The 144,179-nt window shown below is 40.9% G+C and overlaps 2 protein-coding genes, 1 non-coding gene and 2 pseudogenes across 31 annotated transcripts; 4 read left to right on the plus strand and 1 right to left on the minus strand.

The window, feature by feature from the left end:
• The first annotated feature begins 4,803 nt into the window (after window positions 1–4,803).
• Window positions 4,804–5,751, plus strand: LOC129472915 (small ribosomal subunit protein uS2-like; annotated as a pseudogene).
• Window positions 5,752–19,784: 14,033 nt separating this feature from the next.
• Window positions 19,785–81,115, minus strand: LOC129472916 (septin-7-like). Of its 29 annotated transcripts, none has more exons than XM_063632197.1 (11): window positions 80,785–81,094; window positions 77,170–77,276; window positions 75,427–75,561; window positions 69,233–69,350; window positions 67,832–67,850; window positions 67,319–67,401; window positions 64,965–65,061; window positions 62,753–62,804; window positions 55,895–56,000; window positions 54,632–54,820; window positions 42,622–43,687 (listed from the first exon to the last, which is right to left on the minus strand). In XM_063632197.1, the coding sequence occupies exons 3-9, from the start codon at window positions 75,480–75,482 to the stop codon at window positions 55,946–55,948; spliced, it is 480 nt and encodes a 159-aa protein (XP_063488267.1). In that variant the 5' UTR covers window positions 75,483–75,561; window positions 77,170–77,276; window positions 80,785–81,094; the 3' UTR covers window positions 42,622–43,687; window positions 54,632–54,820; window positions 55,895–55,945. The 29 variants fall into 29 exon arrangements, 24 of the variants coding, with proteins under 24 accessions (XP_063488262.1, XP_063488267.1, XP_055118867.1 ...); XM_063632193.1 differs by lacking the exon at window positions 42,622–43,687 and adding an exon at window positions 52,257–53,158; XM_063632203.1 differs by lacking the exon at window positions 42,622–43,687 and adding an exon at window positions 52,257–53,158 and having other exon boundaries at window positions 55,895–56,274.
• Window positions 20,777–20,849, plus strand: TRNAK-UUU (transfer RNA lysine (anticodon UUU)). Its single transcript has one exon. It is a non-coding gene; the product is annotated as a tRNA-Lys (tRNA).
• On the plus strand, window positions 50,336–51,527 carry LOC129472914 (pantothenate kinase 3-like; annotated as a pseudogene).
• A 95-nt stretch (window positions 81,116–81,210) lies between the features above and the next one.
• On the plus strand, window positions 81,211–100,777 carry LOC129472917 (general transcription factor II-I-like). Its single transcript, XM_063632816.1, has 6 exons — window positions 81,211–81,521; window positions 85,782–85,897; window positions 87,233–87,299; window positions 87,616–87,674; window positions 98,399–98,582; window positions 100,648–100,777. The coding sequence occupies exons 1-6, from the start codon at window positions 81,478–81,480 to the stop codon at window positions 100,775–100,777; spliced, it is 600 nt and encodes a 199-aa protein (XP_063488886.1). The 5' UTR covers window positions 81,211–81,477.
• The last annotated feature ends 43,402 nt before the right edge of the window (window positions 100,778–144,179 follow it).

A 144,179-nucleotide genomic window follows, 5' to 3' on the forward strand; every position in this document is an offset into this window, starting at 1 on the left:
TTATGGCGTACAAATGGAGTAGCACTAAAGGGAGTCCTTTGGATCATGTATACAATTAAAGTGTGTGACAAAAGATGGGGTGGTTGTTGGTGAGTAGCTAAAGAGCAGCAACGTTTTCAGGAAATGAAACCGAGACAGCACACATTTTAAGTATGCATTCTACCACTAAGCAACACTCTCGTGATAGCCAAGCTCTCTTGGAGATACATCTTGATATATCTCCAAAGGCATAAAATGCAGTAATTTGAACCTCATCAAAAATTTTAAAATCCTTGTTCATCTTTCAGGCATATAGCTCAGTGGTAGAGCACATGCTTTGCATGTATGGGGTCCAGAGGTCAATGCCCAGCACTTCCATGGTTTTGTTTATTCGATTTCCCCAAGTACTTTTATACCATACATACCTTCAGTAATGCAGTGCGGAATCCTCTCTCCTACTTTATGCCTTCAGTTCCTTTTTTTTTTAAACTACTCACACGGAAATTAAGCATGATTTCTGTGATAGCAGAAAGAAGAAATAAAAGAAAAAAATGCTTATTCAACATCATGAATGCAATAACACTAACCAGCTTTTCACCTATTCTTTCTTTCTACAGTGTTACTTAGGAGAACGAAGAGAAACAAAGAAGAAGAAAAAAAAGAAACTTGTGGACTTTTTTTTTTTTGCCATAATAGTTAATCCTAAAGACACTAGCAGCGGGAATTATCCTAAAGACACTAGCAGTGGGGAAAATGAGGATGGTTTTCCAGCCATCCCAGGAAAAACACTTTGGATAACAAATCGAATGCCTTGGACACAGACTATTTATAAACCTTTATCACATACCTGGAATAGAACACATAAATTCGAATAAGGGCTCTTGCATCTCATGAAGGAGCTTGAAAAAAGAAAAAAAGTAAAGAAAGTCCCACCACCAACGTGCTTTAATTTTGAAGACAAAATAATGTTCATTACCTGTGATGGAGAATATTTGTCTTTTGGATAAATTCAAGTGATGGAGAGAATTTTTTCCTCTCTTCCTTCTTCCTTCTATCCAGTTTTCTAATCCAGAGCTGCTGCATCCACTAATAGGTGTCCCAGGTTCCTAGAACTGTGCATGTCTATGATACACACCCTCTTTCTTTTTTCAGACTCATTATGGAAGTGATGAAAGCATCCCAGGGACAGAACAGCTATGAACTATGCTCTTCCCCTGCTGGCCAATCCAATTCTATTAGCTCTGCACTATCCAGGACTTTCTAGCATTTTTTCATGTATTGATGGCACTGTGAACATTGATGGCACTCTGAAAGCTGGAGGGCTCTCCAGCTTTATTCTTTGAAACATCTATATGCACAGCAAGCTTTCCTGTTGGGATAGCTTTGCTCAGTCACCCATCCTGGCTTTGCTGTTCTGTGTTTGCTGTTGCCCTGTTTATTCCTCTAGTCTGGGAAAATGTCAATTGATTAAAGTTAATAAAATTTTGAAGCTTTTTTAAAAAAAATCCTCTGTGAACATAGTCCTTAAGGGAGGATTGGAGATGAAAGTGTGGAACCAAAATTGAGGACAATCTCAGAGCTCGTGATGCATTAACGAGGATTGAGAGTCAGCTGGAAAATGGATGTTGTTACAGCGTCTGACAAATACAGTGTGAATTCAACTTGCCGAAGTCTGCCTCTGTACTGAGAGGCACTTTATCTGAGTCAGTATTGCGGGAGAAAGCAGAAGTGTGGCAAACATAGCTCAATCGGAAGAACTCTGGATTAAAGATCTAGACTAAAATCAGGGATCCTTCTCCATGACTGAACAGTCCTCAATGTTGGAAGTTTCTGCTTTTTGCTGGTGGAGGAAAGTAGCTTTCATGCAGTTTGCTTATGAATGGAGCTTGGAGCAGGCTAACAGGAATGGGAAAGTCTGAGGATAAGAAACTGTGTCATTTGGACTGTAATCTTAGTGTCTTGGTATACTGTTATAAGTATATCAGGATACTGTAGGCTGCCAAACAGTATCCAATCCAGTGATTTCATGAAAGTAGAGGAATGTAATCCGGCGATCTTTATCCAACCAACAGAAAATGAAACCAACAAACTGAAAACAAAGTGATATTTTATATATAAGCCAACAGGACTCGATTGCGGACGGTGGGGTAGCTCAGTGGTAGAGAGAGTGTTTCTCATGTATGAGACCCCGGGTTCGGCCCCCAGCTCTTCCAGCCATTCATTTTCTTCGTTCTCCATTCTCATTCTTTGCATGTGTTTGTCACGTTTCCCCTGCTCCTATAAAAAGAGGAGAGTGTCAAATGTGTTGCTTTTAATACTATGCTATTTATTCAGGCAGTAGTCTGTGGCTTTTTATAAAACTTAGCGTGAGAAGAATATATTGCTAACGTGACTGAAACAAGCAGACATTGAAACGGGGGCACAGATTACTCCACAAGGAGTTCTTCTTTATATTTTTTCCAGACACAAATATCTCTTAAATTATGTTGATTAATGTTAAAACTTTCCAGGCTTACATCAAAGCTGTGTGTGGGTCGTGTTATTATCATTTCTAACTGTATGTAGATATTGACTTGTAGCCCTGCATAAGCAAAATCATAAATAGATACATTTTCCATCAGGATCTCCTTGGCAGGAAGCATGAACCCTGCAGTCACATTACAGACCCATGCACTTTGAGTTCCGTTTGGCGGTATCACTAAAGAGTCAGACTGAAAAAGAACGGAAATAAGAACAAATAGGCAGCTCAGAGAAAATTTTCCTTGCATCTATGTTTTATGAGCATTAGGTCATCTAAGGCTGAGGAGCAGAAAATCTTGCCACTGGTTGCCTTAACGCCTGTCTCCTCAGGGCTCCTCCAACCGCCTCCTCTGCCTCTGAGAATTGAATTGTGAGCAACAGAGGGGCTGGGCACCAGGTTCCAAGTTTTTCTGGGTGAGTTAGTAGGTAAAGGTTGTCTAAATGTAAGGTGGCACTCAGTGCTTTGCCTCTCGAACGCTTAAAACATAATTTGGATGACTGAAGACAGCCAGCTCTCGTTCTCTGGAATAGCTTACAGCCTACAGCAAGCTATCTACCAATAGGTTTTAAAAGTTAGGTCTTGGCTGGGCACGGTGTCTCACGCCTGCAATCCCAACACTTTGGGAGGCCTTGGCGGGTGGATCACCTCAGGTCAGGAGTTTGAGACCAGCCTGGCCAAAATGATGTAAACCTCTTCTCTACTAAAGATTTAAAAATTAGCCGGGTGTGGTGGCCAGCGCCTGTAATCCCAGCTACTCGGGAGGCTAGGCGGAAGAATCGCTTGAACCCTGGAGGTGGAGGTTGCAGTGAGCTGAGATCGCACCCCTCCAGCCTGGGCGACAAAGAGAGACTCCGTCTCAAAAAAAAAAAGAAAAAACTTAGGTCTTGGGTTTGGGAAGCAGTTATTTTTATTGCACGTCAAATCGACTTTCACAGGAAATGTACACAAAATATGTAATAGAAGACACCAGATAACTCCCCACTGTTCCCCAAACCAAAACATCTAGCTGAAGTAAAAATCTCAGAAGCATTGCCAAATAGCGTATTTAAATTCTTTGCCTTCTACATTTCCTCGATGAACTTCAGGGTTTTTTGTTCTTGAATCTTTAAATGAATTAATAATACTTCACACATCACTGTACCAAAGGTCCCAAAGGCAGGTGTGGCCAAAGGTGTGTGGATGAGGAATGGGACTAGATAAAGTTGCTTGAATTTCTAGAAAGAAACACTTGTTAAAGCGTCAGTAAAAATCATGGTATATCATTGTTCTGCACTTTCTTTTCTGTACAAATCGTGTGTTGGTGAATGCATCAAAATCAATACCGGTTTTCTTTGTCAAAGCCTTTGCATGCTACCTTTTGTGTTAGAAAATGATGTTTTAAATGTGAAGTTGAAATTCCAAATATAGCATCAAATTTCCTTCGTTTGAAAACACTAACAGCATGCTCCTCCTACTTCCTTAAGGAGCAGGAGAGGGAGCAGGGATGAATCACAAGTTCAGTTTTCTCTGAGACCCAAACCCAGGACAGAGATTTTAACCAGCTAAGTCACAGAGTCCCCTGGCAGGGCTATCCCCATCAGGTATGTTACGGTCATGCTGCTGTCTGAATTATTTCTGGACAAAGACAAACTGATAGACCTTCTTTCTCTTTGACCCTCATTTCCTTGACTCCTGATTGGCCCACAGAGTCGCCAAATCAGTGAAAAACAGCTAGGACCACCTTCCATTTGGCCAAGCATGGATTCTCAGGGCATCTTTTACCTCTTGCTGTTTATAACCCCACAGTATTTGGTGTGAAGCCCTCAACACATCTCTCAGGCAGCTATCAAAAACCATGAAAGACAAAATGTCCCTATGAAGCAGTGGAACTCTGGCCATTGTAATCCATGAGGAAATCCATATTTTGGACACCCCTTTCCAAGAAAAGGGAATAGCTAAGCCCTATGACCTCAAAGCTTCACCCACAAACAAACCTGGCCAACGTTAACTCACTTGGCTTCAGGTTGGAGCTCCAGTGTGTTTCTCTTTCTCCAGGTAGTCTCCACCCTATCACAGATTTCCTACACCATTGCACCAGGGCCCCTGAATTTTCACTGCTTCTGGCTGTCCACACAATTAGAAATGCTAGGAGGAGAGTACAAAAGAGCAGAACTCAGAAAGTTGTCTGGGGAAATCTAGATCCAGGTGGAAGAAGAAAGCAAGTCCCAAATGCAAACCTATGTGTGCATTTCCACGCTACCCACAGAGGGGTCCATACGGCTTTGTTCTGGATTCCCGTTGTAACTTGAAGGGAAACTTTCACAATGTCTGGAGCCCTTGATATCCTGCAAATGAAGGAGGAGGATGTCCTTAAGTTCCTTGCAGCAAGAACCCTCTTAGGAGGCACCATTCTTTACTTCCAAATGGAACAGTACATCTGTAAAAGGAAAACTGATGGCATGTACGTCAGAAATCTGAAGAGGACCTGAGAGAAGCTTCTGCTGGCAGCTCATGCCATTGTTGCCATTGAAAACCCTGCTGATGTCAGTGTTATATCCTCCAGGAATACTGGCCAGAGGGCCATGCTGAAGTTTGCTGCTGCCACTGGAGCCACTCCAGTTGCTTCACTCCTGGAAACTTCACTAACCAGATCCAAGCAGCCTTCCAGGAACCACAGCTTCTTGTGGTTACTGACCCCAGGGTTGATCACCAGCCTTTCACAGAGGCATCTTATGTTAACCTACCTACCATCGCTCTGTGTAACACAGATTCTCCTCTGCACTATGTGGACATTGCTATTCCATGCAACAACAAAGGAGCTCACTCAGTGGGTTTGATGTGGTGGATACTGGCCCCAGAAGATTGGCGCATACGTGGCACCATTTCCCATGAACACCCATGGGAGGTTATGCCTGATCCCTGCTTCTACAGAGATCCTGAAGAGATTGAAAAAGAAGAGAAGGCTGCTGCTGATAAGGCTGTGACCAAAGAGGAATTTCAGGGTGAATGGACTGCTCCAGCTCCTGAGTTCACTGCTACTCAGCCTGAGGTTGCAGACAGGTCTGAAGGCATGCAGTTGTCCTCTGTGCCTGCCCAGCAGTAATACTGAAGACTGGAGCACTCAACCTGCCACAGAAGACTGGTCTGCAGCTCACACTGCTCAGGCCACTGAATGGGTAGAAGCAACCACTGAATGATCTTAAGCTGTTCTTGCACAGGCTCTTAGACAACATGGAAATAAGGTTGATGGAAAATAAACATCAGTTTCTAAAAGGAAAGGAAGAAAAAAGAAAGAGAAAGAAAGAAAGAAAAAGAAAGAAGAACGAAAAGAAAAAGAAAGAGAAAGGAAGGAAGGAAGGAAGGAAGGAAGGAAGGAAGGAAGGAAGGAAGGAACGAAGGAGGGAAAAAGCAAAGAAAGAAAAGAAAAGAAAGGAAAAGAAAAGAAAAAAGAAAAGAAAAAGAGTAAAGAAAACCTAAGTGTATGCTGTCACAGTTAGTGCTCTAGCAAACTCTTCAGTGGATCATCATGATCAGGAAGCTCAGCATTGACTTTGTCTCAGGGAAGCTGCAGTTCCGTTCCTGAGACCTACAAAGAAACACATAGGAGGCATTTAAGTTTAAGTGACTTAAACTTATGTTACAGCCTCCTTACTCTTACCCCATGCTCCTGGAGAGATTCCGAAACCTCAACAATCACAATGCCACAAATAATAGACACTTTCCTCCTGTTGTTAAATTTTGGGGTGTCCAAATATGTCCACATAGATTTTAGGATATAATCCTAAACCTTTGCGTCTTCTCTTTTACTTTTAACTTTCGCTCTAATATTTTTCTTATTTGTGCAAAATCTGTATCTTCCTGAATATGTGAATAAATTATGTATCAACTTCTTGGTTCCTTCCCAACTTTTGTCTCCTGTCCCAACCCCCACTAGAATTAACTGAGTGAGGCTCAGTTGGGGCTGGAAAGTCACTGAGATGGGCGTTTAGAGGCAAGGCGACATTTATAACATAGCCAACCAGAAACAACCTCCAATAAGGAGTCAAAACGTTTTAGACTGGAATGCAGTGTTTCCTGAGCCTGAGGAGCTGCCCTGAGAACTTGACTGGTGCAGCCGTTTGTAACTTACAGCTCTATAGTGGACTGATAATCACCGGATAGGGGAAAGATGGGGATCTTTACAATTGAAAGGTCTCCCTCAGATGATTATCACCCAGGCTGGAGAACGCCAACCTAGAAAGTGAAGCTGCAGGAACTGTAGTGAGCTGAGTTCCGGGGGGAAATTTAGCTAGGAGGAAGCAGTGGAACCGAATCAACGGGAATGGGAGAAAGTGGAGGTGACGGTGACGAGAGATGGTGAAGAAAACGAGTGGGGAGATAGGAGGAGGCAGGTGGTTGCAGAAGAGGAAGGGACGAAGGAGAGAGCTTGAAGCCAGATCTTTACGGAGGCCTAAGATTTAGATGGCCCTGAAAGTGCCCACATCGCCAATGTCTCCTCGGCTCCTCTATAATGTTTTGTTTTGTTTTGAGACGGAGTGTCGCTCTGTCTCTCAGGCTGCAGTGCAGTGGCGGAATCTCGACTCACTGCAACCTCCGCCTCCCGAGTAGCTGGGATTACAGGCGAGCACCACCGCACCCAGCTAATTTTCCTATTTGTAATAGAGACAGGTCTTCACCGCGGTTTCAAGCTCCTGACCTCAGGTGATCTGCCCACCTCAGCCTCCCAATGCGCTAGGATTACAGGGGTGAGCCGCCGCGCCCGGCCCCTCGGCTCCTCTTTGGCTGTAGGAAACCAGAAGGTCTTTTCCTCCCAAGGGCGGTGAACTACAAGCTTCTGTTCCACAGGAAAACATAACCCTTTTTGTCCAAGACTGACACTGCTTTGAGAGTGACGAAGTGGCTTTTTCCATCTCTGAAAATAATTTTCTCAACTGTGGATTTTGAAAGCCTCAGAGTTTCACCAGAAGCATCTTTCTTTCGAACAAAATTCTAAACATTCCTTCTTTAGAGAAAGCTGGGATCACAGCGCTCCCATGACTAGTAATAGGACCCACTTTTTGCCGCCCAACCAAGATTCTGTGAGTGGTGGAAATGTAGGGGAGAATGAGAAAAGGAAAATGAGAAAGAAAATTTTCTCCAGAGTCTGTAGTCTGTCAGATATGGGTGGAGTGAGGGTGACAGGGAGGAGAGAAATCTAACGGATGTTTTCCAAGGGCGATTTTTTTTTCTTCTCTTTCTTTTTTTCTCCCCCTGACTTCTGACTTTTTTTTTTTTTTTGAGACGGAATCTTACTCTGTCGCCCAGGCTGGAGTGCAGTGGCGCGGTCTTGGCTCCCTGCAAGCTCCACCTCCCGGGTTCACACCATTCTCCTGCCTCAGCCTCCTGAGTAGCTGGGACTACAGGCGCCCGCCACCACGCCCGGCTAATTTTTTGTATTTTCAGTAGAGGCGGGGTTTCACCGTGTTAGCCAGGATGGTCTCCATCTCCTGACCTCGTGATCCACCCGCCTGGGCATCCCAAAGTGCTGGGATTACAGGCGTGAGCCACCTGACTTCTTTATAGTCATGAGAAAGGGCAGCAAAGGAGAACGAGTCTTCTATGGCCGGCATGACTGTTGCTTCACTGTCAGGGGATCTTGAATAAACAGCTTCTCTATTTCAGTAAATGACTATAAAGCTGTGCTGAAGCAGTCAGGTTGGGAGGCAGAAGGACTGTTAGGACCCATAGTACAAATGAATGAGTACCAAATGGCTTACCTTAGCTGTGAGTAGGAAAAACACAAGCTAGGGTATGCACAAAGAAAGAAGAAAAGACTGAAACAAAGTATTCAAGACTGAAACGAAATGTTCAAAGATATATAAGAAAACGTTTGTGGAGGGGCTGGGGATCGAACCCAGTGCCTCATGCATGCTGAGCATGCACTCTACCATGGAGCTACACCCCCACTTGGCGTTGACCTCTTTTACTGATTTATTATATACTGTTGTCTAAAGGTGAGGGCTTAGGACATGATAGGTTAAAGTCCGCTATGTTTAACTTCTGCTTCTGAAACTTCTGAATGGAAGCTTGTCTTGATGCTGTGTCAAGAGGAGAAAGGCATTCTGGACCGAAAGACCCTTGAATCCTCCCACAGCCATCATCTATTTCAAGGACTGCTTTTAGCCAACTGTCTGTGTCAGTTTCCGTCCACCTGGAGCAAAGTCCCAAGATTGAATCTTCTAGTATGTCTTCAGATTCTCTCCTTTTAAAAAAAAAAAAAAAACCTTCTCTGTCTATGAAGCTGCCAACACACACACACACACACACACACGCACACACCCACCCACACACACACGGTAGTGCCGGAGAGTACAAAGACTAGTTCTGTGAGTGCTGCAGAGGAAATGTAGATCCAGGTGAGGAGGTAAGACGTTAATGCACAAAAGTCAACTAAAAACGAATTTAAAACTTAAACTTAAGCCCCTAAACTGTAAAATTCCTTGAAGAAAACAGGGGGAAATCTTCTTGACATTGGTGTAGGCAATGATTTCTTGAGTACAACACCAAAAGCACAGGCAACAAAACCAAAAATGGACAAGTGAGACTACAGCCAACTAAAAATCTTCTTCACAGCAAAGAAAACAATCAACAGAGGAGAAACACAATCTATGGAATGGGTGAAAATATTTGCAAATCATTTATCTGATAAGGGGTTAATCTACAAAATAAGTTTTTTAAACTGCTACAAGTCAATAGCCAAACACACACACACAGACACACACACACAAACTTAAAATCCCAAATAACCTGATTTTAAAATGAGCACTTGAATAGACATATCTCCAAAGAAGACATACAGATAGCCACTAGATATGTGAAGAGATAATCTTAATATCACCAATCATCAGGGAAATGCAAATCAAAACCACAATAGATACCACTTAACACCTATTAGGATGTCTATTATTTAAAAAAAAAAAAAAACTCGAAAGCTAAGTGTTAGCAAAGATGTGGAGAAATTGGAACCCTTCTACACTGTTGGTATGTAAAATGATGCCACCGCTATGGACAATAGTATGGAGTTTCCTCAAAAGATAAAAATAGAATTACCATATGATCCAGCAATCCCATTTCTGGGTATATGTCCCAAAAAAATCGAAACTAGAATCTCAGAGAAACATATGCACTCCCATGTTCACTGCAGCATTATTCACAATAACCAAGGAAACAACACAAATGTCCATTGACAGAGTGAACAAAGAAAATATGGTATATACATACAATGGAATATTATTCAGCCTTTTATAAAAAAGAAATTCTGCCATTTGCACCAACACGAATGATTAACCTGGAGAACATTATGGTAAGTTAAATAAGCCAGTCACAGAAGGACAAATATTTCATGATTCCACTTGTATGAAGTATCTAAAATAGTCAAACTCATAAAAGCAGAGAACAGAATAGTGATTGTCAGGGACCAGTGGCAGAGAGAAATGGGAAGTTGTTGCTCGGTGAGTTAAAATGTTAGTTATGAAACATGAATAAGTTCTAGAGATCTATTGCACACCATAGTGCCTTCAGTTGACAATACTATAATGTATACTTAAAAATTTGTTAAAAAGATAACTCTCACGTTTAAGTCTTCTTCCCACCCATGCACATGAAAGAACACAAAGAAACTTGTGGAGTTAATAAATGTGTTTATTACCCTGATTGTGGAAATAGCATTATAAATGTATGCATGTGTCCTCACTCATAAATTGCTTCCATTCAACATGTGTAGGGGTTTTGCATATATCAAGTGTACTTCAATAAAGTTGTTAACAACTCCTGAAAAACAATCAAACAAGCAAAGAGAAGAGGTTAATTTGCAACACTTGACAAAAACAAAGAGTGGCAAACGTGACAGTTTTGCACACGCTTGCGTCCAACATCTGGGCTTAGAAATGTGGCAGCGGCTTCATCGGCGACTCTATAGCTCTGGTTTTTTCGTTTTTTATTTTTTATAGAGACCAGATGGGGGGAAGGGGAGGGTCGGTCTTCTCACTATGTTGTCCAGGCTGGTCTTGAACTCCTGGGCTTAAGAGATCCTCCCGCCTCGGCCTCCCAAAGTGCTCAGATTACAGGTGTTTCCTGCCAAGCCTGGCTAGCTCTGGTTTTAAAGACAACACAAAAGAAGCCGAAGGCAGAGGACCCTTTCAGAGTAAATTTTTTTGAGCAAGGAGGAAAGCACAAAGAAAGCTGGGTTCAACCTACGAAAAAATGTCGGCCTTTGTGAAACCCTCCTTACACCCGCACAAGTGAGAAAATTTGATCAGTCCCTGAAGTGCAGAAAGTAGACTCTTCCCATCTTTAGCTAAAATGTGGTGCGACTGTTTAATCCAGATACGAATTTTGGAGAACACTGTAAACCCGGCAGGGGCATAAGGGAGAGTACGGGGAAGTTTATCCCTAATCTACAGGTTATGTTCTTACTATACGAGAAAGGCAAGTGGCTGGGAACTGAAATGAGCTGAGGAGTGGACGGAAGCTGAGGAGTGGCTTTGAGAAGGAAGGAAGGGCTCTTGGCACCGGAAGGGATGAAACTGGGTGGAGGGGAGAAGCAGCAACGGAGAAGAAGGCAGAAGAAAAATCGGGGATGCGTCTTTAAAGACGGATGGTATTGGGGAAAGTGTGGAGGAAGAAAGCAGCCAAGCGCCGCGTCTCTTCCAAGCTTTCTCTAGGCCCTGGGGAAGAGAGAAGTCTCTAGGTGAGTGGTTTCAAAGTGTAGATCCCACAAAAGGATACGACTCATTGTTGCTCAACATTCTGTGACTCTGAGAGTGCCTCACTGCGCTCTCCGTTGCAGGAAACAGGCTGAGCATTTTCGAGGGCGTGTGGTTGAGTATTCGTGGAGCAGTAGCCCCTGGTATTGGAGGTTTGGGGAAGGTGACGTTGTATCAGTTCTCAGGTGGGAGCAGCCTGCAGCTTTGATACAGGCAGCAACAGTTTTGTTTGTGCTTCTTTTTGTTTGTTTATTTTGGCGTGTTTGGGTTTAAAATACAAGAGAAAGAATGAGGAAGAAAGGTCAAGCAGTGACTGAACGTTTTGGGCTAGAGTGGATACCCACTAAAACCGTCGTACTTCTGGCTAGTTCAGCTGGAAATGCATCAGGCCATTCATCCGGAAATTTAGGAATCACTATCCTGTTCTGATGTAGATACTTTCCATTTTCTCATGCTTCTTTTTTATTCATACTCAACAGGCTACTGAACCCAGCTTTCTCCTGGAGCAACCCGGAGAGTATTTGCGGTGCATTTTGCTACTTATATTCTCTCTTGTCTTAGCAGGTTTCTGAAAAGCAAGATTTGAAAGGGCAAAGTCGGATTTGCAGAGAGCTATTCATTCAAGACTCTTCCCTGCCGTACTGTCAAATGGACGAACAAAACACTGATTTAAGGTATGAGGAGGATTGCACAGTGTTGAGAGTGCAAAAAGTGTCAAGTCAAAACATAGACATATTTTGCTCATAATGCAGATAAATTATTTTGGTAGACATAAATTTTATTTTTTTTGTGTTATTTTATTTAAGTATTTATTTTGAGACGGACTCTCGCTCTGTCACCCAGGCTGGAGTACAGTGGCACGATCTCGGCTCACTGCAACCTCCGCCTCCCTGCATCAAGCGATTCTACTGCCTCAACCTCCCAAGTAGCTGGGATTACAGGCCTCCGCCACTAAGCCTGGCTAATTTTTGTATTTTTAGTAGAGACAGAGTTTCACCATGTAAGTCGAGCTGGTCTCAAACTCCTGAACCCAGGTGATCCACCCGCCTCGGTTTCCCAAAGTGCTGGGATTACAGGTGTGAGCCACCGTGCCTGGCCATAAATTTATTAATATAAAAAATTATTGGTCAGGAGAAGTGGCTCACACCTCAAATCCCAGCACTTTGGGAGGCCAAAGCAGGAGGATCAATTGAGTTCAGGAGTTGGGAGACCAGCCTGGCTAACAGGGTGAGAGCCTGTCTCTACCACCACTTGTGGTCCCAGGTACACCAGAGGCTGAGGCAGGAGGATTGCTTGGGCCTAGGAGTTTGAGGCTGCAGTACCCATGCTTGCAGTACCACTTCACTCCAGCCTGGGTGACAGGGTGAGAGGTCAATTCAAAAAATAAATAAAATAGACTTTAAAAAAATTATTGAAGGGAGAGCCAGAGTGACTCACGCCTGTAATCCTAGCATTTTGGGAGACCAAGACAGGAGAACTGAGTCCAGGAGTTTGTGCTCAAGTAATAACAATACTATCAGCACTCAATCTTGGTATCTTAAAACTTGACATTTAAATGAAATTTTAATTTGAGTCAATTAAGAATAGAATATTCCATTTTTGCGTAATTAACCATGAATTCACAGCAACAAATTGGAATTTATTTTATTTTTATTATTATTTTTTGAGACAGTGTCTCACTCTGTCACCCAGGCTGGGGTGCAGTGGCCTGATCTCAGCTCACTGCAACCTCCACCTCCTGGGTTCAAGTGATTCTCCTGTCTCAGCTTCCTGAGCAGCTGGGATTACAGGCGCATGCCACCACACCCAGCTAATTCTTGTGTTTTTAGTAGAGAAGGGGTTTTACCATGTTGGCCGGGCTGCTCTTGACCTCCTGACCCCTGGTGATCCACCCATCTCGGCCTCCCAAAATGCTGGGATTACAGGTGTGAGCCACCATGCCTGGGCCAAATTGGAATTTAGCACCCACATTTATCTTAACTCAGTAGTTCCTAAGTGAAAGAGATTTGTAAGGCCGGGCACGGTGGCTCATGCCTGTAATCCCAGCACTTTGGGAGGCCGAGGTGGGAGGATCACGAAGTCAGGAGATCGAGAACATCCTGGCCAACATGGTGAAACCCCGTCTCTATTAAAATTACAAAAAAATTAGCTGGGTGTGGTGGCATGCACCTGTAGTCCCAGCTACTCAGGAGGCTAAGTAGGAGAATCGCTTGAATCCAGGAGGCGGAGGTTGCAGTGAGCTGAGATCACAGTTCACACCATTGCACTCCAGCCTGGGCGACAGAGCAAGACATTTCAAAAAAAAAAAAAAAATAGAGCTTTGTTTGTATGTCAACCTAGGAACAATTCACACCCGTCGCTACTTTGTACCACCCAAAAGGCTGATTTATGTGAATTTAATTTCACTTCAGAATTAAACTCCTATGCATATCCTGTCTTTTTGTTTTGTTTCTTGTTTTGTTTGTTTGCCAAGAGACTGCATTTCTGTTTGTAGTTCACCCCTGCTCAAGCAAGACATACATTCAGTTTTGTTTTTTCAGATGTGAGTAAATGCCACTTTTCCTCAGCAATATATGGGTCCTGTGAGATTTCTTAGAGGGCCCTGGCTCATTTTGCTGATAGGGTTGCCACACTCTTACTATGATAATAGTGCATTCTTTGAGTACTTGGTTTTTAAATTCTGGACATCCTTCAAAACCATGAGCTTGAGTGAGTGTCCCAACCACATGAGTTCCAGGTTGTTGTAACTGAGCCTTTATCACTACATTTTGGTGAAAGTTTTTCCTACTAGGATTTGGATTTGTGACCTTCAGATTTTTGTGGAAATTTATTAACAAGGTTTGACTCTGGAGTTTTGAGAGCCCAAAGAAAGTTTTGGATAGAAACTTCCTTTTCTTGGTAATATACTCTCCTTGATTGTGACTTCTTCCTCTTTTTCTTCTTCTCTTTCTCCTTCACCTTCTCCTCCTCGTTCTCCTCCTTGTTTCTGCTTTTATTAACCAAGGTCTGGAACTATTTTATTTTTCTGTTCACGGTTTTATTTAAGATTGTATGAGAGTAATAAAGAAATCATAGAAATCAGAGAAAATGGCATAGGCCCTGTAAGTTATCATCATCTTTAACGTGGATATTAACCAGTACAAGAACCCTGTTAGAGTTGCATTTGCTTTCTAGGGCAAAATCTTTGCTCTAAGTTTTTTTTAAATACATGACTGTGTATCTTTTTAAAAAATCATTTTTATTTTATAAATAGAGTATAATTGTCAAACAGTCTTAGACTTACAGAAAAATCTAGAAGATTTTAGAGTTCCCATATACCCTGCACCTAATACTCCTACTATTACGAGAGTCCTTACTATTAAGATGGTACTTTTCTGCCAGGTGCGGTGGCTCACGCCTGTAATCCCAGCACTTTGGGACGTCAAGGCGGGCAGACCACTTGAGGTCAGGAGTTCGAGACCAGCCTGGCCAACATGGTGAAACCCCTTCTCTATTAAAAATACAAAAATTAGTTGGGCGTGGTGGCCTGTGCCTGTAATTCTAGCTACTCGGGAGGCTGAGGTAGGAGAATCGCTTGAACCCGGGAGGCGGAGATTGCAGTGAGCAGAGATTGTGCCACTGCACTCCAGCCTGGGAGACAGAGTGACACTCAGAAAAAAAAAAAAAAAATGCCAGGTGCGGTGGTTCAGGCCTGTAATCCCAGCACTTTGGGAGGCTGAGGTGGGCGGATCACCTGAGGTCAGAAGTTTGAGACCAATCTGGCCAATATGATGAAACCCCGTCTCTACTAAAAAAATTACAAAAATTAGCCAGTTGTTACGGCGGGCGCCTGTAATCCCAGCTACTTGGGAGGCTGAGGCAGGAGAATTGCTTGACCCCAAGAGGCCGAGTTTTCAGTGAGCCAAAATCGTGCCACTGCACTCCTGCCTGGGTGACAGAGCAAGACTCTGTCTAAAAGAAAAAAAAAAAAAAAAGGTACTTTTGTGTGTGTTTGTTAAATTCATGAAACAGGTAGGACAAGACCATAAATTGGAAAAACCAAGCCCATTCCAAATTATGAATGCCTCCAGTAGTACCTATGCCAGGGACAAAGTGCACTTTAATAGTCAGTACACAGGTTGCTCACTGGGTTGGGTTCTTGCCTTTTGTCAACATTCTCTTCATTTCAAGTTTCCAAAGGTTTTTTTTTTTTAACCAGCTTGTAGAAAGCTCAAGGAAACATGCAGAAAATGAAGATGTTTCCTGACAATAGAGCAAGGACACGACCACGAGGGGACTTGAACCCTTAATCTTCTGATCTGGAATCAGACGCTTTATCCATTGGGCCACACACAAATGCTGGTTTTCAATCATGAATACGGAAGTGCAGTGAGGAAACGATGAGCTTCTGTTTTCAAACCTTTAACTTCGTAATTGGAGATTTAACAACTTGAAGAGGGGCGGGGAGAGGCCGGGGAGGACGCATCCAGGAGGAATAAAACTCCATCTAAAATTCCTAATAGCAATTCTTTAGAATTATAAACTACGAGATGATCAAAAGTGACACCTTTGCCTTCTTTGAAGGCTCTCTTCTCTAAGTTACCATAAATTGATGGTACCATAAATTGATTACCATAATAATGATGATGCAAGTTCGGGTACAGAAATATGAGCCAAGAACCCAAGTCTGCAATGAAGGAGTGGACATGACAGCATAAGAGGGAGCATCGTTGTTTGATACATTTTGACCTTTTCCATCTTAAAGATACGATGGTGCTTCCCCCAGGGAGAAAAGCCTGTAAGCTCAAACAAGAGCTCCCCCGGAACAAAAAACACTGGAGACAGTAAGAGGTGGGAGATAGGGAGGGGGACAAGGATTGAAAAACTGCCTGTTGGGTATTATGCTCACCACTTGGGTGACAGGTTCATTCGTACCCCAGACATCAGCAACACGCAATACACCCTTGTCCCAAACCTGCACTGTACTACCTGAATCTAAAATAAAAGTTGAAATAATAAAAAAAAGCTCCCCCTTGTCAGAAAAGCCCCAAGTATTTTGCCTAAAGGTTGCTTGCTCTAAGTTCACCTTTGGATTGATCCACAAACCATCCAGGGTGATTTTTTGTGACCCTTTCCCCAGCTATGTCCCGTGTATTGATAGGGTAGCAAAGATAAAAAAAAAAAAAAAAAAAGAAGTTTTAAAGTAAACCAACTGAAGATTCCCCCAGTTTTTGCATCATTCTGGCTTCGTGGAAATGAAGAGTTATAGGGAAGAAACTATTTCACTTTTCCAGTGCCCAGTCCTATCTCCTTTTCACAGAGGGATGCATCTCTCAGCCCTAAACTTCTCCTGGATCCTTTGTACACCATTTTCTCCAGCTTTCTCCAGTCAAAACTCAAGAATTGTTTTAGGCCATATTTTGGATGATATATCCCATGTACACTAATTTATCAAGTAACGACCCATGTTTGAGACCACCGAACGCTAGTTCTGGGGCTGGACTAGATGGGTCTGGGTAGATCAAGGAAATGTCTTCTACTGTTCCCTATGAAACTGATTTAGGTAGGTCAGTTTCTTTCTCGGAGAGTGTCCTATGAGGAGCATTAGATTGAATAATGGTTTCTGGTGTGATCCAGTTTGGGAAGGCTAATTGCTCTAATCAATGCTGAAGAATCCAACTCCACTTTGGGCAAGATGCCCCATCAGGACTTTTGTTCCAACAGACTCAAACTTATTCAGGTGTTTTGAGATTGTTCTCAGTTTTGGTTCCTCACCTTCTCACTTGTGGATTTTGTGCCCAAAGAATAGCAATACAAAATCTCAAAATCTAAAAAATTTAAATAAACGGGCATTTTTTGTTCAGTCTGGAGGAGCAAAAGTTAACTGGCAGACATAGGCAGCAGTTAGTAAAGTTGGCACAGTTAGTAAGGTTGGCAGACTGAGCAAAACCATTGAAATTTATTTATTTATTGTTATATTTATTTATTTATTTTTACCCACTCTTTGCGGAGCAGGGCTACCCTATACAAAGTATGTCCAAAGTAGCCTGAAATTTCTTTCTTCAGGAGGATGCTAAAAAGGATTGGCACTGAGATTTGAAAGAATAATACTAAGAAGCTATTAAATTGTATAAAATGTTTGTTTATACCAGTGATACCATTTCCTCTCCAAATTTCAATATTTTCTCTGGTGACTTTTGATTTTTATCTGAAGTGTTCCAGCAAGATTCCTTTAAACATTTTAAATATTTCTAACAAATGTATTTTGTGAGGAATCCAAGAGAGATTTGAAAGCATGACATTCTTAATCTCTCTATATCAGTCTATCTAGATAATTTCACTGAGGAAATGGATGGAGGAGGGTGTCTGTAGATAAAGACTTCTATAATTGAGCTTTGAAAAAAATAGCATTTATTTATTTATTTAGATAAAACCAGACAACCTGCCAAGCCCTGAATCAAATTGGGGGATGTATTAGACTTTTAGACAAAGAATCTCCCAATGTAACTACTTTAGCCATTTTACAAAAACCCGTAATGCATGACCCTAATAATCTTCTTAACTTTAGAATTTGGAAAACTCAGCATTTCCTGTGAGGTGTGATCCAGTGTACAACAAACGTTCACTCTCACACACAGAAAGAACTAAGGTTTGCAGCCCCTTATGGTTTGGTTATTAACCTGATGTGTGTGTGTGTGTGTGTGTGTTGGGGGTGGGGGCTACTGTGAAAGGAAAGGATAAAGAAAACTCAGCAAATAAAGGTTTTCTACTCATATATCTATTTGCAATTCTTTTGTCTATGTGTCTTTTAAAAGAAGACATACAAATGGCAAATAGATGTATGAAAAGGTGCTCAACACCATTGATCATCAAATAAATGCAAATCAAAACTAAAATGAAATACTATTTCACCCTAGTTAAAATGACTTTCATTCAAAAGACAGGCAAGGATGTGGAGGAAGGGGAACCCTAGTACACTCTTGGTGGGAACGTAAGTTAGTACAACTGCTGTGGAGAACAGTATGGAGGTTCCTCAGAAAAATAAAAATATTACCATATATTCCAGCAATGCCCTTGCTAGGCATGTACCCAAAAGAAAGGAAATTTGTATATCAAAAAATATCTACACCCTCATCTTTATTGCAGCACTATTCACAATAGCCAAGATTGGGAAGTATCCTAAGTGCCCATCAACAGATAAATGAATAAAGTAAATGTGGTATGTATACACAACGGGGTACTACTCAGCCATGAAAAGAATGAGATCTGGTCATTTGCAAAGTGGATGGAACTATGTTCTGTGCGGGAAGCGAAAGGGGGGAGAAGAAAAGACACACACACAATACCTTTAAGGATAAATAACTTTTATCCCACGTAAATGGCAATGCAGATATAATAAACAAATGATATAATAAGCAAATTGCAATGGGAATGGGAGAAGGGAAATATACATACATATATATATATATATATACACACACACACTCACCAGACTATGAAAGATTCATCACCAGACCGGGAAGCAACAGCCCGGGTTCCAGAGTCGGCCACTCGTCTGTCCACAGAGGAAGAGAGGTCTCATGAAGCTTTGGTGCAGTCTGGGACCCTAGCTCCTTTTGTAACAAGTTGTTTGGCATGAGGCCCAGTTACGAGGGCCCTTCGAGACTGGGCTCAAGGAACATGAAAAGGTCAGCTTTTTTTGCGATTGTCTGTTGTTTTTCAATAACTAACATATAGGAATAGATTGAAATAGAGATTTCTCCGCAACAGTACTGGATGAACACCTCAAGGGGCTCATACAACATGTTCCAGTATTTGGTGACCATTGTTTGTGTCCATGTTCAACTGAGTTCAAATTTAATATGTAACTTTTCCTTCACAAACTAGAGGACATTATGTTATGTAAAAGTCTATGCATGTTAAGGACATGCACAGAAAGTAAAACTTCACATATTCTCTCTCATTTGTGGAAGCCAAAAATAAAAAAATTGAACTCATGGAGACAGAGAGTAGAATGATGGTTACCAGAGCTGGAAAGGGCCTTGGAGGGGGCAGTGAGATGGTTAATGGATACAAAAATAGAGTTAGCATGAACAAGATCTATCATTGATAGCACAACAGGGTGATTACAGTCAACAAAAATTTATTGTACCTTTAAAAATAACTTAAAGATTATAACTGGAATGTTTGTAACACAAAGAAATGATAAGGTGTTGGCGGGGCTCGGTGGCTCACAGCTGTAATCCCAGCTCTTCGGGAGGCTGAGGCAGGCAGATCACGAGGTCAGGAGATCGAGACCATCCTGGCTAACATGGTGAAACCCCGTCTCTACTAAAATACAAACAAATTAGCCGGGCATGGTGGTGGACACCTGTAGTCCCAGCTACTCGGGAGGCTGGGGCAGGAGAATGGCATGAACCTGGGAGGCGGAGCTTGCAGTGAGCCGAGATCGTGCCACTGCTCTCCAGCCTGGGTGACAGAGCGATACTCTGTGTCAAAAAAAAAGGAGAAGCAGAAGAAGAGGAAGGAAGAAGAAGAAGAAGAGAAGAAGAAGAAGAAGAAGGAGGAGGAGGAGGAGGAGGAGGAGGAGAAGAAGAAGAAGAAGAAGAAGAAGAAGAAGAAGAAGAAGAAGAAGAAGAAGAAGAAGAAGAAGAAGAAGAAGAAGAAGAAGAAAGAAAGAAAGAAAATGATAAGGTGTTGAGGTGATGGATGCTTCGTTTTTCCTAATATGATTATTACACATTGTATGCCTGCATTAAAATATCCCATGTATCATATATATATACACACACACATATATATATTATACACCCATAAAAATTAAAAATTTTAAAAAGATCCATAGATGAATAAAAAATATATTTAAAAATAAAACAAGGAAAAAAGAAAGAAAAGATCCATTATTAATTACTGCCTTTGTCTATCGGTGTTTGGAGAATGAATATCTGGCAGAAAAAGGCTTGCTGTGTTTAACATCACTATTTCTAAAACCTTCAGACTGTGACCAGCAAAAGTGGCACTGAATGCTAAACCAAAAGACACTGTTACACGCGGTTTTCCCTCTCTGGCCAGCCAGACCGCGGGTCTGAGGTCCACTTGCCAACGTGATGCCTGGCTGACAGTTTCATCTACCAACAGAATGGGGTCCATTGTGGAATGTTCTCTTGCATCTTCAAATTCTTCCTCCTTCGTCTCTCTTCCCCTCTGCCTGCAAAGCCTGCAAGAAAGACATACAAGATAATACTGAGGGATACGAACAAAAGTAGCTCCACTATTGCCTCCAGAAGTTTAGGTTGCAGCTAATTGGCGAGAATGAAACCCTCTGTATCTAGCAACTCCGCAGTGCTTTACGTAGAAGACGCCCCATCTCAGGTTACGAAAATCTACAGAAAGGAGATGTTTAAAAAGAGAAAAGGAAAATGTTCCTAGCGATTATAATGTCTCTCTTAAACAGGGTCTTCGAAATGAGGAGAATTCAAGTAACGTGATTTGCAAATTGCAACATGAAACATAAAATGAATGGAACAAATGAAGAAATCTAGTTTAGATACTCCGTGGAAAAAGATGAGCAAGTACCTGGATAGCTCAGCTGGTACAGCATCAGACTTTTACTCTGAGGGTCCAGGATTCAAGTCCCTGTTCAGGCGAACTCTTTATCTATTTTACTCTAGATCAGGAGTCCCCAACCTCCAGTACACAGACCAGGTACCAGGCAGCGTGGCAGGAGAGCCAGCGAAGCTTCATCTGTACTTATACACCAACTCCCCATAGCTCTTAGACCACCTGAGCTCCCCTGCCTCCCAGGTAAGCGGAGGCATCAGATTCTCATAGAAGCCCAAATCCTATTGTGAACTGCGCATGAAAGGGATCTAGATTGTGAGCTTCTTATGAGAATCTAATGCTTGATGATCTGTCACTGTTTTCTATCACTGCCAGATGGGACCGTCTAGTTGCAGGAAAACAAACTCAAGGCTTCCAGTGATTCTACATTACGGTTAGTTGGATACTTATTTCATTATATATTACAATGTAATAACAATATAAATAAAGTGCACAATAAATCTAATGTGCTTGAATCATCCCCTATCATCCCCCCAGCCCCCGCTCCCTCATCCATGTAAAAAATTGTCTTTCATGAAACGGTCTCTGGTGCCAAAAAGTTGGGGCACTGCCGCCCTAGAGAGTTTATACCAATTAAGCACAGGAAGAGGTTCAGATACTTGTTTGTGCAGTGACTAAAACTTTGCTACTTTATGCTTTACAAATGTGGAATGATTTACATCATGAAATTACCAGCCCTAAGGGATTGCCTTAGTGAACTTGTTTTCCAAACACCAGAATACAGAAATCTAAACTATTTTAGAGATTGTTGACCTGGAGATTTGCATTTTTATGTACTTTTTAGAGAAGAATCTCCTTCAACGGTTGACTGAAAACAAAATCAATCAAAATTTCTAAACTCTAAAAACAGATAAAGAGATATTGAAAGCAGCAAAAGAGACAAAACACCTTACCTATAAAGAAAACCAATTTGCCTAACAATGGGTATCTTATCAGAAATTACAGAGGTCAGAAAGAGTGGCACAACAGTTTTCAAGGATGGAAAGAAAAGACTTGTTAATTCTGAATTCTATATCCAGAGAAAATATCCTTTAGAACTGAAGAAGAAATCAAGACATTTTCAGAGCAAAGAAAACTAAGATAATTAGCTGCTAGCAGAATTATCCTTTAAAAAATAGTTAAATTTCTCCAGACAGAAAAGAAATGATAAAAGAATAAATCATTGACATCAGGAAAGAAGAAAGAACATGGTAAGCAAGAAAAAAATGGATAAAAACAATAAATTTTCCTTTTTCTCTTGAGCCTTCTAAATTATATTTAACAGTTGAAGCAAAAAGTGTAACATGACCAGGTGTGGTGGCTCATGCCTATAATCTTACCACTTTGGGAGGCCAAGACAGGCAGATCACAAGGTGAGGAGATCAAGACCAGCCTGGCTAACATGGTGAAACCCCGTCTATACTAAAAATACAAAAAGTTAGCCAGGTGTGGTGGCACATGCCTGTAGTCCCAGCTACTGGGGAGGCTGAGGCAGGAGAATCACTTAAACCTGGGAGACGGAGGTTGCAATGAGCCAAGATCGTGCCACTACACTCAGGCCTGGGCGACGGAGTGAGACACTGTCTCAAAAAAAAAAAAAAAAGTATAATATGGTCCAGTGTGGTTCTAAATGTATGTAGAAGAAATAATTTAAGACAATTATATTACAAGTGGGAGAGGAAAAGTGACAAAAAGGGAGGTAAAAATGACACACGTCGCTTTAACTGATAAAATAATGACACCAGTACACAGTGATAAATTAAATAAATATCATGTAATACTTAGAAAAATCACTAAAAGAGTTATATAAAGAGATCATTTAAAAACACTACAGATAGGCTGGGCACGGCAGCTCATGCCTGTAATGCCAACACTTTGGGAGGCCAAGGGGGATCACCTGAGGTCAAGAATTCGAGACCAGCCTGGCCAACATGGTGAAGCCCTGTCTCTACTAAAACTACAAAAATTAGCTAGGCATGGTGGCACATGACTGTAATCCCAGCTACTTGGGAGGCTGAGGCAGGAGAAAAAAAAACCCACACACACAAAAAACACTACAGATAAATGACAATGAAATTCTAAGAAGTATACAAGTAGTCCATAAAGAAGGCTTTAATACATACATACATACATACATATCCCCACAAAATGGTAGTAACAGGGTACAAATAGAAAACAAACTGCTAGATTTAAGCCCTAACATATCAATAATTATATTCAATGTAAATGGTCTAAAGGTACCAATTAAAAGACAGAGATTAACAGAGTAGATTAGAAAATATAATCCAACTAAATGCTGTCTACAAGAAACTTATTTCAAATATAATTATATAGACAGTTTGAAATTAAGAGTATAAAAATGTATAACATTCAAATGCTAATTAAAAGAAAGCAAAAGTGAGTATATTAATATAATATGAACTTTATTTATCTATTTATTTATTTTTTTAGATAGAGTTTCACTCTTGTCACTCAGGCTAGAGTACAATGGCATGATCTCTGCTCACTGCAAACTCTGCCTCCAGGGTTCCAGTGATTCTCTTGCCTCAGCCTCCCATGTAGCTGGAATTACAGGCATGTGCCACCAGGACTGGCTAATTTTTGTATTTTTAGTAGAGACACGGTTTCGCCATGTTGGCCAGGCTGGTCTCAACTCCTGACCTCAGGTGATCTACCTGCCTCAGCATCCCACAGTGCTGGGATTACAGGCGTGAACTACCACGTCTGGCCTAAAATAAACTTTAGAACAAAGAAAAAAATTTAAAAATCCACCAAGAAGACATAACAATCCTAAATATGTATAAACCAGAGTTGCAAAATATATAAAGAAAAAAATTAAAAAATAGACAAATCCACAATTACATTAGAGACTTCAACACTTCTCTCACAATAATTGGTAGAAGAACTAACAGAAAATCAGCAAAGATATTGAAGAACTCAAAATCATCTTCAGCTAACAGAATTCAGTCAACATTTAAAGAAGAGTCCACACAAGAAAAGCAGAACACACAGAACACAGGTCAAGATAGAACATATCCTGGGCCATAAAACAAACCTCAAATTTAAAAGAATTAATTCATATGGTGTGATCCCTGACCACAATGAAATCAAACTAAAAGTCAATCACAAAAAGACAAGAGAAAAATATCCAAAACTTGTAAAATGAACAACACACTACTAAATAGTACACAGGACAAAGAGAAAGCCTTAGTACATATCAAAAAATAAATTAACCTGAATAAAAACGAAAGCACAATATATCAAAATTTTCAAGATAACCTAAAAAAAAAACAGAGAGAGAAATGTATACCACTAACTGCATACATTAGAAAAAAAGAGTCTCAAGCTCTTACTTGAAGAGCCCAGGTGGGAAAAAAGCAAAATAAACCCAAAGCAAATGGACAAAAGATAACAATAAAAATAAGAGCAAACTTCAATGAAACTGAACACACACAAAAAAAGAAAAACAAACAAAAAGCTAGTTCCTTTAGAAGATAAATAAAAGAAGACCTCTAGTAAAACTGAGAAATTTTAGGAAGAGAGATGACACAAGTTACCAATATCAGGAATAAAAAGGGGATATCACTATAGATACTGCTGACGTCAAAAGGATATGACTTTGGATGATTTCCTTTGAAAAACTTGGCTGGGTGTGGTGGCTCACGCCTATAATACCAGCATTTAAAAAACAATTACCTGGGCATGGTGGCGGGTGCCTGTAATTCCAGCTGCTCAGGAGGCTGAGGTAGGAGAATCGCTTGAACCAGGAGGTGGAGGTTGCAATGGGCAGAGATAGCACCATTTCACTCCAGCCTGGGCAACAAGAGCGAAACTCTGTCGCAGACCTTTTTCTCCCCCTTGTAAGGTCGGAGGCTTCCCAGGCAGGAAACAACATTTCTCTACTCTAGGTTTATCTGGCCTCACATCTCTCCCCAGTTGGGCCCAGACTCAGCCTATGCTGCAGAAATGTTTAAAGTCGAGCATGTGGAGAAGGAAAAAAAAAATGGAAAGTGATGTGGAAATTAAAACAGCAGCTACATCTGAATCTCAACATAGTGCTTAAAATGTACATAAACGATACTAGGAGTGCCCTGCACTTTTGTGAAAAGTTCATTTAGAAATAAACGGGAGAGAAGGTGGAGAGGAGCCAAGCACCAGCTGTCAGGGAAAGGGAAGAGGCAAGCTAGGGTTAAAAAATGAGGAAAGAAAAGCATCCTCAAGATTATTAGGAATATATATATATAATATATATTATATCCTAATAATACATAAGGATATATTATATCCTAATAATATAAATAAATAATTCATAATATAAATTGTTAATAAGTAAATATTTATAATTATATTATTTATTATATAATATTAACATAATATATTATTAATGTAATATTTTATATATCATATGTAGTATGATATATTATGCCCTAATATATAAAAATAATATTAGAATAAGGGAATACTATTGTTATGGTAAACTGAGGAACAGAGAGGCTGATATGGGAGAACAGTAGGATCTTTATTTTAAGGTACGAACCCCCTCAGTGGATTCACATCCAAAAAGCTGAGCACTGGCTGGGCCTGGTGGCTCACGCCTGTAATCCTAGCACTTTGGGAGGCCAAGGAGGGCAGATTACCTGAGGTCACGAGTTCGAGACCAGCCTGGCCAATATGGTGAAACCGCATCACTACTAAAAATACAAAAGTTAGCTGGGCATGGTGGCACACACCTGTTATCCCAGCTACTCGGGAGGCTGAGGTAGAATTGCTTAAGCCCAGGAGGGCTGGCAGTGAGCTGAGATCATGCCACTGCACTCCAGCCTGGCCGACAGAGGGAGACTCTGTCTCAAAACAAAACAAACAAAAAAAGCTGAACATTGAACAAAGACAGAGAGGGAGTTTTTATAAGCAAAACAAAGGCAGTTAATCATACAGTGTGTAACTTGTGGCCTTGCAGCTGCATCAAAAGAAAAACAAGAACTGGCTAAATACTGACATTTGTAAAACATAGTTATGCTTAAGAAGCCAGAGAAAGGAGTAACAGTAAAGAAATTTGTCTTTCTCTCTTTTTTTTCCCTTCGACCTTGCTCTTGCAGGGCAGGACAGGGGTTGCGTGTGTCTGGAACTCATTCCTTTGGCCTTGGCTTTTCGGACAGTGTTATAACTGTCCTTGAAATGAGCTGCTAAGCAGAGGAAAACTTGTTTCTTTTCTTTTTAACCTTTGCTTGCCTGTTACTTTTCTTGGAGTGAATGAATGCATATTTATTTTTAAATTTCTGCCTCACTATGAATAACTCTTTACACACAAATTTGAAAATTTAGATGAGATACATTAATTCCTTGAAAAACACAAATTAACAAAACTAACTCAATACGCAATACATTTTTTATAACCCCATAACTATTAAGGGAATTAATTTGTAACATAAATTTAAAAAAAATCAGGAATCTGGCTGGGCACAGTGGCTCATGCCTGTAATCCCAGCACTTTGGGAGGCCGAGGCAGGCGGATCACAAGGTCAGGAGATTGAGACCATCTTGGCTAACATGGTGAAATGCCGTCTCTACTAAAAATACAAAAAATTAGCTGGGCATAGTGGCAGGTGCTTCTGGTCCCAGCTACTCAGGAGACTGGGGCAGGAGAATGGCGTGAACCCAGGAGGCAGAGTTTGCAGTGAGCCGAGATTGTACCACTGCACTGCAGCCTGGGCAACAGAGCGAGACTCCATCTCAACAAAAAAAAGAAGTGCCTAAAGAATCAAAACAAGATCTACACAATCTATTCTGAAAAAAACAGAAGAGAACAGAAAACTTTCCATTTATTTATGAAGGTAATAGCATCCTGATGCCAAAACCAGGTAAATACAGTATAAAACAATGAGTATTGCATAAATACTTACCAAAATATTATCAAATGGAATTCAGCAATATATAAGAAGCATTATACACCATGACCAAGTGGGGTTTATTCCAGAGATGTAAGACTAGGTAAATTTAGAAACAATCACTGCAATCCACTATCAGGGGAACCAGCCCCCAATATTTCAACGTAGGTTATTTTCTATTTTCCCTAAGTGTCAGCCTCTCTGAGAAATAAAGAGTACAAAGAGAGAAATTTTACTGCTGGGTCTCCAGGGGTGACATCACATATCGGGAGTTTCCATGAGGTCCACCTGAGCCACAAAACAAGCAAGTTTTTATTAGGGATTTCAAAAGGGGAGGGGTGTAAAAATAGGGAGTGGATCACAGGGATCACATGCTTCAAAGGGCAATAAAAGATCACAAGGCAAAAGGGCAGAGCAGGATCACAAGGCAAGGGCGAAATTAGAATTACTGATGAGGATCCATGTCCCACTGGGCATGCATTGTCTTGATAAACATCTTAATAGGAAACAGGTTTTGAGAGCAGACAACAAGTCTGACTAGAATTTACCAGGCTAGAATTTCCCAATCCTAGTAAGCCTGAGGGCACTGAAGGAGACCAGAGCGTATTTCATCCCTTCTCTCAACCACATAAGACAGACACTCCCAGAGCGGTCATCTATAGGCCTATCCCTGGGAATGCATTCCTTCCCCAGTGTTATCAATTATTAATATTACTTGCTGGGAAAAGAATTCAGTGATATTTCTTGTACTCACACGTCTGTCTATAGGCTCCCTGCAAGAAGAAAAATGTGGCTGCATTCTGCCCACCCCTGCAGGCAGTCAGACCTTATGGTTATCTTTCCTTTTTCCCAGAAAATTGCTGTTATTCTGTTCTTTTTCAGGGTGCCCTGATTTCATATTGTTCAAACACTTATGTTTTACAATCAGATTTCATATTGTTCAAACACACATGTTTTACAAACAATTTGTACAGTTAACACAATCATCACAGGATCCGGAGGAGACATACATCCTTAGTTTATGAAGATGATGAGATTAAGAGATTAAAGTAAAGACAGGCATAGGAAATTATAAGAGTATTGATTGAGGAAGTGATAAATGTCGATGAAATCTTCATAATTTATGTTCAGAGACTGCAGTAAAGTCAGGCATAAGAAATTACAAAAGTATTAATTTTGGGAACTAATAAATGTCCCTGAAATCTTCACAATTTATGTTCCTCTGCTGCAGCTTCAGCTGGTGCCTCTGTTTGGGGTCCCTGACTTCCCGCAACAATCCATCACATTAACAGGCTAAAAAATAAAATCACACGATCATATCAAAGTAGAAAAAGCATTTGTCAAACTTCAATAGCTACTCATGAGAAAAAGTCTCAGAAAAATAGGAATAGAGAACAGCTAACACTGTACATCATGAAAAAGACAGAATGTGTATTAGTCCGTTTTCACACTGCTATGACAACACTATCCGAGACTGGGTAATTTTGTTTTTTTTAGATGGAGTCTTGCCGTGTCACCCAGGCTGGAGTGCAGTGGCGCACTTTCAACCTCTGCCTCCTGGGTTCAAGCGACTCTTCTGCCTCAGTCTCCTGAGTAGATGGGACTACAGGTGCAGGCCACCACGCCCGGCTAATTTTTGTATTTTTAGTAGAGACAGGGTTTCACCATATTGGTCAGGCTTGTCTGGAACTCCTGAACTCATGATCCGCCCGCCTCAGCCTCCCAAAGTGCTGGGATTACTGGTGTGAGCCACTGTGTTGGGCGAGACTGGGTAATTTATAAAGGAAATAGGTTTAATTGAGTGACAGTTTCACACAGCTGAGGAGGCTGCAGGAAACTTACAATCATGGCAGAAGGGAAATGGGAAGCAAGGACCTTCTTTACATGACAGAGGAAGAAAGAACTATGAGCAAAAGAGGAACTTGCCAAACACTTATAAAACCGTCAGATCTCATGAGAACTCACTTACTATTACCAGAACAGTATGGGGGAAGCCACCTCCATGATCCAATTACCTCCCACCAGGTTTCTCCCACAAAGTCAAAGGAATTAGAATAATTATTTAAAATCTAGGAGGAACAAGTAGTCTACCTGATTTCAAGACTATTGTAGTACATGGTTGTATTCTTGTACTATTGTATTATTACTACAGTAATTAAGACTGTATAGTATTGGCAAGGAGATGGGCATGTGGATTAATAGAGAGAATGGAAAAATAAACCCACACAAATATTCTCAACTGGTTTTTGACAAAGTTGCTTAAGTAGTAATTCCATGAAAGAAAAATAAGTCTCATGCCTTCACAAAAGAGAACTTAAAATGGATCACAGATATAAATGTAAAATGTAGAACTATAAAACTTTAAGGAAAAAACATGGAAGATAATCTTTCCGAACTAGGGCTAGACAAAGAGTTTTACAGTTGACAGTGAAACATGATCCAGAGATCTTGTAAAAGCTGATTCATGTTTCCTCCTTTCGTCTCGTGCTGTGTCAGTTGCTTTGGCTGGTACAGAAGCTGACCAAATAGAAATAGAAATAAGACAGCACTAAAGGCAATGAATTGGGTCATGTTTTTACTTTTTATGTGACAAAGAAATGACAGAATAGGTGGCCAGGTGCAATGGCCCATGCCTGTAATGCCAGCACTTTGGGAGGCCAAGGGGGGCAGATCACCTGAGGTCAGGAATTCGAGACCAGCCTGGTCAACATGGTGAAACCCCACCTCTACTAAAAATTAGCTGGGCATGGTGATGCGCACCTATAATCCCAGCTACTCAGGAGGCTGAGTCAAGAGAATCACTTGAACCCAGGAGGCAGAGGTTGCAGTTAGCCGAGATCACGTCACTGCACTCCAGCTTGGTGATAGAGTGAGACATTGCCTCAAAAAAAAAAAGAAAGAAAAGAAAGAAAAGAAAAAAAAGAAATGAGAGAAAAGGAAAGAAAGGGAGAGAGAGAAAGAGACAAACAGAGAAAGGAAAATAAAAAAGAAATGAGGAAAAAGAAAGAAAGGGAGAGAGAGAGAAAGAAAGAGAAAAAGAAGAAGAAAAGAAAGAAAGAAAAGAAAGAAAGAAAGAAAGAAAGAAAGAAAGAAAGAAAGAAAGAAAGAAAGAAAGAGAAAAACAGAAAGAAGAGAGAAAGAAAGAGAAGGGAGGGTAGAATGATAAGAAAGGAAAGAAATAAAGAAAATTGTCTTGAAAGAGTCTCTTGGCTCACAAGAACTCTGGTGAGTTCTTCTACAGGAAAATCAGTGTCTCTTGTGCGTGACCACCAAAATCACCTAACATATTGACAGTGTCAAAGAGATAATAAATCCACCCCCATCCCTGATGTAAGGCAAACACAAACCTCATTGGCTTTCCTAGGTGGTTTGAGTTTTTGGTTGAGAATAGGCAGGGAACCCCGGGAACAACTCTTCCTTCTCAGCAGGTGCCTGGTCCTGGACCCCCTTCTTAAACCTCTAGAACAGTGCTTCTCAAACTTTAGCATCAGAGTCACTTGAGGGCTTATTCAAGCACAGGCGGCTAGGCCCCACCCTCAGCAATTCTGTTTCAATAGATCTGAGGTTGGGCCTGGAATTTGGCCTTCTGCTTGTAGAACCCTAATCCCTCACCCCTTACTCTCCTATGCAGTGTCCACTGTGACTAACATGCCGCTATTTGCTTAAAGTGCCTGGCGAGAACCCGTGGATAGTAGGGGAAAAAAAAGTATGAAATGAAAAGAAAATGTCTGCATTACCTTCCTTAAAAAAAAAAAATGTATCTTATAACAAACATAAGATTGGCCCCTGGGGCACACAGCCAGTCTTAAGCTAAACAGGTTTCACTAAACAATATCCCTCCTGTATGCATGTTATGGATATTTCCACTGAACAAAAGAATCAAGAAGTAAGGACAGCCTAGCCTGATAGAGTGTTAGACTGGTGGACTGATGACAAACATCGTACTCTGTTGCCTCTCAAAGACACTTTTGATTCAACAGCAAACATATACACAGAGGACAGCAATTTTGAAACATACAGCATTGGAAACACCTAAAAATTATCATCAGTGGATAGGATTTCCTGGGAGTTTCCTCGTCATGCAATGTAGTTGTGATGGAATTGACAGAGAAAGAACAAAAATGTTTGTTTTGTTTTTACCTGAGGAAGTGCTCAACACACCTGCGATCCACTCACCTTTTACTTTGCGTCTGTTTTCCATTGTGACAGAAAAACTTTTCCTACTTTTTCCCATGAGTCCTCTGTTGGCTGTTTTTTGGTTTGTTTTGTTTTTTGTTGCTGTTGTTGAGACAGAGTCTTGCTCTGTCGCCCAGGTGGGAGTGCAGTGGCGCGATCTCGGCTCACTGCAAGCTCCGCCTCCTGGTTCACGCCATTCTCCTGCCTCAGCCGCCCAAGTAGCTGGAACTACAGGAGCCCGCCAACATGCCTGGCTAATTTTTTGCATTTTTAGTAAAGACAGAGTTTCACCGTGTTAGCCAGGATGGTCTCGATCTCCTGAGCTCATGATCCGCCCGTCTCGGCCTCCCAAAGTGCTGGGATTACAGGCGTGAGCCACCGCGCCTGGCCCATTGGCTGTTAAGAGAGGTTTCCAGGCAATGTTTTATTTTAACAAGGAAAATGGAATGGCTGAGGAAATACAGGAAAATGAATCAATTTTATGGAATATCAGTAAGGAATGTTGATCCGTATTGGTTTCTGCTCCTCGCATGTTGAAGGCCTCTAATTCCCCAACAGTCTTTGTTCGGTCATCCAGCATCCTTTCACTTCCATCTCAAAAGGCTAGAGAGCCACAGCAGTCCTTGTCTCAGTATTGGATCACACTTGTGGCTGTGCTCTCTGAGCACGCTGACAGGGAGAGACTGGAGGATAAATCAGCGGACAGATATTTTCGCTCTGTTCTTTGGCCCAGAAAACAAAACTAATGTAAAAAAAAAAAAAAAAAAAAAAAAGGAAAACAAAGATGATGCCAGGAGCGGTGGCTCACGCCTGTAATCCCAGCATTTTGGGAAACTGTGGCAGGTGGATCACCTGAGCTCTGGAGTTCGAGACCAGCGTGGCCAACATGGTGAAACCCCGTCTCTGCTAAAAATACAAAAATTACTCAGGCCTGATGGCACGCGCCTGTAATCCCAGCTGCTGAGGCAGGAGAATCGCTTGAACCCGGGAGGCAGAGGTTGCAGTGAGCCGAGATCGCGCCACTGCACTCCAGCCTGGGCTACAGAGCGAAACTCCGTCTCCAAAAATAAATAAATAAATAAATAAATAAATAAATAAATAAATCGAATGCCTGCGGGCACTTTTCCCCCTTCTTCTTTGTCTTTCCTTCTCTTTAATCATAGTACAAAATGAGAGTGAATGTGAACTGCTTGTGAATGTGCACACTTTTGTTTGGGTTCAAGAGACCCTGTTGGGATCCCATTCTTCATTCTTCCTCATTTCTTTTTCACCTTCCTTTTGCCGTCGCTATCACCTTCGATGATGTTGAAGCTCACAGCATAGAGATGGGTTATAAATGGAGGAAACCCCTTGGGTTACGTCTTTATTGTCTATATGTGCAGAAATAGGATAGAAAAAGGTGTGGAGGCAGAAGTCTATGTTGCTTGAAAATTAGGTTTGAGCACTGCCAGAGCAAAACCACCCTTTGGAGGTGCTGGGGATCGAACCTGGGGCCTCATACATGCAAAACATGCAAGCTACCACCGAGCTACACCCCCTTCCTGAAAAGCCCTTTTTGTAATAATTTTCAGGAGGTAACTTTCTTTTTCTGGGTATTATGGAGCATCTGCAACTGCTGTGAGTAGAAGATACTTGGTTCTAATGGGGGATACAAATTATTTAGAATACTGTATACGACTTGAAATGGAAGGCACCTGTAATCCCAGCTACTGGGGAGGCTGAGGCAGGAGAATCTTTGAACCCGGGAGGCAGAGGTTGCCGTGAGCCGAGATCGCGCCACTGCACTCCAGCCGGGGAGTCGGAGTGAAACTCAATTTCAATCTCAATAAAATAAAATAAAATAACTTCCTAGGTTTAAGACTTTAAATAATTTATTTAATGTCAGCACTTCATGGAAGACTTCAGTGGAATATGCAACCAAAGGACAGAGTGATGCATATATATATGTGTGTGTGTGTGTGTGTGTGAGTGTGTGTGTATTACCTTTATCGGATTTTCAACAGCAAAAAATTGGAGTTCTGTACACCCTTCTGGGATTGGCATGCAAGTGTTTTATAAGGGTTGTATTAGCTGGGCGCTGTGGCTTATGTCTGTAATCCCAGCACTTTGGAAGGCCGAGGGAGGCGGATCACCTGAGGTCGGGAGTTCGAGACTAGTCTGACCAACATGGAGAAACTTCATCTCTACTAAAAATACAAAATTAGCCAGGCATGGTGGCACATGCCTGTAATCCCAGCTACTCGGGAGACTGAGGCAGGTGAATCACTTGAACTCAGGAGGTGGATATTGGGGTGAGCTGAGTTCGCTCCATTGCACTCCAGCCTGGGCAACAAGAGTGAAACTCCATAAAAATAAATAAATAAATAAAAATAAGGATTCTATTAGACAAAACTGAAAAAAAGACCTACTGAAACCAGGGACCTTTAGATCTTCAGTCTAACGCTCTCCCAATTCAGCTATTTTGGCTGCTCTGAACCTATTCTTTTAGCTATTTCTTCAAAATATAAAAACTGTCATTTGTAGGGTCAGTATATCTTCCAATTCTGTTGTCTTCAATATCACCTGTAATTCACTCACCCCTTCACCCCCAAAATACAGATTCTTCTCCAATTTATGTCTCAAAATAGGACCCAATTTTAAGGACAATGAATGGGTTAGCAAAAGTCGGGGAAAGAAAAGGCAAAGGTGAAGAATATATCAAAGAAAGAACATGCTTCCCTACATAGTCACTGCTCAGAAAACCAAGGGAATTCAAAAGAAAATTTTCTAGGATTCTCCTTTTCTCTGGGCTCTTGTTTTTCCATCTTGCTCTTCAACAGCATGGCAAAAGGAACAGAGGATTATTGGGCACATTAATATGGTGGTGGGTTTATAGCTTCCAACTAAAGACATCCTGAGCGAGACAATTCATTTTCCCTATTCCCTTCCTTTCACTGGTCTCATGCTGACACATCCACCTTGGGTGATACAGAGACCTAGGGAGTGGAAATGGAAAGTATGTTTATTTTAGTGTGACCACGCAAAACATGTTTTTAAAAGGAGAAAAGTATAGAATGGTGAGAATTGTGAAAAACAGATGAACGTGTATGCTTTTGAACCCTATACAAGCCAAGGACACACTACTACTGAGCCACACCTCTCGCTACAGAAACGTGTGATCTTTTTTGACGCATTAGTCATATTTCTGAGAGGTCTTCAAAGACATGATAAGTTGGCCGCATAGAAAATCCACTGTCTCATATCTCACTATTTCTTACCTCTAAACTATATCCCTTGAAGCTGCTAGGAGAAATGTAAGAGAATCACAGACCAAATCACACTGTTTCTGCTTCTAGAACATTTCATCCCATCAGTTTTATTCTGAGGTTTCCTCTCCAGCAAACTGCCTGGGGGCATTTTCTCCCACAGCCAACAGGTAAGATGTCCAGATGGAACTTTCTCTGGAGTCTTCAGCCTGTCTGTCTCCATTTCTTCTCTTTCATCTGCTTACAAAGTTTTTCAAGCCCCATCCTCTTTAAGAACAGATGATGATGAGCCACAGTCTAGGAGAAGATATTTCAATACTTATATTTTACTAAGGATCTTTATCTGGAATATGTTAAGAACTTCTACAAAGCACTAAGAAAAAGACTAAAACTTCAATAAGAAAGAGCAAATTAATATGCACTTCACAAAAAATTGCTATTGAGTAATATAAAACATGCTTGACATCTTTTGCTATAAAGGAAATGCAAATTAAAAACTCAACAAGGCTGGGCACGTTGGCTCACACCTATACTCCCAGCACTTTGGAAGGTCAAGTCAGGTGGATCACCTGAGGCCAGGAGTTCAAGACCAGCCTGGCCAACCTGGTCTCTACTACAAATACAAAAATTTAGACAGCCGCATGCCCCTGTAGTCCCAAATACTCAGGAGGCTGAGTATCTCATGAGATTATCATGAGAATATCATATCATGAAAACCTCTTTATCCTGGGAGGCAAAGGCTACAGTGAGCTGAGATTGTGCCACTGCACTCCAGCCTGGGCAGCAGAGCAAGACACCATCAAAAAATAAACAAACAAACAAAAACAAAAAACCACACACAAAATAATACTGCTCTTCATTGGAATCATTTAACCTAAAAAGTAGATAATATCAAGTGTTGCTGAGTATGTGAAGCAACACAATTGCTGAGTATGTGAAGCAATTGGAACATGCATACATGCTGATGAGACTGTAAACTTCTATATCTACACTGGGAAACTATCTGAAACTATCAACTAAAACTGAATATATATATATAAAACCTATGACCCCAAAACTAGACAGTTACATTTATACCCAAGAGAAGTGCATGAGCACTTCCCTTGAAGGACATGTATCAGAACATTTACAGCAGGATTAGACATTTCAACCAAAAACTAGGGGTGCTGCAAATGTACTTGGACAGTAAAACGAATTAATAAATCATGATGTACAGTATTTGGATAATGGAATACTCCAGAGCAATAGAAAATAACTACTGCTACTAGCAGCAATATATAGAAAATGAATCTAATTTTTTTTTTTACAAAAATTGAGTGAAAGAATCCATACTCAAATGAATACAGATTTGCTATGGTTTGAAAGTGTCCCCTCCAAAGCTTGGGTGTTGCCATGTGATAATTATCAAGAGATAGGGCCTTTAAGAAGATTAAGCCATGAGGGTTCCTTCCTCATGAATAATATTAGGTACCCTTATAGTTAGACTTGACAAAGGAAGTTCATCTCTCTATTGCCCTCAGTTTTCTGCCCTGTGAGGACACAACAAAAAGGCCATCACCAGACACCAGAGCCAGTGCCTTGATTTTGGACTTCTCAGCCTCCAGAACTGTGAGAAAATAAGTTTCTGGGCCAGGCGCCCTGGCCCTCTCCTGTAATCACAGCATTTTGGGAGGCCATGGTGGATGGATCACCTGAGGTCAGGAGTTCAAGACCAGCCTGGCAAACATGGTGAAACCCCATCTCCACCAAAAATACAGAAAAATTAGCCAGGTGTGGTGGTACTCGCTTGTAATCCCAGCTACCCAGGAGGCTGAGACAGGAGAATTGCTTGAACCCAGGAGGCAGAGGTTGCAGTGAGCCAAGATCACGCCACTGTACTCCAGCCTGGGCAACAAGAGTGAAACTCTGTCAAGAAGAAGGAAAGGAAGAAAGAAAGAGAGAAAGAGAGAGAGAGAAAAAGAGAGAGAGGGGGTGGAGCCAAGATGGCCGAATAGGAACAACTCCGGTCTCCAGCTCCCAGCCCCAGCGACACAGAAGACGGGTGATTTCTGCATTTCTGCTTGAGGTACCAGTTTCATCTCACTAGGGAGTGCCTAAAAGTGGGTGCAGGACAGTCGGTGAAGCGCACTGTGCATGAGCCAAAGCAGGGCGAGGCATTGCCTCACTCGGGAAGTGCAAAGGGTCAGGGAGTTCCCTTTCCTAGTCAAAGAAAGGAGAAACAGACGGCACCTGGAATATCAGGTCAGTCCCATCCTAATACTGCACCTTTCCAACAGGCCTGGAAAACGGCACACTGGGAGATTGTGTCCCGCACCTGGCTCAGAGGGTCCTATGCCCATGGAGTCTCGCTGATTGCTAGCACAGCAGTCTGAGATCAAGCTGCAAGGCAGCAGCGAGGCTGGGGGAGGGGCGCCCGTCATTGCACAGGCTTGCTTAGGTAAACAAAGCAGCCAGGAAGCTCGAATTGGGTGGAGCCCACCACAGCTCAAGGAGGCCCGCCTGCCTCTGTAGGCTCCACCTCTGGGGGCAGGGCACAGACAAACAAAAAGTCAGCAGGAACCTCCACAGACTTAAATGTCCCTGTCTGACTGACAGCTTTGAAGAGAGTAGTGGTTCTCCCAGCACGCAGCTGGAGATCTGAGAACGGACAGACTGCCTCCTAAAGTGGGTTCCTCACCCCTGAGCAGCCTAACTGGGAGGCACCCCCCCAGTAGGGACAGATTGACACCTCATTCAGCCGGGTACTCCTCTGAGACAAAACTTCCAGAGGAACTATCAGACAGCTGAATTTGTGGTCTCACGAAAATCCACTGTTCTGCAGCCACCGCTGCTGACACCCAGCCAAACAGGGTCTGGAGTGGACCTCTAGTAAACTCCAACAGACCTGCAGCTGAGGGTCCTGTCTGGTAGAAGGAAAACTAACAAACAGAAAGGACATCCACAGCAAAAACCCATCTGTACATCACCATCATCAAAGACAAAAAGTAGATAAAACCACAAAGATGGGGAAAAAACAGAGCAGAAAAACTGGAAACTCTAAAAAGCAGAGCACCTCTCCTCCTCCAAAGGAACGCAGTTCCTCACCAGCAACGGAACAAAGCTGGATGGAGGATGACTTTGAAGAGTTGAGAGAAGAAGGCTTCAGATGATCAAACTACTCTGAGCTACGAGAGGAAATTCAAAACAATGGCAAAGAAGTTAAAAACTTTGAAAAAAATTAGAAGATTGGATAACTACAATAACCAATGGAGAGAAGGGCTTAAAGGAGCTGATGGAGCTGAAAGCCAAGTTTCGAGAACTACGCGAAGATTGCAGAAGCCTCAGTAGCAGATGCGACCAACTGGAAGAAAGGGTATCGCTGATGGAAGATGAAATGAATGAAATGAAGCGAGAAGGGAAGTTTAGAGAAAAAAGAATAAAAAGAAATGAACAAAGCCTCCAAGAAATTTGGGACTATGTGAAAAGACCAAACCTACGTCTGATTGGTGTACCTGAAAATGATGGGGAGAATGGAACCAAGTTGGAAAACACTCTGCAAGATACTATCCAGGAGAACTTCCCCCATCTAGAAAGGCAGGCCAACATTCAGATTCAGGAAATACAGAGAACGCCACAAAGATACTCCTCGAGAAGAGCAACTCCAAGACACATAATTGTCAGATTCACCAAAGTTGAAATGAAGGAAAAAATGTTAAGGGCAGCCAGAGAGAAAGGTCGGGTTACCCACAAAGGGAAGCCCATCAGACTAACAGCTGATCTCTCGGCAGAAACTCTACAAGCCAGAAGAGAGTGGGGGCCGATTTTCAACATTCTTAAAGAAAAGAATTTTCAACCCAGAATTTCCTATCCAGCCAAACTAAGCTTCATAAGTGAAGGAGAAATAAAATACTTTACAGACAAGCAAACGTTGAGTGATTTTGTCACCACCAGGCCTGCCCTAAAAGAGCTCCTGAAGGAAGCACTAAACATGGAAAGGAACAACCGGTACCAGCCACTGCAAAAACACGCCAAATTGTAAAGACCATTGAGGCTAGTAAGAAACTGCAGCAACTAACGAGCAAAATAACCAACTAACATCATAATGACAGGATCAGATTCACACATAACAATATTAACGTTAAATGTAAATGGGCTAAATGCTCCAATTAAAAGACACAGACTGGCAAACTGGATAAGGAGTCAGGACCCATCAGTGCGCTGTATTCAGGAAACCCATCTCACGTGCAGAGACACACATAGACTCAAAATAAAGGGATGGAGGAAGATCTATCAAGCAAATGGAAAACAAAAAAAGGCAGGGGTTGCAATCCTAGTCTCTGACAAAATAGACTTTAAACCAACAAGGATCAAAAGAGACAAAGAAGGCCATTACATAATGGTAAAGGGATCAATTCAACAAGAAGACCTAACTATCCTAAATATATATGCACCCAACACAGGAGCACCCAGATTCATAAAGCAAGTCCTGAGTGACCTACAAAGGGACTTAAACTCCCACACAATAATGATGGGAGATTTTAACACCCCACTGTCAACATTAGACAGATCAACGAGACAGAAAGTTAACAAGGATATCCAGGAATTGAACTCAGGTCTACATAAAGTGGACCTAATAGACATCTACAGAACTCTCCACCCCAAATCAACAGAATATACATTTTTTTCAACACCACACCACACCTATTCCAAAATTGACCACATAGTTGGAAGTAAAGCTCTCCTCAGCAAATGTAAAAGAACAGAAATTATAACAAACTGTCTCTCAGACCACAGTGCAATCAAACTAGAACTGAGGATTAAGAAACTCACTCAAAACCGCTCAACTACATGGAAACTGAACAACCTGCTCCTGAATGACTGTTGGGTACATAATGAAATGAAGGCAGAAATAAAGATGTTCTTTGAAACCAACGAGAACAAAGACACAACATACCAGAATCTCTGGGACACATTCAAAGCAGTGTGTAGAGGGAAATTTATAGCACTAAATGCCCACAAGAGAAAGCAGGAAAGATCCAAAATTGACACCCTAACATCACAATTAAAGGAACTAGAAAAGCAAGAGCAAACACATTCAAAAGCTAGCAGAAGGCTAGAAATAACTAAAATCAGAGCAGAACTGAAGGAAATAGAGACACAAAAAACCCTTCAAAAAATTAATGAATCCAGGAGCTGGTTTTTTGAAAAGATCAACAAAATTGATAGACCACAAGCAAGACTAATAAAGAAGAAAAGCGAGAAGAATCAAATAGATGCAATAAAAAACGAAAAAGGGGATATCACCACCGATCCCACAGAAATACCATCTACCTTCAGAGAATACTACAAACACCTCTATGCAAATAAACTAGAAAATCTAGAAGAAATGGATAAATTCCTCGACAAATACACCCTCCCAAGACTAAACCAGGAAGAAGTTGAATCTCTGAATAGACCAATAACAGGTTCTGAAATTGTGGCAATAATCAATAGCTTACCAACCAAAAAGAGTCCAGGACCTGATGGATTCACAGCTGAATTCTACCAGAGGTACAAGGAGGAACTGGTACCATTCCTTCTGAAACTATTCCAATCGATAGAAAAAGAGGGAATCCTCCCTAACACATTTTATGAAGCCAGCATCGTCCTGATACCAAAGCCTGGCAGAGACATAACCAAAAAAGAGAATTTCAGACCAATATCCTTGATGAACATTGATGCAAAAATCCTCAATACAATACTGGCAAACTGAATCCAGCAGCACATCAAAAAGCTTATCCACCATAATCAAGTGGGCTTCATCCCTGGGATGCAAGGCTGGTTCAACATACACAAATCAATAAATGTAATCCAGCATATAAACAGATCCAAAGACAAAAACCACATGATTATCTCAATAGATGCAGAAAAGGCCTTTGACGAAATTCAACAACGCTTCATGCTAAAAACTCTCAATAAATTAGGTATTGATGGGATGTATCTCAAAATAATAAGAGCTATCTACGACAAACCCACAGCCAATATCATACTGAATGGGCAAAAACTGGAAGCATTCCCTCTGAAAACTGGCACAAGACAGGGATGCCCTCTCTCACCACTGCTATTCAACATAGTGCTGGAAGTTCTGGCCAGAGCAATCAGGCAGGAGAAGGAAATAAAGGGTATTCAATTAGGAAAAGAGGAAGTCAAATTGTCCCTGTTTGCAGATGACATGATTGTATATCTAGAAAACCCCACTGTCTCAGCCCAAAGTCTCCTTAAGCTGATTAGCAACTTCAGCAAAGTCTCAGGATACAAAATCAATGTACAAAAATCACAAGCATTCTTGTACACCAATCACAGACAAACAGAGAGCCAAATCATCAGTCAACTCCCATTCACAATTGCTTCAAAGAGAATAAAATACCTAGGAATCCAACTTACAAGGGATGTGAAGGACCTCTTCAAGGAGAACTACAAACCACTTCTCAATGAAATAAAAGAGGTTACAAACAAATGGAAGAACATTCCATGCTCATGGGTTGGAAGAATCAATATCGTGAAAATGGCCATACTGCCCAAGGTAATTTATAGATTCAATGCCATCCCCATCAAGCTACCAATGACTTTCTTCACAGAATTGGAAAAAACTACTTTAAAGTTCATATGGAACCAAAAAAGAGCCCGCATTGCCAAGTCAATCCTAAGCCAAAAGAACAAAGCTGGAGGCATCACGCTACCTGACTTCAAACTATACTACAAGGCTACAGTAACCAAAACAGCATGGTACTGGTACCACAACAGAGACATAGATCAATGGAACAGAACAGAGCCCTCAGAAATGATGCCGCATATCTACAACTATCTGATCTTTGACAAACCTGACAAAAACAAGAAATGGGGAAAGGATTCCCTATTTAATAAATGGTGCTGGGAAAACTGGCTAGCCATATGTAGAAAGCTGAAACTGGATCCCTTCCTTACACCTTATACAAAAATTAATTCAAGATGGATTAAAGACTTAAATGTTAGACCTAAAAGCATTAAAATCCTACAAGAAAACCTAGGCAATACCATTCAGGACATAGGCGTGGGCAAGGACTTCATGTCTAAAACACCAAAAGCAATGGCAACAAAAGCCAAAATTGACAAATGGTATCTAATTAAACTAAAGAGCTTCTGCACAGCAAAAGAAACTACCATCAGAGTGAACAGGCAACCTACAGAATGGGAGAAAATTTTTGCAACCTACTCATCGGACAAAGGGCTAATATCCAGAATCTACAATAAACCCAAACAAATTTACAAGAAAAAAACAAACAACCCCATCAAAAAGTGGGCAAAGGACATGAACAGACACTTCTCAAAAGAAGACATTTATGCAGCCAAAAAACACATGAAGAAATGCTCATCATCACTGGCCATCAGAGAAATGCAAATCAAATCCACAGTGAGATACCATCTCACACCAGTTAGAATGGCCATCATTAAAAAATCAGGAAACAACAGGTGCTGGAGAGGATGTGGAGAAATAGGAACACTTTTACACTGTTGGTGGGACTGTAAACTAGTTCAACCATTGTGGAAGTCAGTGTGGCGATTCCTCAGGTATCTCGAACTAGAAATACCATTTGACCCAGCCATCCCATTACTGGGTATATACCCAAAGGACTATAAATCATGCTGCTATAAAGACACATGCACACGTATGTTTATTGTGGCACTATTTACAATAGCAAAGAGTTGGAACCAAGCCAAATGTCCAACAACGATAGACTGGATTAAGAAAATGTGGCACATATACACCATGGAATACTATGCAGCCATAAAAAAGGATGAGTTCGTGTCCTTTGTAGGGACATGGATGAAACTGGAAAACATCATTCTCAGTAAACTATCGCAAGGACAAAAAACCAAACACCGCATGTTCTCATTCATAGGTGGGAATTGAACAATGAGAACTCATGGACACAGGAAGGGGAACATCACACTCCGGGGACTGTTGTGGGGTTGGGGGAGGGGGGAGGGACAGCATTAGGATATACACCTAATGCTAAATGACGAGTTAATGGGTGCAGGAAATCAACATGGCACAAGGATACATATGTAACAAACCTGCACATTGTGCACATGTACCCTAAAACCTAAAGTATAATAAAAAAAAATAAAGAAAAAGAGAGAGAGAAGAAGGAAGGAAGGAAGGAAGGAAGGAAGGAAGGAAGGAAGGAAGGAAGGAAGGAAAGAAGGAAGGAAAGAAGGAAGGAACGAAAGAAGGAAGGAAGGAAGGAAGGAAGGGAGGAAGGAAGGAAGGAAGGAAGGAAGGAAACAAGTTTTTGTTCGTTACAATTTACCAGTCTTGAGTGATTTTGTAGCAGCCCCAGATAGACTACCATCATTTGATATGATCCATTTAAAACATAGGAAAAATAATCTATGGAGGTGGAGGTCAGAGTTAGGATTAATTGAGATGAGGCAAAAGGCAGCTGTTGGTTGCTGAAAAATTCAGTATCTTGGTCTGAGTTTTGGTTTTATATATATATAAGCCATAAGCTGAATAGGTTTCATGCGTTTTATTTTATATAAATGAAGGCTTAAATTTAAATACAAGGAAAAAAAAAGAAGGTTCTCCTAGATACTTCCTATCCTCCAGTACATTCTCTCTCTTCCTTAGGGTTGTTTTGTTTTGTTTTTGAGACGGAGTCTCGCTCTGTTGCATCCTGAAGATTATCAGGACTTCGATGGACTGGATGGTAGAGTGAGTCTAAGCGCCACATCCCTCCGTTGCTTCCTCTGGGTACGAGGGAAGAGAGGTACGTTTCTTGTCCCTAGGGAGGTAGGCTCGAAATGAACCAGGAGGGGACCTGGTTCATTTCAGCCAGGCTGTCATGGCTTCCAGAGCACCTCGCCGCTATTTCCGTCGCTCAACAGACAGGCTGAGCTCTTTGGAGGAGTACACGATGTTGGGTTTTGGTTTGCGCTTCAGGAACTGCTGATACTGTAGCTTCTGAGGGAGCTGCAGGGATTTCCCGATTTCCTGCGTGCCTGTGTTAAAAGTTAGAAGCGGGATCTGCTGGCATCTTTGAGACTGAGCCTGACGGTGGAAACATCTAATTTTATTAGTTTTTGCTTGAAATGCAAAAGATGAGAAAAAAAGTTCCCGTTTGCTCCACATATTTCTCTTAGAATGAAGCCGACTGAAAGTTAACTTAACCCTGAAGAAATTCCCCCTGGCGTTTGCAAAGAGCTCCTTTACCCTCACGTCCAGCTTGGCTCAAAAGGACTCTAAAGAGCCCGAGAGCTGCTGCAGAAAGGCGGAGGCACAGTACAATCGGTGTTAACTACGTGTGCAGCCACTGTCTCCTTAGTCATATTACAGGTGCAGAGGCAGTATAGGTGGATCCCTCACAAGTCGAGTGGGTTGACCTCAGATTGACTTTAGAGATGGTTTGTGACCACCTGATAGATGGTAGCCGTTACAGCATTAGAAAGTGAGTAAAAGAAAGGATGCATACGGAGGCCCACACGCTTGCTTGGCTTCTGCAGATGGAGAGAGAGAGGTCGCTTTTCTGCCTTCTGGGTGTTGAGTAACATTTTTTTTTCCTTTGTTGGCATGAAATAGAGCTGAAAATAAAAGCAGACTTTCTTTTAACAAGATAGTATTAACATGCTTGCAGAGCATTTCCCTGTGGATTTCTGCTTAGCACGGTGATACCACAAAGAGCTCTAATCTGGAGGTATGGGTTGTTCCCTAGCTTAGAAGGAGGTCAATCCTGGAGAGTAAGTACAGTGAGGTACAAAAGGATCCTTTGGGATTGGAAGAATAAGCGTTCATTACTTTTATTTATGTAAAACAACAAAATGAACTTTCTCCTATACTGACTGACCTTGGCCCCTGGAGTTCAGAGTGTTTGCATCTCACACCAGAAGCTTCCTCAGAGGACCCAAAGAAGTACTTTTTACTTCCGCCAAATTTCAGCTGAGGTGATTGCTATCTTTTCATCATTTGCTGTGTGTTTGTAGTTAAATCGTTTAAGTTTCAGAGTTTGCGGATCTCCATTGGAAAAAGTGACCATCAGCACATCAAATAGTCAACCCCTGGCAGTGTAATCTTTTAGTGAAAGCTTGTAGGGCTTCTGCAACCAGGTTAGGGGGAGTTAGAAAAGGAAACAGAAAAGGACTTGAGCCTTTTAGCTTCCGATCTGAAATCAGACTTGGGCCACACAGTTCTATGGTTTCTGATGATTTCATTTACAGCTAGAAATAGGCTGAATGGCAAGGAATACTATTTGCTTCCCCCATACGTGGTCCATGTTAGTGATTGATGGGACTGCTTAGAAAGAATAGGTGGATAATCCTAAGCAGCAAATAACCTCAAGTGAATAAACTTGAGTCACCTCTGTGTATGAGAGAGAAATGCGGAGGCCAATACAATTCACCTTGACGGAAAATTCCAAAGTTGGGGAATATCATGGACCGCTTCTTCTTGGCATCCTGGGGAAGAAAACAAAACCTGGAGGTACTGGGGATTGAGCCCAGGGCCTCAAGCATGCTCTACCACTGAGTTCTACCCCCTCGGCAACCTAGATCCTTCAGAAAACCCTTTGGTGACTGCCAATATCTGAGCCTGCCCTCTGTGTCAGGATAATCATGATGTTTCCAATTCTGCTGTTAATTCCCTACATGAAGTGCTTCCTCTTTTAGGCACGGCTATACCAAAAGAAAGGTAGCTTAGCCCGGCACGGTGGTTTATGCCTGTAATCAGAACTTTGGGAGGCTGAGGCGGGTGGATCACAAGGTCAGGAGTTCAAGACGAGCCTGGACAAGATGGTGAAACCCTGTCTCTACAGAAAATATGAAAATTAGCCAGGCGTGGTGGCAGGCGCCTGTAATCCCAGCTACTCGGGAGGCTGAAGTACAGAGTTGCTTAAACCCAGGAGGCGGAGGTTGCAGTGAGCTGAGATCATGCCGCTGCACTCCAGCCTGGGTGACAGAGTGAGACTCCGTCTCAAAAAACAACAAGAACAACAACAAAATGTAGCTTAGTGGTAAAAATAAAGGCACTGTTCCTGATTTGTGGTCAGCCCAAGATCAACTCACCCCAAGGTGGGCTCTCCATCATGTTAGACTTCCTGGAGCATACTTCCATTCTATTATTTGAGTGTGTCCTGGTATACGACATTCTCTTGCAAATTTTCTGATCATAATTTTCTGTAATCTTTTGACTCTTGGAAGCATGTTGGTGTTTCATATAGTCAAAAAATAAACCTGACTCAAGTGTGTGTGAAAATACCCTAAAATTGAATATAAATAGAGGCAAACTAAAATTGCATTGTGAAACAATAACATAATCCAACTGAAAAGGAAAGAACTGATCAATGAAAATGGTTTATACAGTTTGTTGTTCTAATCGTAAGATTAAAAAGAATTGCAAACAAATCTTGAACTCTGTATCAGGGTTATTTTTGTAGAGCTAGGGCTGTAAGAATTCTGAGATTTTGTGTGAATTTCAGGATTGGGAAAATGAGTGTGTGTGAGCAGGTGTGTTGTTGGAACCAGGCTGTCACTGTAAGAGAAAGAAGGTAAAGAATAGTCCTGTTGGTGTTGATGGGAATTGGAGTCATCAGTATGAAATTATACATATGTAATTTTATAGGCTGGGCACGGTGGCTCACGCTTGTAATCCCAACACTTTGGGAGGCCAAGATGGGCAGCTCCCTTGAGGTCAGGAGTTTGAGAACAGCCTGGCCAACATGGTGAAACCCCGTCTCTACTAAAAATAAAAAAATTAGCCAGATGTGGTGGTGTGTGCCTGTAGTCCCAGCTACTTGGAAGCCTGAGGCAGGAGAATCACTTGAACTTGGGAGGCGGACATTGCAGTGAGCCAAGATCCCACCACTGAACTCTGGCCTGGGCAACTTAGCCTTTTCTCAAAAAACAAAAAAAAAGTAAAATTTCCCTGCAGATCTGTCTGCTAACTAGGTCTAGAAGAAATACCTCAGAAACAATGAACAAAGATAATAATATTTTGATTTTCAAATACCATTCCCTACTAAAAGTCACCAGAGACACTAATAGAAAGTAGCTACTAGCGTCAACTACACTGACTCCAGGAATGGGCCAGGGAAACTACAAGGTGAACCTAAGATATCTTGCTGTGCCAGAATGATGGGGATGATTGAAAAGAACACAGAAGTGGGCTTGAAGGGAATCTCTTTGACCAAATCTGACACATTTTGAGCATTAATGATGACAATAAATGATTATCAATCTTGGGAACTTAAATAAATAAATATGGAAGATGGGAAGATTTTCCTTACAGTGGTATGCCAGCTAATAAATGTGGAAGGAAGGATAAAATTTGAAAATCTCCATTAGAAAATTAGAAAATCTGGACACCATCAGAATGCTGATAAGTGCAGGCATAATTTATAAGTCAATACTAAAAGTATAGGTAAAATTTTGATGAGGATCAGGATATTTATATAGTCTCAGAGTATTCCCCTAGAGCTTACTTATTGATTACAATGGGGAAGATGACACTTTTCTAGGGAAGAAATAGCAGCTACAAACTTAACCAAATGATCAAAGCTAACTTCACTAATAATGGGGAAAACTGACATCACATGCTTCTTGGTGTGATAGAGGATAACATGATTTTTGTGACATTTCTCCCAGTTTCCATAACCTTAATCTTATCATAAGTAGCACAAATTAAGAAACATTCCATAAAACCACTGGCATAGAAGATAACATGATTTTTGTGACATTTCTCCCAGTTTCCATAACCTTAATCTTATCATAAGTAGCACAAATTAAGAAACATTCCATAAAACCACTGGCATATACTCTTCAAAAACATCAATGTTGTGAAAGACACAATTGAGCAACTGTTCTAAATTAAAGGAGACTAAAGAGTCAAGACAATTAGATTCATATGTGTCTGTGAAATGGATCCTAGCTTGGGAGAGAAATTTCTATAAAAGATTGTATTGATACAATTAGTTAAATTTTTAAAGATCGTATATTAGATAATACTATTTTATCAATGTTATGTTTACTGAATTTGATATTGTGCTGTGTTAAGGAATTGATCTTGTTTTAAGAAATCAATGATGAATTTAGGGATTAAAAAGATATAACGTCTGAAATCATTATCAAATAGTTTATAGAAATAATCTTTGAGATATATATATCTCAAAATATGTATATATATATACTTATCTATGTGTATGTGTGTGTGGGTGTGGGTGTGTGTATATATATATGTGTGTGGGTGTGTGTGTATTCCTGTTGGGAGCAAGCACCCCAAAATCTGGCCATAAACTGGCCCCAAAACTGGCCATAAACCAAACCTCTGCACCACCGTAACATGTTCATAATGGCCCTAATGCCCAAGCTGGAGGGTTGTAGGTTTACGGGAATGAAGGCAAGGAACACCTGGCCCACCCAGGGCGGAAAATCGCTTAAAGGCATTATTAAGCCACAAACAATAGCATAAGCGATCTGTGCCTTAAGGACATGCTCCTGCTGCAGTGAACTAGCCCAACCTATTCCTTTAATTCGGCCCATCTCTTCATTGCCCATAAGGTATACTTTTAGTTAATTTAATATCTATAGAAAAAATGCTAATGACTGGTTTGCTGTTAATAGATATGTGGGTAAATCTCTGTTCAGGGCTCTCAGCTCTGAAGGCTGTGAGACCCCTGATTTCCCACTTCACACCTCTATATTTCTGTGTGTGTCTTTAATTCCTGTAGTGCTGCTGGGTTAGGGTCTCCCTGACTGAGCTGGTCTCGGCATATTCCACTGTTGCTGATTGTTTGGTTGAAGAGGCAAGATGTTTGGAAATGATCCCAAGACGTGGACAATATGTGCTTCTCGGGTGGTTCCCATTCCATTTTAAATGTTTCCAGGCAGGGACACAGATACAAATTTCTCAGTATGTATTCAAATCTAACAGGTGTTTTATTCTATTTTCCTGCTTACACTCCCTGTTTGTGAGTCAATCAACTAAGGACATCTGAAGGAGACAGAATTTAATTCTCAGAGTCAGGAAGTGATGAGAGACTGCTTTGGTAGGGAAAGTAATAGTAAATTTGTTCTTTCTTGCATAAATAAAGAAGAAAAAGAAAGAAGAGACAGAGAGAGGGAAAGAAATAGAAGGCATAACAATCCTAAATATGTATCCACCAAACAGCAGAGCTGCAACATATGTAAAGAGAAAAAAAACAGTTAACTTTAAAAGAAATAGACAAATCCACAATTACTTTGGAGACTTCAAAACTTCTCTCATAATGATTGATAGAACAACTAAACAGAAAATCAGCAAGAATGTTGAAGAACAAGGCCGGGTGTGGTGGCTCACGCCTGTAATCCCAGCACTTTGGGAGTCTGGGGCAGGGAAATCATGAGGTCAGGAGATCAGGATCAACCTGGCTAACATGGTGAAACCCAGTCTCTACTAAAAAATACAAAAAAATTAGCCAGGCGTGGTGGCGGGTGCCTATAGTCCCAGCTACTCAGGAGGCTGAGGCAGGAGAATGGTGTGAAACCAGGAGGCAGAGCTTGCAGTGAGCCGAGATCGCAGCACTGCATTCCAGCCTGGGTGACAGAGTAGGACTCCATCTCAAAAAAAAAACAAAAAAAAAAAACAAAGAATGTTGAAAACTCAAACTCAAAATCATCTTCGGCCACCAGAATTCAATTAACATTTATAAAACAGTCCACACAAGAAGAGCAGAACACACATATCAAATCCACACAGATTATAGGTCAAGATAAAACATATCCTGGGCCATAAAACAAACCTCAACAAATTTAAAAGAATTAACCAATATGGTATGATCCCTGACCACAATGAAATTAAAGTAAAAATCGGTCACAAAAAGACGACAGAAAAATATCCAAATGCTTGGAAAATGAACAACACACTACTAAACAGTTCATAAGACAAAGAGAAAGCCTTAGTAGACATCAAAAAATAAGTTAACCTGAATAAAACTGTAAATACAATATATTAAAAATTCCAAGACATCCTAAAGGAGTGCTGAAAGAGAAATATACAGCACTAAGTGCACACATTAGAAAAGAAAAAAGTCCCAAATCAGTCCTCTAAACTTTTACTTGAAGAAACCAGGTGGGAAAAAGAGCAAAATAACCCAAAGCAAATAGAAGAAAGGAAATAATAAAAATTAAAAGCAGAAATCAATGAAATGGAACACACGCACACACAAAAAAAATAGAAAAACAAACAAAAAGCTAGTTCCTTTAAAGGATCAACTAAAGGAGAACTCTAGCAAGATAGAAATTTTCAGCAGAGAGATGACACAGTTTACCAACATCAGGAATAAAAAGAGGATATCATTGTAGACTCAGACGACATCAAAAGCATAAGGGAGGCTGGGTGCGGTGGCCCACGCCTGTAATCCCAGCACTTTGGGAGGCTGAGGTGGGCGGATCATTTGAGGCCAGGAGTTCCAGACCAGCCATGGCCAACATGGCAAAACCCCGTCTCTATTAAAAAGTCAAAAATTAACCAACCATGGTGGCGCATGCCTGTAATCTCAGCTACTTGGAAGGGTGAAGCATGAGAATCACTTAAACCCGGGAGACAGAGGTTGCAGTGAGCAGAGATGGCACCACTGCACTCCAGCCTCGGCAAAGAATGAGACCCTGTCTCACCATAAACAAACAAAAAAACAAACAAAAACCTCTATGGGGGGAGGGGAGGAGACCTCTTAGAACTAAAAATGTAATACAGCAAGGTCACAGGATAAAAATCTACAGAAATAAATTATATCTCCAAATAACGGCAATGAACATGTGGATAGTGAAATTTAAAATGTAATACCCTGTATTTCCTAATAGCTAGAAGAGAAAATTTGGAATATTCCCAATGCAAAGAAATGAGAACTATCTGAGGCGATGGATTTGCTAATTCCCCATATTTAATTATTACACATTGTACGCATCAAAACACCTCTCTGTGCCTCACCAATATGTGCAATCATTATGTGTCAAGTAAACATAATTTAAAAAATACACTTTTTAGGGCGGCGGTGGCGGCACCGGGACCGGGGCCTTTTGTTTGGAGTGGCTGCTTGTTTGTGTGTGGGCGGGGGCCGGAGCCACCAAGTAGTCGGCCTTCCCAAGCTTGCTCCATCCCAGCCGCCCCTCGCGGGGGTGGGGGACCGCCCTGTGGGCCGGGCATCCCCTCAGACGCTGCCGCCCCGCCCAGCCTGAGGGGAGGAACCCGCGAGGCCTCACCTAGCGGCCCAGCCACCTCCGCAGTTGCAGCCTCTGCTCTCAGTGCTCCAGACCCGAGGCCGTCCCTTGCCCCTCAGGCCGAGGCCATGAAGATCAAAGATGCCAAGAAACCCTCTCTCCCATGGTTTGGCATGGACATTGGGGGAACTCTAGTAAAACTCTCGTACTTTGAACCTATTGCTATCACAGCAGAGGAAGAACAAGAAGTTGAGAGTTTAAAAAGTATTAGAAAATATTTGATTTCTAATGTAGCATATGGATCCACAGGCATTAGGGATGTACACCTTGAACTGAAATATTCAACACTTTTTGGCCAAAGAAAGAACTTGCACTTTATCAGGTTTCCAACCCAGGAACTGCCTACTTTTATCCAAATGGGAAGAGAGAAAAACTTCTCAACATTGCAAACGGTGCTATGTGCTACAGGAGGTGGTGCCTACAAGTTTGAAAAAGATTTTCGCGCAATTGGAAACCTCCACCTGCACAAACTGGATGAATTTGACTGCCTTGTAAAGGGCTTGCTGTATATAGACTGTTGGTTTCAATGGAAATGCGGAGTGCTATTGTTTAGCTAATGCCACAGAACCTCAGCAATGCCAAAAGATGCCTTTTAACCTGGATGATCCCTACCCACTGCTTGTAGTGAACATTGGCTCAGGAGTCAGTATTTTAGCAGTCCATTCCAAAGACATCTATAAACGAATGACTGGGACAAGCCTTGGGGAGGGTACCTTTCTGGGTTTATGTAGTTTATTGACTGGCTGTGAAAGTTTTGAAGGGGATCTTGAAATGGCATTCCAAAGGTGATAGCACACAAGCTGACAAGCTGGCCCATGATATTTCTGGAGGAGATCATGAAAGATTTGGTTTGCCAGGTTGGGCTGCAGCATCTAGTTTTAGGAATATGATTTATAAGGAGAAGTGAGAATCTGTTAGTAAAGAAGATCTGGCAAGAGCTACTTTAGTTACTATCACCAGTAACTTCGGTTCTGTGGCACGAATGTGTGCTGCTAATGAGAAAATAAACAGAGTTGTCTTTGTTGGAAATGTTTTATGTGTCAATACCCTGTCAATGAAACTTTTGGCATATGCACCGGATTTTTGGTCAAAAGGTCAAGTGAAAGCCTTGTTTCTAGAACATGAGGGATACTTTGGAGCAGTTAGTGCACTTCTTGGGCTGCCAAATTTCAGCTAAAGCACCAGGTCTCTCTCTCAGCTAATAAATGTCATCCAAGAGGAACTGAAACCAGAGGCATTATTACTGCATTGTTTGTCACTGGCAACCAAAGGATAAAAGAGTAGAATAAGCTGCTGAATGTTGCCATATTAAGGGAGAGAATTTAGTAACGCGAAAAAAAAAAATTTTAAAAAGACAGTAACTGTATAATCTCTGACAAAAAGGAAATACTTAGACGTAAATCTAACAAAATCTGAATAATGCTGAAAAAGACACAATGCAATGTAAGGCGGGTGTGGTGCCTCCAGCCTGTAATCCCAGCACTTTGGGAGGCCGAGGCAGGTGGATCACCTGAGGTCAGGAGTTCAAGACCAGCCTGGTCAACATGGTGAAACCCCATCTCTACAGAAATACAAAACTTAGCCAGGCATGATGGCGGATGCCTGTAATCTCAGCTATTCAGGAGGCTGAGGCGGGAGAATTGCTTGAACCCGGGAAGCAGAGATTGCAGTGAGCCGAACTGCACCATTGCACTCCAGCCTGGGTGATAAAGCAAGACTCCGTTAAAAAAAAAGAAACTTACACGATGTAATGTACACAATGCTGAAGAAATAAGTTTAAAAAAACCAAAAATACAAAAAAAACTAAATAAATGGAGAGATGTACAGTGTTAACAGTTTGCAAAACTCAACATGGTAAAGATGGCAGTTCTTCTCAAATTAACATATAGGTTCAATGAAATTCTTATCAAAATCCAAGCAAGATTTTTAATCTAAAATTTATGTAGGAAGTTAAAGGAATTAGAATAGCTAAAATAATCATTAAGAATAAAAATATAAGGGGAAGAAACAGTCAACTTGACTTCAAGACTATTGTATTACATTGTTGTATGCTTGTATCATTGTATAAGAAAGGCAGGAAGCAAGTCCGGGCCCCCTGGCTCATGCCTGTAGCCGCAACAACACTTTGGAAGACTGAGGCAGGAGGATTGCTTGAGCCCAGGAGTTGCAGATCAGCCTGAGCAACAAAGGGTGATCCTGACTCTACCAAAAAAAAAGCTGGTCACAGTGGGCTTGCGCCTGTGGTTCCAGATACTCAGGGAGGCTGAGGTGGGAGGGTCACTGGGTCCCTAGATGTTGAGACTGTAGTGAGCAGTGATACTACCACTGCACTCCAGCCTGGACTACAGAACAAGACTCTGTCTCAAAATTTTGTTTTTTTGTTTTTGAGACAGAGTCTTGCTTTATCGCCCAGGCTGGAGTGCAATGGCGCGATTTTGGCTCACTGCAATCTCTGCCACCTCCCAGTTTCAAGTGATTCTCCTGCCTCAGCCTCCCGAGTAGCTGGGATTACAGGCACCTGTCACCACACCCAGCTATCAACAAAAAATTTTTTTAATAAAAAAATTAAAAGAATGTCAACATTATGCCTTATACAAAAATGAACTCAAAATGGATCAAGGATGTAAACATAAAATGTAAAAGTATAAAACTTTTGGGAAAAAACATGAAAGAAAATCTTTTGGATCTAGGGCAAGGCAAAGAATTTTACAGTTGGCATGGAAACATGATCCAGAGATCTTGTAAAGCTGGTTCTTCTCTTCCTCCTTCTCCCTCCTGCTGTGTCATTTCCTTCCGCTGATGCTGAGGCTGGAAACAGGAAATGCAAATAGGAGAGCATTAAAGGCAACTAATTGGGTCGTGTCTTTAGTTTTTTTTGTTTTGTTTTGTTCTGTTTTGTTTTGTTTTGTTTTGTTTTGTTTTGAGACGGAGTTTCTTCCCTCTTGTTGCCCAGGTTGGAATGCAATGGTGCAATCTCGGCTCACTGCAACCACCGCCTTCTGAGTTTAAGCAATCCTCCTGCCTCAGCCTCCCAAGTAGCTGGGATTACATGCATGTGACCAGACACCCAGCTAATTATTTGTATTTAGTAGAGACAGGGTTTCACCTTGTTGGTCAGGCTAGTCTCGAACTCCTGACCTCAGTTGATCCACCTGCCTCTGCCTCCCAAAGTGCTGGGATTACAGGCATGCGCCACCATGCCAGGCCTGTTTTTAATTTTTATTTGATCAAGAAATGAGATAAAAAGAAAGAAAAAAGAGAGAGAAAGAGAGGAAGAAAGAGAGAATGGAGGAGAGAGAAGAAATGAAAGAAAGAAAATTGAAAGAGTTGAATCATAGTTCTTTGAGGAGTGGATTTGAGGAGTGAGTCAGAGAAAAGTAAAAAATAAAAGTACACAGAGTTGAACCCAGGGCCTCAAAAATGCAAAACACAAGCTCCTCTATCACTGTCATATAAAGAAAAATCCAAGCTAAAATAAGAAGAGACAATGTCAAAAGAAAGACTATTGCAATAGGAGAGCACTCAGCAATCTAAGCATCTCAAAATCAAACAGAAAACGCTTTTCTTTTCCTTTCCTTTTTTTTTTTTGAGATGAAGTCTTGCTCTGTCACCCAGGCTGGAGTGCAATGGCACGATCTTGGCTCACTGCAGCCTCTGCCTCCTGGGTTCAAGCGATTCTCCTGACTCAGCCTCCTGAGTAGCTGGGATTACAGACGCAACACCACGCCTGGCTAATTTTTGTATTTTTAGTAGAGGGGGGTTTCACCATGTTGGTCAGGCTGGTCTCTAACTCCTGACCTCGTGATCCACTCGCCTTGGCCTCCTAAAGTGCTGGGATTACAGGGGTGATCCCACCATGCCGGCCTACGCTTTTCTTTTATAGGTAGGGAGGGCTAGGCAAAACTTTAGCAAAACTTTTAAAGGAAATAGGGCAAGCAAGGGGGATAGGACTAGCAGGATCTGACACCGAGTGTCTCTCTTGTGGTCAGCCAAAGAGAATAAGCAGATAAGGGGCAGAGTCTGCTTTTTAGTGCTTACTCAGGCTTGGGCAAGCAGAGTTCAGGAGCCTGCAAGGAGAACAGTAGAAGAACGGAAGAAGTTTAGGGGCCTGACTAAAGTTTGGTTAAAACAAAGCAGAAAATAAGAAATGGTTTCCCATTGACCAGCACTTGGTCATCACTAAGCTACACACCTAACCCTTCACTGACAGCACTTTGATTTTCTAAAGCTTTGAATCCTTCATGATTTGTTATTCGTGTTAACTGTAAAAGATGGACTTACCACTTTTTTTTCTGCATAGGGCTTGTGATGGAAGAAAAGTAGTAGAAATAAAAATCAGGTAATAGCTGCGTGCAGTTTACATTGCAGTTCTAAGCAGATTAATTGTTAAAGCTTCAGTCTTCTCTTATGAGTAATAACAATGAAGTCTTGATTTGGGGCTTTTCTGATTTCCTTCAGAAATATCTTACCCTAGGAGGCAAGGATATTAAAAGTAAGGTTTTCCCTGGCTAAATACTTTGTGTTTTTTTTGCTCAACAAGATTTGACAAGATTTGTTGGCAAAAACTGACATTGGGAGAGACACAGAGAAACTCATTTAGCATTTTGTTAAGAAGGGTCTCCTTTCCAGGAGCGATGGCTCATGCCTGTAATTCCAGCACTTTGGGAGGCTGAGGTGGGCAGATCACTTGAGGTCAGGAGTTTGAGACCAGCCTGACCAACATGTCAAACCCCGTCTCTACTAAAAATACAATTTTAGTATTTTCAGTATTTTAGTACAAATACTAAAAATAAAATTTTTGTATTAGCTGGGCATGGTGGCAGGCGCCTGTTACCCCAGCTACTCAGGAGACTGAGGCAGGAGAATCGCTTGAACCCAGGAGACAGAGGTTGCAGTGAGCCGAGATTGCAACACTGCACTCCATCCTGGGTGACAGAGTAAGACTCCCTCTCAAAAAAACATAACAAAACAAAAACAAACAAAGAGATGGTAAATCCAACCCCACCCCTGACATAATGCAACTACAAACCTCACTGGCTTTCCTAGGTGGTTTAAGTTTTTGATTGAGAATAGGCAAGGAACCCCAGGAACAACTCTTCCTCCTCAACAGGTGCCTGACCCTGGGACCTCCTGAAACTTCTAGAGCAGTGCTTTGCAAACTTTAGCATCAGAGTCACTTGAGGGCTTATTCAAACACGGGAGTCCGAGCCCCATACTCAGCAGTTTTGATTCAACAGACATAAGGTTGGCTCTGAAATTTATTATTCTGCTTGCAGCACCCTAATCCCCCACCCCTTGCTCTCCTGTGCAGTGTCCACTGTGGCTAATATGCCACCGTTTGCCTGGAGAGAACCAATGGATACCAGGAAATTAAAGACGAAAAAGTATGAAACAAAAAGAAAATACATGGCATGTGTGTATTAACCTTCCTCCAAAAAATGTATCTCAAAACAGTTGTAATCAGATGGATCGAGAAAGAACATGAAATGTTTGTTTGGTTTTTTCAACCAGAGGAAGTGCCCAACACAACTGTGATCTACTTACCTTTTGCTCTGCATGTATTTTCCATTGTGACAAAACCTTTTCCTGTTTTTTTCATATGGGGCCTCGGTTTGCTGTTACCAGAAGTTCCCAGGCAATATTGGAGTGACTGAGGAAATACAGGAATATGAATATGAATCAGTCTTATGGAATATCCGTAGGGAATGTTAATCCGTATTGGTTTCTGCTTCTCGCATGTTGAAGGCCTCTAATTCCCCGACAGTCTTCGGCCATCCAGAGTCCTGCCACTCCCATCCCAAGTGACTAGAGAGCCACAGTAGTCCTTGTCTCAGTATTGGATCGCACTTGTGTCCCTGTGCAGGTCGACAGGGAGAGACTGGTGGAGAAATCAACAGACAGATGCTTTCACTCTGCTCTTTTGCCTAGAAAACAAAAACAACTAAGAAGAAAAAAAGATGCCCACGGGCATTTTTCTCCCTTCTTCGTCTTTGCGTCTCTTTAACCATTGTACAAAATGGAGGGCCTGGCGCGTGGTTCATGCCTGTAATCCTAGCACTTTGGGAGGCCGAGGAGGGTGGATCACGAGGTCAGCAGTTCGAGATCAGCCTGACCAACATGGTGAAACCCCGCCTCTACTAAAAATACAAAAAAATTAGCTGGGCGTGGTGGTGGATGCCTGTAATCCCAGCTGCTTGGCAGGCTGAGGCAGGAGAATCGCTTAAAAATGGAAGGCAGAAGTTGCAGTGAGCCGAGATTGCGCCACTGCACTCTAGCCTGGGCAACGAGAGCAAAACTCTGTCTCAAAAAAAAAAAAAAAAAAGGGAGCGAACGTAAACCGCCTGTTCACGCTTTTGTTTGGGGTCAAGAGACCCCCGTTGTGATCCCGTTCTTCTTTCCCCCTCGTTACTTTTTTGTCTTCCTTCTGCTGTCGCAATCGCCTTATGTGATGTTGAGGCTCACAGCATAGAGGTTGGGAATAGTTCAAGGCAATGCATTGGAGTACATTTTTACTCTCTGTAAGTGCAGAAATAGGATAGAAAAATGTGAGGAGGCAGAGAACTGCCAGAGTAAAACCATCACTTGGAGGTGCCGGGGATCAAACCCGAGGCCTCACACATGCAAAGCATCCGCTCTACCACTGAACTACACCCCCTTCCTAAAAGGCCTCTTTGTAATAATTTTCAGGAGGTAACTTTCATTTCCTGAGACTCTCTGTGAGCATGCTGGTATTAGTGGTCAGAACTATAGAGCATGGAGAGCTACTCTGAGCAGGAGATATTTGGAACTAATGGGGGATACAGATTCCTGCTTAAGCACCTTTGTTACAGATAGGAAGTGTTCTTTGCCTTTGTTTTAGCTTTTCAAGCTTGGAATACAACTTATGAAAAACAAGAAAGGTAAGGCAGTCCCAGTATATTTTAAACCTCAGATGGTTTTCAGAAGTACTATCTTTTTATGGAAGTCACGGTGTCCAGATTTCAACCTACCTAGCAGAGTGAAGCTCTACAAGTCTAATATCTTGGCTTTCTTCCACAACAGCAAGCCTCTGAAATTCAGGTTTCTTTCTGGACAGTATCACCTACACTTTTGCAGTGGGCTCCTATATTGCCTACATCCAACTCGTGGAAGCATGAACAGTGGGAAAAGCCAAGGTTACTATATAAAAAAAAGATCCTTACATGAGACATGTGGAAATAAAGCAGCAGCTGAGGTGTGTATAGAGGAAGAGATAAACGTGAAAATGTAGAAAGTGGATAGAGATTTTTTTTCCAAGGAGGAAGAGGAATGGTCTGCTCACAACAAGGAACACTCTACTTAGTGCTGCAAGGATACTTTTATTACATTTCATGCATACACTGGATTTTAACAACCAGAACATGGTGTAATTGCTGGGGGCTTGAGAGACAGCAGTCACTCCCAACCCTGAGGGTGAGTCCTCACCCTGAGGGTGAAGAGAAAATGATTACAGTCTCTGCCGTAGGGCTTAGAACCGTCCTAACCTGGATTTCAAATTGAAAGGCCCAAATAGCTTGACAGGGCTCCAGGTATTTCAGCTCAAAATAGTCTCCTGGTTCAAGAGAACTCCTGTGAGGTCTTCCACAGGAAAATCAGTCTGTTGTGTGTGACCTGAAAAGTTACCTAAAATATTGAAGGAGTCAAAGAAATGGTAAATCCAACCCCACCCCTGACGTAAGGCGAATACAAACCTCACTGGCTTTCCTAAGTTTGAGTTTTTGATTGAGAATAGGCAGGGAGTCCCAGGAACAACTCTTCCTCCTCAGCACGTGCCTGACCCTGGGACCTCCCGAAACTTCTAGAGCAGTGCTTTGCAAACTTTAGCATCAGAGTCACTTGAGGGCTTATTCAAACACAGGAGCCTGAGCCCCATACTCAGCAGTTCTGATTCAACAGACATAAGGTTGGGCCTGAAATTTATTATTCTGCTTGCAGCACCCTAATCCCCCACCCCCTGCTCTCCTGTGCAGTGTCCACTGTGGCTAACATACCACCGATTGCCTGGAGAGAACCAATGGATGCCAGGAAATTAAAGAAGAAAAAGTATGAAACAAAAAGAAAATACATGGCATGTGTGCATTACCTTCCTCCGAAAAATGTATCTCAAAACAAACATATGATTGGTCTGGAGGCACACACACAGCCAGTCCTCAGCTAAGCAGGTTTCACCGACAGTATCCCTCCTGGATGCTGGTTATAGATATTTTCACTGGACAAAAGAATCAAGTAAGGGCCCGTCAGCCTCATACAGTGTATCTATCACGCCAGCCTGATAGGCTGGTGGACCAGGAACAAACATCATACTCTCTTGCCTCTCAAAGACACTTTAATTCAACAGGAAGTATGTACAGAAAGAACAGCAGTTTTGAAACCATACACCATTGGAAACCCTAAAAGGTATCTTGAGTGCATACGATTTCTTGGGAGTTTGTTGTGGGAAGTCAGGGACACCAAACGGAAGGACCAGCTGGAGCCGTGGCAGAGAAACATAAATTGTGAAGATTTTATTTTAATATGGACATTTATCAATTCCCAAATAATACTTTCATAATTTATTACACCTGTAATCTCTTAATCCTGTTATCTTCATATGCTGAGGATGTACATCACCTCAGGACCACTGTGATAACTGTTAACTGTAAAGATTGACTGTAAAACATATGTGTTTGAACAATATGAAATCAGCACACCTTGAAAAAGAACAGAATAACAGCGATTTTTAGGGAAGAAGGGAAGACAACCATGAGGTCTGACTGCCTGCGGGGTCGGGCAAAAAGAACCATATTTTTCTTCTTGCAGAGAGCCTATAAACAGACGTGCAAGTAGGGAAGATATCGCCAAATTCTTTTCCTAGCAAGGAATATTGATATTAATACTCTGGGAAAGGAATGCATTCCTGGGGGGGAAGTCTATAAACAGCCGTTCTGGGAATTTCTGTCCTATGTGGTTGAGATAAGGACTGAGATATGCCCTGGTCTCCTGCAGTACCCTCAGGCTTACTAGGATTGGGAAACTCCACCCTGTTAAATTTGTGGTCAGACCCGTTCTCTGCTCTCAAACCCTGTTTTCTGTTGTTTAAGATGTTTATCAAGACAATACATGCACCGCTGAACATAGACCCTTATCAGAAGTTCTGCCTTTTGCCCTTTGTCCTGTTTCCGCAGAAGCATGTGAACTTTGTTATGCTTTTTGCCCTTTGAAGCACGTGATCTTTGTACCTACCTACACCCTGTTCGTACACCCCTTTCCCTTTTGAAATCCTTAAAAAAAACTTGCTGGTTTTGAGGCTCGGGTGGGCATCACAGTCCTACCGATATGTGATGTCACCCCTGGTGGCCCAGCTGTAAAATTCCTCTCTTTCTCTTTCTTTCTCAACTGGCTGACACTTACGGAAAACAGAAAAAACCTATGTTGAAATATTGGGGGTGGGTTCCCCCAATTTTTTCGTTTTTTTTTTGATAAAGGGTCTCGCTTTGTCACCCAGGCTGGATGGAATGCCGTGGTACAATCTCAGCTCACTACAACCTCTGCCTTTCATGCTCAAACCATCTTCCCACCTCAGCCTCCTGAGTAGCTGAGACTACAGGCATGCACCACCACACCCAACTATTTTTTGTATTCTTAGTAGAGATGAGGTTTCGCCATGTTGCTCAGGCCAGTCTTGAACTCCTGAGCTGAAGCAATTCTCCCATCTTGGCCTCCCAAAGTGCTGGGATTACGGGTGTGAGCCACTGCGCCTGGCCTAATTTTAATTATTATATATTACATGCATCACTGAAAAATCATTAAAGGTTCTAAGGAAGAATACTTACATGATATGTTTGCATGAATGTGTAAAATAAAAGTAAGGTGAATTTACTAACTGTTAAGCTATTTTTGTTAGTGTCATGTAACATTTTAGATAATGATTTTCCCTTTCATTAAAATCACTTTCACTTCTATATGACTACATAATTCTGATTTTTCCAGGTTATAAAAGTCTTGATTTCCATTTAATTAAACATGCTTTATCCTTTTATGATTCAACCCACTCCTCCATTCTCAAAATAATTTGGTAATTAGCAATACACTTTCCCCACAGTTTCAGGAATTTGTCTCTTCCATTTCCCATCGCTGATACCGTAACTCTCTTCTCGTCTTGCTTTCTTTCCCTGTTTGATTTCTGAAACACTCATCTCCACCCCCAAAAATATTTGTATAGTTTTCCTCCTTTCCATTGTCTTCCTTGGTTTACCTGGAGTAAGTCTCTTAATTGGCAAAAACTTCTTTGAACTTGACTCTTTCTTAGAAGAAAACACTATTCCTTTGACCTGCAAAATTTCAATTACTTGGGATTTACAGACATCTATCTGCAATACTGGTATTGTATTTCCTTCCAAGCATTTATTAAATATCCACTAGATGCCTTTGTCATAAAGACATGAGCTAAATTAAATATACATCTTTTTAATAATATATAACTTTAGAATTTTTAGGAATAAAAGTCTTGCTGGTCTGCTGTATTAATTCTTCCTGCAGGCATGGTCAGTTTGCTCTGGAATGCTTACACTAGGGAGGCCCCTCACTAGCTGCCAGGCTGTGAACTTTCGAATATTCAAAGTAGCCTCTGGGCCAGGTGGGCGTGGTAGCTCACGCCTGTAATCCCAGTACTGTGGGAGGCCAAGGCAGGTGGCTCACTTGAGGTCAGGAGTTTGAGACCAGCCTGGCCAACATGGTGAAATCTCATCTCTACTAAAAATACAAAAATTAGCCAGGTGTGGTGGTGCACACCTGTAATCCCAGCTACTCGGGAGGCTGAGGCAGGAGAATTGCTTGAACCCGGGAGGTGGAGGTTGCAGTGAGCCAAAATCATGCCACTGCACTCCAGCCTGGGAAACAGAGTGAGACTCCTCCTCAGTAAAGTAGCCTCTGGCTCAGTAACTAGATTTCCCCTCTACGGCGTTTTAGGTATGTAGGCAATTATTGATTGTATACTTTTAAAATACACAAGAGAAAGTTATAGAAAACCACCATGTCAAGCACTGGGCAAGTACCACAGAAGATTTAAAAACAAGAGGAATGCAATGGCAATTAGGATTTATTAAACATTCTCTACTGATATACTGTCATAGCAGATTATATTATTAATAGTTATTCTTTTGAAGTCACACCTTAAGAATGGAAGAGGAATGGAATAGTTCATAATAGAGCCTGAAGTTGCATTCTCAAAACCCAGAGGATGATCTTCTCACGCATTTGCTCTTCTCTACTAAGTGAGGCCTGGTAACCCCAACTGCCGAATCAATCCTATCATGTAGTTCCTACCAAAAACACCTGCTCCTTTGAAAATAAAGATCAATTACATGCCAAATTCTTTAATTTCAAAATTCACTCTCATCTCTACTGTATTTCTTAAGGTAGCAGTTTGACTCTCTTAAAATTTCCCCCTCACTTCTCACTTGTGAGAATGACCTTCTTCTTGGTCCACAATTTCCAATTATTATCCAGATTTATGTTACTACCTTTCTTTACACAGCTAAAGAGATTCTTATGTTTTGGGAAATGGGTAGAGGTATGAAAATGAATAGATATCAACTTAAGACAGACATCTAAAGCTAAAGGATAAAGAGAGTATGTGGTAAAGATGTAGAGAAGCAAGAGAGAGAAGTGGGAAATGAGGAGTGAGGCAGGGAGAGGAAGGAATGTGTCTCAACATGAAAACACTGAGGATTATTTTGATGCCCTTTCTGTTCCTTACCTACTAACATCTCTAGTCCTATTACACTATTTCTTCATGATTTCCTCTCTGCTGCTGCTTTTCTAATTCATTAGTAAGAGATCCTCTTTACTAGTCCTGTCCTCTAATCAGGATGGCCTAAATGTTCTGTTCCCATAGGCTTTCCGTCTCTTTTTCAACAGGTGTGCAAGACACAATTTAGGGATTTTTTTTCTCACCTGGTAGGAAGATTGATTTTGTTTGCTATGTTCCAGTACATAAAATGTGCCCTACTCACCAGCTACCAGGCTGTGCAACTTTTAACAAATTCTAGCTTTTGACTCAAAAACTAGCCTTCCCTTATATAGTTTTCACACGTTTTTTACATTAAGAGTCCTTCTATTTCACTTTCCATAGTTATTTCAGTATTAAACCTCAATAGAAAGTATAATGATAAAGTAGAGACTAATTTTCCTATGTATCCCTAGACACACAAATTATTTTGTAACTTTTGCTCATGACTTCAAAACCTTGGAGAAAGAATCATCTACATGTAATGCCTACTTCATTGCTAGACTGACGATATAAATTTAAATTAGCTACATTTATAGAAGGCAAAAAGTAAATCTGTCCAACTCTTATTTAGGGAAAGAAAATCTTATTCTATTTCCATCATTGCTTGCACTTACCTTATCAACGTATTTCTTAGAATTGTAAAATAACAATGTTCACCATGTTCAACTGTAAGAAAAAAATAGACCACATATATTTCCACTAAGCCCAGTCCTTTCAAAAAATATTTCACCGGAACTTGGGGGTAAAAACAAGGAGGGGAAATGCAAAACAGCTTACATCAATTTTTTTGACATTTAACACAAACATACTACTCAATGTAAGGGCATGACAGAGAAGTGTACTATATTATTGCCTTATTGTAGTTTAATCCTCAGAAATAGATACATAAACCTAACAAATGAGCTCTCCGGAAACAACTTTGAAATTCTGTAAGGGGAAACCATGTATTTTCTCATTATTGGTAAAAAATATATTTATTCTATCATACATTTAAAAAATTCAGTGGTGTAAGTGAAGGGAGAATCACTTTAGAAAAAATCTTAAGGTAACCAAAATGAAAAAGGGAGCCAAGAACTTTAAGGTTCTTTACTTTTATTTTTAAAGAACATATCACAAATACGAATATTACTTGAGAGTAGAGGGGTAAACTACAAAAGAGAAATGGAAATCAATTTCTCCGTTGCCTATTTTTAAGCAGTATGTAAGTTCTAAAGCCTCAGCTCAGCAACTGAAAGTTGCCTGGGCATGGCAGAGGGAGCTGGGAACAAGGTACAGAGGTCACTGGTGGGAAAATTGCCAATAAGGACAGTAACTTGAAACAATATCCTAAAAATTAAAGAACTGTTCAAAATAAACCAGGGGCAGTGGTGTGTGCCTACAGTGACGTGATAAGGGAGGAGTATGACGTGGGAAGATCACTTTGAGCTCAGGAGTTTGAGGCCAGTTGGGCAACATAGAAAGACCTTGTCTCTTAAAAAAAAAAAAAAAAAGTTCAAAGATAGTAGCAACAAACATAAAACAATCATGTCTCAATTTTGGTTTCAGCTTACTGTAATGCAGAAGATTAAATATCAGATTAAACAAATACAATAAACCTATTGCCAAGAGGAAGGACTTCTGAGGTTTGGTGTTATAACTAAGATTTTATTGGTATTTAAAACTCCTTACTTAACGCTTAATAATTTAAGATAGCAAGTTAAGAAACAAAAAAACTCTTTACAAAACTAGTAAAGAGGATCTCCTACTAATGAAATTTTTTTACTCTAAATATGCGATGTCAAAAAGGACAACTTTTGCACTGAGGAAAGGAGACTGTGAATGTTTTAACTGGGCTTATACATTTTTAAAATAATTCTTGAGGGTCCATGACCCATCTGACATTCCGATAAAAGTGACTGGCCTTCTCTCCAAAATGTTTGATTCCAGGAGGTTCATTAGATTCCCTGGGAGCAAACTTTGGGCTCCAGGTAAAGAACCCCTGAATTTTAGGTATGTTTTCAAATAAGAAAACAGAAATAGACTTAATGATGAGGCAGGGATGCCAACCTGGGTGGGGCAAGTTGAATATCTCTTATTTGAAACGCTTGGGACCAGAAGTGTTTTCAATTCTTTTGGAATTCTGGAATATCTGTGTTACACTTACTGGTTGAGCATCCTTAATCCAAAAATCCAAAATTCAAAATGCTCCAGTGAGCGTTTCCTTTGAGCGGCATGTTAGTGCTCAAAACGTTTTAGATTTTGGAGCAATTCACATTTTGAATTTTCTCTTTAAGAATGTTCAACCTAGGCGGGGTGCGGTGGCTCACGCCTGTAATCCCAGCACTTTGGGAGGCTGAGGCGGGCGGATCGTAAGGTCAGGAGTTTGAGAGCAGCCCGGCCAATATGGTGAAATCCTGTCTCTACTAAAAATACCAAAATTAGCCAGGTGTGGTGGTGCACGCCTATAGTCCCAGCTACTCAGGAGGCTGAGGCAGAAGTATCATTTGAACTCGGGAGGCAGAGATTGCAGTGAGCTGAGATCATGCCACTGCACTCCAGCCTGGGTGACAGGCGAGACTCCATCTCAAAAAAAAAAAAATAAAATGTTCGACCTATACTACAACTTTAGGACTTAACACATACTTACCTGACTTAGTAGGATACAGGTTTGAAAAATATGAATATACTCAAGAGGAAAATGAGACTATAAGAACCTGAAATCAATACTGTCCTTGAAATCTAGGCTATATCACTACAGTACGCGTACCATACTACTTACTATAAATGCAAATTTTTAATCACAGTTTTGAGATCTTATAGAAAGTCATTCACTGAAGAAAACCTTACCTTCAGCAACACTCCAAGGATACTGCCTTCCTCTGACCCTTTTGCCATTAACTTCAATGACAGTACTACTACCCACCACAGCAAGAGGTAAACAGTACTATAAAACAAAGTATTCTTGTTCAAATACATCTCTGTAGTCGTCACAAATTCAAGAATAAAAAAAGTTACATTACTCAACAGATTAGCCAAAAAAAAAATTGATAGAAACTTTTGATAGTTTCTGCATTAGTTTTTATAGGCCACTTAACAAATATTTAGTAAAATGACATCACATGATATTACCGACAAGGTAAACAATAAATAAAATTAAATTTTCTCTCTTTTTTTTTTTTGAGATGGAGTCTCGCTCTGTCGCCCAGGCTGGAGTGCAGTAGCGCGATCTCAGCTCACTGCAAGCTCCGCCTCCTAGGTTCATGCCATTCTTCTGCCTCAGCCTCCCCAGCAGCTGGGACTACAGGCGCACGCCGCCACGCCCGGCTAATTTTTTGTATTTTTAGTAGAGACGGGGTTTCGCCATGTTAGCCAGGATGGTCTCGATCTCTTGACCTCGTGATCCGCCCGCCTTGTCCTCTCAAAGTGCTGGGATTACAGGCATGTGCCACCGCGCCCTGCCAAATTTCCTCTTTAAAGTTAAGAATATAGAATATACTGGGCAAATTATTTACTAAAAATCACTACAGAAAGTTGTCCCATACTTGGGAGGAAAAAGGTAAAAAATATAATAGCATTGGCTGGGCGCGGTGGCTCACGCCTGTAATCCCAGCACTTTGGGAGGCTGAGGTGGGTGGATCACGAAGTCAGGAGATTGAGACCATCCTGGCTAACATGGTGAAACCCCGTCTCTACTAAACATACAAAAAATTAGCCGGGCGTGGCGGCGGGCGCCTGTAGTCCCAGCTACTTGGGAGGCTGAGGCAGGAGACTGGCGTGAACCCCAGAGGCAGAGCTTACAGTGAGCCGAGATGTGCCACTTCACTCCAGCCTGGGCGACAGAGCAAGACTCCATCTCCAAAAAAAAAAAAATATATATATATATATATATGTGTGTGTGTGTATATATATGTGTATATATACATATACACATGTACACGTATACGTGTATATATACATATACACATGTACACGTATATATGTGTATATATACATATACACATGTACACGTATAAATACGTGTATATATACATATACACATGTACACGTATAAATACGTGTATATATACATATACACATGTACACGTATAAATACGTGTATATATACATATACATATGTACACGTATATATGTGTATATATACACACATATATATACACGTATACATATATACATATATATACACGTATATATAGAAAAGCATTTGGGGATAAAAAAAAAAAGGAGGCTACTGACTAGCCTGCCTACTTAATCATGAACCAACTATAACAGTACCTAAAGCAGGGAATAGTATATTTGCTAAGCTCTAACCATGAACTTCAAATCCAGGTGACTGGATTTGTATTCATCCATGCATAGCCCTTCACAATTCTGTGCCTCCCGGAAATATATAACCAGCCATTTCATACAACTGCAGAAATTCTTCACTGGCGAGGTACAAGCATTTCATTATTCCAAGGTATTTGCCTACATAATGCCATTATTCAGTATACCATTTTTAGGGCCAAAGTACTTAGAAAACCATGATAAATCAAACTACAGAAAATTATTTTGATGTAAATTTTTGGTTGCTTTTTATTATTTTTAATTGAAACATAATTGTACATATTTGTGGGGTACAGTATGGTATTCTGATACCTGTATACAAATACGTAATGATCAAATTAGAGTAATTTGCAGTTATCAACTCACACTTATTTTTCAGTATTGGGAACATTCATAATCCTCTCTTCTAGCTATTTGAAAATATAGACTAAATTACTGTTAACTACAGCCACCCTACAATGCTACAGAATGCTAGAACTTATTCCTCCTATCTAGCTGTAATTTTGGTTGGCTTTTATAAAGACAAAAGAAATACGTTTTTGTCTGGCAATTAAAACATAACAGAAGGAATTCTCTCCTTTCCTTTCTCATCACTTATTTTTTAGGAGGGAAAAGATTAAATAATATGAAAGCCAGTTAATTAAAAACAATTTGAAATAAGGATTGTGTTATTCACCTCAGTAGTTTATACAATTCCTTATTATATATAGTAGCTAATCTTCAAAGTTAACTATAAAGTTGAATTCAACATTAAATCTCCCTAGGCATTTTGTAAGCCAACTACTTAAAACACTGATACTTTTGATCTTTCCTGTGGACGTTGTAGTATGTTTTTAAGGTCTCAGATTACTTTAGTGTATGTACAGGGATGAACCTACCTTTATCTTTTTAACAAGTTTATTTTCTTCTTCATCATCTGTTTCTGGAAATTCATATATTTTAATTTTATGTTCTTGGATTTCTTTATGTAAAATGGAAGAAGTAGTCAGCCAAAGAGCACCATACATAATTAGTACATTAATAATTAGTATATTAGTCTTATGTTTATTACATGCTTCTTAGATTCCTATATGGCCCCTTGTTTCCAGATCCTTTACTGTTTTTTAATGATGCAAAATTATTATCTAAAATCAAAGTACTATGCTGGTCTTTTTTTTTAAACTGTAAAGTTGATATATAAACACCAAATCCAATTACTTCAGAAGTGTTAAAGTCATATAGCTATCATACCAAAAGAGTTCCAAAAAAGATGTAAAACTCCAGAAAGGGATTTCTCTGATTGATTTCCACGATAATGACTTTAGATCATTGATTTACAATGACTGAGATTTTTCCTTTAGATATAAATCCCCAAGTGTCTTATTTAGTTGAATAAACAGGGATAAACTTACCTAAAATTTTTAGTAGAATCTGGCAAAAGTAAAGTAAAACTAAGTACACCACTGCTCCCTGCACATTCATCAGAAAAATCCTTGCATGTACATGTGCATACACACAAACTGAGGAGCAACAGTTACAAGATTAAGGAAGGACACAGGGAGAAAACACACCCTAGAAATCAAGAATTAATAAGGAGAATGCAGAAAACTAAAGGAGACAACTTAATAATAACATCAGGAAGGATCTAGTTCAAATTAAATTATCATGTCCAAAATCACTCCAAATTCTAAACAGAATATAGACATCCAAATAATTTTCAACTACCTATCCTTCTTTGGGCCCATAACAAACCAATGGCTAATATACCTAAAACTAGCTTCCCTGCCTATACTTATATTTTGGTGCAATTTTCATGGCAAATGTTCCCAGTAGCTATAAAAGGACCCTGAACAAATTGTGTTACATGGTTACTATACTAGATAGAAGCAAACAGAAATAAAATTGTCACTGAAAAAAATAGAAACACATATATTTTACAATTAGGGTATGTACCTACATATATGTATTAAAAAAACAAAATAAAACAGAATAAATGAGGTGAAAATACATGATGAGAAAAACGAATAATAGGAGCTGGCTCTAAAACCAGTGGTTTTAGTCAGAGGTTATATATTAAATGACCTGAGTACAACCACCAGAATGTGACCAATTTGAAAGAAGAGGTCACTTCATATTCATCTTTTTTACTTTTATCAGTACAAATCCAAATTGAAATACATAATAAAAGAAGAGAAATGCATTACATGATAGTATTTGAAACTTAGCACATTACAAACTAAAAATGGAAATAGGTAAGTGTAAAACAGAAAGAACACTTCAGGCCAGGCACGGTGGCTCAGGCCCATAATCCCAGCACTTTGGGAGGCCAAGGCAGGAGGATCATGAGGTCAGGAGATCGAGACCATCCTGGCTAACACGGTGAAACCCCGTCTCTACTAAAAATACAAAAAATTAGCCGGGCATGGTGGCAGGTGCCTGTAAGTCCCAGCTACTTGGGAGGCTGAGGCAGGAGAATGGTGTGAACCCAGCAGGCAGAGCTTGCAGTGAGCCGAGATCACACCACTGCACTCCAACCTGGGCAACAGAGCGAGACTCCGTCTCAAAACAAGAAATAAAAACACTTAAAACAACCATATTTAAAAACTGACAAAGTATAAGGATACTACGATAATGAGTAAGAGCTTTGAGGGGAAAACTAAGGCAGAAGATTCAAGAGTTATTTTTAGTACAGCATAAATGACAATACAGTAAAGCAGTAAGAGGAATGGATTGCAACACATTACACTAAAAATAGTAAAAACTGCAAATTATGAGAATGGTATAAGAAACCTGAGTTAACACATCCTGCTCACCTGTTTTTTAAACTGTTGGCATTCCTCTGGTGTGAGTGTGTCTGCTTTGGCAATAAGTGGGATGATATTCACTTTTTCATGCAAACACTTCATAAACTCAATATCCAATGGTGTAAGTCTGAAATACATAGTATTTAATATGACTGAATTGATCAGTTTGGGAGAACAAGATTCTTCACATCCCCAATTAGACATCAATTATCTTCAATTGGTCAACTGACTCTCAAATCTTCATACACAGCCCATATCTCACTGTCACATTCCAGATTTGTGTTTACCCAGTGGATATGCTACCCGGGTGTTCCATGGGCTCCTTAAAATCAAAAGCTCATCTGAACCTCATTTTCTCTCTTCTATGCTTCCTATCTCAGTGAATGGCACTACAGTCTACCCAATTACTCAAGTGTGAAACCTAGGATTCCTCCCCTCCTCTAATCCTCTTCCCATATATATAGTATGTGTATAGATGTATATATATATGTATGTATATCTCCATTTCCATTACTTTAGGCCACCAAGAACTTTGGAATGAATAACTGTAATACAAACCATCCATACTGAAGTCAGAGTGGTCTTTCTAAATCCCAATCTTATTAAGTTATGCCCTGACCAAAAATCTTATTAAAGACCAGATGCCTTAACTAACTAGTATGGCCTACGAGGCTTGTGAAGACATAGATTCTCTAGCTGACCTCATCTCTTAGCATTCCTAGCCTTTCCTTTGCCTCCTACTTCCAATGTGCCAACCTTTTTGAACTTCTTACAATTCCTTGAAAGCACCATACTTTGACATCTGGCCACAGGCTACCACCTTGGCTGGAACACCCTCCATTATCATCCTGCTTCTCCTTGGCCTGGCTAATTCCTATTCATCCCCAAGACACTGGTTTATGATCCAATTTCCACTGGGAATCCTTCTCCAACCTAAGACTAGGCATATTTCTATGTGGTCACAACGCTTAATGTGCTGTACAGTAACTGCCTGCCTGCATACAGATGCTTCCTCACTAACTATGATTGCACTTAACAATTTTTCAAATTTTTGATAGTGTGCAAGCAATACGCATTGAATAGAAACCATACAACAATTCTGTTTTTTACTTTCAGTATAGTATTCAATAAATTACATGAGATATTCAAAACATTATCACAAAATAGGCTTTATGTTAGATGATTTGTCCAACCGTAGGCTACGCTATCATGTTTAGTAGGCAAAGTGTATCAAACGTATCTTCAACTTACGATGGGTTAATGTAACCCTGTCCCAAGTCAAGGAGCATCTGTATTTGTTTTTCCCATCTTCTCACTGAAATACTCTTTGCAGCAAGGGCCTTGTCTCATTCATCTGTATCCTCAGGACCTAGCATGGTATCTAACACTCATGAAGGTGCCCAAATATTTGCTGAGAAAAAAGTAAGCTGCTGCGATTTTCCTTATGTCCTTTAGCAATTCTAAATGAGAACCAAAGTCCTCAAATCTAGAACACACTGTGGACTAAAATTTTATGTTTCACAAGAATAAATGAAGACACTAGAAATATTTTGAAAAGGACTACCATTCTAAAGTGGTATTCCTTAATTTTTATAAAAACATGAGAAAAATGAAATAAAGGTCTCATTCTGTTATTAACTGTATTGACTAATACTAATAATTGAATTGACTGACATTTTAAAATGAAGAAAGAGAAACACATATATTAAAATTGGGGGGATCAGAGTCCTAAGACTAATAAGATAGTCCAGTCTTTTTACTAACAAAGATTACTGTATGTACTTTGCTGTGGTAGTAAGGCTGACAGGCAGAAAGAGACAGTGAGGGGGAGAAAGCAAACATGGAGGATTAAGATAGTTGCCTATTCTAATTCTCCTTGTCTTAAATCCCTTGAAATTTGACACTGGCATTCAGAGAATAGGGAGCACAATGAAAAAGAGTGGTGGATGGAATAACGCTGTTTATATTAATCTGTAAACTGTATTCTTGCCTCACTAGTGTTAACTAAACAAACCTATCCATTTCTATTTACTTTTTTGACAGGGTCTTGCTCTGTCACCCAGGCTGGAGTGCAGTGGTGTAGTCATAGCTCACCATAGCCTCCATTTCTTCCACTTTCGACTCCTAAGTAGCTAGGACTACAGGAGTGTGCCTCCATGCCCAACTAATTTTTTTTTTTTTTTGAGTTTCACTCTTATTGCCCAGTCTGGAGTGCAGTGGCACAATCTTGGCTCACGGTAACCTCTGCCTCCCGAGTTCAAGCGATTCTCCTGCCTCAGCCTCCCAAGTAGCTGGGATTACAGGCATCTACCACCACGCGCAGCTAATTTTTGTATTTTTAGTAGAGACAAGGTTTCACCATGTTGGCCAGGCTGGTCTTGAACTCCTGACCTCAGGTGATCCCCCTGCCTCAGCCTTCCAAAGTGCTAGGATTACAGGTGTGAGCCACTGCGCCCAGCCCCAACTAATTTTTTTATTTTTTGTAGAGACAGGATGTCACTATGTTGCCTAGTCTGAGGCCTCAAGCAATCCTCCTGCCTTGGTCCCCAAAGTGCTGGGATTACAGGCGTAAGCCACTGCATCTGGCCTGAAGCTATCCATCTTTGAAAAAAAAATTAAGTTTTGCTTCTTTTTATTAATCATTATATAAAACACTAAATAGAAATGCCATGAGTTATTCAATCTCAGATTTCTAAATTATGGTTTTTCAATTTATACTCATGACTAATTTAAATTGTCACTGCCTTATTAAGCTATTATGTCAGATACAAGCCTGCTTATTAATCCAGTGACAAAAAAGTAGAGTTCAGTTAATCTAAAATTTTAATAAATCTTAAAGGCATTTAATATAAAGTATTAAAATCCAAATAACAAGATTTTCTATTTAAACGCAAATCAATACTTGCTGAATACTTATTATAATATCCCAACTTTTAAAGAGAAAGATATTTAAAAATAAACATGATAAGGAAATTAGAGAAGTCAACTCCTTAAATATAACCAAAGGGTCAAAAATCATTGAGGTCAGTTTAAAAATTAAACTTTAGGGAGAAAAGGTAAACCTTGTAAAAGTCTCATTAAATTTCAGAAGCCTACAAAACGTCAGCAACAAAAAACATTTAGTTCACATGATATTACATTCTGGTTGAATTTTTTTCTTCTTTCCATTTAGTTTTATATTGGCTGGTCTTTTCACCAACAAATTTAGTTTTTAAATCTTGTTTTTAAGCAATAGAAAATCCTTTATCATTTCTAAAAGATAAACCCACACTAGAGAGAAAAGACTATTTAACCTCAAAGTCTACAGCATAATAAACAACTACAGGGTAAATGATAAATTTTTTTTGTATGTATGTATGTATGTATGTATGTATTTCTAAGGGAAAAAAATCCTGTATAAAACTCACTGGATGATACCAATTTTTCTAAAAGTGGTAATTAATACTTGAAGGATAAAACACTATTTTAAAATTTATGTTCCAAGTCAGTTTTTTACTTTAATAATAGTTACAAAATAGGGAACAATGCACATGAAGGAATAATAACTGAAATCATAAATTAGCCATGCATGCAGTTCATACTTTGTAGAGGGAGGTAGGAGGCACTGAAAGTACACTGTTGGACCAATTTATAATTACTCTAAAAACAAATTCCTCTAAAAAGGGAACCTAGGGACTACCCAGACAAGATGGAAAGGCTCTGATTAATGTATTAGACTGCATGGAATTTCAGTCTGTAGTGAGCAGGGTATCTGGAACTCTATACATAAAATTCTGTGTCATATTCTTTTTTTTGAGGAGGAGGAGTTTCACTCTTGTTGCCCAGGCTGGAGTGCAATGGTGTGATCTCGGGTCACCGCAACCTCCACCTCCCAGGTTCAAGCGATTGTACTGACTCAGCCTCCCTAGTAGCTCGGATTACAGACATGGGCCACCACGGCCGGCTAATTTTGTATTTTTAGTAGACACGGGGTTTCTCCATGTTGGTCAGTCTGGTCTCGAACTCTCGACCTCAGGTGATCCGCCCGCCTCAGCCTCCCAAAGTGCTGGGATTACAGGCGTGAGCCACCGTGCCCAGCCTCATATTCTTTCACTTAATCCACAATATCATATACCAATGGGCAAAACTTTGCTCCATTCCTAAAAATAGTTAAAACTGAGAAATTATTCAAAGGTACATTTTATATATAAGATAAAGCAATTTTAAACACCTTACCCCTTGTGACAAATAAGAAATGGTGCAAAGCCACTAGATATCATTTGAATATAAAAAATTTTTTCTTTTAAAAAAGCTCTCATTTCCCATGCAATTTTAAGAAATAAAATTTTCCCCAAAGGGATGGGAGGAATGTGATTTCATGAGAATTACTAAACTTGGAGAGAGTCCAGATCTAAAATAAAATTGGGTATAAGCTGACAAATTTTATTGACTTAACTTCAGGTTAAGATTTCACTCAGCTGGCTTTCAGGAAAAGGCCCTGACAAGTTAAATGAGAAAGATTTAAAAATATAAATACAAGAAGCTACATAAATACTCATAAAAGGTTATACAGTGTGCTGTATTTTTGAGATTGCTTTTTTTGAGCCTTTTAAGTCAAAGAGTCAGTTTAGTGATTTAAATATGTAAACTGAGAACACGGTTAAATGATAGACTGGATTAAGAAAATGTGGCACATATACACCATGGAATACTATGCAGCCATAAAAAAGGATGAGCTGATGTCCCTTGTAGGGACATGGATGAAGCTGGAAACCATCATTCTGAGCAAACTATCACAAGGACAGAAAACCAAACACCGCATGTTCTCACTCATAGGTGGGAATTGAATAATGAGAACACTTCGACAGAGGGTGGGGAACATCACACATCGGGGCCTGTCGTGGGGTGCGGGGATGGGGGAGAGATAGCATTAGGAGAAATACCTAATGTAAATGACGAGTTAATGGGTGCAGCAAACCAACACGGCACATGTATACATATGTAACAAACCTGCACATTGTGCACATGTACCCTAGAACTTAAAGTATAATAATAATAATAAAAACTGAAATTACCTCAACAAAAGGCAATGTGAAGTAGTTACAAACATGTACTACGCAATCCTGCCTGAAGGTGGGAGTCTTCAGTTATGTAATGGTCTAGGGCACAGCAAAAAGAATAAATAAATAAATAAAGAGTATTAAACATAAAAGAAGAAACATTTTTACCCACTCCAATCTGACAGTGCAAACATGTAAGTATATAATTAAAGCTCCCTTATCCATCTAGAGTGATAACGGGCATTGACCCATCTACAAAAAAAAAAAAAAAAAAGAGAGAGCGAGAAGCCAAAAATAGAAGAGAAAGGTATACTTGAAGGAATTGGTTTACACTACTACTGTAATGTGAGTGTTAGATAACTTAATGCTGTTTAGCCTGATGCTACTACAGTTCTTTCAGTGGAGAGATGGTGGAGTTACAATTATCAGGTGGCTGAATTATGTATGCTGAGTTACTTACCCAAAGGAAAAGACTGAGGAAGAATAACTGGAAAAATCTGCAGCTGTCAATGACACATATATGTACTCAAAATAAAGGGGAAGTACAAAGAACAAAAAAAGGGAGTACAGGCTAACTATAACAGAACAATCACATCAGATTAATGTCTAGATTCTTAGGTCTTATGCCCTATTAAACAAAAAGTTAGTAATGACAATATGATACCTAAACAACATGTCTATGACAGCTAAGGTGAAACAGAAGCCAAATAGATTTACTGTAGAAAGAAATGGCACAAGAAAACACCGGCATGCAAGTGCTTTTGATAACCATCTCTTAAGAGACTTATAATAAATACCGTCTTTGATTCTGAGTAGATCTAACTGGTATGGCTACTTCTCTTCATTTGGTTGTTCAATTAGTAGCAGAGTGGTCAACATGAAAGCTAAATTTGCCACATTGAGACCTCAAACCATGGTGGCAACACTGTTTATTTCCACGAAGCAGGGAAAATCCTTATGAATAAAGAACTAAGGAGTAAAATCACTTAGCTTATACAGGACTTAAAAAGGCTTTTCAACTAAGACATTTCTACATGAAATTTGGTACTTCATAATGGGTATAACTGTATGTACTTCACAAACTTAAAGATTACTAAAATATGCACATACAGGTAACAGTAAGCAACAACAACAAAAAGGAATCAGAAGTATCAAGGTATTGACCCATGTCCTGAAGGAACAATGAAGGATAAACAACACTGCACCCTGTTATCAGGCATCTGATGTCTGTTCGTGCATGATTCTGCATTTAGGTAGTCCTCAAATTTACTATCAATGTAATCGATAACAGGCTGCCAGCTATAGAATGCAAATAAACAAACAATTAAGTTGCAATTCTACATATGAATTAACTGATGACTGTTAACGGACAATAATTGATATTTTCAAATAGGCAAAATGAATTTACCAGTGGAAGATATGTCCAGTTATTCTATATAAAGATTCAAAAATATAAATTATGTTGAATAAATCTTTATTCATTACTTCAAAACGTTCCAAATGAAAGAAAATAAACTATTTATTGTTGAAACACAGCTAAATTATTAGCATATTATTTGCACTAAGTGTATTAATAACACACTTCATAATATAAAAACAATTATATTCAGTTTTAAATTTCAAATGAGAGATTACTTTAAATAATATAAAAACTTCATGATGAACTTAGGAGTTTTAATAGTTGACAGAAAAATACCTGAAAAACAATGTGAATTCAAACAAAAATAAAAATATTATTTATAAAATACTAAGATAATTACTTCAGACTAAAATTTCATAGTTGTTTTCTTCACTTAGGACTTATGGAAAAACTGAAGGTCTAAATATCAGGTTTAAATTAGGATTGAGATAGAATTTATACAAATGGATAAAATTAAACAGTTTTAAATTTCATACAATACTGAGAATTCTTCTATCTAGCTACATTATTTTAGAGTATGTCTTAAAAACAATTTTATAATAGGTATTATCTCCATTTTATAGAAAAGTAAATGGGTTTAAAGAAGTTAAACAACTTTATCAAATAAGTGGCAAAGTTCGTATACGAACCCAAGTCATGTTACTTGAAGTTAGGTGACCTTTGCTAAGATGAGAAGTGGCTACAGGCTGCTGTACCATTTAATAAGAAGTGCACATCTGGAGTCTAGCCCCTTGCTCTATAAAGTGTGATCTACCATCCAGCAGCATCAGTATCACCTGGGATCTTGTTAGAAATGTAGAAATACAGCCCATCTCTGACCTACTAGAAGAACTAAATTTAACAGGATACCCAGGATTGGAATGCATAGCAAAGACTGAGAAGCAGTAAATTAGATCATATATACCTTGGGAGTCTTACAGAATTGCTATTGCCATTCAACTATGATATGGTATTATCCCACTGACTAACATAGAACACTGTATTTAAATAACAATAGCTTTTCTATAAATCATGTTTTCTCTACATCATCCAACGCAATTTTCTGCAATGATGAAAATCTTCATATATGTAATGCACAAAATGGCAGCCACTTGCCACATGTGGCTGTTGAGCACTTGAAATGTATCTGGAGCAAATGAGAAATTGCATTTTTAATTTAATTAATTTTAACTGATTTATACATATGGCAAATGACTATCATACTAGATAGCACAACTCCAGAGGAATTGGTTACTATGTCACAGTGTCATCTCTAGGAGAGTCCTTACGACAAATTTGGAAAGTTCTAGTCAAGATAATTCTTCTGATTAACTGTACTTCTTCTCCTTTTTTTTTTAATTTGATGAAATCATATTCACCATCTTACACTGGCTAAGGGCAAGTTTGCATCTTACCTCTAAGGAAGCATAATAAAAGTTACGACATGTGCTTTGTGTGTATTAATATTATTCCAGCTTATCATCAATTAACAATACTAATATCCATACCTGTACAGTCTTTTTAATTCTGTGAGAAGGACCTGGATACTCTGCAGAATACAAATCTATGAGGAATAATGAGTTGATTAATGTCGACTTTCCCAATGCACATTCGCCTAAAAGAAATAAGGGAAAATATCTGTTAAACTCACCCACTTTACTCAACCTTAAATATTCAACAGATGCTAGAATTGAACTGGCTTTATGCAAGTACTTCTTGGTGAGACAATGAAATGACTTTAGAAAATATGCTACAAAGAATAAGTATCTTGTCCTCAGTTTCTTAGCTATCAAATTAAACTAATGTTTCCAAGGATTCTTTTCAGCCTTCTAATTATACCACTTATATTCATTAAAAATAATGTATCTAATAATCTACATTTTTAACAGTAATGTATTCCCAAAGAAAAAAGTCAGTCATTATTAAAAAACCCAACTTGTATTATATATCGCTGTTTCAGTGAAATAAAGTTTTTGTTTATTAATAGACAACAATGAATAATAAACAAGAAATCATGCAGCTATAAAAAGCAAAAATCTGCTAATACAAAGAATAATTAATCACAATGAACATCTCCGTATAAAATTCTAAATCACAAAAAATACTTTCTAATTTAGCCACCCATCAGCCTAAATATAAGGGTGCTTCTCCACAAACCAGAATCCAAAAAATCTTAGGTAATTACTTTTTCTACTGCTTCCACTTGAGGTAGGAGGTAGACACGAAGGAAGCTAGGGCATGAGTTCTACTCTGATCACATACTCTTTTTTGACTCTCCATGTCTAGTCCAATACATATAGTCTAGTGTATAGTAACCATTAAAAGTATACCAAAATATGAGACTGTAAACTAGTTCAACCATTGTGGAAGTCAGTGTGGCGATTCCTCAGGGATCTAGAACTAGAAATACCATTTGACCCAGCCATCCCATTACTGGGTATATACCCAAAGGACTATAAATCATGCTGCTATAAAGACACATGCACACGTATGTTTATTGCGGCACTATTCACAATAGCAAAGAGTTGGAACCAACCCAAATGTCCAACAACGATAGACTGGATTAAGAAAATGTGGCACATATACACCATGGAATACTATGCAGCCATAAAAAATGATGAGTTCGTGTCCTTTGTAGGGACATGGATGAAACTGGAAAACATCATTCTCAGTAAACTATCGCAAGGACAAAAAACCAAACACCGCATGTTCTCACTCATAGGTGGGAATTGAACAATGAGAACTCATGGACACAGGAGGGGGAACATCACACTCCGGGGACTGTTGTGGGGTGGGGGGAAGGGGGGAGGGACAGCATTAGGAGATACACCTAATGCTAAATGACGAGTTAATGGGTGCAGGAAATCAACATGGCACATGGATACATATGTAACAAACCTGCACATTGTGCACATGTACCCTAAAACCCTAAAGTATAAAAAAAAAAAAAAAAAAAGTATACCAAAATATAAATGGCTTCAAGGTACATAGAACCTAAGGTTAAAACAAATCGTAAATCATATTATGATAATTAACATGCCACAGAGTTAAAGTGTTTATTGTTAATAATTCACTTAGCATAATAGGCATGTTTAGCCTAAGTAACTGATGTCACAATGCTTATATCTAGGAGGAATTCTTTTTATATTAGCTCTCAAGAGAGATAAGATCCTTTCCACGTGGTTTGGGCTTGCCCCTTTGACTGAGAGCATGCCACTTTTTACTAGAGGTTGATATATGACTCAACTCAGAGTTGAGGATGGAAAGTGGGGATAATAGCACCTGCCTGTACCCTGGTACAGATCATATGATGTTGACTTATTTACTTGTGGAGTCAGGGTCTCGCTCTGTTGCCCAGGCTGGGGTGCAGTGGCACGATCATGGCTCACTGCAGCCTTGAACTCCTGGTGTGGTGGTGCGCACCTGTAGTCCCAGCTACTCGGGAGGCTGAGGCAAAAGAATTGCTTGAACCCAGGAGGCAGAGGTTGCAGTGAGCCAAGATCACGCCACTGCACTCCAGCCTGGCGACAAAGCAAGACTCCATCTCAGGAAAAATAAATAAATTAATTAATTAAAAAGTTCTAGTATCTAAAATGAGCAAAATCACCGGGCACAGTAGGTCACACTTGTAATCCCAGCACTTTGGGATGCCAAGGTGGGTGGACCATCTGAAGTTAGGAGTTTGAGACCAGCCTGCAGTGAGCCAAGATTGCACTACTGCACTCCAGCCTGGGACACAGAGTGATATTCCATGTCAAAAAAAGAATTAGCCAAGTGTGGTAGCATGCACCTGTAGTACTAGCTACTGGGGAGGCTGACGGGGAAGGATTCCTTGAGCCCGAAGGTCAAGGCTGCAGTGAGCCATGACTGAGCCACCCCACTCCAGCCAGGGCAATAGAGCAAGATCTTGTCTCAAAAAAGAAAAACACACACACACATACACGCACACAAAACACATAACAGGACAGAACAGCATCATTTCCTTATCATTAGTTTGAAGAAGTGAATTGCCTGTAAAAGTTTCCATTTTCAAAAAAAGCATTAAAATATAGTGTAAGGCCAGGCACGATGGCTCGTTCCTGTAATTGGGCCCAGCACTTTGGGAGGCTGAAATGGATTGCCTGAGCCCAGGAGGTGGAGGCTGCAGCGAGGATCGAGGCTCAAGGGATCCTCCCGCCTCAGCTCCGCAAGCAGCAGGGACTACAAGCGCGTGCCACCACGCCCAGCTAATTTTTTGTATTTTTGTAGAGACAGGGTTTCACCATGTTGCCCAAGCTAGTCTGGAACTCCTGAGCTCAAGGGATCCACCGGCCTCGGCCCCCCAAAGTGCTGGGATTACAGGCGTGAGCCACGGGCCCTGGCCCAATTACTTTCTTCAATCTGAGCATGAGCGCTGGAAGAAAAGCTCTCACTTACATATAATTTTTTAGAGACAGAGTCTCCCTCTGTCACACAGACTGGAGTGCAATGGCACAACTTCGGCTCACTGTAACCTCAACCTCCCGTGCTCGATTGCTTATATAATCTCGGCTAACTGTAATCTCAACCTCCCGGGCTCGATCGCATATATATAAATACATACATATATTTGTTTGTTTAGACGTTATCTCAGTCTGTCCAACAGGCTGGAGTGCAGTGATGCGATCTCGGCTCACTGCAACCTCCGCCTCCCGGGTTCAAACAATTCTCTGCCTCAGCCTCTCGAGTAGCTGGGATTACAGGCGCCCGCCACCACGCCCGGCTAATTTTTGTGTTTTTAGTAGAGACGGGGTTTCGCCATGCTGGCCAGGCTGGTCTTGAACTCCTGACCTCGTGATCCACCCGCCTCAGCCTCCCAAAGTGCTGGGATTACAGGCGTGGGCCACCGCGCCCCGCCGATCGCTTATATTTTTTAAAAGATGTTTTCTTCGTTTTCTAGCCCCTTCTAACCCGCTACAAAGTTTCAAAGGCTTAATGCTATCGCAAAGGGCCTTCAGAGGTCACGCTCGAGGGTGCAGCTCCCTAATGAGGGGCAGCCTCAGAGGGGACCGACCCCGCCCAGGATGAGCGGCGCCAGGTAGCGGGGGGACGCTCCCGGGGGTCCCCGGGCCCTGGCTGGGGGAGGTGTTGTGGGGCGCACGTACCCAAGCTCAGGCTAGGCGAGTGCGCGGCCGCTGCTGCAGCTGGCGCTGGCCATTGAGGAGCTTCTGCGCCACCGTGCGATGGTGCCCGCCAGGTGCCGGCCAGTTGGCGCGTAGCGCCTGTTCACGCAAAGTCTGGCCTTTGCTGCGCCCGGCCAAGTCGTAAAGCTCCTCTTCGTAGCTTATAGGCGACGGCGGCCAGGCCGAAGCCTCCAGACACAAAAGCGCCAGTCCAGCGGCGGGTTACAGCCTGCCCGGGCGCCTGCAGCCAGCCGTCCGCACACGCGCGCTCCTGGAAGCCCCCAGCAGCCCCTCCGCGAGTTCCGATTGGCTCCGCGTGAGAGGCGGTCCTTGGCGACGCCATGGAGGTGGGCCTTCGGCGACGTCACAGGCGCGGGCGTTCGGCGACGTCACTGGGGCGGTACGGTGCTTGCAGCTGGGCAGTCTTCTCAGCGTGTAGGCTGGTAACCACGACTTCTCCGCCAGGTCCTGTGTGTTGCTGGCTGGAGAAGGGTGGTTGAAAACTCAGACCAAGCACAGTGTTTATGTTGGTCAAAACTAGAAGACTATGTCCGGGCGTGGCCGAGGCTGGAGGATCCCTTCAGGCCAAGAGCAACCTAGCAATATGGCGCGACCGGATCTCTGTAGTCCTGCCTCAGCCCCCCAGCTACTTGAACCCCAAGGTTCGAGGCTCCAATGAGCTATGATCCCACCACAGCATTGCAGCCTGCCAGACTGAGGTAAACCCTGTCTAAAAAAAAAAAAAAAAAAAAAAAAAACTATCCAAGTGTGCAACAGAGAGGGACTGCTTAAATAAAACATGAGGCTGGCTGGGCCTGTAATCCCAGCATTTTGGGAGGCCGAGGCGGGAGGATGGATCGCTTGGGCTCAGGAGTTCGAGACCAGCCTGGGCAACATGACGAAACCCAGTCTCTACAAAAGATACAAAAATTAGCCAGGCGAGGTGTGCACCTGGCCAAATTTTTGTACCTTTTGTAGAGATGGGGATCTGGTTATGTTGCCCAGGCCCGTTTCGAACAACTGGGTTTAAGCGATCTTCTCACCTTGGCCATCAGAGTTGTTGGGATTGCAGGCATGAGGGACCACGCCCTGCTTGGGTTAGGCTATTTAATAACATAAAGTGCTCGTCCCGGCTCGTTGGCTGACGCCTGTAATCCCAGCACTTTGGGAGGCCGAGGCGGGTGGATCACCTGAGGTCAGGAGTTCGAGACTAGCCTGGCCATGGTGAAACCCAGTCTCTACAAAAAATACAAAAATTAGCCATATGTGGTGGTGCATGCCTGAAGTCCCAGCTACTAGGGAGGCTGATACAGGAGAATTGCTTGAACCCAGGAGGCGGAGGTTGCAGTGAGCCAAGATCCCACCACTGCACCCCAGCCTGGGCGACACAGCGAGACTCCAGTTTGACACCAGCCTGGGCGATGTAGTGAAACCCTATCTCTATAAAACAAACAAAAAACTGAGGTGTAAATGTGTCCACCTGTGGCCCTAGCTACTTAGGAGGCTGAGGCAGGAGGATCACTTGAGGCCAGGAGCTCAAGGCTGCAGTGAGCTATGATCATCCCAATTCTCTCCATCCTCAGCAATAGAATGAAAGCCTGTCTCTAGATAGCTAGCTAGCTAGATAATTGATACGTAGTTTTCTTTCTTTCTTTTTCTTTCTTCCTTTCTCCTTCCTTCCTTCCTTTGTTTTTTTTTTGAGACAGAGTCTTGTTCTGTCACCTAGGCTGGGGTGCAGATCTTGGCTCACTGGCTCACTGCAACCTCTTCCTCCTGGGTTCAAGCGATTCTGCTGCCTCAGCCTCCTGAGTAGCTGGGAATTATAGGCACATGCCACCATGCCCGGCTAACTTTTTGTATCTTTATAGAGATGGGGTTTCACCATATGGTCAGGCTGCTCTGGAGCTCCTGACCTCGTGATCTGCCCGCCTTAGCCTCCCAAAGCGCTGGGATTACAGGCATGAGCCACCTCGCCCAGCCGATATGTAGTTTTCTATCAGAAATTTTTTTCCTAGATTTGAACATGTTTTTCTAAAGTAGCATTCAACACATCAGCATTTTACAGTGTTATTAGTTGTTAATATGATTATGTTTTTCTGAAATACAGTATCCTTTACAAAAGCAGTTTTGTCTTTCAAAGCACATAGATAGGTCCTCAGGTGAATTTGTCTGATGTTGACGACCTTGGTACCCTTTTGTCCACTTGATCGGAACAGTTAGTCAGTAATTTCAGGTCACTATTGGCCTTAGAGGAAGAGCCCAAAGGCAACAAACAAGGGTGCTGGTGTCCAGTTGCCTTCTAGAAGCATTTTCACCTTCCCTTAAGGTTTCCCTTGATGAACATAGAAGTACTATGTGTAGAATTGACCCAGTGCTGCCCTGGAAACTGTATATTAGGCCAAATTTACATTTCTTACCTTTATGAGAGGCACCCTGGTAGGCTAGTGGAGTTACACACGAAGTCTGATCTCAGCTGCACTGCCCAGAAATGCAACATGGTCCAATCAAACAGCATTCTCTGAACCGGTTTCTTTAGCTGTAAAATAAGAATAACAAATATACTCATCTAAAAAGACAGCTTATTGTATCTGAGTGGTCTTTTATTTTCTATGAAACTTTAACACAGTATTTTCATTGCCATACCACGTTTAGTGTTTTATTTATTTTTTTTTTATTTATTTATTTTTGAGATAGAATCTGTTTTTGTTTTTGTGATGGAGTCTCACTGTTGTCACCCAGGCTGGACTGCAGTGGCATGATCTCGGCTCACTGCAACCTCTGTCTCCCAGGTTCAAGTGATTCTGCTGCCTCAGCCCCCTGAAAAGCTGGGATTACAGGTGCCCAACACCACACCCAGCTAATTTATTTATATATATATATATATATCAGTAGAGATGGGGTTACATCATGTTGCCCAGGCTGGTCTCAAACTCCTGACCTCAAGTGATCCACCCACCTCGGCCTCCCAAATTGCTGGGATTTTCGGCATGAGCCACTGAGCCCAGCTCATTTTTAAAAAAGGATTTCTTGACCAGTCTCGGTGGCTCACACTTGTAATCCCAACACTTTGGGAGGGAGAGGTGGGTGGATCAACTGAGGTCAGGAGTTCGAGACCAGCCTGACCAACATGGAGAAACCCTGTCTCTACTAAAAATACAAAATTAGTCAGGCATGGTGGTGCTTGCCTGTAATCCCAGCTACTTGGGCCTGGTAATTGAACCCCTCAGACCTGAGGATGAGAAACCTTGCCTCAGTTCTTCCCCAGGTGATCAGCCCAGGGGTAAGGAAGGAGAGACCGGAAAAGAGGACCCATGAGAAGGGCCCCCTCCTGGAGTTTGAGGCCCACTCCCTCCTGCCTTGGCCTCTCCTCTGTCTAGGACTCCTCCCTGCGCTGCCCCACTCCTGGAGACATGAGGCATGGGAGGCTGCGTTTAAGTACACGCCTCAGTGGCATCCCTAAGCCCAAAGTGGGCAGGCTTACCTGCAGGGGATCAGAGTAACATGGCAGGAAGGGAGGGTGAAGGCCACCCTGGAACCGCACCTCTCTGCCTCACATCACTCGGGTGCATTCCTCCCTCACCTCACTCAGGCAGCGGCATGAGTTCAATAGGAATGATGCCCTGCTCCCTCTGCTGCCTCTTTTTAGTCTTAGGGCTACCATAACACTTTCCCTTCCCCAGCACTGCCAACCTGGTGGGACATTGGGCTTCCCTTTCCCAGGGTCCTGCGGACAGGCCCATCCCGTATCATACCTGCAGAGAGACACTTTTTTCCCCAGATCAGCCAGGTTTCATGAGTTAAATGCAGACCTGAGTCATACCAAGCTGAGATTGGGGTACACACTCTCCTCTACTGAAAAGTAGTGAGGGATTCCAACTTGGTGAGAGGGAGAGTGGGGCAGAACCAGACCAGACAAGAGTGCTCACCTGGTAAAAGCCTGCTATCAAAGGCCTTGGTGAGTGCTGGGTGTGGTGGCTCACTCCTCAGCACTTTGGGAGGCTGAGATAGGTGGATCACTTGAGGCGAGGAGTTTGAGCCCAGCCTGGGGAACATGGCAGAATCCCATCTCTACTAAAAATACAAAAATTAGCTAGGCATGCTATGCTCCTGTAATCACTGCTACTCAGGAGGCTGAGGCAGGAGAATCGCTTGAACTGGGGAGGCAGAGGTCGAAGTGAGCCAAGATTGTGTCACTGCACTCCAGTCTGGGAGACAGAGTGAAACTGTGTCTCAAAAAAAAAAAAAAAGAAAAGAAAACGGCCTTGGCAGAAGGACCGGCCTGGCAGTGCCTTCCCTTGAGTTTCTCCCGGGTAGGCCCCTGCCATGAGGAGGCGCTTCCTTCTTCCTGTCCATGGCCCACAGCAAAGGAATGTGTGCTTCTAAGGGGTTTGGTGGGGCACTGTTGACAGAACTGGAAACCTTCTTCAGGTGGGTTTTTTTGTTGTTGTTGTTGTTGTTGTTGTTGTTGTTGTTGAGATGGAGCCTCGCTCTGTCACCCAGGGTGGGGTGCAGTGGCACAATCTTGGCTCACTGCAACCTCTGCCCCACCCTGGGTTCAAACAGTTCCCATGTCTCAGCCTCCTGAGTAGCTGAGATTATAGGCATGTGCCACCACGCCTGGCTAATTTTTGTATTTTTTTTAGAAATGGGGTTTCACCATGTTGGCAAGGCTGGTCTCGAATTCCTGATCTCAAGTGATCCACCCACCTCGGCCTCCCAAAGTGCTGGGATTACAGGCATAAGCTACCATGCCCAGCCCCTTCAGGTGGGTTTTGAGTCTTCACTACAATACTAGTTTCCCGTGGCTGCTGCAACAAATTACCGCACACTAAATGTCAGTGCTTTTTATAAGGTGAAACAGATTAGCTTGTGGGGCTTTTGTTGTGATGGTGATTTATTAGATTATTTAAAGACAGTAATGCTCAAGTGTTGTAAAATTATAAAAACAATCTTCACATTTCATAATTTTTTTTTTTCAGACAAAGTTTCACACTTGTTGTTCAGGCTAGAGTTGCAATCTCGGCTTACCACTACCTCTGCCTCCCAGATTCAAGAGATTCTCCTGCCTCAGCCTCCCAAGTAGCTGGGACTACAGGTGTGCGTCACCCCGCCCAGGTAGTTTTTGTACTTTAGTAGAGACGGTGTTTCACCATGTTGACCAGGATGGTCTTGATCTCTTGACCTCGTGATCTGCCTGCCTCAGACTCCCAAAGTGCTGGGATTACAGGTGTGAGCCACCCCTCAGCCCACATTTTATAACTTTAAAGCAGTATTAATGGTAATTGCCTTAGGGAAAGATACTTTTGTTGTGATATATAATATGATATTCAAGTATATTGTGCAGCAAAGGACATTAAACCTAAGTCAGCACTAATGTGTTATATGGTACACTTAAAACTTTAATACAAATATTAATGTTTAGCAAATTGACCTTAACACATAATGATAGCAAAAAAATGGAGCTGTTCTGATGATAGACCATTGGTTCTGTCTGATTTTAATACTCCCCATGCTCTTGACTTTTTCTTTTTTTCTTTGAAACAGTCTTGCTCTCTCACCCAGGCTGGAGTGCAGTGGTGCGATCTTAGCTCACTGCAGCCTCCACCACTCAGGTTCATGTGATCCTCCCACCACAGCCTCCCTAGTAGCTGGGACTACAGGCGATTGCCACCACGCCTGGCTAATTTTTATATTTTTAGTAGAGATGGGGTTCCACCATGTTGGCCAGGCTGGTCTCAAACTCCTGACCTCAGGTGATTCACCTGCCTCGGCCTCCCAAAGTGTTTGGGTTACAGGCATGAGCCACTGCACCTGGCTACCTCTTGACTTTTTATAGCTGTTATATTATTTTCATCTTAAGTAAATAAATGTTAGCTGAAATGATACAGTTCAGGAGAATCTTCTGCTTCTGTTACTAAAAAAAATTATTTTTATAAGTCCAATAAGGTTACGCTAATGTTTATGTTTGGAAAATATTACCTTTTCCGGCCAGGCCTGGTAGCTCATGCCTGTAATACCTCAGCACTTTGGGAGGCCGAGGTGGACGGATCTCCTGAAGTCAGGAGTTCAAGACCAGCCTGACCAACATGGTGAAACCCTGTCTCTACAAAAATACAAAAATTAGTAGGGCATGGTGGCAGGTGCCTGTAGTCCCAGCTACTTGGGAGGCTGAGACAGGAGAATGGCTTGGATCCAGGAGGTGACGGTTGCAGTGAGCTGAGATCCTGCCACCGCACTCCATCCTGGGTGACAGAGTGAGATGCCATCTCAAAAAAAAAGAAAAATACCTCTTCCATTTAGTACTATCTGTATTAAATAATATTAGCTGGTATGTTTTTCTGGCTTTGTAATGTGGTTCAGATTTCTGTAGAAATTCTGGCTGTATCTACATTGCCTTAAAGTAATGGGATATTTCGTTTGTTTTTTTCAGCTAGAGTTTCACTTTTGTCGCCCATGCTGGAGTATGATCCTGGCTCACTGCAATCTCTGCCTCCCAGGTTCAAGTGATTCTCCTAGCTCAGCCTCCATAGCAGCTGGGATGACAGGCACCTGCCACAACGCCTGGCTAATTTTTGTATGTTTAGTAGAGATGGGGTTTCACCATGTTGGCCAGGCTGGTCTTGAACTCCTGACTTCATGATCTATCTGCCTCAGCCTTCCAAAGTGTTGGGATTACAGGTGTGAGCCACCATGGCCAGCCTTTCTTTTCTTTTCAAAGCCACCCTTGGTGATGAAATGTAAAATATGCACCAGTGAATATTACTTTGCTGAATATTGCCTAGTGAATATTAAGTATTTATTCTCACCTTTCAGACATGAACTTATGAATTCAACACATGAAGACTTACAACTTGATAAACCAGCTTTAGGAGGTAGGTCTTCAGTCTTAAATCAGATTAGAAGATTATGTGAAATAATTATTTAATGCTTAACAATGATTTTTTCAATGGTATCTTTCACATGAAATAAGATCCCTCTTACTTTTAATTATGTTCCAGGACAGGAGAATTCATGTTATCAAAATTCTAATACTCTTTAGAACAATAAACTCATTTTCTTTTTATTAACCCCTTATAAATACATGTAAATGTTGCATTTATGGGTAGACATAACTAAAAGCACAATAGTTGTCCTACTTTTGACATGCAAGATTTATCTGGCATAATGCATTGAACAGTTTATTATTGAAGTCTACACTAGTCAACTGAACAAGCATTCATCAAATGTCCACGATACCCAGGACATAAGAAGGTTCCTTTTAGAGTACGGAGCCATGCATATCATCTCTTAATTGTTAGATGTGTTTTGAAAGAAATAGAAATATAATTGATTTTCTTACTTGTTTTGGCTCTGGAGTGGAGTGCAGACAAAAAAGAATGGAATCACACTGTTTAGATTTACTAAAATGGAAGGATTGCCAGCAAGATCATATCCCTAGTCTTCCCATAGCAAATGGCACCTGCTAACTGTTCACTGTTTTGTTTGTTTGTTTTTTTTTTTTTTTGAGATGACATTTTCCTCTGTTGCCCATGCTGGAGTGCAGTGGTATGATCTCAGCTCACTGCAGGCTCCACCTCCTGGGTTCAAGCAATTCTCCCTACCTCAGCCTCCCAAGTAGCTGGGATTACAGGCACCTGCCACCATGCCTGCCTAAGTTTTTTATTTGCAATAGAGTTTGGGTTTCACTATGTTGGCCAGGCTGGTCTGGAACTGCTGACCTCAGGTGATCTGCCCGCCTTGGCCTCCCAAAGTACTGGGATTATAGGCATGAGACAGCCTGTCCTGCCTGCTAGTGGTTCTTGAGCACACAGTTCTGCTTTTTCCTAGCTTTAACGAATGTCTGGTTCTTCCTTTTTTTGTGCAGTGTATGTCAGCATTGTTTCAGTAATAAATACAATCTGGATCTTAGAAATAATATTAGTCACAGGTGCCAGGTGCAGTGGCTCACGCCTGTAATCCCAGCACTTTGGGAGGCTGAGGCGGGTGGAGCACGAGGTCAGGAGATTGAGACCATCCTAGCTAACACGGTGAAACCCCTTCTCTACTAAAAAATACAAAAAATTAGCCAGGTGTGTGTAGTCCCAGCTACTCAGGAGGCTGAGGCAGGAGAATGGCGTGAACTCAGGAGGCGGAGCTTGCAGTGAGCCGAGATTGTGCCACTGCACTCCAGCCTGGGCGACAGAGCAAGACTCCATCTCAAAAAAAAAAAAAAAAATTAGTCACGGGAAAGAAAAATACTGCCATTTTATAATAATAATATTTAATAACCTAAGTTATTAAATCCATTAGATTTTGAAAACTTGTATTCCTGTGATTTCGATAGTGATGGAAGTATGGTATACCAGAATCACTAAATTATGAAAGATGGTGGATCAGCTTTTTGCAAAAAAATCTGGTAAGTCTGTTTTTTCCCCTTCAATTAAATTATATTACTGAGTAATGTTTTTTATAATGATGTTTTATTTAGGAAAGTAAATACAATGAGTAGTACTCAGCTCCAGTTTTCTCTTACTGTTTTGTTTTTGAGACAGAGTTTCGTTCATGTTACCCAGGCTGGAGTGCAGTGGCGTGGTCTCGGATCACTGCAACTTCCACCTCCCAGGTTCAAGCTATTGTCCTGCCTCAGCCTCCCAAGTAGGTGGGATTACTGGCACCTGCCACCATGCCCAGCTAATTTTTGTATTTTTAATAGAGATGGGGTTTCACCATGTTGGTCAGGCTGGTCTCAAACTCCTGATCTCAGGTGATCCACCCACCTCAGCCTCCCAACCTGCTGGGATTATAGGCCTGAACCACCACGCCCGGGCTCTCATACTGGTTTTTTTTTTTTTTTTTTCCGAGATGGAGTCCAGGCTGGAGTGCAATGGTGCAATCTTGGCTCACTGCAACCTCTACCTCCTGGGTTCAAGCAATTCTCTTGTGTCAGCCTCCTGAATAGCTGGGATCACAGGCGTGTACCACCACACCTAACTAATTTTTTTTTTTTTTGTATTTTTTGTAGAGATGGGGTTTCACCATGTTGGCCAGGCTGGTCTTAAACTCCTGACCTCAGGTGATCCACCGGCCTTGGCCTTCCAGAGTGCTGAGATTACAGGTGAGAGCCACCGAACTCAGCCAGGAGTGGATTATTTTTATGGTTCACCTTTTAGACCATAGAGAATAACTTCCTGATGTTGCCATGGCATTTGTAAACTGCCATGGCGTTGGTGGGAGTGTAGCAGTGAGGATGACCAGAGGTCACTTTCATCGTTATCTTGGTTTTGGCTGGCTTTTTTACTGCAACTCATTTTATCAGCAAGGTCTTTATGACCTGTGTATTGTGCTGACCTCCTCCATCACCCTGTGACTTAGAAAAACTTAACCATCTGGGAATGCAGCTCAGTAGGTCTCAGCCTCATTTTACCCAGCTCCTATTTAAAATCGAGTTGCTGTCATTCAAATGCCTACGACAGTATTGCTGCTTTCTTTAAGGTTCCTGAAAGGGAGAGAGGAAATATTAGATTTTTCATGGCTGTGAACCACTGCAAGTATTGAGGAAATATTTACTACTTCCAGCCTCATAATCCTGCAGTCATTTGGCACCTGTGAGTCAGGTGCCGGGGGGAACTGCCCCATACATTCTGGAGCATTCAATCTGGTGGGGAAAGGTGTAGTAAGTAGGAGATATTTACTACATAAGGTGTTAAGGTCTGGGATAGAATTAAGTAGAATAAAGGGATGGGGAGGCAGGGGGTGTGGTTGGGGCAGCCTTGATGATACGTGAGGAGCACATTCTGCAGTGGGCCTCACCTCTTTCTGAAACTTCCACTTTTTTCACTCTCAACTTCAACAATTGGTTCTTTTTTATTTTATAGAAAGTTTGTTAGAATTAGGTTTATATATTTTCTTGTTGAATTAACAGAATAATTTTATTTAACATCACTCTCTAGTGTGACTGAAAGCCTCTAATCCTTTACTGTTATTTGTTTATGGGCATATTTGTTTTTACAGCTATGATAATTATTTTATTTTGTGTGGTTTCTCAAAAACACGTGTTTCTTATATCAAAGAGTTTGTATACTAGAGTCTTTCAGATTTGGTGCTAATAACATTAAGTAAGAATTTAAGACAAGTCTTGAGATGTTAGAGGAAAGCCAGTCTAAGAACAAATAAATTAATTATTAATTTATTTATTTTGAGTTGACATTTAAGTTGAGGTGTGGAGGTGGAGGAGACAGTTGGATAAATGAGTTTAGAAGTAAGGAGAAAGATCTGGGAATAGATATAATTTTGGATTTTATAGTGGTGTTTTGATAGCAATTGTTGATATCGCCAAAATAATTCATCAATGAGCTCCCTGACAGCTCCCCGACCTTTCTTTTTAAAGAAACAGGGTTGGCCGGGTACGGTGGCCCATGCCTGTAATCCCAGCATTTTGGAAGGCGGATCACCTGAGGTTGGGAGTTTGAGACCAGCCTGACCAACATGGAGAAACCCCATCTCTACTAAAAATACAAAATTAGCTGGGTGTGGTGGTATGTGCCTATAATCCCAGCTACTCGGGAGGCTGAGGCAGGCGAACTGCTTGAGCCCAGCAGCCGGAGGTTGCAGTGAGCCGAGATCACACCATTACACTCCAGCCTGGGCAATAAGAGTGAAACTCCATCTCAAAAAAAAAAAAAAGAAGAAACAGGGTCTTCTTATGTTGTCTGGGCTGGACTAGAACTCCTATGCTCACGTTATTCTCCTGCCTCAGTCTCCAAGTAGCTGGGGCTACAGGCACATGCCAGCATGTCCAGCCTTGAGCCACTCCCACCCATCATGTTGCAAAATATTTAAATGTTACATACAGAGGTGCGAGGGAGATGTGCATATAAGCAGCACCATGTAAATTGCTTGAATCTCTTTTTTAGAGTTCTGTTTGGATGTGGCTTCAGAGCAGGGATTAGTCAATTCATTTTTACTTTTTTTTCTTTTTCTTTTTCTTTTTTTTTGAGGTGGATTCTCACTCTGTCACCAGGCTGGAGTGCAGTGGCAAAATCTCAGCTCACTTCAGCCTCTGCCTCCTGGATTCTCTTGCCTCAGCCCCCTGAGTAGCTGGGATTACAGGTGCCTGCCACCATACCCGGCTGATTTTTTGTTTGTTTGTTTGTTTGTTTTTTGTATTTTGGGTAGAGACAGGCTTTCACCATGTTGACCAGGCTGGTCTCGAAATCCTGACTCATGTGATCCACCTGCCTCAGCCTCCCACAGTGCTGGGATTACAGGTATGAGTCACAGCACCCGCCTGTTTTATTTTACATTTTTAAATCACAATTTTTATACCTATTCAAAAGTAGAGAAAATAGTACAATGACCACTAAAATACCCATTCCTCAATTTCTGTGATCTTTAAGATTGTCTCACATTTTGTTCTATTCCTTTACCACCCTTTGCAGGAATATTGCAAAGCACATCAGTCATCACATAATTTTATCTGTTCAGTGTGCATCCCCGAACAGCATTTACGTATTCCTACACAGCCAGTATCTCATCACATCTGACAAAATTGACAATGATTTTTTTGGTGTCAGCTCATATGCAGCCCTTAGTTGAGTTTCCTCACTCTTTTCTTTTTCTTTTTCTTTTTTTTTTTTTTGAGACAGAGTCTTCTACTATCACCCAGGCTGGAGTACAATGGCGTAATCTCGGCTCACTGCAGCCTCTGCCCCTGTGCTCCAGCGATTCTCCTGCCTCAGCCTCCTGAGTAGCTGGGATTACAGGCACATGCCACCACGCCTGGGTAATTTTTCTATTTTTAGTAGAGACGGGGTTTCGCCATATTGGCCAGGCTGGTCTTGAACTCCTGACCTCAGGTGATCCTCCCACCTCGGCCTCCCAAAGTGCTGGGATTACAGGCATGAGCCACCACACCTAGCCAAGTTTCTCACTCTTACATTGACAGTATCTCATTTTCTCATTATCTGAAAAATTTTGCTTTAAATCTGGATCCAAAAAATCTTCATGTGCTAACTTTGGTTGTTATGCTTCTTGTAATCTAAACTGGCCTCTGCTTACTTTTTTTATTTCCCATTCCATGAATTCTGTGTGCAAAGTTTTATATATATATATATCTTGCTCACGAGGTTGAAGGGGGTAAAGAACATTGATCTTGTTGTTTCAGTGTAGATGAAAGTTTAGCCTGAAATGTGCCAGTTTGCAGCAGCAAATGGAGGAGGGTTATTAGAGTCATGAACAGTTCGTAGCAAAAGGCTGCTTCCAAACAGTATTTGCAGGCCGGGTGCAGTGGCTCATGCCTGTAATCCCAGCCCGTTAGGAGGCAGAGATGGGTGGGTCACTTGAGGTTAGGAATTTGAGACCAGCCTGGCCAACATAGTGAAACCCCGACTCTACTGAAAAGTACAAAAGTTAGCCAGGCATGGTGGTGGGCACCTGTAATTTTAGCTACTCAGGAGGCTGAGGCAGGAGAATCACTTGAACCCAGGAGGCAGAGGTTGGAATGAACCAAGATCATGCTACTGCACTCCAATCTGGGTGACGGAGCAAGACTCCATCTCGAAAAAGAAAAGAAATAGTATTTAGGTTGTATTCTTTATTGTCTATAATGATTTTCTTTCTCTCTCTTCTTCCTAAGGATATTGAAAAATAGAGTTCAATCTTTTAAGATCTTAGAGTTATTTTGTCTTGGGACCAGGGCACTTAAATTTGCCAAAATCAGGCTGTTAATGATGGGTAATATTTATTTATTTGTTTGTTTGTTTATTTATTTATTTTTGAGATGGAGTCTCGCTCTGTCACCCAGACTGGAGTGCAGTGGCGCGATCTCTGCTCACTGCAAGCTCTGCCTCCCAGGTTCATGCCATTCTCCTGCCTCAGCTTTCTGAGTAGCTGGAACTACAGGTGCCCGCCACCACACCCAGCTAATTTTTTGTATTTGTAGGAGAGATGGGGTTTCACCGTGTTAGCCAAGATGGTCTCAATCTCCTGACCTCATGATCCGCCCGCCTCGGCCTCCCAAAGTGTTGGGATTACAGGCATGAGCCACTGTGCTTGGCTATTCTTATTATTATTATTTTAGTTTTTAAAATTTTTATTTCTCAGCCTTGGGATTCTGATACATAAAAATGCAAGTATCTTCAAAGATAGAAAACATACACAGTTATCATTAAAATGGGAGAACTCAGAATACACAATCATGGAGCAGTGCCCTCCACCAGCCCCCCAGCTAACTACAGCTGCAAGCATGATTCTCATGCTCTCTTGTACCTAGTGTTCAACTAGTGACACAGCTTCTTCACTCATGGGAAAGGGCCATCAGCAAATGGCACTTAAGCATGGGGGCTTGAGAAAGATCCCACACACTCGAGGCCGTGTTGGAGACGTTTCATGAAAGGATTAGGTGGGTTACCCCTGGCTTTCTGCCCCAGAGTTTATCAAGACTGATATTAAAGTAAATGCATTGTAAGCCACACATACAAGTTGTGGAGTGAAATAAACTGAGTGATTTTTTTGTTTGTCCTGTTTTATAGACTTTAATTAAATTGTGGCCTTGGATTGGGGGTAGGATTTTGTGATTATTGTTATTTTTATTATACTTGAAGTTCTGGGGTACATGTGCAGAACGTGCAGTTTTGTTACATAGCTATACACACGTGCCATGGTTGTTTGCTGCACCCATCAACCCCTCATCTACATTAGGTATTTCTCCTAATGCTATCCCTTCTTTAGCCCCCAACCCCCTGACAGGCCCCGATGTGTGATGTTCCCCTCCCTATGTCCATGTGTTCTCATTGTTCAACTCCCACTTATGAGTGAGAACATGCAGTTTTTGATTTTCTGTTCTTGTGTTAGTTTGCTAAGAATGATGGTTTCCAGCCTCATCCATGTTCCTGCAAAGGACATGAACTCATCCTTTTTTATGCCTGCATAGTATTCCATGGTGTATATGTGCCACATTTTCTTTATCTAGTCTATCATTGATGAACTTTTGGGCTAGTTCCAAGTTTTTGCTATTGTGAATAGTGCCACAATGAACATACTTGCGTATGTGTCTTTATAGTAGAATGATTTATAATCCTTTAGGTATATGCCCAGTAATGGGATTGCTGGAACAAATGGTATTTCTGGTTCTAGATCCTTGAGGAATCGCTACACTGTCTTTCACAATGGTTAACCTAATTTACACTCCCAACAACTGTGTAAAAGTGTTCCTATTTCTCCACATCCCCTCCAGCATCTTCTGTTTACTGACTTTTTAATGATCACCATTCTAACTGGAGTGGTTTTGATTTGCATTTCTCTAATGACCATTGATCATGAGCTTTTTTTTCATATGTTCTTTAGCTGCATGAATGTCTTCTTTTGAGAAGTGTCTGTTCATATCCTTTGCCCACTTTTGATGGGGTTGTTTTTTTCTTGTAAATTTGTTTAAGTTCTTTGTAGATTCTGGAAATTAGCCCTTTGTCAGATAGACAGATTGCACAAGTTTTGTCCCATTCTGTGGTTTGTCCCATTCTGTAGGTTGCTTGTTCACTCTGTTGATAGTTTCTTTTGCTGTGCTGTGCTCTTTAGTTTAATTAGATCCCATTTGTCAATTTTGGCTTTTGTTGCCATTGCTTTTGGTGTTTTAGTCATGAAGTCTTTGCCCATGCCTATGCCCTGAATGGTATTGCCTAGGTTTTCTTCTAGGGTTTTTATGGTTTTAGGTCTTACATTTAAGTCTTTAATCCATCTTGGGCTAATTTTTGTATAAGGTGTAAGGAAGGGGTCCAGTTTCAGTTTCTGCATATGGCTCAAGCAGTTTTCCCAACACCATTTATTAAATAGGGAATTCTTTCCCCATTGCTTGTTTTTGTCAGGTTTGTCAAAGATCAGATGGTTGTAGATGTGTGATGTCATTTCTGAGGCCTCTGTTCTATTCTATTGGTCTATATATAAGTTTTAGTACCAGTACCATGCTGTTTCGGTTACTGTAGCCTTGTAGCATAGTTTGAAGTCAGGTAGCGTGATACCTCCAGCTTTGTGCTTTTTGCTTAGGATTGTCTTGCCTATGTTGGCTCTTTTTTAGTTCCATATGAAATTTAAAGTAGTTTTTTCCAATTCTGTCAAGAAAGTCAATGGTAGCTTGATAGGGATAGCATTGAATCTATAAATTACTTTGGGCAGTATGGCCATTTTTACAATATTGATTCTTCCTATCCATGAGCATGGAATGTTTTTCCACTTATTTGTGTCTTCTCTTATTTCTTTGGGCAGTGGTTTGTAGTTCTCCTTGAAGAGGTCCTTCACATCCCTTGTAAGTTGTATTCCTAGGCATTTTAGTCTCTTTGTAACAGTTGTGAATGGTAGTTCACTCATGATTTGGCTCTCTGTCTATTATTGGTGTATAGGGATGCTTGTGATTTATGCACATTGATTTGTATCCTGAGACTTTGCTGAAGTTGATTATCAGCTTAAGGCGATTTGGGACTGAGATGATGGGGTTTTCTAAATAAACAATCATGTCATCTGGAAACAGAAATTTGACTTCGTCTCTTCCAAATTGAATACCCTTTATTTCTTTCTCTTGCCTGATTACCCTGGCCAGAACTTCCAATACTATGTTGAATAGGAGTGGTGAGAGAGGGCATCTTTGTCTTGTGCCAGTTTTCAAAGGGAATGCTTCCAGTTTTTGCACATTCAGCATGATGTTGGCTGTGGGTTTGTCATAAATAGCTCTTATTATTTTGAGATATGTTTCATCAATATCTAGTTTATTGAGAGTTTTTGGCATGGAGGGTGTTGAAATTTGTCGAAGGCCTTTTCTGCATCTGTTGAGATAGTCCTGTGGTTTTTATCATTGGTTCTGTTTATGTGATGGATTACATTTGTTCATTTGTGTATGTTGAACCAGGCTTGCATCCCAGGTATGAAGCTGACTTGATTGTGGTGGATAAGCTTTTTGATGTGTTGCTGGATTTGATTTGTCAGTATTTTATTTTATTTTTATTTTATTTATTTTTTTTAAGATGGAGTCTCGCTCTGTCGCCCAGGCTGGAGTGCAGTGGCGCAATCTCGGCTCACTGCAAGCTCTGCCTCCTGGGTTCACGCCATTCTCCTGCCTCAGCCTCTCTGAGTAGATGGGACTACAGGCGCCCACCACCACGCCCGGCTAATTTTTTGTATTTTTAGTGGAGACGGGGTTTCACCGTGGTCTCGATCTCCTGACCTCGTGATCCGCCCGCCTCGGCCTCCCAAAGTGCTGGGATTACAAGCGTGAGCCACCGTGCCCGGCCGTCAGTATTTTATTGAGGATTTTCACATCGATGTTCATCAGGGATATTGGCCTGAAATTTTCTTTTTTGTTGTGTCTCTGCCAGGTTTTATCTGGGTGATGCTGGCCTCATAAAATGAGTTAGGGAAGAGTCCCTCTTTTTCTATTGTTTAGAATAGTTTCAGAAGGAATGGTACCAGCTCCACTTTGTACTTCTGCTGGAATTCAGCTGTGAATCTGTCTGGTCCTGGACTTCTTTTGGTTGGTAGGCTATTAATTACTGCCTCAATTTCAGGACTTGTTACTGGTCTGTTCAGGGATTTGACTTCTTCCCGGTTTAGACTTGGGAGGGTGTATGTGTCCAGGAATTTATCCATTTCTTCTAGATTTTCTAGTTTATTTGCATAGAGGTGTTTATTGTATTCCCTGATGGTAGTTGGTATTTCTGTGGGATCAGTGTTGATAGCCCCTTTTTCATTTTTTTTATTGCATCTATTTGATTCTTGTCTTTTCTTCTTTGTTATTCTGGCTAGTGGTCTATCTATTTTGTTGATCTTTTCAAAAAATCAGCTCCTGGATTCATTGAATTTTTGAAGGGATTTTCTTGTCTCCTTCAGTTCTGCTCTGATCTTAGTTATTTCTTGTCTTCTGTTAGCTTTTGAATTTGTTTCTTCTTGCTTCTCTAGTTCTTTTAATTTTGATGTTAGGGTGTCAGTTTTAAATCTTTCCTGCTTTCTCTTATGGGCCTTGAGTGTTATAAATTTCTCTCTAAACACTGTTTTAAATATGTCCCAGAGTTTCTGGTATGTCGTGTCTTTGTTCTCATTGGTTTTGAAGAACATTTTTATTTCTGCCTTAATTTTCTTATTTACTCACTAGTCATTCAGGAGCCAGTTGTTCAGTTTCCATGTAGTTGTGTGGTTTTGAGTGAGTTTCTTAATCCTGAGTTCTAATTTAATTGCACTGTGGTCTGAGAGACTGTTTGTTATTATTTCCGTTATTTTGCATTTGCTGAGGAGTGTTTTACTTCCAATTATGTGATCAATTTTAGAATAAGTGCGATGAAGTGCTGAGAAGAATGTATATTCTGTGGATTTGGGTGGAGAGTTCTCTAGATGTCTATTAGGTCTGCTTTGTCGAGAACTGAGTTCAAGTCCTTAATATCCTTGTTAATTTTCTGTCTCGTTGATCTGTCTAATGATGGGTCATTTGTAGTTGCCTTTGCTTTAAGTCTGTTTCAATAGTTAGTAAATATGTTTCTAGAGTTTTTCCAATTAAAAAAAATTGACCTGCACCTTGCTTTGGATTGTACTAAAATCTGATTTCAACACAAATATAATCTTCTGAATTACTTTGGTTTTTCAGCTGAAGCCTTGGGGAGCACTGAAGCCAAGGCTGTACGATACCAAAAATTTGAAACACATGTGAATGAGCTGAATGTGGAAGGACTACCAGAAAACATGCCTTTCAGAAGCCCCTCATTGCATGGAATCCCAAGGCTTGAAAACATCTTTCAAGTGGGCAATCGAATTAAGTTTGTTATTAAGAGGTAAGATGATAATCTGCAGAAACAAATCCATTGTCTTCCCTAAGGAAAGATTAATTTGACCAAGATGGGCCTTTTGTTCCCCTCTCATCATGACTTCTTTATATTAAAATTAACATTTAGATTCATTTATTGAACAAACATTTATTTAGTATAAGCATCAGATGTACAAAATTGGTTCTAGCAAGAACCCTGTCCTTGGGAGGCTTAATACTCAGAAAAATTCAATGAAGAGTTATTGAGCATTTTTTGGGGAGAAGGCAAGGATGGCACACCCAGATCAGTCACTTGTGCATCCAGAAGGGAGGCAGTGTGTTTCAAATATGAGTAAAGGCAGAGAGGAGTCAAATATGCTCACATATTCACATACATTGCCCATTCTGTGTGGAGTGTGGAGTGAGGAGTGCCATGTGGGCGTGGTGGGATTGCTTAGATAGACTTTTGTGGCCAAATGGAGGAAGGCCTTGGCTCCTACAAAAGCAGTGGCAGTCATTAAATGGTCACATAGCAGTTTCCTCTTAAAATAATTTGGATCTGCCCTTTAGAAAAGTTATTCTGGCTTGATTTTGAAGGGTAACACATGAGTAGTTTGAGTGTTGGGGGGTAGGAAAAGAAAGCCTCTCTCTACTCATGGAAGGAATGTTGAAGTGGGTAGAGTCTTGCTTACTGATTGAGGTTGTGTATCTGTGTATATTCTTTGAGAGTGCGTTATAAGGGAGAGGAAAGTTTTAAGATGATACAGCAAGCTGCTTCTGGCTTGCTGTGGGACAGTTCATCTAAGATTCAGAAATATAATTGGGCTGGTTTGGGGGAAAAGTGACTTTTGCATATTTATCTTACAAAAAAGATGACTTTGGAGACATCTAGGTGGTCTCACCTGAATGTCTGAAAATTGCTATTTTCAAAATTCAAGTCACCAAAATGATTTTTTTCACTGTAAAATGAAGGCAGAATGGATTATGTTTAAAAATTGGCCGAGTGCAGTGGCTCATGCTTGTAATCCCAGCACTTTGGGAGGCTGAGGCAGGTGGATTACCTGAGGCCAGGAGTTCAAGACCAGTCTGGCCAACATGGCAAAACCCTGTGTCTACTAAAAGTACAAAAATCAGCCAGGTGTGGTAGTGTGAACTTGCCGTCCCAGTTACTCGGGAGGCTGAGGCAGGGGAATAGCTTGAACCTGGGAGGCGGAGGTTGCAGTGAGTCAAGATCGTGCCACTGCACTCCAGCCTGGACGACAGAATGAGACTGCATCTCAGATAATAATAATAATATTTGGCAGTGCAAAGCTGTGTGAGAAAGACCTATAAATATCTTCTAAATGTTTTATTATAATATTAATATCAACTGTTTTTCACAGACCAAAACTTCTTACTCACAATACAACTGAAGTTACTCAGCCAAGAACAAATACAACAAGTAAAATAGTTGTGAAATCCTTTTTAAAAGCACAGATTAATCTTGAAGCTTTTAAAAATTAATCTTTTACATGATGGAACTGCTCCTTCCTTCACCTCCCCAAAAAGTCTTTTGCAGAAGCTCAATATAGGCACTCTGTGATTTATCAATGTGAACAGATGCAGTGTAGGGATAACCCAAGGTTTTTTTTTTTCTTTGTTTTTTTGATACAGAGTCTCACTCTGTCACCCAGGCTGGAGTGCAGTGGTGTGATCTCAGCTCACTGCAACCAGTCTCAAGCAATTCTCCTGCCTCAGCCTTCCGAGTAGCTGGGATTACAGGCTAAGTTAGCCATGCCTGGTTAAGTTTTTTATTTTGTGTAGAGACGAGTTTTCACCATATTGGCCAGGCTGGATTCAGGTGATCCTTCTGCCTGAGCCTCCCAAAGTGCTGGGATTACATATGTGAGTCACCACACCTGGCATTAAGCTTTGAATTTTGACCAGTGGTATCCAAGAGAAATACAACGTGTGCTGCAAAGGCAAGCCACATACATAATTTTATATTTTCGAGTTCAACCTGAAATCATTGTAAATACACAATGAAGTATTTCACGTTCTTCATTTGCGTATATTCTTTTTGTTGACAATTGGTGTGTCTTTCATACTCACAGCATATTTCAGTTTGAAGTAGCAACATTTCAGCTGTTCAGGGATAGCAGTTACTATTTGCCTTTAGACCTTAATGTTTATTCATGTGTGCCCTGTTCCTATTCTGGCCTGCACACAAATATCACAGCCTAACAGAAAAAGATCCAATAAGTCTCTGTTGAACACATAATGTTATTTTCTTTTTGTGGGGAATGAAGTTTTGCTCTTATTGCCCAGACTAGAGTACAATGGTGCGATCTCAGCTGACCGCTACCTCCGCCTCCCAGGTTCAAGTGGTCCTCCTGCCTCAGCCTTCTGAGTAGCTGGGATTCTAGGTGCATGCCACCATGCCTGACTAAATTTTGTATTTTTAGTAGAGATGGGGTTTTGCCATGTTGGCCAGGCTGGTCTCGGACCCCTGTCCTCAAGTGATCCGCCCACCTCGGCCTCCCAAATTGTTAGGATTACAGGCGTGAGCCACCGTGCCCAGCCTAGTTTCTTTATTAGAGTTCTAAGTGTACCTTTCTTTCCCATCTTTTTGTTTGCCATTGTGCATTGTCAGAGTAAGTGACCATAATTTGTAGATCATCCATTACCTTAGGAACTTATGTTGCCAGGAACTAATAAATGGCCATTTAGTATGAAGTTTTGTATTGTCAGGAAATAAGTGTCGGGAATCAAATATGAATTATGTGTGTATATTAGGTGTTAACAAATTTGTGCAGTTAATCATTCTCATGAATGCTAAGGTGAATACATGTTCTCAAGTTGGGTTAATGGGTATATCCTAAAATACTGCTCCTTCAGCTTTCACAGTACCTTGGGGCAATTACTTAAGGTCAGTCAGTGTGCCAAATAGATTTTGTGTGGATTATGGCATGGAAAGTGGTTGAGAAATTCTGTAGTAGGGTAAGAAAATTATCCTTGTCCAAGAGTTCTGCAATGGAGAAGACAAAACTCAGTGCTTAACTCATAGGTTAAGCATGGTTTTCGTTTTTTTGTGTGTGTGTTTTTTTTGAGACAGAGTCTCGCTTTGTCACCCAGGCTGGAGTGCAGTGGCATGATTTCAGCTCACTGCAACATTTGCCTCCCGGGTTCAAGCAATTCTCCTGCCTCATCCTCCTGAGTAGCTGGGATTACGGGTGCATGCCACCATGCCTGGCCAATTTTTGTATTTTTAGAAGAAATGGGATTTCACCATGTTGGCCAGGTTGGTCTCAAACTCCTGACCTTGTGATCCACCCACTTCGGCCTCCCGAAATGTTGGGATTACAGGTGTGAACCACCACACCTTGCCCTCAGCATGCTTTCAATTTAGCCGAAGATTCAAAGCATTGGTGAAGAATTGAAGATTGGAAGTTACACATTTCTTGCTAAGGGAAGTAATAGAGACAGAAAAATATTCCTGGAGGTAGATCTTCAGTTTGCATTAGTCTGAAGATATGAAACCTGTAGAAAACTTCATTTCTGAAGACAAAGCTCAAATTCGAGGTTGTGAGGAGTGCAGTCACCATTTTTGTTAGGGGCAGTTGTGACAGTTATTGCAGAAAGTGAGAATGCAAAACCTGTACTATATAAAGAATGTGCAAGTGTCGTAGAAGACACTGCAAGGATTGGGTGCTGGAGCAGTCAGTGCTGGACTTGCCATCATCACCAGAGTACAGCAGGTGTCACCAGAAGGAGAATCTCCACTCTTGCCATCACTAACAACACTTGACTCTGTCCCACTCATAAAAGATCTTGGAAGGAATTAAAGGTGCTTGGTGGTTCCTCATTTTAACATAACCTTACTTGGCCTGACTGGGGACCATGCGTCAGTGTTTGGACAGGACAATTAAAATCACAGAGCACATGAGAAAAGAATTTTGTGGCCATCAGAAATGTCTCCTTAAACACACCATGGGTGCACTGTGTCCTCATCTTGGTGAAACGTAGATGTCATACGTGAGAAGTCGGTGGAGCCAGGCACATGATGGAGCCTCGAAGAGTAGGAGGTGGCACCTGGCTGTGTGAGGAGGGCGTGAAGTCCTCCATTGGAGGAACAGATGCCAGCAAAGGAGGTGAGGATGGGCAGAAGAGGAGGCTGAGCAGCAAGTGAATAGAAGGGCTCGACCTCAGAGGAGGAGAGTCCCATGTCTTTATTGGTAGTGTTCTAATGTGTTCATACTGGAGTTATTTTCTGTGGCTGAATTGTTCAACTACTGAAATGGGTGTGGGGTGGGGAACAACTCCTACTAAACCTTTGAGATGCTGAGTTTTCTTTTAAAGTAAAGGAAATATTATAAGATTTTCTGAAACTGCCAACCTTTAGCAATATTTTCAGACCTTCTCCAACATTTTCCTTTGTCAGCAATCAGAGATGACCACACTGAGGCGAATCTTCCACTCCCCTTACCCTTTTCCCTTTGTCTCTCTTTCCCTCCTTTCTTCATCCAGTAACTCCAGTTAGCCTCCATTGTCTCCAAGCTGCCTTTCGTCCTCATCCACAACTCCTCCACACAAGCTCTGAACACCTGTCCATGTAAGTGACATCCTGTATGCCTTTATTTTTATTTTATTTTATTTTTGAGAGTCTTGCTCTGTTGCCCAGGCTGGAGTGCAATGGTATGATCTCGGCTTTCTGCAGCCTCTGCCTCCCAGGTTCAAGGGATTCTCATGCCTCAGCCTCACAAGTAGCTAGGACTACAGGTATGCACCACCACGCACACCTGATTTTTGTAGTTTTTGGTAGAGATGGGGTTTCACCATGTTGGCCAGGCTGGTCTTGAACTCCTGACTGCAGGTGACCACCCACCTCAGCCTCCCAAAGTGCTGGGATTACAGGTGTGAGCCACGGTGCCTGGCACTGATTTACTATTTATAAGAACATGAGCTTACTACTTGTATAACATTTATCCCTGTATTTTAGTTGGAAGTTGCTGAGGTGGTATGAGGTTTGGTGACTACATCTGGCCTCTCAGGGAAATGGCCAAGTTGTTCAGATTTTCAACTGTATTATATGAAGTTGTTTGTCAGCTTCATTGCTTATTACTGTGAAATAAGTTATAAAGGGAATTTTTTTTATAAAAAGAAATAGATTCAGGCTGAGCGTGGTAGCTCATGCCTGTAATCCTAGCATTTTGGGAGGCCAAAGTAGGTGGATTACCTGAGCTCAGGAGTTTGAGACAGCCCTCAGCAACATGGTGAAGCCCCGTCTCTACTAAAATACAAAAAAAATAAATAAATAAACTGGGAATGGTGGTGGGTGCCTATAGTCCCAGCTACTGGGGAGGCTGAGGCATGAGAATTGCTTGATCCTGGGAGGTGGAGGTTGCAGTGAGCTAACATTGCGCCACTGCCAGCCTGGGTGACAGAGCAAGACTCTCTCTCCAAAAAAAAAAAAAAAATGAGAAATAGATTTACTCAGGGGAGAGAATCCATTGTTCCATTGTTAGTAAAACATGTCTAGTACCACATGCTTTTTGGTTTCCTAATAACCTATCAAACTACAGGGTTTTTGGCTTTGTAATATATTCAGTTCCACATTTATTCATTCAAGAATTGCAGACATTTTATATCCCCATTATATGCCAAGTACTGGGTGGGGACAATAGGTGACAGAGATGAACAAATCCCTGATCCCAGGATTTCACAGTGGATGTTGGAATTTAGTGCCATTTAGCTTCATTCGATTCTGCAGTAGTCCCAAGATTTTCCAAGATCATCCTGTCCTCCAGTGCCTGGTTGATTCAACTTCAGTATATATCCCAGAGTCTGTCCTTCACTCCTCACTGCTGCCACCCTGGACCTATCTGCCATCATCTCTCACCTGGATTATCTCCATGGTCTCCTAACTGGTTTCCTTGTTTCCATGCTTACCTCTTTCAGTCTACTGTCTCTCTCTCTCTCTCTCTTTTTTTTTGAGATGGAGTCTTGCTTTGTCACCAAGGCTGGAGTGCAATGTTGTGATCTTGGCTCATTGCAACCCTCACCTCCTGGGTTGAAGTGATTCTCCTGCCTCAACCTCCCTAATAGCTGGGATTACAGGCGTGAGCCACCAGGCCTGGCTATTTTTTTTGTATTTTTAGTAGAGACAGAGTTTTGCCCTGTTGGCCAGGCTGGTCTTGAACTCCTGGCCTCTAGTGATCTGCCTGCCTTGGGCTCTCAAGTGTGGGGATTACAGGCATGAGCCACCGCACCCACCCAGTCTACTCTCAGTACAACAGCTAGAACAATCCTTTTACAGTGGAATTCAGATCTTGTTTACCCCTCTGTTCAAATTCTCCAGTGGCTTTGTTTTCTACATTATCTGGTCCCCTACTACCTGTCTCACTGTGCTTCCTGCTACTCTCCTGCTCTTACTCCTCTTTATAAACACTGAGCTCATGGTATTTCCTTTAACATGCCAGGCATGCTTGACCTTGTCCTGTCTCTGGGCCTTGCTGTTCCCTCTGCCTGGAACATTCTTCCCCTTATGTCTGCATGGCTCACTCTCACTGCTTTGGATTTTGGCTCAAAAGTCACCTTATCAAGGGCCTCCACGCTGCTCTGCATAAAATATATCCTCAACTCATATTTCCTATTTGATACTTGACTCCTCTTCCTCTTTCACTAGAATGTAAGCTCCATGAGGGAAGGGATTTTTGTCTGTTTTGCTCTATTGTATACCTAAATACCTAGAAGGTGCTCAGTAAATATTTTTTGGTTGAATGACTTAATCAGTCTATTATTGAATCAGTCAATGTCCTCTGTAGCAAGGACTTCTCATACCAGTAGTGCATATCTGTATGATAGCTGGTGTAGGGAGGGACATGGTCAGAATGGCTCTGTGTGGAGTAATTTTGCATAGCATGATCCCAGCAGGCTCCTACTGGGGTTCAGCTACATTTTTAGCCTTACTAGTATCACTTTTCTTTTTTTTTTTTGAGGTGGAGTTTTGTTCTTGTTGCTCAGGCTGGAGTGCAATGGTGCGATCTTGGCTAACCACAACATCTGCCTCCCGGGTTCAAGCAATTCTCATCCCTCAGCCTTCAGAGTAGCTGGGATTACAGGCATGCACCACCACACCTGGCTAATTCTGTAAAAATAGTAGAGACAGGGTTTCTTCATGTTGGTCAGGCTGGTCTCAAACTCCCCACCTCAGGTGATCTGCTCACCTCGGCCTCCCAAAGTGCTAGGATTACAGGCGTGAGCCACTGCACCCAGTGAGTATCACTCTTTAATCATAAAGTCAGAGGATGTTAAGATTGGAAGGGATATGGGAGACTATTTGGTTCACTTTTCTCATTGATGAGAGAATAACAGAGCATTGAAAAGTAAGGTAATTATTCATAATCGTAAAGCTATATGGGGCAGTCTGAAATTAGGCTTCTTACATCAGATTCTGTAGTCTTTCCTACATATGTTCTCCCCAGACTGAGACAGTTCATGGGCCTTCAGGTTTGACAGTTTTCTCTCCAGTCTCTAAACAGGAGCTTTTATCTGGACATTGTAGGTTAGCATAGATGGACGATGACCCTGCAATGTGTAGAAAATCCCAAAGGTTGACCACTGTCAGTGGGAACCACCCCAGATGTGTCAGGAGCACCACAGGCATGCTCACTCCTCCATTCACTGGAGCTGTGTAGGATGGAAAGGAAACCCAAATCAAGACCCGCTGCTGCTTTAGTTCTTTTATTGCATGTCACAATACAATGTGTCTCCATTTAAATTCAGATTTTTTGATAGATGGTCAGACCAGCTGCAGGCCCTTTGGGCCAGAAGTCTTGATCTTTTATTTTAATTTTATTATTATACTTTAAGTTTTAGGGTACACGTGCACAATGTGCAGGTTTGTTACACATGTATACATGTGCCATGTTGGTGTGCTGCACCCATTAACTCGTCATTTAGCATTAGGTATATCTCCTAATGCTATCCCTCCCCCCTACCCCCACCCCACAACAGTGCCTGGTGTGTGATGTTCCCCTTCCTGTGTCCATGTGTTCTCATTGTTCAATTCCCAACTCTGAGTAAGAACATGCAGTGTTTGGTTTTTTGTCCTTGCGTTAGTTTGCTGAGAATGAAGGTTTCCAGCTTCATCCATGTCCCTACAAAGACATGAACTCATCATTTTTTATGGCTTCATAGTATTCCATGGTGTGTATGAGCCACATTTTCTTAATCCAGTCTATCATTGTTGGATATTTGGGTTGGTTCCAAGTCTTTGCTATTGTGAATAGTGCTGCAATAAACATATGTGTGCATGTGTCTTTATAGCAGCATGATTTATAACCCTTTGGGTATATGCCCAGTAATGGGATGGCTGGGTCAAATGGTATTTCTAGTTCTAGGTCCCTGAGGAATCTCCACACTGACTTCCACAATGGTTGAACTAGTTTACAGTCCCACCAACAGTGTAAAAGTGTTCCTGTTTCTCCACATCCTCTCCAGCACCTGTTGTTTCCTGACTTTTTAATGATCACCATTCTAACTGGTGTGAGATGGTATCTCATTGTGGTTTTGATTTGCATTTCTCTGATGGCCAGTGATGATGAGCATTTTTTCGTGTGCCTTTTGGCTGCATAAATGTCTTCTTTTGAGAAGTGTCTGTTCATATGCTTTGCCCACTTTTTGATGGGGTTGTTTGTTTGAGTTCATTGTAGATTCTGGATATTAGCCCTTTGTCAGATGAGTAGGTTGCAAAAATATTCTCCCATTCTGTAGGTTTCCTGTTCCCTCTGATGGTAGTTTCTTTTGCTGTGAAGAAGCTCTTTAGTTTAATTAGATCCCATTTCTCAATTTTGGGTTTTGTTGCCATTGCTTTTGGTGTTTTAGACATGAAGTCCTTGCCCATGCCTATGTCCTGAATGGTATTGCCTAGGTTTTTTTCTAGGGTTTTTATGGTTTTAGGTCTAACATGTAAGTCTTTAATCCATCTTGAATTAATTTTTGTATAAGGTGTAAGGAAGGGATCCAGTTTCAGCTTTCTCCATATGGCTAGCCAGTTTTCCCAGCACCATCTATTAAATAGGGACTCCTTTCCCCATTGCTTGTTTTTGTCAGTTTTGTCAAAGATCAGATAGTTGTAGATGTGCAGCATTATTTCTGAGGGCTCTGTTATGTTCCATTGGTCTGTATCTCTGTTTTGGTAGCAGTACCATGCTGTTTTGGTTACTGTAGCCTTGTAGTATAGTTTGAAGTCTGGTAGCGTGATGCCTCCAGCTTTGTTCTTTTGGCTTCGGATTGACTTGGCAATGCAGGCTGTTTTTTGGTTCCATATAAACTTTAAAGTAGTTTTTTCCAATTCTGTGAAGAAGTTAATTGCTAGCTTGATGGGGATGGCATTGAATCTATAAATTACTTTGGGCAGTATGGCCATTTTCATGATATTGATTCCTCCTATCCATGAGCATGGAATGTTCTTCCTTTTGTTTGTGTCCTCTTCTATTTCGTTGAGCAGTGGTTTGTAGTTCTCCTTGAAGAGCTCATTCACATCCCTTGTTAGTTAGATTCCTAGGTATTTTATTCTCTTTGAAGCAGTTGTGAATGGGACTTCACTCAGGATTTGGCTCTCTGTTTGTCTGTTATTGGTATATAAGAATGCTTTTGATTTTTGCACCTTGATTTTGTATCCTGAGACTTTGCCGAAGTTGCTAATCAGCTTAAGGAGACTTTAGGCTAAGACGATGGAGTTTTCTAGATACGCAATCATGTCATCTGCAAACAGGGATAATTTGACTTCCTCTTTTCCTAATTGAATACCCTTTACTTCTTTCTCCTGCCTGATTGTCCTGGCCAGAACTTCCAACACTATGTTGAATAGGAGTGGTGAGAGAGGGCATCCCTGTCTTGTGCCAGTTTTCAAAGGGAATGCTTCCAGTTTTTCCCCATTCAGTATGATATTGGCTGTGGGTTTGTCATAGATAGCTCTTATTATTTTGAGATATGTCCCATGAATTCCTAATTTATTGAGAGTTTATAGTATGAAGCGTTGTTGAATTTTGACAAAGGCCTTTTCTGCATCTATTGAGATAATCATTTGGTTTTTGTCTTTGGTTCTGTTTATATGCTGGATTACGTTTATTGATTTGCGTATGTTGAAACAGCCTTGCATCCCAGGGATGATGCCCACTTGATCATGGTGGATAAGCTTTTTGATGTGCTGCTGGATTCGGTGTCCCAGCATTTTATTGAGGATTTTTACATTGATGTTCATCAGGGATATTGGTCTAATATTCTCTTTTTTTGGTTGTGTCTCTGCCAGGCTTTGGTATCAGGATGATGCTGGCCTTATAAAGTTAGGGAGGATTCCCTCTTTTTCTATTGATTGGAATAGTTTCAGAAGGAATAGGACCAGCTCCTCCTTATACCTCTGGTAGAATTGTGCTGTGAATCCGTCTGGTGCTGAACTTTTTTTGGTTGGTAGGCTATTAATTATTGCTTCAATTTCAGAGTCTGTTATTGGTCTATTCAGAGATTCAACTTCTTCCTAGTTTAGTCTTGGGAGGGTATATGTGTCCAGGAATTTATCCATTTCTTCTAGATTTTCTAGTTTATTTGCATATAGGTGTTTATAGTATTCTCTGATGATAGTTTGTATTTCTGTGGGATCAGTTATGATATCCCGTTTATCGTTTTTGTTTTTGCCTCTATTCGATTCTTCTTTGTTTTCTTCTTTATTAGTCTTGCTAGTGGTCTATCAATTTTGTTGATCTTTTCAAAAAACCAGCTCCTGGATTCATTGATTTTTTGAAGGTTTTTTTGTGTCTCTATATCCTTCAGTTCTGCTCTGATCTTTGTTATTTCTTGCTGTCTGCTAGCTTTTGAATGTGTTTGCTCTTGCTTCTCTATTTCTTTACATTGTGATGTTACGGTGTCCATTTTTGATCTTTCCTGCTTTCTGTTGTGGGCATTTAGTGCTATAAATTTCCCTCTACACACTGCTTTGAATGTGTCCCAGAGATTTTGGTATGTTGTGTCTTTGTTCTCACTGGTTTCAAAGAACATCTTTACTTCTGCCTTCATTTCGTTATGTACCCAGTAGTCATTCAGAAGCAGGTTGTTCAGTTTCCATTCATAATTTCTATTCTTTTCCGTTTGCTGAGGAGTGCTTTGCTTCCAACTATGTGGTCAATCTTGGAATAAGTGCGATGTGTTGCTGAGAAGAATGTATATTCTGTTGATTTGGGGTGGAGAGTTCTGTAGCTGTTTATTAGGTCCACTTGGTGCAGAGGTGAGTTCAATTCCTGGATATCCTTGTTAACTTTCCATCTCATTGATGTGTCTAATGTTGACAGTAGGGTGTTAAAGTCTCCCATTATTATTTTGTTGGAGTCTAAGTCTCTTTGTAGGTCTCTAAGGACTTGCTTTATGAATCTGGGTGCCACTGTATTGGGTGCCTATGTAGTTAGGATAGTTAGTTCTTGTTGATGAGATCCCTTTACCATTATGTAATGGCCTTCTTTGTCTCTTTTGATCTTTGTTGGTTTAAAATCTGTTTTATCAGAGACTACAATTGCAACACCTGCTTTTTTTTTGTTTTCCATTTGCTTGGTAGATCTTCCTCCGTCCCTTTATTTTGAGCCTATGTTTGTCTCTGCTCATGAGATGGGTCTCCTGAATACAGCGGATTGATGGGTCTTGACTCTTTATCCAATTTGCCAGTCTGTGTCTTTTAATTGGAGCATTTAGCCCATTTACATTTAAGGTTAATATTGTTATGTGTGAATTTGATCCCGTCATTATGATGTTAACTGGTTATTTTGCTCATTAGTTGATGCAATTTCTTCCTAGCATTGATGCACTTTCCAATTTGATATGTTTTTGCAGTGGCTGGTACCAGTTTTTCCTTTCTGTATTTAGCTCTTCCTTCAGGAGCTCTTTTAGGGCAGGCCTGGTGGTGACAGAATCTCTCAGCATTTGCTTGTCTGTAAAGTATTTTATTTCTACTTCACTTATGAAGCTTACTTTAGCTGGATATGAAATTCTGGGTTGAAAATTCTCTTCTTTAAGAATGTTGAATATTGGCCCCCACTCTCTTCTGGCTTGTAGTTTCTGCGGAGAGATCAGCTGTTAGTCTTATGGGCTTCCCTTTGTGGGTAACTTGACCTTTCTTTCTGGCTGTCCTTAACATTTTTTCCTTCATTTCAACTTTGGTGAATCTCACAATTATGTGTCTTGGATTTGCTCTTCTCGAAGAGTGTCTTTGTGGTGTTCTCTGTATTTCCTGAATTTGAATGTTGGCCTGCCTTGCTAGGTTGGGGAAGTTCTCCTGGATAATATCCTGCAGAGTGTTTTCCAACTTGGTTCCATTCTCCCCATCACTTTCAGGTACACCAATCAGGCGTAGATTTGATCTTTTCACATAGTCCCGTATTTCTTGGAGGCTTTGTTTATTTCTTTTTACTCTTTTTTCTCTAAACTTCTCTTATCGCTTCATTTCATTCATTTGATCTTCTGTCACTGATGTCCTTTCTTCCAGTTGATCAAATCAGCTACTGAAGCTTGTGCATTCATCACGTAGTTCTCGTTCCATGGTTTTCAGCTCCATCAGGTCCATCGGTGTAGAGAATTTAAGGACTTGTCTACAGTGGTTATTCGAGTTAGCCATTCGTCTAATCGTTTTTCAAGGTTTTTGGCTTCTTTGTGATGGGTTTGAACTTCCTCCTGTAGCTCAGAGAAGTTTGATCATCTGATGCTGTCTTCTCTCAGCTCATCAAAGTCATTCTCTGTCCAGCTTTTTTCCATTGCTGGTGAGGAGCTGCATTCCTTTGTAGGGGGAGAGGTGCTCCAATTTTTAGAATTTTCAGCTTTTCTGCTCTCTTTTTTTCCCCATCTTTGTGGTTTTATCTACCTTTGATCTTTGATGATGGTGACGTACACATGGGGTTTTGGTGTGGATGTCTTTTCTGTTTGTTAGTTTTCCTTCCAACAGTCAGTACACTCAGCTGCAGGTCTGTTGGAGTTTGCCGGAGGTCCACTCCAGACCCTGTTTGCCTGGGTATCAACAGTGAAGGCTGCTGAAAAGCTAATATTGCTGAACAGCAAATGTCTCTGCCTGATTGTTTCTCTGGAAGTTTCATCTCAGAGGGGTACCTGATCATATGAAGTGTCAGCCCCTACTGGGGGGTGCCTCCCAGTTAGGCTACTCAGGATTCAGGGACCCACTTGAGGAGGGAGTCTGTCTGTTCTCAGATCTCAAACTCCATGCTAGGAGAACCACTTCTCTCTTCAAAGCTGTCAGACAGGGACATTTAAATCTGCAGAGGTTTCTGCTGCCTTTTGTTCGTCTATGCCCTGCCCCCAGAGGTAGAGTCTACAGAGGCAGGCAGGCCTCCTTGGGCTGTGGTGGGCTGCACCCAGTTTGAGCTTCCCAGTCACTTTGTTTACCTACTTAAGCCTCAGCAATGGCAGGTGCCCCTCTCCCAGCCTCATTGCTGCCTTGCAGTTCGATCTCAGACTGCTGTGCTAGCTATGAGTGAGGCTCTGTGGGCTTGGGACCCTCCGAGACAGGCGCGGGATATAATCTCCTGGTGTGCCGTTTGCTAAGACCATTGGAAAAGCACAATATTAGGATGGAAGTGACCCGATTTTCCAGGTGCTGTCTGTCACACCTTTGCTTGGCTAGGAAAGGGAATTCCCTGACCCCTTTCACTTCCTGGGTGAGGCAATGCCTCACCCTGCTTTGGCTCACACTTGGTGCATTGCACCCACTGTCCTGCACCCACTGTCTGACAAGCCCCAGTGAGATGAACCCTGTACCTCAGTTGGAAATGCAGAAATCACCCATCTTCTGTGTCGCTCATGCTGGAAGCTGTAGACTGGAGCTGTTCCTCTTCAGCCATCTTGGAACCGCTGCCCACATTATTTTTGTTTTGTTTTGAGTTGGAGTATCTCTCTGTCACCCAGGCTGGAGTGCAGTGTCATGATCTCGGCTCACTGCAAGCTCTGCCTCCTGGGTTCATGCCATTCTCCTGCCTCAGCCTCCCAAGCAGCTGGGACTACAGGCACCTGCCGCCACGCCTGGCTAATTTTTTGTATTTTTAGTAGAGATGGCATTTCACCGTGTTAGCCAGGATGGTCTCGATCTCCTGACCTCGTGATCCACCCACCTCAGCCTCCCAAAGTGCTGGGATTACAGGCGTGAGCCACCACACCTGGCCAATGAAACATTATTATTGGAATAATATAGTTCATAGATTTTAATGATAAACTTGGGGGATGTGTTAGTTGCCATCAGATTCAGGTGAGTAGAACACATACATGGAAACAAAAATTGAAGAAGTTTGAAATGAGGCAGAAATGTATATCTTCTTTACATCAAAGAATTCTGGATGTAGGTAGTCCAATATGGAAGGAATAATTCCCTACTCACCAAGGACCCAAACTCTCCGTATCTTTACACTCTACAATACTATTATATGTCTTCAATTCTTAACATTGCTTCATGTTCCAAAATGGCTGCTGAATCTACAGCCTTTATATCTGCTTTACAGGCAGGAAGAAGAGGGAAAAACAAAAGGAAACACCTCTTAGCTGAGTCAGCATTACTTGTAGAACCTTCCTAGAAGAAACACCCTACTAGCTAGATACATGGAGCATGGAAAATGTAGTCTTTTAACTAGACAGCCTAACCAAAATATTGGTGGGAATTACATCCTAACCAAAATGTTGGTTCAGGAATATGGCTATTGATTAGGCAGCTTCAGCCTCTGTCAAAGGAGTAAAGTAATATTTTTATGAAGCCAGAGAGGAGACACTTTGAAGTCTGTTGGCCTCTTTCAATCATTGTCTTTTTCTTACATAAATAGTTTCTTAATGCAAATACTTAGTTCTTTTTATGTTATGACAGAATCATTCTATGAACAAGTAATATGTCGTGCAAGATGACATATTGCTGGCTTCTGATAAAATGGTACTGCTACCTTCAACATGAGTAGTGAGATTGAATGGACACTGGGAAGGCTCACCAGACCAAAACCACTCATAATGTATTGCCTAAAGTGTCCATCATAAAAGTTATTGCTTCTGCATCAAGATGATGTGCTTTAAAAAAAACTCACTTAAACTATGTCTTAACCATTATGCCATTCAGTTCCATTAATCCATTTCTCTGTATTAGTTTATCAAATATCATCATGGAAAATATAATGCGAGGCTCTGAGGGAATAGAAACGGGTTAGGTACATTTCCAAGAGGTAGATGGGAGAGAAGTTGAAGGCAGGATGTGAAAATGAGGGTGAATTTGGGAGAATCCACCTGGTGAGACAGAGTATGTAATAATAATTTCATTTCTGAATAAATGAATGAATGAAATAAAAATACATGCACAGAATAACTTCTCAATAAACCTTTCTGATTGACTATCAGATAAATGCATGAAGAGACAGATGAATGTATGAATAAATCCTCAAAGGTGAATTTTATCAATGATGATTCTTTTATTTCTTCATGCCACTATCCTTGCTGGTATGTGTGCTTCCTATAGCCATCGTTGAGAGTTACTGATTATGCTAAATATTAGAGTAACAAATACAAAAAGGACACTCAGAACCATAGATCACATCCCAAACTAAGGGATGGAAGCACCCATGAGGCTGGCCAGAGAAGTAACCATTGGATTATTACTATCAGCTTTAACATGTAATTCTTTCATCCAGCACTGAAACAGAGAGACACTCAAAATATAAACACTCAGCATAAGACTAACAAAGAGTTTCCTCTCTTGACTATGATCAAATGGGTGTTTTCAACTTAACTGTGCAGTATATCATAACTTTGAGTAGGACTTCCTTTTCTGGTCTGGAGGCTGCATAGAATAATAGTTAAACACGTAAGTTATGGTTTCAGGAAAATTTGAATTCAAATGCTGCATCTCCACTTACTAGTTCCACAGCCTTGAGCAAGTTACTTAACTGTTTCACATCTAAGCTCCCCCATCTTTAAAATGGGAGGAATGCTATTGCCTACCTTGTAAGTAATTGTGAGGATTAGTTGAGGACTCAATGATATCAGCCACAGTTATTAGTCATTATGTGCGGGGATCATGAGGGACTGTATAAGCCAGAGTTCTTCTGAGAAACAGAACCATTAGGAGACATATATGAGAGAGACACTTATTTCAAGGAATTAGCTTATGCAACCATGGGAGCTAACCAGTCTACATCTGTAGGGCAAGCTGGCAGGCTGGAAATTCAGTTGTGTTGGTGTTGTAGTCTTGAGTCGGTAGGCTGGGAACTCGGGCAGGATTTGTATGTTGCAGTCGTGAGTCAGAATTGCTGCTTTCTTGGGAAATCTCAGTCTTGGCTCTGAAAGCCTTCAACTGATTGAATGAGGCCTACCCACATTATGGACACAGATATGCTCTACTTAAAGTCAACTGATTTAAATGTTAATCACATCTAAAAATATTTTCATAGCAACATATAGACTGGCGTTTGATGAAACAACTAGGTGCCATAGCTTCACCAAGTTGACACATAAAATTAACTATCACAGGGACACAATAAATATGCCCATCCACACCCACGTTCTTCGCACAGAAACAAGACACAAGAGTTGCAGATTGGAAAGTGCAACTCTAACATGTATGACAGATAAAGACTAGAATGGAAGCTGTGGTTTGTATTTGCAGGATTCAATGGTTTCAGGTACTCCCACCCTCAACCCTCTGGCAGGTAGATTCACACAACCAACCCAGGCAGTGGTGCCACATAAGACTTACAGCATGGAGAAGCTGGCAAGAACTCACATTTCTGCTGATGAGTTAACATCAGAGAGGACAAAAAGAAAGAGCTAGTATTTTTTTCTGAAATTTTCCAACCAGATAAGGCCCTCCTCCTTGCTAAGGTAGAGAAAGTGATGCCACAGGTGAAGCCCCACTGTTTCTGTCAGTTGCACCCTTTCACAGAAAGGAACTATCATGAGCCAAGAAGAAACATTTCCCTCAGTATCCTCCTCTCCTCACTACCGCCATTGTTTTTATCACCAGCAGGCTGTACTGTTTATATTTCTTGTTGGGACCCTCAAAGACTTAGCCTCTGAAATTGAAACTCTGGAGGGTTCTGAGGCTTCCAAAACCTAAGGAAATTTTCCAAGACATATCGAGATAAGTACAATCCTATATTCAACCAACGGCATATTTCCCCTATCCTGGAAATCACCCTCCTTCCCCATCCCCCCAAAACTTCAGTTGAGAACCAGCTGGAGTTTATAGCACCAGGCTTAGTGTGGATCTCTTGACACCTCTGAAACAAGTTCCCCGTCACATGGGAAAACTGCTCTGTCCTTCCACACCAGTCCTTGGAGCCTCTGCCAGCTTGATGCTGAAGAAGCCTGACATCCCCCAGGTAGGGGACAGCTGAGATTTCTTGGGGTCTCTTGGGGCCCGCTTGACTGTCCTTTTAAAGAGCGCACCTTTCCCTCATCTGTAAAGAAGTCTGAGGGCAGAAACCAGATGTGCTGACCTCACCTCTCACCTCTCTCGCCCTGGGCTTGAATCCAGTGTTGCTCACTTCCTATTCACTAGAAGCAGCTTGCCTGGGCAGGACTGGTGTTATACTTTGTTTCAGTCAGCACAGGAAAGTGCAAAGTTGACGGCAAAAGGCAGATGAAAACTTAAAGCGATCTTTGGCCAGCAGATTCATTCAAAATGCAAATGCACTCAGCAGCATAGGAACAGTATGGCATAGCCTCCATGTGGGAGATTAGAATGCAGCCTTTCACCACAGCTCTTTGTTCCAAAGCCAGCAGAAACTGGCTAGGCTTGGCATTTATCTTTTTGCACTAAAGCGCGTTGGGGAAATTCCTGAACGAGTCCCTAAAATTCCCGGTGATTGGGGAACCTTGAAGGAGTCTATTTGCACCCAGCCCTACCTGATTTGAAGAGCTGTATGGAACCAGGAACCAGGAAGAGAATGTGAGCTTTTAAGCCAGTACCCCAACTTACCAACCCTGAAGTCTTCAGCTAATTATCTCTCTGAGAAATGTATTAACCTCTCTAGGCCACATCTTGAGGGGACTCTAAAGCTGACATTTTGGAGCTAACCTTTCCCCTGCTAGGAGAAATTACACGTGTATTAGTCCATTTTCACGTTACTGATAAAGATATACCTGAGACTGGGAAGAAAACGAGGTTTAATTGGACTTACACTTCCACATGGCTGGGAGGCCTCAGAATCATGGCAGGAAGTGAAAGGCACTTCTTACATGGAGGCACCAAGAGAGAATGAGGAAGAAGCAAAAGTGGAAACTCCTGATAAACCTATCAGATGTCATGAGACTTGTTCACTAACATGAGATTAGCATGGGAAAGACCGGCCCTCATGATTCAGTTACCTCCCCCTCGGTCCCTCCCACAACATGTGAGAATTCTGGGAGATACAATTCAAGTTGAGATTTGAATGGGGACACAGTCAAACCATATCACTTTGGCCCTGGCCCCTCCAAATCTCATGTCCTCACATTTAAAGAGCAATCATGCCTTCCCAACAGTCCCCCAAAGTCTTAACTCATTTCAGCATTAACCCAAAAGTCCACAGTCCAAAGTCTCATCTAAGACAATGCAAGTCTCTTCCTCCTATGAGCTTGTAAAGTCAAAACCAAGGAAGTTGCTTCCTAGATGTAATGGGGTTACAAGTATTGGGTAAATACAGCCATTCCAAATGAGACAAAATTGCCAAGACAAAGAGGTTACAGGGCCCATGCAAGTCCAAAATCAAGTGAGGTGGTCAAATTTTAAAACTCCAAAATGATCTTCTTTGACTCCGGATCTCACATTCAGGTCATGCTGATGCAAGAGGTGGGTTCCCATGTTCTTGAGCAGCTCTGCCCCTGTGGCTTTTCAGGACACAGCTTCCCTACCGGCTGCTTTCACAGTCTGGCCTTGAGTGTCTGCGGCTTTTCCAGGCACATGTTGCAAGCTGTTAGTGGATCTACCATTCTGGTGTCTGGAGGACAGTGGCCCTCCTCTCACAGCTCCACTAGGCAGTGCCCCAGTAAGGACTCTGTGGGGATCCAACCCCACATTTCCCTTCCACATTGCCCTAGCGGAGGTTCTCCATGAGTGCCCCGCCCCTATAGATAACTTTTGCCTGGGCATCCAGGCATTTCCGTACATCTTCTGAAATCTATGCGGAGGTTCCCAAACCGCAATTCTTGACTTCTGTGCACCCACAGGCTCAACACCATATGGAAGCTGCTAAGGCTTGGTGATTCCCCCTCTGAAGCCACAGCCTGAGCTGTACACTGGCCCCTTTCAGCCATGGCTGGAGCAGCTGAGACACAGGGTACCAACTCCCTAGGCTGCACACAGCAGAGGGACCCTGGGCCCGACCCACGAAGCCAGTTTTTCCTCTTGGGCCTCTGGACCTGTGATGGGAGCGGCTGCCATGAAAGTCTCTGATGTGGCCTGGAGACATTTTCCCCATGGTCTTGGGGATTAATTTTAGGCTCCACGCTACTTACGCACATTTCTATAATTGGCTTGAATTTCTCTCCCCAAAAATGGGTTTTTCTTTTCTGACACATAGTCAGGCTGCAAATTTTTCAAACTTTTATGCTCTTCTTCCCTTATAAAACTGAATGCCTCTAAAAGAACCCAAGTCACCTCTTGAATACTTTGCTGTTTAGAAATTTCTTCTGCCAGATACCCTAAATCATCTTTCTCAAGTTCAAAGTTCCACAAATCCCTGGGGCAGGGGCAAAATGCCTCCAGTCCCTTTGCTGAAACATAAGAAGTGTCACCTTTACTCCAGTTTCCAGCAAGTTCGTCATCTCCAACTGAGGTCACCTCAGCCTGGACCTTATTGTCCATATCGCTATCAGCATTTTGGGCAAAGCCATTCAACAAGTCTCTAGGAAGTTCCAAACTTCCCCACATTTTCCTGTCTTCTCCCGAGCCCTGCAAACTGTTCCAGCCTCTGCCTGTTACCCAGTTCTAGAGTCACTTCCACATTTTTGGGTATCTTTTCAGCAACGCCACACTCTATTGGTACCAATTTACTGTATTGGTTCATTTTCACACTGCTAACAAAAACATACCCAAGACTGGGAAGAAAAAGAGGTTTAATTGGACTTATAGTTCCACATGGCTGGGGAGGCCTCAGAATCATGGTGAGAGGTGAAAGACACTTCTTATATGGTGGCAGCAAGAGAGAACGAGGAAGAAGCAAAAGCAGAAACTCCTGATAAGCCCATCAGATCTCGTGAGACTTATTCACTATCACGAGAATAGCATGGAAAAGACCAGCCCCCATGATTCAATTACCTCCTAGGTCTCTCCCACAACACATGAAAATTCTGGGAGATACATTTCAAGTTGAAATTTTTATGGGAACACAGCAAAACCATGTCAACATGGTATAGTGGAAAGAACTAGTTAGGTCTTATATAAATTGAAGATTCACCATGTGTCCACTTGACTTTAGACATTGCTTAACCTCTCTGGGCCTCACTTTCTCCATCTATAAAAGGGGAACGAGTGGCCAGGCGTGGTGGCTCATGCCTGTAATTCCAGCACTTTGGGAGGCCTAGGCGGGTGGATCACTTGAGGTCAGGCGTTCGAGACCAGCCTGGCCAACATGGTGAAATCCTGTCTCTACTGAAAATACAAAATATCAGCCAGGCATGGGTGGCACGCACCTGTAGTCCCAGCTACTTGGCAGACTGAGGCAGGAGAATTCCTTGAACCTGGGAGGCAGAGGTTGCGGTGAACCGAGATTGTGCTACTGCACTCTAGCCTAGGCGATAAGTGAGACTCTGTCTCAAAAACAAACAAACAAAAAAAAAAGAAGGAACAAATAAAACTATCTCACAGAGTAGTGTCAGGAGAATTAAAATAATAAAGCTCTTGGTAGTCTTCCAAAAAGTGTGCTTGCTTGCCCTTTGGTGTTGTTCTTAAAGACTTTCATATTTGGAGAACTGAGATTCAAGTTTCAGGTACAGACAGCCACCCTTTTCTGTATTTCTTGATTTTTTTTTCTTTTGGCCTCTAATGTCTTCTATTTCTCTTATGATTGTCTGGGATACTCACAAGAGGATCTGTGGCAATAGTAATCTCCTTGATTGCTTGATTCCCTAGGGTCAATTTGTTCATTGGGTTCTTAGGGAAGGAGTTGAGTAGATAAGACAAAATATTCCCCACATTTTTGCCTAAGCAGCTTGGCACTGATGAGTACTGGCAGCAGCTCCCTGAACTGTGTTATAAATTTCTGACTGCTGCACAAATGTACCACGTGGGTCAAAGACAAGCAGAGCTGCCAAATTCTCAGAATAGATTTCATCCTCATTAGAAAACACCAGGAAGTCCTGTAGTCTGAACAACAGAGAGAGTCTTATACCTAAGAAGGTTATAAAGTAAAAACATTTTCAGATAGAAACAGGCTCCAATAAATTGATAGTAATATTGGTTAGCAGAGTTGATGAGACTAATGAGATCACTGGGATTAGTATCTTTATAAAAGGGACCTCAGAGAGCTTTTTAGACCTCTTTGGTCGAGAATTGTTAGTGGTATTTTTTAGTTTTTTAAAAAAGAACTGAAAGAATTTGTGTATCTGCATACTAATCCGCATGATGTTTTTAAAATACTAGTATGCCATATATATCAAGTGCTTAATTTTTGTGAAGTGCTTTTAATACAAAACCTCATTGAATCATCATAATGATTTTAAGGCACAGGCATAGTACTGTTCATTTTTAAGGTCAGTAAATTAAGGCACAGAGAAGTTTGATGACTTTCCCAAAGTCTTATAGCTACATGTGAACCCGTTTTATAGCCACAACAGTGTAGCACCCTCAAAAATAGCAACTACTACTGATGGAGATACAATATTGGGCTTCATACCTACTCTCTGAATTCATTTAATGTAATTATCTCTAAAAACTCAGAAGATGGTGCAATTGACTGAATATCCGTGTCTCCTCCAAATTCATATGTTGAGACTCTAATCTCCATGAGATGGTATTAGGAGATGGAGCCTTTGGGAGGTGATGAGGTCAAGAGGGTGGGAACTTCATGACTGAGATTAGTTCCCTTATAAAAGAGACCCCAGGGAGATTTTTGACCATCTTTCTGAAATAGAGGAATACAATGAGAAGTTGGCAGTCTAACCTGGAAGAGGGCCATTGCTAGAACTCAGTCATGCTGGCACCCTGATCACAGGCTTCCAGCCTCCACAGCTGTGAGAAATTTCTGTCATCTATAGCTCAGAGTACTTAGTTTAGGCTGCTATGCTAATAAAGACAGATGATATTAGTATGCTAAGTTATAGATGAGAGAACTGAGACTAAAATATACAGAGCATTTTCCCAGTACTACACAGTGAGAAATCTGGGACTCGAATTCAGGCCAGATGGCAGGCTTCTATCTCCACAGAACATCCTGAACTTCACATGGACTTTGCTGCTTCCATGTTCCTCAGACACAGAGTGCTTTGTTATCATAGATAAGGTGTTCACAGGTGACCCAAGGCAATCTCACATATGCAGGAATTACATCCCACCACTCAGTTTCCACAAGGCTGACAAAAGGAATCAGTAATGCATACTAAGTATTCATCAGCCTCTGCCTTCTGCACACACAATAGGATCACACCTCCAAGCCCTTAAGGTTGGATGAGGCCATGTGACTGGTAGTGACCAATGAGCTATGAGCACATGCAACATGTGTCACTTTTGGGCTCAAGCCTTTAATTGTCAATTTGACACCATGCAGAGCACTTGCCCACAGCATTTGACATGGCAGCTGCTCCATCAGTCTGGATCCCTAAATGACTATCACAGCAATCCTGATGGGTATGTTTCATGAGCAAGAATTAAATGTCTGTTATTTTAAGCCATTGTAATTTGGGGATTGTATCAGTCTGTTCTCACACTGCTATAAAGAGACAGCTGAGACTGGGTAATTTACAAAGGAAAGAGGTTTAATTGACTCAGAGTTCCGCATGGCTGGGAGACCTCAGGAAACTAACAGTCATGGCAGAAGGTGAAGGGGAAGCAAGGACCTTCTTCACATGGTGGCAGGAGAGAGAAGAGCCAGCAAGAGCAGGGAAAATTGCCTTATGAAACTGTCAGATCTCATGAGAACTCATTATCATGAGAACAGCATGGGGGAAACTGCCCCCATTTTCCAATCACCCCCCTCCCACGACGTGGGGATTACAGTTCCCTCCCTCAACATGTGGGGATTACAATTCAAGATGAGATTTGGGTGAGGACACAGAGCCAGACAATATCAAGGGTATTTTTAATACAAACTACAAACAAAACTAGCCTACCCTGACTGACACAGAACCAGACCCAAAGGAGCTTTGTAAACCTCCCAAGAGACCCAGCAGGTGTTAGAACTCTCTACACTCAGAATCATAAACTCAAGTGTTACAGGGATCAGGCAAGGCAGGTAACTAAGGAAAGCAGCTGAGCACATGATAGCAGAAAGTGGGAGGGACTAGGTCAAACTGGTGGGCACATGCCAAAGAAATGTGGGATCCGTGTTGCTAAATCTTGCAATTTTTCAGAAGAATTTGGATATTTGTGTGACTTTTCCTAATGGATAAAAAACTATGCAGATCAAACAAAACTGAACTGCAGGTTAATTTCATGCCAGGGTTTTCAATTTACAGCCCCTGACCCTCTGCCTCAAGCAGGCTCCCATCTATTAGCCATAATTCAAAGATTTAGAGCCAGTCCTGTCAGTTACTTGCTGTGGGACACTGTGGATTTCAACCTGGTCCTTAGTACTTCCATCTGTAAAATGAGTCCGTGGGAGAAAACAGATAGTTCTTTATCTTTCTTGGATACTTCTGCACAATAAAATCTCATATACACACAAACATGCAATCTTATTTACATATTTCATGATTTCCAATGATGCCATAAACCTCAACCCCTGACTACCCCTCCCCACAATAGATCCATGAAATCAAGGCTAAGAAATATGGGCTATATAATGCCAAAGTTTTCATCCATCTGAAAATATCATTTTATCAATGTCAGTTTATCAAGAGCAATGGGATATTTTTCTCCCTGCTGGAGATTCTTAGCATGTCTTCTACTAGAAGAACCCATGGCTCTGATGTTATAGTTGCTTATGTTCTGCATGAAAAGTTGGAGCTACAGGTTTTATCATGATGTTTAAAATGGGATGGCACCTCCCACCCTTGTACACTATTGTGCATCTAATCAGAGGGAGACCTAATATGTGAGTAGATATGTTGGTTATATTCCTCTGGCTTATGAATTTCTAGGTTCCAATTTAATTCCAATGTTTCTAATGTAGTTATATTTGGCCTCCTTCAGCTTTGTAATTCAAACCAAATGTATTGCTTCTTTTAAAAATAATCTTTCCAAACTCACATCCAAACTGCCTCCCTCTCAGTGCAGATGATGAGTGGTTTCCACAGAAAGTCTTTAGAATAAATCTTTTGTGGTCACGTTCTCAGCTTCAGTCTATGACCCTTAAAAATACATCCAGATAGGCCTCCAGAAGGAGCAGTTGTAATATTTGTGGGGCCAAGAGCATGAAATCACCCAAGTGAGCATCAAATAAATGAAGCAAAGTTCTATTCCAGCTGGACTCTGATTTTTCTTCCACTTTGATAGCATATGCTGTTAATACTTTCATCAATAGCACGTTTTACAGCCTGTCTTTAATAAAGAGGATTCCCACTGCATTTATCAGGATCCTGAGTATATGAAACTGGTCCCTGGGAACCCCTTGATGTGTTTGGAATGAGACTGAAATTTTTATTAAACAATCATTCAGTGGTAATAAAATTTATCATAAAGGGCAACCCTAACATGAAATCTTTATATGTAGCAAAGAGGTCTTAATTTGAAACAAACAATAAAGTGCAGAATTCAATTATGTCAGGAAGCAGGTCCAAGGTCATAGGATGAATGAGTCATAACCAAAACTTTAAAGCTAGAAAGGTAAAACTAAATGGCATTTAAAACTTGTACTACATTAATTTAAGGTAGCTACTGCAAGATGCAATCGTACCCAAAGGTACATAGAAATTTCTCGAGATAATCTGATTCTTTTTGGCTGTCCGGCCAACTTCACGTAATCCTCCTGTCAAGAATAATTCCAAATAGCTAAGAAAAAAAGAATTTTGAATGTTCTCAGCAAAGAAAAAATAAATATTTGAGGTGATGAATATGCTAATTAGGCCACTTTCATCATTCTGCAACATACACATGTATGGAAACATCACATTGTAACCCATAAAGGTATATAACTGTTATTTGTGCATTAAAAATAATACTTGCAAAGGAAAAGGAATCTGGGCTGTCTCTTTGCCCATATTCTTGAAATGTGTGTTCAAGTCAACAAACATGTAAGGGGCTAATGGCCCTTTTATTTGCAAGGTACCTTACAAAGCCCTGAAGGGACCGCCAAATAAAAAGACTAATAATTTAAGACAATAGTTTTCTAAAGTGGATGTATAGGCTGGTGACATCTGAGTCATCTTGAGTACCCTAAAAATAAATATTCCTGGGCCCCATTCCAAGCCAACAAAATCAGAATCTCTAATGGTAGGATCAAGAATCTGCATTTAAAACATATTCATCCAATGAAACTGACACAGTGTAGGTTTGGTCCTACATATGCCAGAACTTCTCTGTTATAAGTGACAGATATCTAACCCCAGCTGGCTTAAACCAAAAAAGGAATCCATCAACCTTAGTAATTGAGAAGCTCAACGGGGAGAATAGTCTTCAGGCACAGCTGGATCCAAAGGCTCAAACAATGACATCAGAGATTGAGTAGCTTCCCTACCTGTCAACTCTGCTTTCTTCTGCATTGGCTTTATTCTTATGCACCACAGAAAGTACAATCATAGCAATAGTAGAATTCTTAGTATGTTCGAGGCACCACACTTTACCTGTATTGTCACATTTAGTTTTTATGAAGATAATATGAGGTAGGAAGTATTATTTCCACTTGACCAATGATAAAGCAAGCTCAGAGAGGCAACATGATTTATCCAGAGTCACACCGTGATCAAAAGAGATGGAAAGAATTGTATCCAAGGCCGTTTGGTTGCAGTTCCCACTCTCTTGCCCATACTTATGTACTCAGAGGTAAAGTAGGCCAAGGATACATAAAATGCTAAAAGAAAAATGAATGTTAGAAGGCGAAAGAAGGACAAGAGAGTATAATTCAGAGGGCAATCCTTATTTGTACTTGTAGAATATCCCATATGATCTCTCTGTAAGGCTATAATAGGCCCAGGAATCTGTACTTTGAATGTTTCTTCATTTGGTCTAATTCACACAAGAACGATGATTCATCATAGCTCAAGGAGATGTGTTGAAGTGTTTGCATCCATCAACAGCATGCACAGGACTGTTGCTGAACTTCATTTTGGTAAAGAAGGTGTGGTGGGATCATCAGCAAAGGGACAGAGAAAATTGTTCCAGGGCTGCTGGAGGCAGAAGGCTAACAAAATCTTTGTAGTTTCTGGCTGATAGGGGCTAAGACACAGAGTGGTGGTCTCACTATAGAGGGGGTAAAGGGAAGAAGAATGTAACACACAGAAGCAAGATTTAATAATTAAAAGCATATAAAACATGAAGACCGCTGTTTATACAAAGCAAATATTAAAAATGGTTATAGGGGCTTGGGTGCAGTGGCTCACACCTGTAATCTCAGCACTTTGGGAGGCTGAGGTGGGCAGATCACCTGAGGTCAGGGGTTCGAGACCAGCCTGGCCAACGTGGCGAAACCCCATCTCTACTAAAAATACAAAAAGTAGCTGGGCGTGGTGGCACATGCTTGTAATCCTACCTACTCAAGAGGCTGAGGCAGGAGAATTGCTTGAGCCTGGGAGGCAGAGGTTGCAGTAAGCCAAGATCACATCACTGGACTCCAGCTTGGGCAACAGAGCGAGACTCCAGCTCAAAAAAAAAAAAAAAAAAAAAGCAGTTATTGGGGCCAGTGAGTTCCAGATTATTTCTAACTCGGGGCCTGTCATAAGAAACTGTGGTGGACTGTGGACCCCATAACCCATGACTTCTGGCGTTCCAACTCTGGATTACTCTGAAATTGGTCATATGATTTGATTTCATCATGAGACACATCAAATGAGCAGAGACTTGATAAGCACTTGTATATTAAGGAATGTCCTGTTGGAACTCTCCCTCTTGCAGTGCTAACTTGGGACTGCCATGCTGTTAGGAAGTTCAAGTTCACCACATGGAGATAAGATATCGTGATAAACATCCCCAGCTGATCTTAGCCTCCAGTGATCCGTCAACTACATATACGATCCTAAGTCACATGTGTGACCCCAAGCAAGATCAGCAGAACAATCACTCAGCCTACCCACAGAACCCTGAAAAAATATAAATCATTATAGTTTAAACCACAAGTTTTGGGGTAGCTTGTTATGCTGCTATTAATTAAAACAAACTGGAATATTTTCATCTGGATGACAATCTACTCAATTGTTGAATCCTTTATGTTTCCTTCTTTGCCCTGGTAAGAATCTCAGAGCTAAGTTGTGTGTTCATTGCTGTGTCTTTCTTCAACCAGGAATTCTCATCAGAATTGGTCCATCTCTCTTTCAGATTTTTGTCTTTTATATTAATTGGTTTGGGCCTTACTATACCTCTGGTTTTCTTTTAAACTGACTAAAATTATTTGGAAAGTAGCCAGGGTACCTGTAAAATAATAAATAAAGGTTTGCAGTAGATGAGTAAAAGAATAATGATTGCTAAAAGGAAAATAATAGTAATTATTAATATGTGAATACAACAAAATGTTAATATATTTTTAAGCCAGGCCCCATTCTAAAATATTTTCATGTATCCTATTATTTAATTCACCCAGCAATTATGAACAAGTACTGCTATCCTCCATTTTACAGGTAAAGAAACTGAGGTACAAAGTTGTGGCTTGCCCCAAAGTCTCATAGCTAGTAAGTGGCAGTGCCAGGGAACAATTTGGGTCTGCCCAATGTCAGAGCCCACATGCATGACCATTATGGAACATTTCTTCACATGCCTTTTCTATTGTGTTTAGCCTATTTTGCTGTTGTACCAAAATTTACAAGACATGGAGTTATCTCCTATTAACTTTTAAGTATGAAACTTGTCATCAGGTTATTTAGTCTTATAAAGAAAATATTAGAAAGTCCAAAATGGAGCAGCTGTCCCTGAATCGGGCAAACATAGCATTCAAAGAAAATTAATTTTCTCCACTTTCATAAAAGAAATTCAAGCCCTAGTTTCTGATGCCACAATCACCTCATTTTGTCCTTTGATAGATGGATATTCTTTCAAATGTGTATTCTCAGAGAAACTAGTGCTTTTGCAAGACTATCTAAAATGCTCTGAAAAAAAGTAAACTACTCTGTAAATAAAGGGTGTTATTGTTTGCAAGTGATCCTCAAACTGTGCGACCAACATATTTAATTTAGATTTTATGCTTTTATTTTTAAATGAGTACAAATTGGAAAGCAAGAGTACTGATTCTAATGATTAAGTGTGTTGAAAATTAATGAAAACCGTAAGTTTGAAAGAAGATATTAGGCATGCCGAATGTGAACTACTTTTAACCCCAGAAGGAATAATTTTACTCTTAGATGGTCAATTAAGAAGGAAAGGAACAAAATTTTAAAGTGTGTGTTATGGAGCTAGGTCGTTGAATTTTGTATCAAAAAGGTAAAATATAAATCAGAAATTTACAATTTTTAGTTTTAACTTTATGAACAGGAAGTTTGCAATTGCAGCATTCTTTTACTTTATGTCTAACTCAAAAATTTGACAGCCTTAATGAGATTCAAAATTACATTTGTCAATTTCAATGTAAGTTCAGCCCTGAACTGTTATTTCATTAAAGTTAAATATGCCTTTTTGAGGGATATCTGCCATAGGACTGTCACTTTTCCAGTGTCTTTTATGTATATCCTGCCCAAAAGCAGGATGGTGGCCAGGTTGACCTCATGAGACTCACTCTGCCTGAAAGATTCCACTCTCCAATCAGTGAGACTGGCTTTCCATTCCCCAAAGTTAATTTGAACTTGAACAGCCCAGAAAAGTGAGGAGTTTTGCTGTCCTGATTTGTTCCTAATAACTGGGTTCTCACAGGGCTAGGGCCCCTGCCAATCAGAACCCCCCATTCTGCCCCACACAAGTGCAGATACGAATCTGGCCCTACCTCTCTGGCTTTGTGTAGGCTGCAAGTGAGAGCTTTCACTGCATGAGGACAAAGCATTCTGTTTCCTCTCAAATTGTCAATGACAAACACACTGACAAAAATATTTTGGTACAGTTATTTTAAATGTTCACTCTTAATGTAGTGTGGGAAGCTAATGTTTGCTAAAATAAAGTGCTAAGAAAATTCTATCACTAGCAAAGCCATCACTCTGTAGTTAATAATTCATGACTTGTCCACCTCATAAATAATGGTTAGCCTTCTAATCTGAATGTGTGGACAGTGGGAAACAGGCCTTTCCCAAATCCCCCTTCGATATTTTGTCATCCCTCCTTGTGTGTTTTCTCCACAGTATCATTAAATTTCAATCACCATGGATAGGGGGACAAAGTTCTGTTTAGAAATTATTTCTTCTTCCCAAGGATAAGATAGTTCATGTAGGGAAAATAAAGAGATCAGACTGTTACTGTGTCTATATAGAAAGGAAAGACATAAGAGACTCCATTTGGAAAAAGACCTGTACTTTGAACAATTGCTTTGCTGAGATGTTAATTTGTAGCCTTGCCCCAACCACGTTGCCCCAGCCACTTTGACGCATCCTGGAGCTCAGAAAAACATGTGTTGTATAAAATCAACGTTTAAGGGATCTAGGGCTGTACAGGACGTGCCTTGTTAACAAAATGTTTACAAGCAGTATACTTGATAAAAGTCATTGCTCTTCTCTAGTCTCAATAAACCGGGGGCAAAATGCACTGCGGAAAGCCATAGGGACATCTGCCCTTGAAAGCGGGGTATTGTCCAAGGTTTCTTCCCATGTGATAGTCTGAAATATGGCCTCATGGGATGAGAAAGACCTGACCATCCCCCAGCCCGACACCCGCAAATGGTCTGTGCTGAGGTGGATTAGTAAAAGAGGAAAGCCTCTTGCAGTTGAGATAGAGGAAGGCCACTGTCTCCTGCCTGCCCCTTGGAACTGAATGTCTTGGTATAAAACCCAATTGTACATTTGTTCAATTCTGAAAGGAGAAAAACCGCCCTGTGGTGGGAGGTGAGACATGTTTGCAGCAATGCTGCCTTGTTATTCTTTACTTCACTGACATATTTTGGTGGAGAGAAACATTAATCTGGCCTACGTGCACATCCAGGCATAGTACCTTCCCTTGAACTTAATTATGACATAGATTCTTTTGCTCACATGTTTTTTGCTGACCTCCTTATTATCACCCTGCTCTCTTACTACATTCCTTTTTGCTGAAATAATGAAAATAATAATAAAATCTGAGGGAACTCAGAGGCCGGTGCTGGTGCAGGTCCTTGGTGTGCTGAGTGCCGGTCCCCTGGGCCCACTGTTGTTTCTCTATACTTTGTCTCTGTGTCTTATTTCTTTTCTCAGTCTCTTGTCCCACCTGACTAGAAATACCCACAGGTGTGGAGGGGGCAGGCCACCCCTTCAGTTCAAAGGAAGGGAAATATCACCTTGTCCTTATTTTTTTAAAGTAAGCTCCACTAGTCCCCATGCTGAAGAGAGCAATTTCTTATATTGGTGAAGAACAAATGCAGGAAAACTTTAGTAATTATCCAAGGTTGTTGACAGCTTTTGCTCCCATCCTAGAATTCAAACCACAACAAAGAACCACTTCAAAGTTACCAAACTAAAGAGTTCTCAAATTTTAGTTAATAATAAGGTTTCTGCCTATCCCAAGTCCACTGGGTACCAGAAAATTTTTCTGTAAATGAAAAAAATAACATTTTAAATATATGTTCTTCCCCATGCCCCCTAAAATATTATTTACTTTCAAATAAGAGAGAAGAAAAGAGAAAACAAAGATAGACCCCCCACACTTGATCATCTTTCTACATAGTTTAGGGAACTGGTAGCTGAATACAGAACAAGATAATTTGTGAAAATTTTGCAGTATAAGTAAAGTCATTGACTAGTCAGTATCTTTTTCTTCTAAAATTATAGCTATTGTTTTCAGGGTAAAGGGTTCAGAAGTGGGTAATGAGCTTCTAAAACTGCTATTTGGTGTGACTTGGCTAAACTTTAAAGCTGAGAAAAAAAAATCCATAAAAGCAGGTGCTACTGAAATGAATGCCATAAGTATGAGAGCTTTAAATCATAATGGCAAAGTAATTAAACAGAAAGGTGACCAACAAACTTAGAAAAGGGCCAGAGATAAGATATAAATAATTTGTTTCAGCTGCTGGTTTGCTCTTATAAGTGATGTGGCATGTGCTATTTTTGTCTCCAAAGGGAGAGCTTTTTTTCATCCTGTAATTTTTTTTATCCTAAATTGAGTATGAGAGCTTTGAGGTGAAAGGAAAATAAAAACTTTCCAATGACTCTCACATCTTGATTTTCCTTGTACAGCCACTTCACATTGGAGGTATTTCATCTGACCTATCGGGGCTGTGGGCAAATTTAGAAGTCTAAAACCCAACCATTTTTCTGGAACTAAAAAGCAAAGGTACTATTGTTGAGCTACTCTTAGGGGAACAGACATTTTGAATTAGTTGGAAATACAACATAGACATATACTTACGTTTGTTGAATCCTCTTTCTTCTCCTACCCCAATCCAAAATCCCCCAGAACCCTTCCACACACACCCTCATTTCCACCCCCAAACCCCACCCCCCCTGCTGCAGATCCAGAAAATTGCAGCTGCTACAATGGGGTCTCTAGTCACATAGAGAAAGCCATGAAGAAAAATGAAAGGATATAGCTTTAAATCCCAGTTCTGCCTCCTCTTAGCTCTATAACATTGGAAGAGTCACTTTCTGAGCCTTGGTTTGTTGTCCAGAAAATGAGGAAGCCATAATTTCTAACTTTTGGAGGTGTTGTGAGGATTCAGTCACATTGACCCACAGAAAGCTCCTGACATGGGCCTATTAGGTATGAGGAATTTCAGGTTGACTACTGATCCTAGTCCCCATCTCCCCTCAGTTCCTAACTCCATTTTTGCCATCCCCAGCAACGCTGAAGTAGAGTTAAGGGAGAGTGTAGAAGGAAAGAAAAGAGAGGAAACAGGAGGGCAGAGCAAGGACACAGGCCCTGGAGCAGTCATCATTCTTCTCCCTTCTTTTCACCCTCATATTAACAATAGCAAACAGTAACCACAGCATTAATGGTAGTTAACACTTTTTGAGCACTTAGTGCATCCCTGACACCACATGCAGTATCTCATTTGATACTCACGAGAAATACTATTGTTTGTTCATCACAGGTCACATTAGATTTTTTGCAGCCCTGCCTATTAATTATTCACACTGAGTCTCCCCTCAGTCTAAACCTTGAAGTCTCTTCACTTCTTATACTTGTACAGTTAGTGTTAAGCATGTCTTCTGTATTGTCATTCAAGTCATTCATAAAACAGATCTCTTTCTAAACACTTTCAGCTCGTCTTTGTCCTTGTAGGTGAGTCCTTTTGGATCGCCAGTGGAGTTTGGGGGACAAAATCTATAATATATTCCCACTGTTTGTAGCAATTGTCTGGGAACACCAGCTGGTCCACCTCAAGGTTCTAGAGACCTTGAGGCCAAATGGGACTTACAGTTGCACCTTGACAGAAGGGATACCCCAACACCATTAGAAACCATATGCAGGTGCATCCCCTCCCAATGAGGGTTGAGTGGTCCTCCTCGGGTCCACCTGGTCCTTGTCTGATCAGCCCAGACTGAGCTCTCACAGCCACATTTAGAGAATTATCTACTCTTAAATACTAAACAAAGTTGAATTTCTAATGGTTTTCCTTAGCCCCTTAGAAAGAATTTATTTCTGCTTTCTTCCTTTCCTCCTACCCTCACCTGCCTCTCTCTGTCTCTCTCTGTCTCCCTACCCACTCTGTCTCTCTGTCTCTCTCTCTTTCTCTGTCTCTCACACACACACACAAACACACACACGTGCATGCGCACGCCGTCCCTACACCTCCCTCATATCTCCGTAATAGAGGGGCCTGCTCTGCCTCTCCCTTGGTTTTCCTTCATAAGGATCTCTCTCTGCTTCTCAGGGATGACAGTGTAAGACCTGCCTCAGCTCTCCCTCTTAAGAAGACTCAGCCAGCTCTCCTTCTCCTTGTTTCCCTCTCTTGCTTTTTCTTTGAACACTCTCTCATCCCTGTGGCTGGTGTAGTTTCCAAACTCCAGACAGACACTAATGTTAGGGATATGGAAATAAGATAAGAATTCTCCAGAATGCCCTAAATCATAAATTGTAATTTAAATGCTTCCCATATTCCTCATGTACTGGTTCATTAGGAAGATCAAAAAATTGTTCAATAAGTAAGATACATTGGTTTAGTAAGATACATTGGTTTAGTAAGACTATTTACAAAGAACTGTAGTCTAGATTGAATATGTAAGTACTAGAAAAGGTGAACATTATAATTTGGGTGGCTTTTAAATGATGTAACATTCTAATCTTTTAAGATTAACAGCTGTACACAGAACCATGTGTAGAGATCAATTGAATAACTTATTTTGCTTTCAAAACTTTTTATGTCTTGGAACACCACCCATAGGTTTAGTAGAGAGGATAACACGTGAAGAACATTAACACTCACTTTAATTGTAAGAATTTACCATTAGTGACAGAGAGCATCATGAACGTGTATTTATTACATGGCTACAGCTACAAGCAAAAGTGGTGAGACAGTGATTGTTTCTCCTCTTCTTGCCCCTTTCCCAGTTACTTGAAATGTTGACTTTGAACTTCAACTCTGCATGCCAGCTTTTTGTGCTCTTGCTTTCTTCTCGACATTACTGCATTCCTTTGAGTAGTAATGTCTCTAAGTTGAATGTTAATCTTTTGTTCTCACAGGAGAATTGCAATACTTCCCCCTCTCCATTTTTCTGATTTCTAAAACCCATTTTTCTCAGGATATGGGATTCAGAAAAAAATATATAATTTTCCCAAGAAATGCCAGAAGGGAACCCTCACGTGGAAACTGTTATGATGATTAATATCTATTGTTTTGGCCTAACCAAGAATAATTTCCCCTTCTTTTAGAAGGAGCACTGTGGTTTTTGTTTGTGGAACTTCCCTGTCCCACTCTATGTGGCTGATAACCTTGGTGCCCCACTTCCCCTGGTAGCAAACAGATCTACCACATTCTTTCTGATGGCTTCATCCCAGTCTATTGACTGTGTGTACTATGTTATAGTTACCTGGTCCCCTATTCAGACATGATTCGAGATATTTAGCAGCTATTAGTTGTGGGTATGGAACTCCAGCAAAGATGTAAAGACAAGGTCAAAGGTACTTGACGCTGAGTCTTCTCATTGGCAAAAAAAGACAAGATTCTAAAAGTTTCATTGGTTTCCGCTCTGCCCAAATTCCCAGATGTTTGTGACATTCCAATAAAGTGTTCATTTTGCTTGTTAGCAAGTTATTTTGCTTGGAACCAGGAAAACCTAACTAATTCCAATGGTTAGGAAAATAATCTCCAGAACTACTGGCTTGGCCAAGAAAGGTTTGATCAAATGGCCCATACTATATCTGCTCAAGACATTAGGCTAATTTTCTCTCTTTCATTTAGACTTGAATCTTTTTGCTGCCTATATACATTTGGCCTAAAACAGATTTATCTTACTAATAGTTTAGATATCCAGGATTTTGGTGTGGGACTTCACAGAGTGACTCAAAATTGTCCACCCACCACATAGCTTTGGTAATAGATCCTAGATTAATTTTTAGCTCAAGCAACAGGAAATTTCCCTTAGGCCTTAGGGCCTTACCCTGCAGAAATATTTTTGTTGGTGCATACATTAGTCAGGATTGCCCAGAGAAACAGAATAGGACATAGATAGATACATGATTGATGAACTGATTGTTAGATAGATAAAAGAGATTATTATAAATCATTGGCTCATGCAATTATGGAGGCAGAGAAGCCCCACATTCTGCCCCCTGAAAACTGGAGACCCAGGCAAGCTTTTGATGAAGTTCCAAGGCCTGAGAGCAAGAGAGCCAATGGAGAGACAATCATAATCCCGAAAGGCACAAGCCCCATCACTAGAATCCTGAATGTTGAAATCCCAAGAGATCAAAATCCCCAAAATGTAATTCTAGAGAAAATTATTTTTAAATTATCTAAAATATTTATTTACATTTTTAAAGAAGGATTTATCTAAGAAACAAAGAAACATTAATGAATACTTCATAGGCCACTTTATATGATAAAATAAGCAATAATATGCATATGTTTGCAAGTGTAAACACTGAGATATGCTAACAACAGTCACATGGTTTTAACAGTTATGAGCAGATGTACTGTATTCATAAAGAGTTCAAAAAGGGAAATGTATAAACACACATCACTGTGGTTGGTAATTGTGTGCACCTAGCTTTATAACTGAGGTCATCTGAAATACCATGACAAACCACCTAAGTCTTTTAATGGGACCAATCAAAACCATCATTTACACCATCACCCAAAGAGCTAAGATCTTGATAAATTCTGTCTTTCACAATGTAGATGTACAGAAAAGACATCTCTTTATTTATTGAAGAAGTATCAGTATTTTTATGTATATGCATAATGTTTCAACACAGTCCACATTGTGATAATGTACTTCATGGAATCAAATTTGAAAATGCATAAAAAGTATCAGAACTCTCTAAAAGTTTCTACACCATTTACACCTCCAGTATTGAAAATGATACAAAGATGAAATGCATAGTAAGTTGTAAAAATAGTACAATTTAAAATAGTAAAAAAATACTAAGAAAGAAAACTAAAACAAAAATATGACGTATGAAAAAGTATATTATTACAAGGATAGATTGTGGGCAATCGCACAGAGACAATCCCTAAGAACTGGCAGATTTTCATGGTCATTAACTATGTTTTGAAGTCTTTCATCACAATGAGTATCTGCTTTTCTCTTTTAGGTCAGGCTGTCTTCAGATAATATGTTTACATTCATTTCCTATGTGGCACTGCTCTTTTCAAAATTATTCCATGATTCTATGTATACTGATATGAGCATTTCCTATTAAAGCTTTCTACCTTCTGTGCCATGCTTCTATGTTGTTTAGGGTTCACAGAAATCCATTTCACGTGCCCTAATACACAGAACACAAGTTTGGCAGAAGCAATGCTGGTGATCGAACAGCAATGCCATTGTGAACATTACATCTTCTTATCCTACTGTGCACATAATAATTTTTGAAGCAGTCAGTAAGCTTTACTGGCTTCTTCAAGCAAATTCATCTTTAATTCATTAAAACCTCCTGAAATGTCATCAGTAGGAAGGTAAATGATGCATTTTTAAACTGAAGTTTTATTTGTTGCTGCACGCTGTGTCTAATCCACTCATTTGACTTTTCCACCAAATGCAAATAAAGACAATAACAAGATAATAATTTTGCCTAACATGATGTAGCTATTCTGCATACAACTTCCCAGAATTTGGCTTTCAGGATTTCAACATTTGGGATTTTAATCTTTTGGGATTGTGAATTTCACAATTTTAGACACTGGGAATTTTGAACTTTCAGGATTTAAACTTTTAGAATTTTGATCTTTTGGAATTTCAATATTCAGGATTATGGCATTTGGAATTGTGTCTTTCAGAATTATGATCCAAACGCAAGCCACTGATGTAAATTCCAGTCTAGAGCTGAACGGCTGAGAACTAGGAGTATCGAAGGCAGGAGAAGATAAATGTCACAATTCAGAAAGTTAGGCGGAGTTAATTCAAACTTCTTCTACATTCTTGCTCTATTCAGGCCCTCAAAGGGTTAGATGATGCACACTCGACATTAGAGAGGGCCATCTGCTTTATTAGTCCACCAATTCAAATGCTATCTCTTCCAGAAACACCATCACAGACACTCCCAGATATTTTAACCAGGTATTTGGCCCCCTGGGGCCCAGACAAGTTGACATATAAAATTAAGTATCACAGTGCACATAGTATTTTTACTTTAAAATGTTGTGAAACAGCTTGTTAATTAAAAAGTCTATGGATTTTACTTTTAAAAAATCTGGATTTCTATTTTCTTTTAAACAACTAAAAATATCAAGAAATGCTGAGGCCTATGTCCCAGAACAACAGTCCTTTAGGTGGATCACGCATTCTCCACTACACCAAGCTCTACTCAGTAAGTTTGCTTCTTTGCACTTACCTGCCCAGCCCCTGTTGGTGACCAGGTTTGCAACATTTGCTCTGCATGATCCAGTGGAGCAGAGAACTAGAGTTTGAAACTAAATCCTCATTTACATATGCAATTTCCTTGTGCACCTAAAAGGATAGTAGAAGGCTAGTTAAGAATGGAATTCAAAAATTCAGTATTCTGGGTCCAGGTCAACTTTTAATTTTTCCTCATATCCGTTAAGTTATTGATTTGAGTATAAGCTGCTAGGACAAAGAAAAAATACAATAACAACAAAAATATAGTAGCCCAAACAAACCAGAGATTCATTTATCTTTTCTGAAATATTTCAGAAGTAGGCATGTGATGCAGGCTGTAGGTAGCTCCTCTCCACTAAATGACTCGAGCATCCATGGGTGGATATTTCTTCCTTCATCCTTCTCCCATAGTGCTCTGTCACCCTCCAGTGTGTTTCTCACCTACCTAGGTAAGAATGGTTCACACTATATATCCAAGTTCCCGTTCATGGTGAGGAGGAAAGAGAGAAAGTAAAGAGGAAACAAATTGTATTTAAGGAGGTGGCTCAGCAGGTCTGCCTGTCACTTCCACTCTTGCTCCATTGGTGAGATCTTAGTCACAAAGCATCACTTAGTTCCTGGGAAGCATTACTAATATTTCTAATAGGCAGCCATGTGACCTGCCAAAAAGCAGGGAGGGGCTGTCACTCAAAGGAGAAAAGAGCAAATGCAAACTGGAGAACAATTGCTGGTCCCTGCTTTAATGGTCCTTTAGGGGGAAAAAGGGGAGACAGAAAGGCCTTTTTTCTCAGCAACCCGCTGAACACACACACATACACACACACACACACACACACACACCCCCATAACCACCACAGCCAACAACATCTGTTTATATGCCCTGAATATTCACCTTTTTTTAAACCAAACTGCAACAAACAGTGAAATTATGAGGAAATGATTTTCTTATTAACTTCACTGGACAAGAAACTCTGGCATTCAATGCCTCTTTACAGTTCTTCCTTTTATTTATTCACCTAATGGGTAAGACTTCTAATTTAATCAGTATGAAAATTAGACATTTCCTGAAATGTTTGGAGTTGAAGAAGTCCCTCATAATTCAATGTTTATATATAAAAACAAAAAACTGACCTTAAAAAACCCATAAAGCTCTAGGCTATGGATAAGTACCCATTTTTGTGTATTTAAATAGAGCGTGTTATATCCATTACATCCATCAGAAAAGATGAGAGAGAAAAGCATAGTCAGGCAGTCATCTTTCATTGTTTCTTCAAATCTTTGATTAGAATTGCCTAAAATCCTTTCTCACCTAATACCATACCCACATACAACATTTATTTTTGAAAACATGCAAGCTACCACCTATGATTTTTATTCCACTGGAATCTTTTAAGGAAATTTTGCATTCAAAGCCAGTTTTTTTAAGATGACTCAAAGAACATCTTTATTTACTCTTCACAAGGAGCCATAGCATGCACACTATTTTCAAGCTTTGTGTGGGTCCCAGAAGTCTGATTTTCAGAGCCACACTGTATAATACATAGTCACTGATGCTCTGGTTAACGCAGGGGTTGTCAACCTGGAGCTCTGACCACTGAACATCACTGTGATCTGACAAAGAAGTCCCTGCAACCTCTTTGAGGAGTCCCCTGACCCTCTGTGAGCATGTCTGAAATCATGCTGCATTGACTCTTTGTTCCTGGATTGAGTAAAAGGGAGAAAACAATCAGGAAAACTTACATCTTTTCTATGTAACACCAATACAACTTGCCATTCTGTTAATTCATTGTAATAGGAAGAAATCAACCAGATCAAGCTTTACACAGACAAAGCAATGTTGTCCTAGGAGCCGTGTGGAGTTTCGTGTTTCAACTGGACTTGCTAATCTCGTATAGTCACCGCCCTCTTCTGACGTGTATCTGGATATATGTGAAGCAGAGGCTGTGTTGAAGTGTAGTGAGATCATCATCGTTTATTAAATAAGAGCCTTTTGGGAGCTTGGTTTCCCCATCTGCAGACAGGGCAATCCCAGTGCTTTTTTGACCTGGGCATAGGACTCATTCCCTTGCTTCCTTGACCTTAACAGAGAGACATCTCTGTCCACCCTATTTAAATTGCACCCACCTTTCCTTCTGGCATCCTCTGTCTTTTTTATATAGTTATATATATATCATATTTTTATGTTTATATATATAAACATTTTTGAGACAGGTTAGCTCTGCCACCCAGGCTCAAGTCCAGTGGTGTGATCACATTTCACTACAGCCACAACCTCTGTGGCTCAAGCCATCTTCCCAAGGCAGCCTCCTAAGTAGGTGGGACTATAGGTGTATGCTACCACATCCAGCTAATTTTTTAAAGTTTTTTGTAGAGACGGGGTCTCACTATGTTGCCCAGGCTGGTTTCGAACTCCTGGGTTCATGTCATCCTCCTGCCTCAACCTCCCAAAGTGCTGGGATTACAGATGTGAGGCTCCCTCTGACATTCTCTAACCTTATCCTGCTTCATTTTTCTCTGTAGGGCTTCTCATCACTTGATGCTGTATATATTTATTTGTTTATCTTCTCTCTTTCTCATCAGAATTCGACATCATAAGAACAGAAACTTTATTTTGTTTTGTTTGCTGCTATCTCCTTGGAGCCCAGAAGAGTTTCTGTCATGTAGTAGGTGGGCAATAAAGTAAGTTAGTTGTTGAGTGAACCATCAGATGGTTGTGGAAAAGACAAGAATATGTGAAAAATGTTCCACAAGGTACATGGCACAAAGACCCTTGACACAAATTAGTTATTTTTGTTACTGTCATCACTTTTCCACAGATACTCTAAGAATGATGACTATGATCTCATCCAGTTCTTCATGGCTTAGTGGATCTCTTTAATACACTCCCTAAGTAACAACTGAGATTCCCAGAACAGTAAAAGGAAGTAGGTGTAGCATTCTACAATTCTGGAGTCAGCACATGAGGTAAGAAAAAAATCACATATATTATGAATTGTCATTGAAGATTATTTAGGAAGACGTTATTTAAAAGATCAATGTGCCATTTTTCTCTAAACCCAACCCAAACAGGTTTTCTTCCTGCATCACGATAGACTGGTGATTATTTGGTTGAATACCCAATGGAATATTTGACTTGTGTTCAAGACTGTGTTGTACCAAAAATAGTAACAAATATTTAAAGCACTATAATGTTTTAGAGTAATATGTTTAAACACCAGTGTTTTTCAAGAGGGTGAGATGCTCATAAAGTAGGTGTTGAGATGAAATGTGAGGGGTGAAGAATCAAGTGTCTTCTAAGTCACTCTGGCTAAGTCACTTCATAGATGTGAAGATGGGCCAGAATTATCATCACTGCTTCATTTATGGGTTTATTCTGTCTTGGTCTTGGACTCTCTCTCTTCCCCTTTCCACTCCACTGACTCCTTCTCTTTTTGCCAGGCATGCAGTTGAAATAGTCTGAGTTAAATGTGTGTTTTTATAGGCTCAGAAGCAGTGTCATATATGACTGTTATGCTCAGATCATTTTCTGGTTGGAAGGACCTTTAGAAGACATCAGACCATTTTATTTTACACAAGATCCACAAGAAGAGTGGAAATAATTTGTCTAAGTCACACAGTGAGAGAGAGTTCCAGTGCTAGAAGCCAGTTCTGTGACTCCCTAATCTGAAGAATTTTCTCCATCTTTCTCAGCTGCCTTCTAATGTGTCCCATGTAACACTGTCATTCCCCTTTCACTCTTTCCCCTTTCCAAACCATTCAACCATTCACCAAAGAGAGTGCTATGGCCTTTAGTTCCTCTCCACTTTGCTCAGGACCCAAGGATCCTCCAATGAAGGCAGCATCCTCTGCTTCTCCCTGTAGCTTCTTTGGGCTCTTCCCCCTTCCTCACTGCCTCAGGAATCAGTTGGATTTCCACACAGCCTCCTGAAACTGACTGCACTGTAATCGGGCCATTGCCTGCCTACTGCATCCTTTGGCAGCTGCTGTCATTATTGGTGGGAGACATCATTCATGATGCCCCTGGCACATCATGACAAAACTCCAATGAGTCTATTATTTTCTTTTTGAGTCATGTTGAGCAGGGGCAACTTCCTCACACAAAGATCAGGAAACACATCCAGACAGACAGCACTAATGGATAGTGCAGAGGACTTAAAAACTCCAACCGTATAAACAAATCTGCATTTCTGAAATATAAGCATTCACATATAATGTCAGATGTGTGGATTCATCTTACAGAGTTAAACCTTTCTTTTGATTCAGCTGATTGAAGACACTGTTTTTGTAGAATCTGCAAATGGACATTTGAAAGCCCTTTGAAACCTATGGGGGAAAAACAGAGTATCCCTAGAAAAAACTAGAAAGTAGCTATGTGTGAAACTGCCTTGTGATGTGTTGATTCATCTCACAGAATTAAACCTTTCTTTTGATTCAACAGGTTGGAAACACTCATTTTGTAGAATCTGTGAATTTACATTTGAGAGCCCATTGAGGCCTATGGGGAAAATCTGAATATCCACAAATAAAAACTAGAACAAAATTATCTGTGAAATTGTTTTGTGATGTGTTGATTAATCTCACAGATTTAAAGATTTATTTTAATTCAGCAGGTTGGAAAAACAGTTTTTTTAGTATTTGTGGAAGGACATTTGGGAGCCCTTTGTGGCCTATGGGTTCCCAATATCCCAAAATAAAAACTAGAAAAAAGCTATCTGTGAAACTGCTTTGTAATGTGTGGATTCATCTCAAGGGTTAAACCTTTCTTTTGATTCAGCAAGTTGGAAACACTCTTTTTATAGAACTTGCGAAGGGACATTTGGGAGCCTGTTTAATCATATGTGGAAAAAGAGAATATCCCCAGATAAAAGCTAGAAAGAAGCTATCTGTGAAACTCCTTTGGTGATGTGTGGATTCATCTCATAGAGTTAAATGTTCCTTTTGATTCAGCAGGTTGGAAACACTCTTTTTGTAAGATCTGCAAAGGGATGTTTGGGAGGCCATTGATGCCTATGGGGAGGGAGTGAATTTCCCCAGATAGAAACTAGAAAGAAGCCTCTGTGAAAGTGCTTGTTGACGTGTGTATTCATCTCACAGATTTAAACATTTCTTTTGATTCAGCAGGTTGGAAACTCTCTTTTTGTCAAATCTGTGAAGAAACTTTTGGGATCTCAATGAGATCTACAAGAAAAAAACAAATATCCACAGATAAAAACTAGAAAGAAACTGTGCAACTGCTTGGTGATGTGCAGATTCATCTGGCAGTGTTAAAACTTTCTTTTCATTCAGCAGGTTGGAGACACTCTTTTTGCAGAATTTGTGAAGGAACATTTTGGAACCCATTGAGGACTATGTGGAAAAACCAAATATCCCTAGAAAAAAAACAAGGAAGAAGCTATCTGTGAAATGGCCTGGTCATGTGTGGATTCATTTCACAGAGTTAACATTTCTTTTGTTTCAGCAGTTTGGAGACACTTTTTTTTAAAATAGAATCTGTGAAGGGACATTTTGGAGCCCATTGAGGCCTATGGGGAAAAACAGAATATCCGTGGAAAAGAAATTTCAAATAAGGTATCAGTGAAACTACTTGGTGATGTGTGGGTTCATCTCACAGAGTTAAGCCTTTCTTTTGATTCAGCAGCTGGAAACAGTCTTTTTGTAGAATCTGTGAAGGGACATTTGAAAGCCCATTGAGGCCTAGGGTTAAAACAAATATCATCAGATAGAAACTAGAAAGAAGCTCTCTGTTAAACTGCTTTGTTGTGTGTGGATTCATCTCATAAAGTTAAACCTTTCTTTTGTTTCACCAGGTTGGAAAGACTCGTTTTGTAGAATCTATGAAGGGAAAATCAAACCCCTTTGAGGCCTATGGGGAAAAACCAAATATCTCCAGATAAAAACTAGAAAGAAGCTATCTGTGAAACTGCTTTGTGATATGTGGATTCATGTCACAGAATTAAACCTTTCTTTTGATTCAACAGGTTGGAAACACTCATTTTGTAGAATTTGCCAATGGACATTTGGGAGTCCATTGAGACCTATGGGGAAAAACAGAATATCCTCAGATAAAAACTAGAAAGAAGTTATCTGGGAAACTGCTTTGTGATGTGTGGAATTGTCTCATGGTGTTAAACTTTTCTTTTGATTCAGCACATTGGAACCACTCTTTTTGTAGAATCTGCAAAGGGACATTTGAGAGCCCTTTGAGTCCTATGGGGTAAAACAGAATATCCTCGGATAAAAAGTAGAAAGAAGACATCTGTGAAACTGCTTGGTGATGTGTGGATTTATCTGACAGAGTTAAAACTTTCTTTTGATTCAGCAGGTTGGTAACACTCTTTTTGTAGAATCTACAAAGAGACATTTTAGAGCTTGTGAAGGCCTATTGGGAAAAAATGAATATCCTCAGATAAAAGTAGAAAGAAATTATATGTGAAGCTCCTTTGTGGTGTGTGCATTCCTCTCACAGAGTTAATCCTTTCTTTTGATTCAGCAGGTTGGAAACACTCCTTTTGTAGAATCTGTGAGGAGACATTTGGGAGGCCATTTTGACCTACGGGGAAAAACCAAATATCCCCAGGTAAAAACTAGAAGGAAGAAATCTGTGAAACTACTTGGTGATATGTGGATACATCTCACAGAGTTAAATCTTTCTTTTGATTTAGCACGTTGGAACACTCTTTTTGTAGAATCTGTGAAGGTACATTTGGGAGTTCATTGTGTCCAATGGAAAAAAACTGAATATTCCCAGATAAAAGGTATAATGAAGCTATTAGTGAAACTGCTTTTTGGTGTGTGGATTAATCTTAGAGAGTTGAACTTTTCTTTGAATTCAGCAGGTTGGAAACAGTCTTTTTGCAGAATTTACAAAATGACATTTTGGAGCCTATTGAGGCCTATGGGAAAAACCTGAATAACCCCAGATAAAAACTAGAAGGAAGCTATCTGTAAAACTGCTTGGTGATTTGTGGATTCATCTCACAGAGTTAAATCCTTCTTTTTATTCAGCAGGGTGGAAACACTCTTTTTGTAGAATCTGCAAAGGGTCATTTGGGAGCCCATTGAAACCTACAGGGAAAAACCAAATAGGCCCAGATAAAAAGTGGAAAGAAGCTATCTGTGAAACTGCTTGGTGATATGTGGATTCAGTCCACAGAATTAAACCTTTATTTTGATTTCAGCAGGTTGGAAACAGTTTTTGTAGATTCTTCAAAGGGATATTTGGGATTCCATTGAAGACTATGGGGAAATAACGATTGTCCCATATAAAAACTAGAAAGAAGCTATCTGTGATACTGCTTTGTGATGTGTGGATCCATCTCAAAGTGTTAAACTTTACTTTTTATTAAGCAAGTTGGAAACACTCTTTTTGTAAAATCTGAGAAGGAAATTTTCAAAACCCATCAAAAACTATGAGGCAAAACTGAATATTTTCAGATAAAAACAAGAAAGAAAGTATCTGTGAAACTGCTTGGCAATGAGTGGATTCATCACACAGAGTTAAAATTTTCTATTGATTATTAGATTGGAAACACTCTTTTTGTAGATTCTGTGAAGGGATTTTTAGGACCCCAATGAGGCTTGTGGGGAAAAACCAAATGCCCCAGATAAAAACTAGAAATAAGCTATCTGTGAAAGTGCTTTGTGATTTGTCATTTCATCTCACAGAGTTATACCTTTATTTTGATTCAGAATATTGTAAGCACTTTTTTTGTAGCATCTGTGAAAAGGATTTGGGGGATGATTTAGGCCTATGGAGAAAAACCAAATATCTCAAAATAAAAATTGGAAAGAAGTTATCTGTGAAACTGCTTTGTGATGTGTGGATTCATCTCACAGAATTAAAGCTTTCCTTTGATTCAGCAGGTTGGTAACAGACATTTCGTAGGATCTGCAAAGAGATATTTGGGAACCCATTGAGCCCTATGGGGAAAAACAGAAAATGCGCAGCTAAAAGCTAGAAAGAAGCTCTATGTGAAACTGCTTTGTAATGTGTGGATTTATCTCACAAAGTTAAGCCTTTCTTTTGATTAAGCAGATTGGAAACACTCTTTTTCGTAGTGTAAATGAAGTGACATTTTAAAGCCCATTGAATCCTACAAGGAAAAACTGAATATCCCAAGATAAAAAATAGAAAGAAGCAATCTGTGAAACAGCTTTGTGATGTGTGGATTTATTAACAGAGTTAAACCTTCCTTTTGATTTAGCAGGTTAGAAACACTCTTTGTAGAATCTGTGAAGAAACATTTGGGAGCCAATTGAGGCCTATAGTGAAAAACAGAATATCTGCAGATAAACACTAGAA

This window comes from Symphalangus syndactylus, chromosome 23, assembly GCF_028878055.3.
Source record: "Symphalangus syndactylus isolate Jambi chromosome 23, NHGRI_mSymSyn1-v2.1_pri, whole genome shotgun sequence".
Taxonomy (NCBI): Eukaryota; Metazoa; Chordata; class Mammalia; order Primates; family Hylobatidae; genus Symphalangus; species Symphalangus syndactylus.

What these genes read in the sequence shown, in the direction of transcription:
- LOC129472916 (XM_055262891.2), bottom strand. Translation starts at nt 75,482, where the DNA reads ATGCCTGATAACAGGGTGCAGTGTTGTTTATCCTTCATTGTTCCTTCA. An exon ending in GCCAACAGTTTAAAAAACAG is followed by an intron (nt 56,001 to 69,232) that starts GTGAGCAGGATG and finishes GTATTTCCTCAG; the next exon opens with TCACTCCAATATTGCCTGGG. An exon ending in TTTCTCTCTCATACACAGAG is followed by an intron (nt 43,688 to 44,460) that starts GTGACTCAAGTT and finishes TTTTATTTTCAG; the next exon opens with CTCTATTTCATGCCAACAAA.
- LOC129472917 (XM_063632816.1), top strand. Translation starts at nt 81,478, where the DNA reads ATGAGCTATGATCCCACCACAGCATTGCAGCCTGCCAGACTGAG. An exon ending in CTGCAATCTCTGCCTCCCAG is followed by an intron (nt 87,300 to 87,615) that starts GTTCAAGTGATT and finishes CTCACCTTTCAG; the next exon opens with ACATGAACTTATGAATTCAA. An exon ending in TGATAAACCAGCTTTAGGAG is followed by an intron (nt 87,675 to 98,398) that starts GTAGGTCTTCAG and finishes TTGGTTTTTCAG; the next exon opens with CTGAAGCCTTGGGGAGCACT.